This window comes from Anopheles gambiae, chromosome 3, assembly GCF_943734735.2.
Source record: "Anopheles gambiae chromosome 3, idAnoGambNW_F1_1, whole genome shotgun sequence".
Lineage (NCBI taxonomy): Eukaryota > Metazoa > Arthropoda > Insecta > Diptera > Culicidae > Anopheles > Anopheles gambiae.
The window spans coordinates 72,214,168-72,336,255 of record NC_064602.1 but is presented as its reverse complement, the minus strand read 5'-3'; the positions used below and the strand labels follow the sequence as shown (position 1 = coordinate 72,336,255).

The 122,088-nt window shown below is 42.7% G+C and overlaps 7 protein-coding genes across 15 annotated transcripts; 6 read left to right on the top strand and 1 right to left on the bottom strand.

Moving 5' to 3' along the window:
- Positions 1 to 779: 779 nt before the first annotated feature.
- Positions 780 to 16,093, top strand: LOC1270980 (sodium/potassium/calcium exchanger 4). Of its 6 annotated transcripts, none has more exons than XM_061659801.1 (8): positions 780 to 881; positions 10,044 to 10,217; positions 10,432 to 10,619; positions 10,698 to 10,884; positions 11,535 to 11,612; positions 11,823 to 12,575; positions 14,269 to 14,370; positions 14,450 to 16,093. In XM_061659801.1, exons 1-8 carry the CDS (start codon positions 863 to 865, stop codon positions 14,782 to 14,784), a joined length of 1,836 nt encoding a protein of 611 aa, XP_061515785.1. In that variant the 5' UTR covers positions 780 to 862; the 3' UTR covers positions 14,785 to 16,093. The 6 variants fall into 6 exon arrangements, with proteins under 6 accessions (XP_061515785.1, XP_563948.4, XP_061515790.1 ...); XM_563948.5 differs by lacking the exon at positions 780 to 881 and adding an exon at positions 988 to 1,096; XM_061659805.1 differs by lacking the exon at positions 780 to 881 and adding an exon at positions 1,671 to 2,053.
- A 944-nt stretch (positions 16,094 to 17,037) lies between these two features.
- Positions 17,038 to 20,736, top strand: LOC5667841 (sodium/potassium/calcium exchanger 3). Of its 4 annotated transcripts, none has more exons than XM_061659807.1 (6): positions 17,038 to 17,769; positions 17,838 to 18,025; positions 18,105 to 18,252; positions 19,399 to 19,608; positions 19,679 to 19,912; positions 19,976 to 20,736. In XM_061659807.1, exons 1-6 carry the CDS (start codon positions 17,259 to 17,261, stop codon positions 20,440 to 20,442), a joined length of 1,758 nt encoding a protein of 585 aa, XP_061515791.1. In that variant the 5' UTR covers positions 17,038 to 17,258; the 3' UTR covers positions 20,443 to 20,736. The 4 variants fall into 4 exon arrangements, with proteins under 4 accessions (XP_061515791.1, XP_061515793.1, XP_061515792.1 ...); XM_061659809.1 differs by having other exon boundaries at positions 17,039 to 17,769; positions 19,715 to 19,912; XM_061659808.1 differs by having other exon boundaries at positions 17,039 to 17,769; positions 20,006 to 20,736.
- Positions 20,737 to 31,440: 10,704 nt separating this feature from the next.
- On the top strand, positions 31,441 to 36,501 carry LOC1270982 (sodium/potassium/calcium exchanger 3). The gene is made up of 7 exons (XM_309720.5): positions 31,441 to 31,956; positions 32,045 to 32,183; positions 32,674 to 32,919; positions 33,015 to 33,151; positions 34,143 to 34,313; positions 34,386 to 34,788; positions 34,857 to 36,501. The coding sequence occupies exons 2-7, from the start codon at positions 32,075 to 32,077 to the stop codon at positions 35,525 to 35,527; spliced, it is 1,737 nt and encodes a 578-aa protein (XP_309720.4). The 5' UTR covers positions 31,441 to 31,956; positions 32,045 to 32,074; the 3' UTR covers positions 35,528 to 36,501.
- Positions 36,502 to 37,880: 1,379 nt separating this feature from the next.
- Positions 37,881 to 41,485, top strand: LOC1270983 (sodium/potassium/calcium exchanger 4). The gene is made up of 4 exons (XM_061657364.1): positions 37,881 to 38,596; positions 39,279 to 39,802; positions 39,872 to 40,622; positions 40,708 to 41,485. The coding sequence occupies exons 1-4, from the start codon at positions 38,500 to 38,502 to the stop codon at positions 41,031 to 41,033; spliced, it is 1,698 nt and encodes a 565-aa protein (XP_061513348.1). The 5' UTR covers positions 37,881 to 38,499; the 3' UTR covers positions 41,034 to 41,485.
- Positions 41,486 to 43,040: 1,555 nt separating this feature from the next.
- On the bottom strand, positions 43,041 to 44,176 carry LOC133393732 (uncharacterized). Its single transcript, XM_061659875.1, has 3 exons — positions 43,999 to 44,176; positions 43,779 to 43,940; positions 43,041 to 43,713 (listed from the first exon to the last, which is right to left on the bottom strand). The coding sequence occupies exons 1-3, from the start codon at positions 44,086 to 44,088 to the stop codon at positions 43,150 to 43,152; spliced, it is 816 nt and encodes a 271-aa protein (XP_061515859.1). The 5' UTR covers positions 44,089 to 44,176; the 3' UTR covers positions 43,041 to 43,149.
- A 4,742-nt stretch (positions 44,177 to 48,918) lies between these two features.
- Positions 48,919 to 80,145, top strand: LOC4577649 (uncharacterized). The gene is made up of 5 exons (XM_061656103.1): positions 48,919 to 49,793; positions 76,745 to 77,269; positions 78,239 to 78,474; positions 78,555 to 78,689; positions 78,777 to 80,145. The coding sequence occupies exons 1-5, from the start codon at positions 49,773 to 49,775 to the stop codon at positions 78,955 to 78,957; spliced, it is 1,098 nt and encodes a 365-aa protein (XP_061512087.1). The 5' UTR covers positions 48,919 to 49,772; the 3' UTR covers positions 78,958 to 80,145.
- A 3,023-nt stretch (positions 80,146 to 83,168) lies between these two features.
- On the top strand, positions 83,169 to 85,406 carry LOC1270985 (tubulin alpha-1 chain). Its single transcript, XM_309723.5, has 2 exons — positions 83,169 to 83,329; positions 83,854 to 85,406. The coding sequence occupies exons 1-2, from the start codon at positions 83,327 to 83,329 to the stop codon at positions 85,201 to 85,203; spliced, it is 1,353 nt and encodes a 450-aa protein (XP_309723.5). The 5' UTR covers positions 83,169 to 83,326; the 3' UTR covers positions 85,204 to 85,406.
- Positions 85,407 to 122,088: the final 36,682 nt, after the last annotated feature.

Sequence of the window (122,088 nt, the reverse complement as noted above, 5' to 3'; positions counted from 1 at the left end):
TATAATTGTCCAACACTGGCATTAGAACTATTGGGAAACAGAAATCTCGCTGAATGCAGTTTGCGCGCCTCGCGACATCGTGAAACATCATGCGTCTCCTTCGAACTGCTAAACGAATTCGTCAAACTTTATTTAACCCTTGAAAAATCACACAAACACACACACACACACACACACACACAAATCGACCACATATTTTGCAAGCACTGTGCGCGCGTCTTCAAGCGATCAACCGTGGCTTGATCGTGTACAACCTGGCTGGCGTTCTAGCCCACATTATTGATTGATTAAAAGAACGAGCGCACTAATGCGTAGAGGTTCGTTCCCGAACCAGATCGCGCTCTCAAGTGCTCTCGTACCGCTCGTACGCCCGATACGCGGTATCAGTACGCCGTCCGTCCGCTGCAGCAACAGCCGATCTATTCTCGTTCCAAACGTGCGCCCAACCGTCGCGCTCCGACCAGATACACAATAGGTAGGTGGAGGTGGCAGATGATGAATGCTGGGAGCACACAATACAATTGACAACAATCTCCAATATATATACATACGTGCTAGCCGATCGGTCTTCGCTGTGTGCGGGAGAGCGCACCGATGATCAACACGCTCGCAAATCGGACGCGCACAGTGGGACACAGCACAGCATGCGGTGCCGGAATTCGTCGGTGTGTTGTGCCCGCGCCCATGTGATGCTGTGCTGCGATGTGCGTGTTAAAGTTCACCGTATTCGACCCCCCCTCCCTCCTTTCGATCCCGTTGGTCGCTCCCGCGATGAAAGTTTAGCTGCGGCGGACGGTACCGTTGCGCCCGGCTGTCATTACGCCATTGACAGCGCTGTGTGTGTCACCGCAGCGCGACGCGAATGGACCGACCGACCGGTGGTATGTATACGGATATACATAGAGGTGTGGAGGGGGTGAGGGAGAGGATGGCGGGTCGGTTTCGTCGATTCGCCTGGCCTGGTCCCCGTTGGTCACACTTTTTGCAGCGCGAGCTATACATAAGCGCAAAACGGATTCGGTTGGTCAGTTGGAATTTGACTGTGATTTAATCAACATGGACGAATCGGACTACTGGGGGCTGGCGCGTAGCAATGGTTAGCGATACACGGATACACTTTGCCTTTTTAGCCGTTTAGGAGTAGGAGCAGAGTCGAGCTAATTTACACGATCGTTGCTGTTAAAGTGTTTTATGTTTTACGCGCTAGATTCGATCGTGCGATCGTTTTGTGTTGTCGTTATGTGTTGTGCCTCTCTATATGTGCTAACTATAAGAGTGATTATTAGTTTGGTGAAACAATAGCAAGTTTTGTTTTCTAGCTTCTTCAAAGCATTCCAACAATTCTAATCAATAGTTTAATAAGCAATCCTTTCGAATCTATCCTGCGTGTTCCGCTAACCGATGCCTTGCTTCCACTGACGGAGCAGCTCTCATTTGCGAAACGGAAAAGGGAATGACGGATGTTTCGAAATCCACTCCACTCCGCGGCTTGGGACGGCAAAGGCAAGGGGGGTGGCACACGAAATTCAAATCATGAACGCAAAGTGAAGCTCCCGGGCGGCTTCGGTGGCACACGAAATTGAGTGAGTGTGTGGGGTAGGGGAGGCGGGAGGCCAGCACCAAGTTTGCACCGGCGAGCACCAGCGTTCGCTGGTTGTTGCCGCAGCAGCAGCAGCAGCAGCAGCTTGACTTCGCCGGACGATCGTATCGGATAAAACCCTCCCGGTGGACGGATAAGGGGCATTATGGATAATCATAGAGAAGAATATGGCACTTAATTTAAGAAAATGGGAAGATTGAAGAATAAAGTGGTCACAAACCAACCCGTCCTAACCAAACCCGCCGTCGTCTTCGTCGTCGCGGTCGCCGTCGTTGCGGTCGGAATCGAAAACGCTCACGCACACAACGCTGCAGGACCACAATAAGAATTGAAGATTGGACCCACCTTTGCAAAGACCATGTGAAGACGCGTGTCTGTGTGTGTTTGTGAGAGAAAGTGTGTGTGTGTGTGGTTGTGGTGCCCTTTTGCACAATGCTGCATATCCGTTCGAAGGTAGTAGAATAGAATCGTACGGAAAATGAACAGAACAGATAATATTACATGAACTTTGGAGATGCTGTGTAGTTTAATAGAAGAACGCTTAATAAGATCTTTATTGCTTGCCAAAATAGTTTTAAAATATGCCTCCACTTGATTAGTTCCACAAATTGATCTATATTCGAGCGTCTTCAAGTGCCTTTGGAACGATCGCCATCGCTCGTGGATGTCTCCGGATGTTCCCATCCTGCGTGGATGTCCCATGGACTGTAACACCTGCCTTCCATAGTGTTCGTTCGTCCGCTCAGTTGTGCCTGAGTTGTGGCTGTGTGCGAGTGTGTGTCTGTGAGTGTCTTCATTTCTTCTCCGGTTCAATTTGCCCTGTCGTCCTGAATTGACGACCATTGTGTAACGCTTCTCGTTTGATGTGGTCGGCCGTCGGAAGATAGTTGCTAGATGCTTGGGTATGTTTGGTGACGAAGCGACAACCCACAAACGACTCCAGGTGAACCAAGCGCAAGCGTGTGTGTGTGTGTGTATGTTAAATTGGATTTGGAGTCGGTTGAGAGTTGACTATTACGAAAAGTTAAGTGAAGACAAATATAGGTGTTGAACAAGCTGTTGAAAGCACTCAAAAACTAGACACAAATGAGTTTGTGTCGATGTAACAATGTCAGTGAGTGATCAAGTGTTTGGTGAAAAAAAAAAAACAGAAAACAAATAATCTTTTTTTGGTAAAATTAGTATCAATTTAAATGTTGTACCTGTTTAAGGTATTGTTAAGTTGCAGACATTGTATGAAAAAGTGGATATTTAAAAGGAAACCCTCTCAGTACATCAGTTTATTATGCTGTTCCTAGAAAAGGTGTCTTTCGATATTCCGACGCAAGAAACGAACCCCACAAAGCAAAACCGAAGAATGTATGCAAATTTGCTACTCGTGCTGCCCCTGTCGTGATTCTCCCCGAATCAAAATACAAATGTACACCTCCCGCTCCCCATATTGCTATATTAAGCTCGGCCCAAGAAGCTTGACAAGCCGGAAAACGATCTGGCCTGGTCGCCGGTCGTACCATTTGCCGAACACCCTTCGGTGGCGGGCGTGAGCGGGTGACCTGAGCCCGAGCGGCAGTTTTATTTGATAAATAATGCTCCACAATTTCTTCACAATAAGATTCAATTAATTTCGTTAAACATCTATCCTCCGAGCGACCCCCGAGAGAGCGTGCTCGATTGGGTTGGCCGCTTACATACTTTACTTGCACCTTTCCCTCTTCTGCTGCGGCCTGCGATCGGGTGCGCCCAAGGGGTTTGGCTTTCCAGCTCCGTTTCGGGCACCGTATTGGACAATCTTAACGTGTATCAGTAGTTGAACCAACCATCAACACCCCTTCGAGCGGGTCGATGTTAATTTTACGATCTTACAAATGCTTTTGCCATTTGTACGGAGGGGGTGAATTCTCGGAAGCGTCATTGTGGCATATTTGGACCGTGGTGTTGGTGTTTGTGTGTGAGAGAGAGAAAGTGTAATAACTTGACCACTGTTTGTGATCGGCAAAGATTTTTGAAACGCTATCAAGTATCACGTACTTCAGGAAACAGGAATTGCATGGAGACGCCTGGTAGCTTATAAATTGCTCGAAACAACAAATAATATATATTCCAAATTACAAGCACAATGGTTTGACAGCTGGAATTTGGGTAAAGCTATTTTTGTTTCAAAAAGTAAAAATAATTGATTTTTTTAATTATTACTGTCATCACATTGAAAAGTATTACAAAATGAGGAAAATTTTCACACACTCTAATTGGAAAAGCAATTTTGCTCTATACTTTCGAATAAAAAATATACCATTTTAATTATCTCAACAATCTATACAACAACAAAAAAAACTAAGACAACAATATGCTCTACATTAATAAAAATTGATGCGTTGAAAAAAATCTGCATTGTTGCAATTTAAAAACTAAAAAATGACAAGAGCTTCTCATGAATTCAAATTGGATTTTTCTCAACCCTCAAAAATCATAAATCAGTTGATTGAGCAATTAACTTATGTTTACTTATGTAATACTACCTATTTTGTATTAGTAATATGCTTTTGAAACAAGAGTTTATAAATATTGCAATGTTTTTTAAACTGTTGTGTGGAATACTTATGAATTGATCACCTATTTAGGGTAAATTGCCAATTGTTGCATACCTAAGGGAACATCCAATGTATTTCATATGTTTTGGCATAGATAAAATCACAATATTGTTTATTTTATTTTAGGTAAAAAATATGAGTAATGTCAAATAATGCTGATTTTTAAACTAATTATTGCAAACTTAAGAAAAAAAACTTAAAATTCTATTATTGCTCACTTTAAACCCGATTATTGCACACTTTCCAGTACACTGAATCCTACGAAAAAGAGCCTAAAACTGGAAAACTAGGCAACACTGTCAAAATGATGTGACTTTCTTTGACTTTGGAAGCACAGCAAAGAAGACAGCAGCTTTCTTTGCTCGAATTTTTAAATAGTGAATTAAAATTAGTGTTTTTTTACAATTGTCAAAATGTTTGCTACCGAATCGTGAGAATAAACTATATTTGCTTGACCACAATCAAAATATTTAGTTTAAGTGTTTCACTGGGCAAAATAAACCTTTTTTTGTGAGGCACAATTCTAAACTGTTTAACTAAAAAAATCATTCGTTTCGATCCAAATCAGTCGAAATATGTTCATTAATGTTTAAAAAATAGAAAAAGAACTGTTAAAAATTGTGTATTTTGTGATAGAAATGCTTAATAGTTATGAAAAAATGCTAGCTTTCATATATGTTTTATAAATGTGTGGAAAACAACAATTTATATGAAGTGTGTAATATAGTTGGGTCGTGTGCAAAAATTATCCTATTTGGTTTGATTAGTTTATTGAAACTAACGATACGACGTGCGAAGATTTCAAAACATGTTGAAAAATAGTCAACCATACACGATATTTTTCAATTTATACAAAAAACTTAGGTTAAAAAAATAATAAAAAATAGAAAATAAAACGCAACGTAAAGTTCATTCCCTGCTTTATATGCAAAAACTGGCTTCCACGCGATTCTAACACAAAACCAACGGCTCCCGGCCTCCGCGAGCGACCATGGATGTACGACAAATTTGTTTGACCTTATCGTATCGCACCCTGCACGCCTGTCAGGCCGCGTGTGGAAGCTGTGTGACGATGGCTGTTAACAGTTTACCGTACCGACAAATAGACACATTTAGCAGGCCGGTTATCAATACACCGGTAGCATCCCACCCTCAAAAAGGGAAGTGTTCCGTACGTGTGTGTGTGTGTGTTTTTTTTTTACACATTTTGTTACTGTCAAACTTCCGATCAGATCGTTCGCTAGTCAACACAAACTCACGATCGGGTTGTGTTGACTCCCCCCTTAAAAGCAATAAAAAACAACTTCCCATCCCCTTCGCACCACACCCCACCCAGTACGGAAAGGTGGTCGCTTGCAACACTGACAATTAGCATTCAATAATCTGCTGATTGGCCCGCTCCGATTAGGGGAAGCTACCGCCCTGCGAACGCTGTCAGCTGTGTGAGGTAGGCAAACGGGCTAGAACGAGAGCGAGAGAGAGAGAGAGTCAGAATGAGATAACAAGAGAAGGACAGTGGTGTGTGCGGAACTTTACGCGGGTGCACACCGTATAATTAATGCCGTCCTGTAGTGCAATGCGCCGCCTCTTCCCTCTAACACTGCCCGTCAATTTCTGTTTGGGGCGTCGCCGTCCATTCCCAGGCGATCGTTTCGGATCGATAGCGCAACGATGGGGAGCCACTGGCGGGGGATGCTGTGACGTTGTTGTCGTCATCGTTGTTGTTGGTTGTCGGAGCGACCTTGCGCCGTAGTATGGGAAGATCCCACGATCAAAATCAATGAGTCCACCACCATGAAAACTGCACACTGCGTGGCGAGAGAAAAAGGTATTTTTTCTTCTCGTTTGGTTTAAATTGCCATTAGAGCGTATATTGATGACGTTTACTTCCTATCGACAAGTGTGTTTTTATTACTAATATTTGTAGGTCGATCTTATTTGCTCCTTCAATTTTCACCCTGAAACTCATTGGTTGAACATCTTTTTTTGTGGCGTTGAATCTCGTGCCATTTTTACATTCTTTGTATTTATAATATGCACTTCTTCTACTACAATTGCTACAACTACTTCTACTATTGCTTCTGCTGTACACGTGTGCTCTTGTTCCTGTTTTTCGTCACGTCACACACCCTCCATTGTATGCACGCTTGTATGCAGCAGTATGTGGCAGATCAATCATCTGATTAAACAGCAACACCGATCCGAACGGGGTGTGTGTACGATTGTTGTCGCATCGGTTCGTGTTTGACAATGACTCAAACTCCCCCTGTTTTGTTTTCCACCGGTGAAGCTTTTTGTAATTTATTTACTGGCGCTAGGTTTAGGGGTTTGCTCCCCCCACACCCCTCTCTCGTCGTTTCCTGTACGGCACTACAATGTTGCATGTGCGGGAAGATGGGCAACATTGTTGCACTTCATGTTTTTGCCCGGAAATGCTCGGGGAAGTGTGTGAAGGTTACGTTTTAATTGATTGATTTATTCACCAAATCTTACGAAATTGTTGTTTTTGTACAAAATGATTCATACGGTTGAGGAAAATTTCCCTTGCTGCTTTAGATTCTCACGCTAAATTATGCCCGGATTACACTTCCAATGAAATTGATCGTGATATTTTGTTTTTCTGCTGTATTTTATTCAATTTTAATTAGATTATGGCTCATCGTACACCAAAAGAAAGGATATTCAATTCCCCAATTATTTAGACCATAAAATATATTAAAATATTGAATAAAATGCATTGTAATTCCCCGCTGACTATTATTGTTTTACCATATTCTGATATAATATTTAATAAAATACAGCAGAAAAACAAAATTTTACGATCACTGTCACGTGAGGTCTAAAGCGACCTTTAGGAGGAAACAGTTAATTTTGCATCAACAAACTATTAGAAATTATGTTTAAAAAAAAGTGTTAAGGTTTACGTATTGTTATGATTAAAATATTTATTTCTAGAATGAACTTAATGTATTCTGTAGCCTTTACTTTTACTTACATATGGAAGATATTAAAAATAAGCATATCCAAAACGAGATCCCAAAGTGATCTACCTTAAAGGAACTCTAACTTGAAAACATATTATGCCCAAAATAACATCAGAAGCGACGCAAGTTAGCTAGATACAATCGTTTATTTGAAATGATCGTTTCTGGAAGGCCATGAAACTTGCTAATATAGTGTGATAAATGTGATCAGGCGTGATTTACACTGTTTTGGCTTAACATTTTCATTTGACAAAACGTTCACCAAATGAATATGATTGTTATTCGCACAGCTTTTAAGTTCGTGGGACATTATACAGATTGTAAGATCGAGAAGAATGCGATTCGGTAAGATTCGGCAAAAATCATAGTGCATTTAACACATATACTTCGCATATTGTCTCGGCAGGCTCATGTTTTTATTTTCGTAAAATGCCATCGTATACAACATTACGGCGTCATTGGCCTTTTGTCAACAAAACGCACCCCGTTTTCGAGGGTCGTAAACAAACCGGCTTTGCTGTTTTCGTTCGACACGAGATTGATTGAATTGGTGCAATATGAGCTACGGGTACGATACGATACATAAAAGTGAGGGTGAGGTTCAACAACAACAACACCACCAACCAACCAACCACCAACCAGAAATGATACACTAACAACAGAAAGGTCGTTGCGCTTCTCAATTACAGTGAATTGTTTGGTTCTGGTGGATAGTAAACAAACAGGTAGTTCCAGAAGAACGACAAAAATGATGACGATTCTCAAACGTGGTGAACAGTCTTAGAACTAATATTGCTTTGGTTTGTGATTATTTATAAGAAGACTGTGTAAATATTCAAATACAAATTTAGTAAACAACCTTTAGTGAACTTTTATGCATTAATGCTGTTAGCTGAAATGATATAATAATCTCAACAGCAGCAATGGAATCTAACATCTAGCAACTATAGTGACTGTACCCTTGGCAAATAGTACTTTGATTTATATGTTGCCTTTCGGAATGGTAGCAATCTTAAAGACAAATCTTGACAGGAAAATTTTCGAGCCAATGTACATTTACCAACGTACCAGATTTAATCGAAGGCGCAAGATGAGCGTAAAACAAACACAGCACAGGAAGCCACGTATCATGGTGTTGACAGTTCAGGGATAATTTTTGCGATGTAATGATGGCCTTTGTTTGATTTGTTACTAGTAGATGATTTACTACTGGTTGTTATCCGGTGTAAGTAGTGTTTTTGATTACATCTTAAGAAAATAATCACGCATGTCATAAATCATACACTTCAGGTGAAATAGAGATTAGTAAGAGAGATAAATATGTTTCTTATAGTCTGTAGTCACTATAATTATAAAAAGTCTAGTGAAATGAAAGATACAATAGCAGGAGAGCAATAACTTGCTTTTGAAAGACTCAGATGATACCAAACTATTTTGATTTACAAAGTAGCGAATTAACATGAGTGGAGGCGCTAAGCGGTGACACGAATGTAGACCTTTCTGAAGTGTTGAATGTCGGGGTGTCACAGGCCGCTTAGTTTGCGTACTGCTTAATCTGGCCCTGAATTTACGGTCATTACGATATGAATTATCATCAACAATGAAAATTAAATTAGGTAAATCTTGATGCTTGATGAGAACAACCGCTGTGCATATCGTGTTGTTGCCCTTCCTTCTTCGTCGGGGTCCATAATATATATGCAGTAACTAATGCCATCCGACGGGACTAGTCGCAATTCGCATTTGCATCTGCCACTGCAACAATCATAACAATTAAAGCATGATGGACATGTGTGACAACCCACCAGTGCATTGCAGATGAACCAATTAAATATGGTCACACGAATCACTTGGCAATTTTTCCTGTAGGTATAAAGCGTTTAAGAGAGTGATTGAATCATTGTAATGATGTAGTACTTGGAAATTCCAGGCTATTTGTGGGAAATCTTCTTGTATGATTAATTTCATTATCAACAAATGATCCTTTTTGGGGACATAAAAGCTCTTGTCATGTCTGCAAATGTTAGTTTCTTCGTTTTTGTCACCAATATTCATTATGGCAACATAGATTATAGAAAAAAACATATGCTTCTTCGTGTGAAATACGATCAATAGATAGATACTGATCTAGAAGCACACTAACAAGCGATGTGACGTCCAGCGGCTTATGCCACTAATATAAAGGTCATCAGCAAAACGCCCCGTACGTTCGCGAAGCAGTTAATTAACGGTGATGAAGAAGTCCCCTTTTCTTTAACTGCCTCGATCATATGACGTGTAGCTAAGAGATTTGCGTCAGCTGGCGCTACGCTGAGTGGAATGAAAATTAAAACGATCAAGGCTGACAATTCGACGGTGCAATGGAAGAAACATAGCTGAAAAGGGTTTAGGATGAGGCGAAGCTACCACCGTACGATTACTATTTGTTTCAATTAAATCTACGGACATTATGTTAGTGAAGACACTGATAGATATTGTTGGTATGTGTGGTTTAGTGGCATAGTGACGAGCACTACCATATGTTATGGTGTTGAGTTATGGAGTTGAAGAAGCTTGCCTTGGTACTGACTAATTAAATCACTTGCCCAATGCTCTAGAAAGTAGGAGCAGTACCTCTGCTCGTCTGTAATGATCATGAGAAGCCGCCCGGAACTATCACTGTCGTAAAGTGAACAAACGAACCGACTAGAGGTTAACGTGTGAAGATGTGTGGTCCTCAATTTGTTTGCTTGTAAAACACTTTGACAACGCGCAATGGCTTAATTATAGTACAGTTTAACAAGAGATGTTATCACCATTCACCAGAAACTCAGGCTCGTTTTGCTATTCACATTAAGTGTGTGTGTATGCCTTCTTGCATGCCTTCCACAGGGATGAACTGCACACAACCCGCCATCGATGACTTTCCCCGGGACCTGTTCACCGAGGAGCAGCGCCAGAATGGGGCAGTAGTGTTACATGCAATCGCTAGTTTATATTTATTTGTAGCTTTGGCCGTAGTTTGTGATAAGTATTTTGTACCTGCCGTCGAGAAGATTTGCCAAGGTAAGTGCGGTGAATGTTGCGCGAGGTGCGCTCAAACTTAAACGGCAAACAGCGTCCCTGCTGGGCTTGCTAGTTGACTATTTGCCTCGCTTAGCGGGATTCTGCATGAGTTTTAATTAAATCGAAACCAATATGGACACACAAGCACGCCCAACACACCACTAATCGACTGATTGTAACAGGACTCGCTTTTTCTTGTTTTACCTCCCAACAGCGTTAAACATGTCCAACGATGTAGCCGGTGCCACGTTTATGGCAGCGGCCACCTCCGCCCCAGAACTGTTCGTGAACGTGATTGGCACGTTCATCACCGAAGGTGACATCGGCGTCGGCACCATCGTGGGCTCTGCCGTCTTCAATATCCTGGCCGTGGCGGCCTGCTGTGGCATCGGTGCCGGCATGGTAACTCCTAACGCTAATTTCTTCACGCTTCTTTCACTTTAATTAATTTGCATGCTGCCTTCGATGTCTTGTTGACAGGTAGTGCCACTGGACTGGTGGCCGCTGACGAGGGACTGTTTGGCGTACGGCATTACGGTGGCCATCCTGATTTGCATCATCCATGACGAGCGGGTCGAGTGGTACGAGGCACTGATATTGGTGTTGCTGTATATTGTGTACATCGCTGTGATGTACTATGACAAGTCGTTTCAAAAGTGTGCCAGAGGTAATGCCATAATGTACTTTCGGTGTTGTACTGCACTACAGAGTTCTTAAAAAGACTACACATAAGTGTACATTTATTATACCGTAGTTTGTGCCGTTTGGAATTATTGAGTTTGAAATAGCTTTTCCAAAATATCCAATATCGAGATATTGGAATTCAAGAATTAGATATATCCAGTTTCAAGATCAGACATTTTTCTGTAACAATCATTCACACATCTTATTTTACTTGGAGACTGAATACCAATCAGATACTTGGTAGAATTGTGAGTAGTAGTAGTAGTAGTAGTAGTAGTAGTAGTTTATTTGAATTCGAAGCATTAAATGTAATTATGTTTTACAAGTTTTCCTTGCGATAATGGGTTCGACTCTTAAGCTTTCCTCATTAATGTTTTCTGTGTAGCAATTGCTGGATTTTTCGATTTCGTTCTGATGTTGAGTAGTAACGTGGGAAAAATTTACAAAAAAAAACCACAAATTTAAAGGTAGAATTGTGAAATGGTGATGGTTTGCATGATAGTTGATAGCTCAAGAGATTAGAGATCCTAAATCTCCAATAGTTACTAAAACCTGGTAATGGCCTATGGATTCATAATTGATGCACTTCACCCTGTCTTTCCTCGCTTATACACACCTCTACATGCAACACAGGTGGTTTGAAGCACGCCCGAAAGCGAAGATCCCACGATACCTCCAGTAGCCTCAAGTCGGATTCTAGCCGAACGCAAGGTAGTGTTACCAGTTATTTCGATTTGGGTTGTACATGCCAAAACAGCACCCAGATGACAACTATCTTTTTCTTTCCGGAGACCGTCAGTAATAAATCTTGTACATCTTTTCTTCCACTGATCTTCCTACTTGCTGTCCAACATGATCAACTCCGCATAACGTATAACGACGACGATGATGACGACGGCCACAACGAACCAATCAATTTAGAGGCAATTGAGGCGCGCACACCGCTGCGCATCGGACACTTCCAGCAGAACGGCAACTTGAAGAATGTGGCCCATATCGATGCACCCGCGGAATTGACGTCACCAGCTGGCGGGGTGGACGTAGAAATGCAAATTAAGCCATTTACATCGATCGACTTGCGTGCGCCGCCGGGCGGGACGGCAACCGCCACGACCGATCTCGAAACACACAAGCCAAGCGCCGGCCCATCGTCAGTCGACCCGGCCCCAGCCGAGGGTGAGGTGGGCGATGTGCCCGAGCGGCCACCGCCACCGCCAAGTCCAGCCACACCGCCGGTCCAGGAGCAGGACGCCGGCGTGAATGGTGTGAAGGAAACGGTGGCCGGTACGCTACCGCCGAAGGAGTGGAACGGTGAGAATGGGCACGGCACGACCGGTCCGGTGGCGGAGGCCGTTGTTAGAGCGCTGGAAAGTGGTAGCACTGGTGCGGAAGCCGATGGCAACGTTGAGGGCGGAGCTAACGGCAACGATGGGGAAAGTGCGCCAGAGAAGGATGATGAGGATGAGTTTAAGCTGCTAAAGTACCCGCTCGGCAAGAGTGCGTTCACGCAGTTCTCGTGGATCATTACCTGGCCGATCCATCTGCTGTTCATGTTCACCATACCGAACTGCGAGACGCCACGTTTCCGGAACTGGTTCCCGCTGACGTTCATCATGTGCATCGTGTGGATTGGCTCGCTGTCGTACGTCGTCGCGTGGATGATAACGATCATTGGTAGGTTTTTGATGTTTTTTTTACGAAGGTGGGGATGTTTTTGTGGAATATTCCAGGCAAAACTATTTGGTGTTATATATGCGCATAAGAGTGCACATAAAAGAAAAAGATTGTCGCATCGGAAAGCACGGTCAGGATAATTGAATAAGTTGCCAAATCAGTTTAAAAATACCTTCTAGGCGTTTTGGACAATGGCAATTTATAAATCAATTCTCAATTACAGGGTTCCTTGCCTCGCCTAATACAGTTGCCATAATCTCTGTGACATTATGGGATATGTTCATGGTTTCCTTTTGTTAGCTTACAGGGTTGCCTATAGTTTTTTGGTAGCATCCCGAAAATGTTTGGTTGCTTCCTTATATTTTTTTGTGTGCTGCCACAATTTTTGGGCATCCCCCAGAAACTTTTTGGTTTAATTGTATTGATGTCCAATGGGACGATATCAATAAATCGTGAGAACGAACCAAAATTCAATGGGAAACGATGAAAAAATCGTAGAAACCCTATATACTTTGACGTCAGCCCACTTTTTACCAGTGTCTCCTACAAATAGCTTATATCTGTAAAATCTTCTTGATTTTGATTACTTTTAATGGCAATAATAATGGTATAAATTATACAAGAAGTTTTTTTTCAATAATAATTGATATTATCAATTTAATTTTATGATGTTGTCAAAAAGTCACCCAAAATTAAAAACAAGTAGCCATACAAATTGAAAATTAACATAATTGACTGCATTATGATACGGAATGGATTCCGCAGATATCACTTCGAATATCTGTGCAAGTCGATATTTTTTCCATTTTAAGCCAAACAACAAATTCAATATGAGTGATTTGGTCTAAGCTTCTACATTACTGAAATTGAACGATTCATTCAAATTGCATTTGACACATGATATCATCAAAATACATGCAATCAGTACTGTTTGGTACAACTTGACGAAGTTGTTTTTTGTTGTTTTAATGTTTTTATAACCAAACTTACAATACTGTTCGTTATCATATGTAATTTTTCGGTTATTTGTGAGCTATTTATTGCTAGATTTAAGTTACAGGTTAATATAAAGCAATAAGGCCACTTCGCTCGGTCAATTACTTCCTCAAAAATCAATTCCATATAGTACAATACAATACAATACCAAGAAGAGACCGTCTACGCGTTTGATCGCAATAACGTAAAAACTTCAGATCCGTCTTGGAGCAACCTAGAGCAGCGCAAAACCCCTGTACGATAAAGTAAATGACAGCCAAAAATAACGACTTACCTTCGACTTTAGTATGAGTTAAGAAAATATGAAAATGCGCAACCAATAGATACATTGCAACATAAAACAATAATATTATCAACATATTGCGCATTAGCAGGTCTTAACCCCCCGCGAAATAGATAGTGTGCGGTAATAGTCCGTAGGGCGTAGTGAAACAAACATGTACAATCATTGCAGAAAAAGTTTAATTTAATCGTTTTGCCTATCATCTACACGTTCGAAAAACGTGGTCGATAACGCTGCTAGTATCGCTCAGTACCTACACCAACACACAGGTCAAACATCCTCATCAAAAAGAATATACTTATCAGATAATGATGGGCATGCGGGTCGCCCCCCTCCCGTGCCCAACCATCCCCAATTCCCACCTACATTCCGATAAACTAATCCTCCGGATCTACTTCTGCTTTCCACACACAGGCGATACGCTCAAGATACCGGACTCCGTAATGGGCATCACGTTTCTGGCTGCCGGTACGAGCGTGCCGGAGGCCGTTTCCAGTGTGATAGTAGCAAAGCAAGGTTAGTACCCCTGGGCTGAGCAGCACACGAACTGAAATGGTCCAACCTGTACGTACATAACCCTCCTTTTACCCTTCAGGTCACGGTTCGATGGGCATCAGCAACTCGATCGGTTCGAACACGTTCGACATACTGCTGTGCCTGGGGTTGCCCTGGTTCATCAAGGCGGCCTTCTCCCCGATCGAACCGGGCCACCACTGGGTCGGCATCAACTCGGCCGGGCTGGAGTATTCGGCCATCTCGCTCCTCTCCACGCTGCTGATGCTGTACATCGCCTTTTCGCTGAACAAGTTCAAGCTGGACCGACGGGTCGGCAACGCCTGCCTCATCATGTACGCGGTATTCCTCATTCTGGCCAGCCTGATCGAGCTGAATGTGTTCTTCCGCGTCAACCTGCCGACCTGTGGACGGTGAGCCAGCGTAGATGCTGGGATGTGTTAGTGGTGTGGCAGTTCTGCAAGAAGTTCTGCTGCCCAGGAGCGGGCAGTTGTGCGATTAGGGAATCGAATCGAGGGCGGTATTGGGCGTGCAAACCTTTGGTGGCATTCGGAACTAGCACCGGGTAGCGTAGCGAAGGTTTGCTAAGGTCTAAACATATTTTTTTGGATTCCACTCCTCTTGGAGTGGAAGAATACACATCTTGAGAGGTGAAAACCCTCTGACGGGTATGTAGATCAAGCTGTATGCATTGTTGTCCATGTATCTACCAACCCAGCCAGCGTATTATAAGCTCTCTAGTTTACCTATGACAACGGTAATCTCTGCAGTAAGCTGTCGAATGGTCAGTTAACAGGCTACACATTCCAGAGCTATCGGGTGCCTCAAACACATCTCAACACTGTGGATCACCCAGTAGCATTAAAGTTATCCACAGTATTTTCTTCACAACTCACAAAAAACACACATAGTTGGCGTAAGCATTCCCCTTTTCATACGACAAAACAACTTAACCATAAAGTCAAACCGTCGTTAGTTGTTTATTCGAGTTGGATGTTTGGATGTTGTTGTCAGGAAAGCAGGGATATGACTAACAGCGTCAAACAAGACAATAGAAGAAAAGGAATAACAACAAAAGAATATTTGTAAATTGTAAGCAATTGTAAGTAAAGCATCTATCAAAACAGGTAACACAGGATACCACAATCACTAAAATTTGAGGAGTAAATCATTTGATCTTCGAAAGTAACTACAAGAAAACAATTACAAACACATATAAATCAGTTTTGTGCATTAACACACCATAGTGTGGTTATGAGAGTAGATGCCAAGCATACCTTTTTCCAACACAAACTTCCTTTCTCCAAGCTGGACTTAGTTGGGCACGTGTACCGCGTCACGTACTGTTGGCGCACTTGAGCTTCTCGAAAATCCCTAACCTCGTTTGCCGCAAACGAGATGATGATGTCGATGATGTGTCTCGTGTGCTGGAGCGATAACCGTTGATCTGTTGTAAATATTTAACCTCCATCCCGCGAATGCGATTCCATGCGATCAAGTGTACCTTCTGTGGTAAGTTCTAACTCCAAAAAAACAGCGTTTCCGTTTTCCCCTTGTTAGTTGTGTACGATCTCTTAAGAAGAGAAAAAATAAACTGCATATTACAGACATCAACAGACAAAACAAGCAAACCAAGATGAAACTAACAAAGAGTGTTTGTGCGTGTTTCAAAACGTAGTAGTGAATTATGAATATACAGAAATACATGTTACGTTGCTAAGGTACAGATCATGCTGGTTTTACTTTTCTGTGGGTTTAATAATATCATTCAGTATCAACAGCAAATGTCTAAAATGAGTCCTACATACTCCCGAAATGAAATAGTTGAACGTGGTAGCTTACAACATTCCTCCTAAAGTCACTTAGTTGGTTTACACACGTGTGGATGACTGGCTAGAACAGCATCCATTTAGTAAGGAAGGTCCCAACTGTCTACCACGTTGCCGTACTTTAACTTTGGCTTGCTAAGGCGCTGCAGTTCCCATCACATTCTCTTTTCCATTCCACGCGAGCGTCCAAGCAACCTGCACGAACTGAAAAGCTCTATCACTGCCGAGCAAATATTGATCATGAAGGCACTGAGCGAAGCCGCACTCACATCACTCCAAGACATGCACATATGAGGAACCAAATGAGCGTTGGGGCCAAGTGCATCTAACTTCCTGGTGAAGCTTTGTCACTAATTCAAAAGTTATCCATAGGAGCTGAACAGATGTGAAATGATTGTGATTTTGCCAAAGATCCTTATCAACTGTCCAAATAAAAGAGTTCGGCACTGAATTGACCATACAGTAGCATCATCGCAACCAACGAAGACGCATTTGGTGTACAACCTGTCGCTTATCTCTGCCGCGCGCACAAACTGTGACGATCAGCTGAAATGGAAAAGGGACAACAACGCTGCAAGGCGGTGCAGTAACCGAGCTGCGACGGATGGTTGTTGATTTATGACGGTCACGACTTACACACACACACACACTTATACTCACCCACCCTGCAAACAATGCACAGAGGCGAGCGGGCTCTGCTTACCGATCTGACAACATCCGCATCTTGACCCACGGCGTCTGCTCCAAGCGCAGAATCCGATGACAAACGAGCAGGACGGATGCTGTCGCATCGGGCAGCCATGGTAGACAATGTATTGAGCGGTGGAACTATAAAAGCGCCCCTGAACGGGCAGGTTGACTTTCTTCATAGACTGGCAGTGGTTGTGTGTGGAAGAGCGGTGCGATCCCAAGGATACGGTGCACAGTGCAAACGTAGGAGTTGTGTAGGCACATACATAGTGATTCCAGCACGAACGACAAGTGAAGCGAAGTTATTGCGTATCCTTAGTTATTTGGGATATTTGTTAGAAGCAAACTCGAGTTCGAGTTTCGGCACGTGAGATGGTCAAAGCTGGGACTAAAACCTCAAGCGATAGTTCGTTCTGTGGCATCCGCAATCGACGCGTGCGCATAGCGTTTGTGCTGCGTGTGTTGTTTGTGCTGTGTCTAGGGTCGTTACATGTGCTCAATCTTGCTTTAGCGCCAACAGACAGCAAACGAACGAGCGATGGCTTGCGCTCGGTTGGCGCAGCCGGTGGTCGAAGGCTGCTAACCATACCTCAGAGCGAGGTGGAACTGTTGGATTTGCTTAACGGAACACTTCCATCCGAGCTTAGCTCCACCACGGAGGAGACGACCGTGGATGGAGTCGACAATGCGACCGAACCTGCAGCAACCGAGCGTAATTGTACTCCGGCCGCCATCTTTGAGTTTCCTTCGGATGGGTTTACGCGCGAGGATCGCCGACATGGTTGGATATTGGTGCACATAGTGATCGCCTGCTACTGCTTCTGGCTGCTTGCCATCGTGTGCGATGACTACTTTGTCCCGGCGATCGAGCTGATGTGCAAAAGTAATTCAAGCATCCGGCTGGTTGTTGGGGCGTAATGGAAGACGTAATAATTGACTTTCTCTACGTAGAACTGCAGGTAAAGGAAGATGTGGCAGGTGCTACGTTTATGGCGGCGGCCTCCTCCAGCCCGGAACTTTTCATCAACTGCGTGGGCACGTTCGTGACGAAGGGCGATCTGGGCGTGGGAGCTGTGGTAGGATCGGCCGTCTTTAACATTCTGGCCGTGCCAGCCGTTTGTGGACTGTTAGGTGGACAGGTGAGGTGTCTTGTTGTTGGCTTCCGTTAGAATGTAATAGATCTCTAGAATTAATCGTCCCCACTTGATACATTTGTAGGTCGTACAGCTAAGATGGTGGCCCGTAACGCGCGATTCCATGATGTACGGAATAGCGGTGATGGGTTTAATTGGAGTCCTGTATGATGGCAAAGTGATGTGGTACGAGGCCACTGTACTGGTGTCTGCTTACGTGTTTTACATTACCGGTGAGTGCTATTCCATCATTAAACGCTTAAACCTGATGTAGAATAGAATATCTAAGCTCCACGGGGAGTAGCTGATCCCTAATTTCCTCCCAGCTCCGTTCTCCTGAGATGAGATGAGTGCCAATGCAATGATATCAGCTCCCTTATCTTCCAAGCTTCCGAAACTTGCCATAAAGTTGCAATATCTTGCCAGATCTGTACGTTATCGCTCCAGGGGTTTTATGCACCGCCATTGTCAAGCTCAATGCCCCGCGAGCCGAAAAATGCTATCTAATGCTCGGTTGAAGCTGGGGATGTTGCCGAATTGGAACGCGAGGTGAGCGCCCAGTTGGTTCTTTAACATTGCTGTTTGCGCAACACTGCACCTGTCAACTGCGTAATGTAGGTTGCGGTAACCATCCACCATCCAACGGTGCACTTGATGTGGCCGATAAGGCGGACCGAACAATTTATTGTGCCCTCGAGCTGAACGCAACAATGTAAGCAAGCTGGCTCGGACATGTGGGGTTGGCTAGGATAAATATCTTAATCTTTCAGTTGCCACCGCGAAGCGCAGAGTTGAAATGGAGAGTAAGAGTTGAAATGGCACTGAACTTGATATAAGCCATATCTGTAAGCACCGTTCTTTTGAGCAATAATTCGGACACTGACCGACATGTTGGAATAAGAAGTCTATTTTTGTGAGGATGAACACGGAACACGGGAGATTAAATTATCTCTCGTACTTTTCCAAATACGGGAAGCATTTTCGTGATTGCTGGCGGTGAACTTTATCATCTGGAAGTGATGGAAGTAGCATTTGTGAATGGAATATTCCAGCCATAAGTTCAAAAGCCAACAATCGGACACGAAATAGAGCCGAGCTTTAACGATCTATATCTTATACAAATATTGGTACAACGCCAGTGACGTATGAACGGTCACAGAATTGACGTAGACAAATGGATGAGGAGACACAAAGGTCAATCTACTTTGACACAGCATCAAGTATTGCTTTACTTGGCCTATTGATGATCCATAACTTTGTTTTGATGATGTTCTAATGAACTTTAACTCTCAATCAACTAAAATGTATAATACTTTAGACATCAAATACTCCAAGTAGTATTTTATTATGCCCACTTCATCCTTCCTCTAATCCGATAGCGATGTACTGCAACGATACGATCAACCGCTTCATGTCGAAAACGTTCCGCCGGAAATCCTACATACGCCCGTACACGGAGGTGACGGAAATTTCGCCCCTACTTTCGAATGGAGCGGGCGCAAAGTCAGCTCCTGGAGCGGCCAAGAACGGCACGAACGGTCAGCATGCCTGCGACAGTGACGCTAGCGATGACAGCTTCGAGGAGTACGGTAAGTGGTGCCGTCACTCTGTGACCTCCGACCAACTCGACCAAGAGCGCTTTCTTTCGATTAAAAAAAGTTCGCCTGTTACTTTCGATGTTTACGCGACCCCCAGAACTGGCGACCTCACCGTGGAACCATCGGGACGACAGCTTGACGGCGTTCGTGTGCCGCTGGCCCATCACGCTGGTATTGTGGGCGACCATCCCCGACTGTCGGCGCTATCCCCGGCTGCGCCTGGTCACCTTCTTTGCCTGCATCTTCTGGATTGGCATTACGTCCTACTTTGTCGCGTTCCTCATCACCGTCGTCGGTAAGCTGGCAGGGTCACTACCGCCACGAGCTGGTCGGATGCAGGGTAACCACCTTTTCAAAGATAATCAACCGTTCTTTCGCTACTTTCAAGGTGACACGATCGACATACCGGACTCGGTAATGGGACTGACGTTCCTGGCGGCGGGCACCAGCGTACCGGAGGCGGTGTCCAGCATTATCGTCACGAACCAGGGCCACGGTGAGATGGGCATCAGCAACTCGATCGGCTCGAACACGTTCGACATACTGCTGTGCCTGGGGTTGCCCTGGTTGATCAAGTCACTTGCCTTCCCGGCCGTTCCAGGCGAACGGTGGGTTGCGCTTAACTCGTCCGGGCTCACCTACTCGGCCATTTCACTCCTGTCGACACTGTGCGGCCTGTACCTGGCGTTCTGGTGCAATCGCTTCAAGCTCGACTGGAAAGTGGGCCTCACCTGTCTGTCGATGTACATCGGCTTCCTGACCGTGTCGAGCCTGATAGAGCTGAACGTGTTTTTCCCAGTGAATCTTCCCACCTGTCCCCACTGATACGGCGTATGATCTCGGTGCTTCGGTGGGATGGTCGAATGAATGGCAGTAGGGATTTTTGTGTACGTGTATGGCTAGAGTAGATGCAATTACCAATCGTTGGGGTTGTTTGGTGCGTAGGGTTTCTGTTTTAAATGATATATTTAAAGCACGGCATTTGTTGTTAGTAAAGCTGTTCGCTACGGTTCGTTGTACATACGGGGCAAACAGGGACCAGCCGCACGACTGTTTTATTCGGGAGTATTTAAACGAGCTGTTTTGGTAGTTGAAAATAAAGCGAAAATATAAGAATGATATAGTAAACTGTTGCATAATACTTTTGAAAGAAATATCACATCACAAAATAACGTAAAGTTTAATGCGAAACTTGATACACATGTAAATACTAAACAAGACTATCCATGTGCAAAATACAAATGTGTTTCTAATGTATTTGATTGTTAAATGAAGTCAAAAAAAGCTCTCAACTACGATAATGATAAGAGCTGAATGTTGATTGTTGTGGACAGACCGCTGCCTCATCCTGAGGGCTCACTGTTGACAGCGAGGCTGTCATCCTGTGACGTCCTCAGTGAGGATCGCGGCGCGAGCAGGACCAGTCGCCCTCTCCCCGCATTGTGTGTGTGCGTTTCTATTTATTACGTGCGTCTGTTGATTGTATTACATATTACCAAAGATAGTGATAATATACATATTCTGTTTGTGCCGTACAACCCGTCTCATGTTTCATTTGTGCGGACACAACAGTGGCGACGAGGATGGGATCCTCCTCGCGTAGGGGGGGATCCTACAAAGGACCGACGCAGCACGGAGGTCACCATCGCGGTTCCACCATCGCGCAACCGCCATCGCGCAGGATGGGCACGCTCGGTCTTGCGCGAAGCCCCGAAGAGGATCCTCACTCCGCTGCAGCGTATTCCGGCCAAGGCGAGGGGATATTCCGCCTTGGAGCGACGACACACGGTGTAATATGTTTGATGACTGTCACGGTCGTCATGTGGTATGTTTTGAGATAGTCCCGGTATGTTCGATTTTTGGGACGGTTGCCATGTAGTAACTTTGAACTCGCGTTGGTCAGGGTGGCCTTCGTCATCGTTTGCCGAATTAAGTAGAACTGAGGTGGATACTGTTTCGAAGCGGACGTTCGACACTTGATCGTCCAGGCGATCATAGAAACCTTTAGGAGGTTTCCCTTACTGGAAACGTTGGAGTTTAGAGGCCTTACCTTGGGCAGGGGGACATATCTAAACTCTTTAAATGAGAACTCGATAGATGTAGGATGGGCATAGTCCTATCCTGACAGTCCGAACGAATCTGACCTGCCATGATCGGAGTTGGTTTTATTTATACTCAAATGAAGTTAAGGGTTTCTCACATTTGGTTCCGGGTTGTATGTTGGAAAGTTATTGTTTTCACTAAGCTAGTTACGTTTGTCTTTTGTTGACAAGAACGATGGTTCTTGTCACTAAGTTCCTGTTTTGGGTTTAATGCTTCTACTGTTCCTGCTTTGGGTTATAAAGCATAAACTGTTCCTGCTTATGTTGTACGTTTCGGTTGGTTCTGTTAAGTGTGTCACAATTGTTTTTATATGAACGGTGTGGCCTGAGCTCTTCCGGGTGTGTATGGTATGATCTGATTTACTGAATGTGTTATAATGAATGTGTTACAATGGTGTGACTTTCCAAAGTGTGTTACTATGTGTCTATGGCTGATAGTGTGTATTACAATATGTTCTGTATAGCAGATATGCTACACCTCCCCCCTTTAATAGAATAACGTAAATAATGAAATTGTTTGAAGTTATTCTTTTCATTTAATTAAACTGATTTTTTTTTGCTATGCTTTTTTTTTGGTTTAGTAATAAAATCATTTCTTATCTCTTAAGGTGGGTAATATTTTATGTAAATAGATCTATTGTTTAGAGATAAAGAATGGGGAATATTTAGTTTTCCTATAAAATATTTAGATTTTCCTATAATTTGTTTGTTAGGTTCACATCTAGAGTTTTCTGCTTTTGTAGATATTATGACTTTTAGCATGGAGATAACATTATGAAATTTTACTAGGAGCTCTTTTAGATACTTTTCGTAAGCAATAGATCTTCTTGGTTCTTTTACGTTTACATCACATAATGTGGAATAATTCATTTTTCTAGCCTTTTTATCCTGGCAATATAATTCATTGTTTGATTCATTTACATAATTCTTCTTTGATTTGATGCTACGTTTTCTTCTCTTTAGATGTTTTAGCTCGGTTGTATGATTTTTGTTGCAAGAAATCTCATCATTTATTTCCATTTTGTCTAGCAGTAATAAACTATCTGTCACTTGTTCTTCAACAATATTTTTCTCATTGTCATTACTTGTTGTAATCATTTGTATATGTTGTTTGTTTTCATGTTTATAATCATGTTTAGTATCATTTTCATATTCTTTTGTTAAGTTATTATTTTCTTTAATTATTCTTTCAGACAAACTATCAAAGAGGATTCCGAAACGGAAAATCAACCACTGATCAGATCTTCACCATGCGGCAGATCTTGGAGAAGATGGCTGAATACAGAAACGACACATACCATCTCTTCATAGATTTCAAAGCCGCATACGATAGCATAGCCAGGGTAAAACTGTACGACGCTATGAGCTCATTTGGAATCCCGGCCAAACTGATAAGGCTAGTTAGAATGACTATGACCAACGTCACATGCCAGGTGAGGGTGGATGGAAAACTCTCAGGACCTTTTGCTACCACCAAGGGTCTGCGCCAGGGGGACGGGCTTGCCTGTCTCCTATTCAACTTGGCGCTAGAGAGGGCCATCCGCGACTCGAGGGTGGAGACTACGGGAACCATCTTCTATAAGTCAACCCAGATCCTGGCATACGCTGATGATATAGACATCATTGGTCTGCGGCTCTCCTATGTAGCAGAAGCCTACCAAGGGATTGAGCAGGCGGCAGAGAACCTCGGATTGCAGATAAACGAGGCAAAGACCAAACTGATGGTGGCAACATCAGCGGACCTACCAATAAATAATCCAAATCTACGTAGGCGTGATGTACAGATAGGTGAACGCACTTTTGAAGTCGTCCCAGAATTCACCTATCTTGGGTCAAAGGTCAGCAACGACAACAGTATGGAAGTTGAGTTGCGCGCAAGGATGCTGGCTGCCAACCGGTCATTCTACAGCCTGAAAAAGCAGTTCACCTCAAAGAACCTGTCGCGACGGACGAAGCTGGGACTATATAGTACCTATATAGTACCAGTACTCACATACGCCTCTGAGACATGGACACTGTCCAAATCTGACGAAGCCCTCTTAGCCGCGTTCGAGAGGAAGATGCTCAGAAGGATACTTGGCCCCGTATGTGTGGAAGGACAATGGAGGAGCCGCTATAATGACGAGCTATACGAGATGTACGGCGACCTCACTGTCGTACAGCGTATTAAGCTCGCCAGGCTCCGGTGGGCTGGCCATGTTGTACGCATGGAAACGGACGACCCAGCCCGTAAAGTCTTTTTAGGCCGTCCACAAGGACAGAGGAGGCGTGGTAGGCCCAAATTGAGGTGGCAAGATGGCGTGGAGGCGTCCGCCATTAAGGCCGGGATAACGGACTGGCAGACGAAGGCGCGAGACCGTGAGCGGTTTCGGACACTCCTGAGGCAGGCCAAGACCGCAAAGCGGTTGTAGCGCCGGATAAGTAAGTAAGTAATTCTTTCAGAGTCGTCTCTTGACTTATTCATATCATTAATTGTTTCATCATTCAATGCATTTCTTCTTGTTGATCTATCTTCAAGTTTTCTGTTTAAATAGTTCGTTTTGCTTTTAATATTTTTATAATCTTTTTGAGTTCGATCGTTCATTTGAATAGTATCTGTATAGTCTTCGTAATTTAGATTATTGAATTGTGTATGATTGTTTTGTTCTGTTCTTACATAACAGCATTGGATTTTATTGGAATTGTTCTGACTACTGTTTTTATAGTTGTATTCGCGATTATTGTATCCTTGGTTAATTTGACTCATACTACTACAATCGCTTAACTGATGGTGGCGTTTATAGAAACTGAAATTGTTATTATTTCTATAACTGAATTTGTTGGATGGTGTTTTAGTTGTTATTGATTGATTAAAATTTGGGTAAATTTGATAATTAACTTGGGTATCTTTGTGTTGAAAATCCCTATTGTTGTTTCTGTTGTTGTTCTGTGCATATCTTACGGGTGGGAGCCTGGGTAGGTTTTGTGCCTGAAATCTATTATTATTTTGGAATTTGTTGAAATTATTCTTTCCTTGGTAGTTGTTTCCATACTCTCTATTGTTCCTGTTAGCGTTTGCATATAGGATCTTTATACGATCATTATTTCCCTTTTTCATTCTGTCTTCTAGCTCCAACTCTACTGCTCGCTCTATTGCTTCATGCAAGGTTTCGAATTTACTCGATCTCATTATAATTTTGGTCTCGAAATTTTTGAGTCCATAACTCAATGCACTGATTCCTAATTTAGTTGCCTTTTTTCTTGCTACTTCTGGCGCTATCTCTTCTGCAATGTATGCTTCTTCTAGTTGTTGCGTTAATTTTTCAATAACGCTTCCAAAATCTTCTATCCTTCCAATCTGTTTAGTATTGTCCATTTTCAATACTAAGATCTCTGGTGTTACCTTTATGCTGCACCTGTCTTGTAATTTGCTAATTATATCTTCGATTGAGGTTGGGTTTTCCCCTACGACAATTCGCGCTTTTCCTGTAAGACGTCCTAATACCAGTTCTATTATTGTTTCTTTATTTTCCGGATTTACTATTTTCTTTAGTACGTTTAAATTTGACACCATACTTTTCAAATCCTTCTCATTACCATCATACTTTGATATGAGAGAAGTGGTGATTTTAATTAATTCCATAATGTCAGCCATTTTGTCTGGTTTAGTTTCTATTGTTAGTCAAATTGCCTAAAGAGGCAGAGCCTACATTTGTTCAGCTGTTTCACCTGATCATAATTTATGTCTGATTCTTCTATTTTCTCTAACAATTTTTGCATCGTTCAATTTGTTATTGTTGGTATTGTCACAGTCTATAGACAATTTAAGTAAATTCCTAGCCTGTTTTTGCTACTTTATGCAGTCTGATCAGTAAAATTTCGTATTTACGGTACCTTTTTTTAAATACATAGCATGTATCTTTGTTGTTGCTGCTCATGATGATGCCTCGTTACCGGTGCCTGGTGTTTAATTGGTGCTTGGTGTTTACTCGATGTCTGATAAGAATTTCTACGATGTCATCAGTCGTCACTCGACGTCTTGTCGAGGTTGGGACCCTATGTCCATTCGCGCATGCCAATCCATATTGGGCAGTGAACTCGCCTTGTCTTTTCGTCTTCCACGTTGGGAACGGTTGTTCCATTCAATCACACTGGTTACATCTCGTATACCGTAGTCTCGCCATTCATTCTATCACCTTTCAGATGAACATCACTTCTGCTTCTGAAACCATCAGCGCTGGTGACATCGTTATTTCCGCTTACGTTGGTTTGGGTTCGTTGCGTTATTAATCACTTCAAGATTGTTCTAGTTTGCAAACTGATCACTTAAGGGTTTATTTATAATGTTGTTGCATTTTTGCACGTTGAGGAAGGTTGTCACAACACTTTATTTTTTTGTATTGCTGTACATCACTTTTTTTTTCGCCCTTCAAACAGTTCATCACTTATATTTTCGATGAGTTGTCATTTTGTACACCACACTGTATTTGCTTTTGGTCGCTCATTCATAGCGATTGTTTTTTTTTATATATGGGTCACTTGTGCCAGCTGCGTTGTTCAATACAAATTTGCACATTTGACACTTTTTTCCGCCGTATACCGGTTATGGTCAAAACGCACTTTTTTTTTACACTATTTGATGCGTTAGCACGACACTGCTGTACGTTACCGTTGTACGTATCACAAATAATTTGTTTATACTTCTGCCCGTCGATTGCAGATTAAGGTCACGGTCGCCATGTAATATGTTTGATGACTGTCACGGTCGTCATGTGGTATGTTTTGAGATAGTCCCGGTATGTTCGATTTTTGGGACGGTTGCCATGTAGTAACTTTGAACTCGCGTTGGTCAGGGTGGCCTTCGTCATCGTTTGCCGAATTAAGTAGAACTGAGGTGGATACTGTTTCGAAGCGGACGTTCGACACTTGATCGTCCAGGCGATCATAGAAACCTTTAGGAGGTTTCCCTTACTGGAAACGTTGGAGTTTAGAGGCCTTACCTTGGGCAGGGGGACATATCTAAACTCTTTAAATGAGAACTCGATAGATGTAGGATGGGCATAGTCCTATCCTGACAGTCCGAACGAATCTGACCTGCCATGATCGGAGTTGGTTTTATTTATACTCAAATGAAGTTAAGGGTTTCTCACATTTGGTTCCGGGTTGTATGTTGGAAAGTTATTGTTTTCACTAAGCTAGTTACGTTTGTCTTTTGTTGACAAGAACGATGGTTCTTGTCACTAAGTTCCTGTTTTGGGTTTAATGCTTCTACTGTTCCTGCTTTGGGTTATAAAGCATAAACTGTTCCTGCTTATGTTGTACGTTTCGGTTGGTTCTGTTAAGTGTGTCACAATTGTTTTTATATGAACGGTGTGGCCTGAGCTCTTCCGGGTGTGTATGGTATGATCTGATTTACTGAATGTGTTATAATGAATGTGTTACAATGGTGTGACTTTCCAAAGTGTGTTACTATGTGTCTATGGCTGATAGTGTGTATTACAATATGTTCTGTATAGCAGATATGCTACAACGGCATCACCGCCGCCCGCTGCAGCGTCATCGGACACACACTGGTGCAGTATTGTCGTGCGCGGCATTACGGCCGCCCTTGCTGCACCAGCATCATCGTCGAGCCCGGTGAGCAGGCTGAGGCATATCGGCTGCCCCCTGTCCATCTTCATCGCCGGCGCTCCAGCTGCACAGGTGCATCTCGACGGCGGCACCACTGTCGCCCCTGTGCAGCAACATCGTATGTGTCCCGGGTCACAGTCGTCGTGCGCGGCATCACGGCCGCCCCCTGTGTACCCTCATCATCATCGTCAACGTCATCATCATCCTGCGCGCCCTGCACAGCAGTTCACCGGCAGCGACATCACGGTCGCCCCTGTGCAGTGGTACCGGCTGAGCGGTCCAAGCGCGCGCGGCACCACGGCCGCCCCTTGCTCAGCCGCACATCGACGCCCCAACGGCAACAGCATCCGGAGAGCTGCCGCATCAGCATCATCGGTGTCCGGAGCAACAACAACAACACCAACAGCAACACCAACAACAACAACACCGACAACAACAACACCGCAGCGGCTGCAACGGAACGAGCGAGCGCAGCACATCGGCTGCCCCCTGTTGCAGCCCGCAACGCTCATCCAGTTTGAGCGTAAGGCATGGAGGCCGGTCTGCACTCTTCCCCGTTACATAGCGTCCCATGATCCGTACGCTTGCCACGCCGGTTTTATTCGTAATAAAACTGCTGCGTCGGCTTAAGCCGTACCGGCTTAATTAAAACGGGGAGATGTTGTGGACAGACCGCTGCCTCATCCTGAGGGCTCACTGTTGACAGCAAGGCTGTCATCCTGTGACGTCCTCAGTGAGGATCGCGGCGCGAGCAGGACCAGTCGTCCTCTCCCCGCATTGTGTGTGTGCGTTTCTATTTATTACGTGCGTCTGTTGATTGTATTACATATTACCAAAGATAGTGATAATATACATATTCTGTTTGTGCCGTACAACCCGTCTCATGTTTCATTTGTGCGGACACAACATTGATGAACTTCTGTTCCGTACAATACGCCTGAAGATATGCAATTTTGAAGAAAGCGTCTAATGCAGGAAATAGCAAATGCTACCTCGGAAAAAAGGCAATTTGGTACTGTTTTATTTCCTAGAAACAGTAACTAGAGTTATTAGAGTCCTGAATGCGCTCATACCTTGCCGGTCGTTCATACTGCGTGAAAATGGGACCCCATACATCGCACCGTATTGCTGCTTCTTCGGGGGTGTCGCAAGGGAGTAACCTCGGGCCGGTGCTGCACGGTGGTTGAACGATGTAACAGGGGCGGTCACGTTTGTCCCGTCGTCCCGTCAACTCGAACGACTCCATAACATTCCCGTCATGGGTTCAAGCCTAGAATGGACCGTCCCCCCCGTAGCAAGGATTGACTATCCGGCTGCGTGGTAATGAATAAAGTCTCGAAAGCCTGTATAGGCCGGCATATCCGCGTAGGACGTTACGCCAAATAGAAGAAGAACTCGGTTGATCCCTTCTGATAGTCACCTACGATACGCGGACAATGCGAAGCTGTTCTTGCAGATTCGCGACCGGTTAGACTAACTCCACCTTCAAGCCACTCTAAGTGCTTTCCAGTCCTAGTGCTCTTTGAATGGTCTTGAATTGTGCGTCGAGAAGTGTGTTGTCATTACATTTGTGAGAAAGCGGTTCCCTTTAGTCTACGACTACGGGTTAAATGGATCTACCATTGAGCGAAAAAGCTGTGTCAGCGATCTTGAAGTGCTCCTTGACGAAAAGTTGAGCTTCCACGACCAGCTAGAGCACGTTGTCGCTAAGGAAAACCGATTGATTGGCTTACTAAAACAAATTGCACGTGACATCACTGACCCGATCTTCATCAAAAAGGTTTGGAGCGGTCAGTGCTGGAATACGCTTCGGTAGTATGGTGGCCATCAGCTACACGCCCCCTGGCCCGTTTGGAGTCAAACCAGCGCAAGTTCACGCGGTTTGCCTTACGCTTCTGGAGAGTTCCGGTAGATTATGCTGGCCGCTGTGCGCTTTTAGGCCTCGAATTGCTGAACCAGCGACACTGCAACGGCCAGAGACTGTTTGTTGCGGGACTCCTAGACAATTGGATCGGCTCGCCGGCGCTTCATTTATATCCCGCCGAGATCGCTCTGATCTAGAACGCTACTTGACGTGGAGGAGCGTCGCACACGCTTCGGTTTCTCTAATCCGTTTCTTCGTATGTGCCGTGAGTTCAACGTTATCTGTGATCGTCATCAACCAGACATGTCGCGCGCCGGGCTACTAAATAATATCCGTGCCGTGCGTCCTTCTACGTCCTACTTTTATTGACAAATGACTTAACGTGAACGCATACATCTATTTTGTGAATATGTATAGTATTAAATGCTTCGAGAAGGCCAAGCGGTCCGTTGAATTATGAATAAACAAATAACAAATAACAAATTAAACTGTAAACTAGAGACCAAAGACTGCTGAAATCTTGGCAAACAGAATAGCAAAGACGAATACTAAAGAATAAATTACAAAATTAAGCATGAATAAGACAGCAATCAAGGGAACAGATAAAATGTAAATGATTTGCTCAATATCTCTTCAAACATTTATGTGAATGGCTTTATTCCTGGATAAGAATATTAAAATTACAGGTTTACAGGTATTAACAAACAAGATTCATTTATCACATCCGAAAGAGTTTAATCTTTTGCGTCATAGCTCGTGTCTAACGTCGTTCTACCCCGTATGACGCAGGATCTCAAATTGATGAGTGAATTGGATGATGCTTTGAAACCCTGGCAAGCACAGAATCGTGTTCAATCAGCCCGCCAGCTGGCCATGTACGATTCGTTGCTGCTACGTTTCCGCATAAGCGATAGATAAACCAATTATTTTCCAATCGGATATTGGTATTTTTAATCTTTTTTAACTTGTAGTCTTACTCGTGGCACCGACAGGGGACAGTTTAATTCAAACATAAGATAAGGATGCGAAACTCTTACTGCACAGGCACGAGGAACAGGCTTTGGGTGACTAAGGTAAGGTCCCCTCCCACAAGGTATCACACGGAGTTGGGGCGATAATGGTGAAAACAGGGAGGTAAGTATCCCTTAGTAGTAGGGAATAAAATAAAAACAAACAAACATTTAACAAGTGCGTCATAGAAACAAAAGCATGCCGCGCCGATTTGATGATGATGAGCACAGAAGCCTAAGTGTGCGATCGTAGCTCATTGCGAAACATGTTGTAAGATTTGTTGCAAATACGTTTTAAAATAGAAATACTTAACTAATACAGAGGGAAAAAGTTTCTTTTCATAGTTTTGAGATATGTCCCATCTATTTCTCCCTGTCATAATCAGCAGCACGAGAGGCAATATCATAACAAACAAGATATATCACATATCTTGTACGGTAGCCAAACCAAAATTTGACGGTACTATCAGCATTTTAAAGAAATGTGATTTTTATGGCCAGTGCTCAAGCAGGACCATAAATTTGTAAAATAAACCTGTCATCCGCTGGGAGTTTCAGCAGGGGTCGAAAATTGAACTGCATGAGTAACGAGCGGTGAGAACCGAATGGGTTTAATCGATTTATGGCCATGGGTGGTGATGGCCTGAAACTGAAAATTACCGGACACAACTTGATTCCTTCTCTTAGGATCTAGATGCAAGCCTTTGTACTTAAGGCAACTAAGAGCAACGTAGGATTACAGATAGAGGTTACTCTGCACTGTATTATGTATTTGGCGACCCGTGATATCTTTGCATGTGTTGCAATGTGCTCTGTACTGCATTGATTACTGCTGTAGCTCATCACACTCCTCATCATTGTCTATCGCTGTCGCATTTGACGTGCGTAGACTAGCAAGCAGAAGACCTCATGCAGTGACGATGAAATTCAAAATCAATTACAAACTCACAAGTCACTTGATAACACACACACAGTTCTAATCCATGAATGGATTAGTGGACATGCCAATCTCGATCGGTATCTGGTAGATGGACGAACCTTATCGTGAACTACCCTGCACGCGACCGTTGTAGTACAGCGTAACCGTGATGTGTTACGGGAGCTACGGGGACATTGGCTGCCTGAAATCAAAACCGGACTTCAGTGCGTTTGATAAAGATACACACGCACACTCATAAACACCTAAACATCATCAAATCTGATATGATGTATCCGTAGGTGTGCAGGACGGCAAAGCCAAAAATCTACCATCGCCTTTCGGGCACTGGTCAGAAACGCATTGGGCAGCGACCCAGGCGGACGAGTTGCTACAACCGGTCATTTAGGCAGCCGATACTCTGTCCGCTCAGCTGTGCTGCTGGAAACTTGCCATATGGTCGAAGAATCCTGCGTGTGAAGGTGAAGAAGTGAAAAAATCAATATTCTTGTGTTTGTTTGTTGTTTTATTTTTCATCGATAAAATTAGATACAAACGTATCTAGTTTGCGTGTCACTAAAGTTTAAGTGATAGTAAGGTGGTGTTTGGGAAACAGCAAGTTCAGTAACAGGTGCTTACAGAAAATTGAGTGCTTATTTACGGTCGTAAATGTTTGTGAGGTGGACGTGCGTGAATGTGTGCAACGGTACCAGCGGCTCGGTGTAAAGTGTTGTCGTGTGGCCCGGAGGCTGTTACGTGAGAGAGTTTGGATGTACAGGCGTTTACGCACAGATGTACCCATAGCTTCTCGACGCTGAAGTGCATGCAATTGTTTATGTGAGTGTGCTGGTGTATGTGACTATTACGATTGGTAGAGAGAAACAAAGTGTTTGCTGTAAAGATAGTTACTGATCGATTTGTTTAGTGTTGTGTCTTCTGATAGCATACCGTCAGAATGACACCAGCGCTAAGCCGTCTGCGGACGGTTAGCACGTTCGTGCTTTTAATCCCCGTCGCAATGTCCATGGTGGTGATCGATAGCAATCCTCATTCAGATCATTTAGGTAAGGCTACTACAGTATAACGATAAAATAAAGTTAAGAATTGACTTTGCAGGGTGTTTTTGTGCGTGAAGAGACATTCTTTTCATACTACGGTCTGAGATAAAGGAATAAAAAAATACTTCAAAGAATTTGTTTTCATATATTATGAGTTTTTACGAATTGAGTTAAACGTTGTTAAATGACTAATATTCCATCCTGAAGCTTGTGGCTTTATGTCGTAGGAAGAGCTGATTGCCGTTCTACTTTGTAAGGAAAATCTACGTATAGATTATATTTGTTTATCTTTGTTATTTAATTTGAGATTACGGCCCGACCGTAGGTTGAGTCGGAAAATAATACACCAAAACAGTTTGTTGCATATAAAAACACAGTTTTCGCATTTTTTAGTGGATTTTGCACAAACGGTCAAAATTTGAAGCTTGCTACATTATTTCCAACAGATTTTATCATAAAAGTATCATAGGCAGCTAATAAATCATCTTTCTTATAGATCTTTCAACGGATACTCTTGGGGACACAACGACGGAACTGAACTTGTACTCCCTCCCCGATAACAGCACCGTAGCCGTGCCGATACACTTAACGCTGGATGAAAGGATAGAGCTGGAGAAGCTCACCTGGCATTGGTACCCCTGGCGAAGAATCAGCTATGATGTGCAGCCCGACGGCAAGAAGGTTGAAATGTTTTGCTCGGGAGGCTCCTCGATGGACGATTTGCCCGATGACATCTTTACGCGTAAGTGCAAACGGTTCAGCACCCCTGCCGAGCGGTGTTTGGATAAAGTGCTTTAGAATGATTGATATGTAAATTGGAATCATTGCATACAACAGAGGAACAACGGTTGCAGGGCGCAATCGTGCTGCATTTCGTCGGTGCGATCTACTTCTTCACGATGGTGGCGTACATCTGCAGCGAATATTTCCTACCTTCGGTCGAGTGTATCTGTGAGGATCTTAATCTGACACAGGTAAATGTCGAAATCGGCTTAAGTAAATAAATACAAGCAAACGGATGCGCAATTTTGTCTGCATGCCTGTTCGCACAACAAAACAGAAGGTTCATCATAATGGGTTTAATATCTACGGGAGAGCTTAAGCGTCTAAGCACCGATAACTAATCCGGCCTGTGACGACGCTGTGCTGATAAATGTGACAGAGCAGTATGATAAAAAATTTAAAATTTCAAAATTTGTCTCGCCAGTTAGAATGACAGTAGAGGGAATGCAAGGTGGATGGAATAATGGAAGGCGTCAGAGAAACAGTGGAAATTAAATTAAAAAAGACTCTTTGCCTAATTACACACCCACACGCAAAGTGAAGCATTAACTATACTGATACATTCGGAATTGGGGCTACGCTACTGTAAGGACAGATAAGATAGATATAAAAATGATAAGATCTAGCGCGTTACGTTTGCGTCGTAGGGGAAGGTACTTTCACTTTAAAAAAATATTTAAATTCAGGCACGTTTGAGACGCACGTCTTTATGAATGATTTATTCCTACCCACGGCTGCATGGAGTATGGTCCTCTAAGAATTGATCTCAATATAAGCTCGATTGCTGCCGTAACAAAAGGCCACATAAATCTTACGGCTACACAAAACTTCAATTCACCTGCCACCGCTCGTAATCGGTATTGCTTTATCGCCGTTGAACCGTATGTATCGCGTTTATCGGTGGTGATTTACTGGACCCTAGGTTCCAGTTCATGCAAGCCTCGCTTGTGTGGGGTTCCACACCTGCTTGGTATACCCCGCTCGGGCATTGGGGACCACGTGCCCTATCAATCATTGCGTTAGTATCACACTGCGGTGTGCGAGCTTGATCCGGTACGATTACTGCAGTGAAGATCCGATCCGTGTACTGATATCGACACGCAGTGTAGCTGCTATTGCAGACGATTCTTTGTGGTTCGAACGCTTTGATGTACCTGATAATTACCTCGTGATCTTTGACAGGATGTAGCCGCCGCTACCTTCATGGCCGTCGCCTCCACGATGCCGGAGTTTTTCACCAACACGATCAGTACGTTCATTGCAGACTCCGACATGGGGCTCGGTACGGTGATGGGTTCGCTACTGTTCAACACACTCGGTGTGGCAGGATTAGCTGGCTTGGCGACGAAGGCGGTAAGTATTCTTGTCAAACAAATAATTGTTTACGAGTTATTAATTCTAGTTTTCCTGAATTTCCTTGAACAGCCCGTCCAGCTGGACTGGTGGCCACTAACACGCGACTCGATCGTGTTCTCCGCCCACGTCGCCCTGCTGATCGGGTTCGCGTGGGACGGTCGAATCTATTGGTACGAGGCGATGGTGTTCTTCATCCTGTTCTTCGTCTACTTTGTGCTGATGTTCCAGAACAAACGTCTCATGAAGATTGCCAAGAAGTACATTGAGGTGAAGTGGAATCTTTGCGCGCGAGTTATCCGCAACATCGAGGAGGACGAGCGGATTGCAGCCGAGGCTCAGGCACAGCAGGAAATTGCTACCATTCCCAATCTGGCGCGAAAAACGCTTGAAAAGCCCGCGTTCCGTGCATCGACAGCTTCCATTCTGTCGGAGCAGATGGCAGAAACGAAGATGAAGATGGGCGAACTGCAGAGTAAGTGATGCCCAAAATGAAACACTACCAAGGCCTGATATCTAACAGCTATTCCCATTGGTTTACAGTTCCCTCCCGGCACGTCGTGGATGACCCGGGCGAGTACGACGATATGACGCTGTGGAAGATCTCGTCCGAAACTTGGTATCGTGCGATCTGGTGGTGGTACAGCTGGCCACTCCGGTTCGTCACTAATTTCACCATCCCGCCGCTGCCGCGAATGCGCCGCTGGTACCCCCTTACCTTCATCATGTGCATCATCTATCTGGCCGGCTGCGCGTTCATGATCTTCTGGCTGCTCTCCATCATTGGCTACACGTTCGACATTCCGGAGTCGGTCATGGGGCTTACGTTCCTGGCGTTCGGTGGCTGCATGCCGGAAGCGGTCTCGGCCGTACTGGTCATTCGCTCCGGCAGTGGTGCGATGGGCGTTTCGAACGCGATGGGTGCGAACTCGCTCGCAATCCTGTTTTCGCTCGGGTTGCCCTGGTTCATCCGCACGCTGGCCGATGGTGGCAGCGGTACCAATGCGTACCTGGTGATTGCCTCGTACGGGCTGCAGTACTCAATCATTATGCTGCTCGGTGCGATTGCCTGGCTGTACGTGGTGATCTACGTCGCCGTGTACAAGCTGCGCAAGCGCGTCGGTATGGTGCTGTTCGTCGGGTACGGCATCATCGTTGCGTTCATGATATTAAACGAGCTCGATATCATCATTCCCTCCGGCGAGGAGTGTTAGCGGGAGCGAAGCTGCCAATCCCAGATATGTCGGTACCCTCAACTCCCCTCCAAAACCTCCCATCCCGTTTGCAGAGCTCGGCCACTTATACTCTCAATCAGGGTAACCATACCAGGTGGAATGCTCCCTCAGCAAAATGCTCAAAAACCTCCCCCAACAAGCGGAAGTATCCAGAAGCTCAAGAAAAATAGTATTTGGGTGACGACTAGTGGTTAAGATCGCCTGCTTAATACGAATTTATTAGGATTCCCGATCTACTTGCCTTGCCTACACGTTGAAGGTGTTTCCCGAGGCACAGTCCCTCCTCTCCGGCCCAACAGTAGCAGTGCTGCCTTACGGTACATCTAATGATTAGCTGAGTATTAGTTAAGTGTAGAACGCTTAAACCTTATACAGCACTATCTTGCTATCAAATCGCTCTCAATCCCCAACACAGCAGGATCTTCCTTTTCGTTGTCCAGGCCGTGATGCTGGTTTGTGTTTGCATGCGCATTTGTGTGATATTTACGTTTGACCCTTATGGATACGGCAGACCTGCCGATCGGATTTACATTATCTACTATTGTTGATGTCTATTTGTTGTGACTACAATTTCGATTTTCAGTGCATGTTTGAACTTTTCATTTGATTGTTTGCTTGATGATGATGGTGGTGGACGGCGGCATACTAGTGTGTCGTTTTTGGTTTCTAAAATTTTGATCTACAACTATCGTCTATTAACTTTACCGCAAAGGGATGTAGACGTGATAGAGGGCGACAAAAACAAACAGCGTTGCATGCGGACATTGAAAAGGAAGCCCCGGCTAGGTTTTTTTTGCATTTATTGCAAAGGAAGCGAACGTAAACTTTACCAGGGGTGCGTTGGAAACACTATTACGGTTTATATAACACGCCGTAGCGAATATTGAAAATATTTGGCACGGTTCGCAATCAAAATAAAATACTCTTTAGCGATTTAGAAACAGCGCCCAATACATGGTTAGCGTGAAATGGTTTGAGTGTACAATGCATCCGAACTCGTCTGGACGTCTTTTGTTTAACTTGCGCAATGCGATATTATTGGAGATAAGGTCTACTAGGAGACTGCAAGCAGGAACTGACTACCTAAGAAGGATGTATTAGACACTAACATTAAAAAGGATCAATTGATGAATTATTATAATTTAAGGAGACTCCGGGAGTCTCTATAATAAGCAAAAACTTCCGTAACCTTTATCTTTTCAATATGATCGTGTGTGATCACAGCCTTATATTTCAACATTGGAACACTTCTGATAGATAAGGTCACCATATTAGCACACACAATTCAGACATTGAAACAACAGACAACCCAACAGGATCCATTCTGGGAAAAAGGTGGTAAAAACAAACATGAATGCATGGGAGTTTCATAATCCAACTTTTTCTGTAATCTCAACCAACAATGGTTATCTTAATGATTTAATACATCAATACAGACTACATTCTGTGAAATGCGCCTCCCTTCATAAAGTGCACAGACTTAATTTGTTCTTATCTTGTGTTATCATTGACACTGTCGGCTTTACAGAGCCCTTCAATTAATCTCAACGCGTCCCAGATATTCCGCCGTATCTAATTTGGTTTCGCGTGATCGTGGCAGCCAGTCCTCCGCAGACAGATCTTGGATGCTCGGCCCGAATGAGTAATGTTTCTGCTCTTGCATCAAGATATCAAACGATTTTCAGTGCGTATCTCTCGTATCTCTTTAGCGAGTCCGGAATATCCGCCACTACAAACGAGCGGTAGAAAACAGTGACCATGACATCAACGCTTTGATTTTCTTATCAAACTGTAAGCGGTGCCCGATGTTTTCCTTCCTGCTCTGTGCGTACCGATGAGCACAGACAGCGTTTTGGGGTCCCGAGCGAACGGTTCTCCCATCAGCGGAGTAACGTCCACAAATGACTGATATCGAATGGCATTTAATGATGTTTCAAGTGTCATCGTTTGTGAGGGGATCAATAAAACAATCTCCTCAACACACACACTCGACCCTAGTTGGCTCTTTTCAGACGCTCTGTGGCTTGTGTGTGAAGTTGGTTCATTGGTTCAATGTTAAGGTTTTCTAACGGTTGGGCTAGCTCGCGTTAAGAGTGGTTCAAGAGATTAAGAGAAGGTGGCGCCCTACACGTTCTCACCATTAGGCAATATTTCCACGTGGTGTGTGTGTGTGTGGGTTTGGATCGATTACCTGCCAAACACTTTCTCCCGGCACAAAAGCGGACACAGTCCTAGAGTCGGAAGCAGTATTTGCCTGATGGTGGCCTCATTAAAGCTTCATGTCACAGCGAAGTCAGCGGCTATTGCATTCCGGATATTTGTCTGACGTCTTAGAGCACCCTTCGTAACCGGGCCTCTGTGTACCGTTGCCCGCACTTAAGCGTCGGGTTCCCACCACTTTAAACTGCCCCCTGATAAACCCCTGCATACAGCGGAGCAGCCAGTTGGAATGTGACTCGCACGGAGGCATCTTGCAGGAAAAGAGTGTTTTCATACGAAGCCGGAACGAAGACAGAACGATTCGTTTGGCACTGGGAGGGTTGGAAACAGCTGATGGGAAGCCGCTGACAGTGCGCCATTGACGGGGTTCCCTTGCGTTCCGGAGAATTTGCGGTCCCTGGTGGACCAATTACGTTTGCCGATAGCGCAGCGAAGACGAAAGGCTGGGGATCTGTGTGGGCGTCCCGCCGTCATATCAGGTGCAATATCTGGGAGTAAAAATAGGGATTCCCATTAGAACCACGCCAATCAGACGCAGTCAGTCGCACTTCAGACTCAATCGGAGTAACTCGGTACTCGGAGCGCGCTCTGCCAGACACATCGAAGGAGGCAGTGAAAGTGGTTTTCTTTGGGCAACGTAGCTACGGATAGTTCCAGAACGAAGGGAGCTAAATTGAAACAAGTGTTTTTTTTGAAGAAATATTCCTTGTGAATGCTAATGTAACAAAACGATGGTGCAGCTGTGGAATGGCAGTCGTAGGACTGCTGCTGGTGCAACGCTTCTGCTAGTGTTATTGCTCGGTGTGCCCAACGTTGCCGCCATATTCGGTAATAATAGGTTTAAGAAATGAGTTTAAGAAATGGCGAAGTGAGTGGAGAGGTGTCGTACGAAAATGTGTTTTCAATTATTCCAGTAAACTGTGTGCAAACATTACAACTAAACGAAATGGCTCATGTTATTCTACAAAAGCTCCGTCCTTGTACCAAATTCACAACACAAGTTTAAAATCACAAAGAAACCCTTACCTTTGCTGCTCGGTGTTTGATTAACAAGGTTCTGTTTAGAAAGTAGAAACAAGTTCACTTATTTACACACACACATACACATTCACAAACCTTCCTCTCGATCTGCTGCCGTCGAGTGTTTTGTGACAGAAGAAGGGCAGCCTTCTTAGATTGGTGGTGGAGGTTATAAAACTAAGAAGTCCTTGAGGAGAAGCGCGAAAAAAGCAAACAAAGTGGAACTCTCGTTGTGCTTGAAAAACGTGATCAATGGCGTCCACAAATACGAGAACATACAGTAAACACAGTGTAGCAAACCAAACAACGCCAAGTGCTGGCGGTAGTCCGCGAGACGACACCGTGTATCATGACCACAGTGGGAACTATAATCGATAACTAGTCGTTCCACTGGCTACTAGATCGATTTGTCTAGCGCCGTCAGTCGCCGCCTGCGATGATGTAAAGTTTTGGTGTGTTTAATTTAACTTTCCCTCCTTTCGTTTTGCAGTGCCCAGAATATACACCAGCGGAGGAGCTGTGGCCAATGTTACTATTGTACTGCTGGGTGGTGGTTCGTCTGTTGCCGCCAGGGCTACTATCGACTTTTACCCTCCGAACACATCCGACACAGCCACGGGGAATGAATCTCAGAACGCGTCCGGTTCTCCGTCGATATGCATCGTGACGAGCAGCCTGGACGACTTGCCGCCCGACCTGTTCACCGAGGAACAGCGACTGCAGGGCGCCATCGTGCTTCACTTTCTGGCCGCGATCTACTTCTTCATGCTGCTGGCGTACGTTTGCAGCGAGTACTTCCTACCGTCGGTCGAATGTTTATGCGAGGATCTAAAGCTGTCGCAGGACGTGGCGGCCGCCACCTTTATGGCTACCGCTACCTCAATGCCGGAGTTCTTTACCAACACGATCAGCACGCTGGCAGTAGACTCGGACATTGGTGTCGGCACGATCATGGGCTCCATGCTGTTTAATACCTTGGGCGTTGCCGCGCTCGTTGGTTTGCTGACAAAGATGGTAGGTTGGGCTCGCTAGTAATAGTAGTTCCCGCATGATTGTAATAAAATGTATCCTTCATGTTCTCAGCACGTGCAGCTGGATTGGTGGCCACTGACACGCGATTCCATTATCGTCACCATCTCCACCACGCTGTTGGTCGTGTGCGTGTGGGACGGTCGCATCGAGTGGTACGAAGCGATGCTCTTCAGCATCACTTACGTGCTGTACTTTGTGGTGATGTTTAAGAACGAGTCGTTAAAGAGGATTGCCATGCACTACATCCAGAACCGGTGGAATCTTTGCGGACGGTTGGAACCAGAGCCCGAAGACGGCACGATAGACGACAAGGTACCGAAAAAGTACAACATAGCCATCTTAGGGCACGCTATCAATGGAGTTCTCGTTGGGATGGATGAGGAATCGGCCAAGAAGCTTCCCCCGAGCAGTGAGTCTTCTACGAGTGCACCGATCGAACCGGTAGATCCATCTTGCTCCAACAGTTCAGTGGAGTCGGTGAAAAGTGTGAAGTGGAGCGAGTTGACCCAACTTCCAGAAGCGTCTTTTGCTGGCTGGCGAACGATTATGTGGATTTTTACCTGGCCGTACCGGTTTGTCGTGTTCCTGACCATACCGGATCCGCTTCGCTTCCGTAAGCTCTACCCACTGACGTTCGTGTGCTGTATTGGGTGGATCGGGGTGAGTGCCTACCTGGTGTTTTGGATGATCTCGGTCATTGGCAATACGTTTGGCATACCGGACACGGTGATGGGCATGACGTTCCTTGCGTTTGGCGGCTGTATGCCGGAAGCAGCATCTGCAATCACGCTTATTAGGCGAGGTAGGTCTTTGAGTCTTCCGACATGGTCACATCCATCATACTAATCGGTTTTGTTTGATTTCTCTCTCTCTCTCTTTCTCTCAAGGTAATGGCGCAATGGGTGTTTCCAACTCACTGGGAGCAAATACGCTCGCAATATTGTTCTCGCTCGGATTGCCCTGGTTTATCAGGACAATGATCGACGGCGGTCCGTCGACGGGAGCGTACATTGCGATTCAGTCGTACGGTATCCAGTATTCGGTGCTCGCCCTGTTTGGAGCTATCTTCACGCTCTACGCCGTACTGTACGTTGCCAAGTATACGCTGCGAAAGATGGTCGGACTGGCGCTGGCCGTTGGGTATCTCGTGATCGTAACGTTTATGATCCTAGTCGAGCTGGATGTATTTTTCCCCGCCGACAATCGATGCTAGGGTGTGGACATCTCGTCGTATAAATAGTTAAAACGGAAAAAAACTGTAATATAAATAAAGTACGAAGTAGAGTGTATGCGAGAATGTAACGGACACTGAAGCACGTGGATAGGGGTGCCGTTCGTAGTGAGAATGCAAAGAAAGTTTGTACATTGTTAGGACAATAGCTCAACTGAATGTTGAATTTAGCTGCTAGGAAACTTAAATTATTTTTCGACTCTTAGGGAAAAGAGACGAAGAGCATATTGAGCAAAATGAGCTGATTTGTAATAAAATAGATGTTAAAAAGTAAAAACAAACTCGTTTTAAAAATTTTTTGTAAACGTATGATAGCTGAAAGTCTGAAGGGTCAATTGCACTTAACAATGCTTACAAATTCACTCATTACATTGCATTTTGAGAACAATAAAACGACCAAACAACAAGTACAACAGGTACATTGTTTCACACGATAGATTTTGTTTGGTGACCGCTTTAAACCAGTTCCAAGCGATATGATCTTGTTTGCCGGCTTTATCTGCACACCCTCGTAGAGATATCAAAATTACTCACATACCCACAATTGGTGTAATAAACGTTTCTGCTGGTAATCAGATTTATTTTGGGGGAACAGAGACCGTTTGGCTTGACAGCAACGACATCTTGCATGTCAGATGGGCAGATATCAGGCCAGGTTCAAGAAACGATTATCGATAATTAGTATCATAACAGACACCTCACGATGGAATATTACTGACACAAATTGCACTGCCCTGCGGCTTAACCGGTCACCTAAGGTCATAAATGAAATAATACACTTTGTCCGCATTCGACCAGAGCGGTTGACCCATTTGCGATCGCACCGGGCGGATACAGCCAACCATCCGGTGCGGTGGTGTGTCATCCTGTTTGTTGCTGACAAGATCAAACAAAGCGGAAGGTTAAATTGAAGCGCTCGCAGGACCGTTTACTCATTCGGGCTGATAGTGATAAGACGGATCTCTAAGCACGCAGCACAGGTGAACAATGAGACTGTTTGTTTTGAAATGTTTGTTGTTGTTTATTTTTTAATGCGTGTGATATCTTGTAGTTTGATTTACCACGCGGATGTTGGACCAAACCGGGAGAAGAGAAATCAATATTTAAGACTATGAAACTACTTTTCTCTCGGAGAGCTTTAAGGAGGGAGGGAGTTTTTAGGGAATTTTGAAACGTGTTTTATTGATTGTTCTGTATTAGGTAAATGTATCATAATTTTTATTATTTTTATTATACATTTCGTTAATTTTGAATAATTTGATATGGCATATGCTTCTAATTTGCTTTACTTTCTAATCAGGCTTTTATTTAATAAGAGTATGTACATTTAAATAAACAAAAATGGAATACTTTATTTCAACACCTAATCCAAATCGAACCACACTCAGTACAACGGAATGTAAATTCAAACGCATTTCAACGACTTTCGATGTTTTCGATCCGTTTCGCCACAGTGGGACTGCGGCAGCGATATATGGTACGCGATGTTTTAATGCACAGTCGGCACAGTTGCATGGTTGAGCTGGACAAACAGAAAATACAAAAAAAATGCGTTTGAAAAGATATGAATGATCAAAGTTAGCTCACTGGATTGGTAGATTTACTAGATGTTATGCTATTTAGATTACATTTTCAGAATAATGGTTAACGGTCGAGTGAATATCATTTAACAGCGATAACCCAAGCGCCACAGATTAAGCTTAAACGACTGAAAAATCAAATATCCATAAAAAAAGAAAGCTCCTTAGCTTCACTAGTTTGCTCAATAGATGCCGCTTTAGAACGCAGCGTTACATATCATGAGTCGTTTGTCGTCTGCTAAACGAAGTCTTTTTATGTACCATTTAGGTTGAGAGCTTTAGCCGTTTAGAACCCGTTTAGTGGTCGTTTAGTGGAGTTGTGGGACTTGGGAACTCTCTGTATTGTTGCATACATAAAGGCTTGTGCTTATCTTTAAATTTAATAAAGAAAATGGAGACTATGATATCGTTTGAATCTTTCACTGAAATTGTTTGCCTCTTGTCTCTCACTGTGGCACAGTAATGTTTATTCTAGGGCTCTAAAATCAAACCCAATCCAACCGTCAGCTTCGAACCATTTAAAATTTCACATATTGTTGGTAGCCTACTATAATCGCTAGGCAGAAAGCAATTGCAATCAGTGCCCGTTTTCGATAGTTGTAGAATTCTTGAGTCAGTAATGCGCAACTGTCACATGCGGTAGATGGTTTCTTTTCCTCAATGTGTATACTTTGCGTCGATTTGGTGCAGAGCTGTATTTCCTCTGTCACCGTTGATCGTTCAGCCGTTTTGCAGGATACTGGTTTACCTTTTCCCTTGATTGCCTTGCTGATGGTTGAAGAAGGAGCAGAGCGTTTGCCGGAACGTTGTTCCACGGGTGCAGTTTGCTCAAGCTGCTGACCCTCGCAGGGGGTATAGTTTGCGGGAGGTTGCTTGCTGCCTTCAACCTGCACTGAGGGTGGATATTGTATCGTAAGCTTTGCCTCGATCGGTTTAATCAACTCGCCATCAATGGTGCGTAGTTTTCCAAAGCGCAAAACATCTCCCGTTTTCAGCTGTCGCGCTTGCGGTTCGCTCGCTTCCTCACTGGCCGGTCCAATGTATTCACCATTCAGGTACGTCCCATTTGAGCTGCAAAGATCCTTTTTAAGAAATATGTGATAAGTTATGAATAGTGTTTCAGAATACATTTTAACCGTTCAAGCACCTTAAGATACAGCTTTCCTTCTTGAAACAACAGTAAAGCATGAGTGTGGGACAGGATGCGATTTTCAAACAGTAAGTGGTCATCCAGTGTTGTGTTTAATTTCTTTTTACGATAGCGACCAATATGCTTTTCATTTCCTGGTGCGATCGTTAAGATGCGCGTCTGCAATACAACGATGGTGAATATAAGTTGCAGAATAATTTTCTGAGATAAAACTTACCTCGAAAGGATGAGAATTTTCTGTACATTCTAGCTTAATTTCACAGTTTTCTAGCGCGTCAGTGTTTTCAGTTTCAGCCATTTTGCACATTAAGACAGGGCGAATTTGCCTTCTACAGTTATTTTATACAGGTTGCTAGGATTGGAACAAAAAATCAATTTGAACACGTTAACTAGATCATGTTCAGCAATGGGTCCTAGAATGTGCCTACTTTTTAACCTAGAAGTTTGACGCTCAGCTAACATCAGTTTGAATTTATGTTGCTGCTTGCAAAAAAAAATCACTTAATTAATTATATCTAGTTCTAGGTTAATTATTCCGCAATGTTTCTTCATTAAAGGAACCGACTTTAAATGGCCAAAAAGTCCCCGCACTCATCCGGTAGCAACCATCATCATTACATTTACCGTTTGTGCTACATTTGCAATTTTATTACGCCAAACCAAGTTCAGCACTGTTACGTGTAATTTCGTTTTTGTTTTTCAACACATTTCCCCCCGCCCATTTTGAGCGCATAATGACTCACCCACATTTTATCCGCTTCAAAATGATATCTAAAACCTTACCCCGTCTCTCTCTCTCCCTCTTTTCCTTAAAAAACGATCAAATTTCTACGCTCTTCGTGAAAGATTCTTCATGATCTAGATCTCAATTATTCAGGCGTTTGCCGGAATTGGCACCCAGTACAGTCAGACACAGCACACACACACACACACACACACACACACACACACACACACACCATGTTTTCCTCCCTCATTATGCATGTACCGAGGTAATGATAAATTTCTAAAAAGAAACTTGGCTACATGTATGGTGTTTTGAGTGTGGCAGTCAAATTATGATAACTATGCGCTCGATTTGGTTTGCTTTGAACCGCGCGCATCAATTGATCGATCGCCACAACGTATTAGGTGTGATATGATCGCTTCATTGGAAAATGGGGAGGTTTATAAAAAAATAATAAAAAACAGGTAAAAAGGTCTACCTCCATTTCACTTCCTATTGGTGCAATCTATATCATTAGTTTATAGATAGTGCAGCAGGTGCAAAAAGTAGTGAAAGTTTTGATAGGAATGAAGCACCATCTTCCATATGTTGTTATATGTTTATGGTTTTGTTTGTTTTGGTTGTACGTTATGTGAGAATTTTATGTCTCGTTAAATAATTTATCGTTCGTAGTTTAGGGGCTGTTTTGTTTTGGTTTCTAGCACAGCTTATGGATGTATTTTTCTTTTAGTTAATTGTATTGTGACTTCAATATCAATAAATTAAATGCAGTAATTACTTTGCTCCAGGATTATCTAAATAAAAATTATTAATTAAAACTAACAAAATCCGCTTTTAAATAGTTTATAAACGTTATACTATAAAAGATAGAATGACATCACCATAGTAAAACATAACAAAATAAACGAGCAAGAAACAACACGATGAATAAATAATAGACTGTACTATAGACTATAAAAAAGAATAATAGACTATGAAAAATTAGTAAAAATAAGTAAATTAGTAAACATGTAACAAAACTGTTAACAGAAGAAATTTTCGGGATTAATTCGATTAATAAAAGCAAGTTCGATGTGTAATTCATCACGCAAAAAGAAAAAAATAAAATGAACAAGAAAAAATCCAACCAATAAATCATATCTCCCAATACTAAAAAACTGCGAAATGCACTATAGCGTTCATGCGATAATTGAAATTTTATTAATATTATCCAGCACCGCACCACGCGAACTGTAAAAGAAAATTCCCCCGCATGGAAGAAACCAAACAAAAAAAGTGTGCAGAGAAATCGACAGCCGTCAGTCACCGAGTGAGGAGTGCATTATGACGGATACCGGGTACCAACCGGCAGCAATGTTTAGATGGACGGCCTTCGCGGTCAACCTAAATCACCGCCCAGCACATACACACACACATACACTCTTGTCCGAAATTGCCTTCATTGAGGTCGACGGTTGGTTTGGGGTGGTGTTTTTCTTTGCCTCTGCCACGGGGCCGTACTGTCTAATTTTGGCCTAAGTGTGTGATTTATTTGGTCATCAATTAACCAAACCAAGCAAAAAAAGACGTAAACGGACCGAAAACTTTTCCTCCCCGGAGACAAAAAAAAACACAGCATTTCACCTGCTGTCGATTGTAAAAAAAACTGTCGTAGAGAGCGATCATATGGTTACACACGTTTGCGGATTTTGTCTAGCGAATTCACAAGCGAGAGAGATTTCGTGCCAAAGTTCAAAAAGCGTTGACGGTACAATGCACGCTGGCTGCGGGTGCTGCGTTGTGATTTGTATCGAGACAAGCGCGTCCCATTCGCGGTTAAACTTTCGAAGCGCGTGCGTCACGTTCGATTAAGCAAGTCGTTAGCAAAACTCCATTTCCAAAGCAGCAATGTCAATTCTTTACTTCCGGAACTCTTCCTCCTTTCTCTTTCAGGAAGGGGGACGGGGGGGGGGGGTGTTTCCGGTTGACAATGGCACAAAAAATAGGCACATTTACATTTTGCCAATATGTGCAATCAAAAAAGAAGAAATAAATAAATCATCAACCGTACACATCGTCAAAACCGAACTTTTGGGGCGTGAGTTTTGCGATCCTCGCAGTTGCAGAATTTTTAATTTTCATGTATAAATATACAAAAACGATTTTCCACTTAGCAAAAGAGGAGAGAAAGAGGTTGAAGACGTGAGGTATAGGAGGGGCAAATAAATTCGATGCGATTCACCGGCCAACAAGCGTATGCTTGACCACCAGTGCGGTTGATTGGAGCTGCGGCAAATCGGATCATTGGCTCGAGAAGCCCATTAGCATCAAAATGCGATCAATAATCATCCACACCCACCCGCACACGCACGGTTGCATTTGCACAATGGCAGTCCGATGAACGGTACATTAGAGCTACATTTGGGATTTAAATTGGGTGTAAATGCTCATAAAGATTAGATCAAAATGTATGATATTTGCAAAAAATATAAATATTCAAACATAAAATATACATGTCAATCATAGCAACGTTCCATGCGGTAAAACTCGTGTCACTCAACCCGTCAAAACGCATTTTTGCACACGTCGTTTATACCGTCTTCCTGGTTGGTGGTTGAAATTCAATCCAACCCAACAGTTCACGCCTGTCCGTGCCTGCCATCGGGCTTAAACGAACCGGTAGTAGCGCCAGCCTTCAACCGCTATCACAATTCCGCCAACTGCACTCAGTTATGCATAAAACTGTATCTTAATGCAAGGGGCCCATACATGCGGGAGCTACAAAAAACCGCAGCCACACGTAGGATCCGTTGTCCAGGCGGGAAGAAAAACAAATGACCGTTCTCATCGGCACACCCAATGAGTTGGTTGGTAAAGTTTGCACGCGCGCGTCTGTGGGTAAGAAGGTGCGAGCAGGGAGAGATGCGCTAATGAACTTCAGCAATTGATGCAAAAAATATGGGAAATATGGATGTGAATCTGGTGAATCGCCGTTAGTGGCAGTAGCGAAAATTATCGATCGTTAGATGGATTGATTGTTTTCCACCTGCTAATGATATTCGTTTTACTGTTGGACGGTTGGTTTGGGGGTTTTGATGAGCAAATTTTGTTCCCACATGCAGGAAAAGCTACTGATTACCACGTACAAATGTAGTGTATAAACAAGTAAAAATGAACATAACTTTTGCGTGATGTACCAATAATAAAAAATGCAGATAAAGTTGTTATTAAAGGAATAATAAATAAAAAGCTTAAGCGGCCAAAAAGCTCTCTCGCTTTCTCTCTGTGACTTAAAATTTACTCTCATCAAAGCTTGAGGCTTAAATATCTTGATTTTGCTCCCAAAGCTGCACATTGGGATGAAATGCGGTTAAAATGGATAAATTTAAGTTACTTTGGGGATAAAAAAATAAAAATCTTTAGCATACTGTGCGTTTTAAAACACCCTTTTTGTGGTAATTTTACCAGGTTCATGCTTAATGGGAAAATGTTTCATAACTAATAGAACTTAAAACTAATAAACACAAACGTAAAAAAAACAAACATTTAATAACAAGCAAATGATAATAATTATGTATTTATTGAACACTTGGATCAACCTACTTTTGTCGTAAATACTCAAACTCATCCTATTCAGTCCAGATATGTTGTGGCAATGTGTTGTTTGTAATGTGTTTTTTTTTTCAATGAAGATTGAAATATATTTTTAACGGTAATAGGCTGTTTGATAAGAAAACAAAAACTGCATATTTTGATTACTATAAGTTAAAAGTATATTAGGAATCTTCGATGATCGCAATGGCATTATGTTCTACTTTTTCCTATTTTAAATTTATAGTAAATTTATATTAAATTTATTACTTTTATTATGATAAAATAGATAGTATTTATAGATAGTATATCATTTATTTGATACGATTTGTACAAAAAATTCTTAAGTTTCTGGCTTTTAAACGCATCAAATGTTTTAGGAAAAATGCAATTTATGCTGCACAGTACAATTATTTAAACAAATTGTACTGATTTGATGTTTGCCATACACAGTTGCCATTTGTAATTTGTTTATTTCAAATTCAACGGGTCGCGTGGCCCTCTTGAAGCATTTAATAAAAATAACATTATAACATTTAAAACATAACATACAGATTTGAACAGACTGTATTTTAAGCTATTCAAGCGATGAGCTCTGTCCCAACAGGCTCCATAGTGTTCGTTATCTTTGCGAGCAAATGGACACCCTTTGCGCTCTTTTTTCCGCTTGCGCACTCTCTCGCGCTCTCTCACTTCCAAACAGTGTACCGGGAAACTATTTCCCTCACATTCCCTCACAAATGAACCGACTTGGGGTTATCTCACTCTAACTCAGCTGGAGCAAAGGCGAGCCTCACGTTCCCTGGGAGCAGAAGTCTGAGCACTGAATCGCGCCAAACGGTGGCTTTCGTGCTGACCCAGCACACGAGTTCCAATTGCATCGTCGACGAGTGCGCACAGGTGAAAACTCGCTGGTCGATCGCCCCTAGCACACAGACACACCTTCTATCCGGTTGCGATCGTACCTAACATTTTTTGGTAGGTTGGTTGTGCTGATGCGGGCAGTGGTGTAGTTTAAAAACGGAAAAACGGAGTTCATCTACCTTGCGAAAGAGAAGCTGAGGGTCACAAAAAAAACAACGAGTGACGATCACCTGTATTTGAAGTGAGCTCTCGATCAACGGAACATACGTTTGCACATAAACGCGATCGGCGTTGTGTGTGGTTCGGTCCGCCTGCGTGTTACAAGTGCTGCGTGTGTCAAAGTGTGTATCATTAGTCGGTTGTGTTTGGCCCCATCGGAAGGGAACGGTGCGTACCATTAGAGGTCAGGCTCCTCCTGTTCGACTTTTCGATCCGCTGGGATGAACAAGCTCGTCAAATTGACGTCACGCAGATAGGTAGCCAAAAAAAAGCGATTCATTGCCCTCAGAGCAAAAGGTTTTGTGCCCGGTTGGTGACAGTCGGTTTTGTTTTTAAAGTGTTTAGCAAAGAGAAGCATTTTGTACTAGTTGAATCATCCTAAAAAAAAGTTGTGTAGCCGAAACCAAGCTCCAATTAGGGGGAAACGTTTGCACAGGTGCAGTGTAGTCAGACCGAGCGAAAAGGTGGTTTGCCCGTGCGTCGAGATAGAGGCAGATTAAATCAATACCCTCTATCGCTATCTGCCGTTTCAAGTGGTCGTGGTGGTTCGGGGTGTATTATCGATTGATAACGCGTAAAGCCGAGACCCAACCTTAGCTCCAGCAATCATCATGAGACAGATCGGAATGGAGGTAAGCGTTTTTTTTCTCTCTTAACAGTAGTTGACTAGGAAGCGGCTTTTTAAGTACACCGATTGTTGGCAAACCTCAACCTTGCCCGCGATGTGTGGCTAATTGCCCTTACGATCGGATAGCATGTTCCTGGTCATCAATAAGCCGTCTTAGATTGGGGCCTAATCTTTGATGGGTCACCATCACCGACTCTATTTCCGGGGAGGTTTTAATTAAAGAGCAATCAGTAATGTTTGGCAGTACAATGATTAGAATGATTATTGAAGCAATATGACAGTGGCTCAATAAATTATGATAACGCTATTAAATTAGCTATCTTTTGCTTAAGCTTGTAAAACATGAGTTTAAGAAATGGAATCGAAAATGGTGCAGCCAGCACCAGGGAAGAGTTAGCATTAATTTCCTGCCCGATACAAAAAGGGTCTCCATCCGGCAACCGAACCGAAACGATCCGTTTCCTGCGGGAACCCTTCCACCAAAACAAAAAAAAAAGAACTGTAATTCGATGAACGTTAATTTTCAACTCCGCACCACAACGTCCCCATCGTTTCGGACAGCAGCAAAACCGACCCTTTTGCTACAGTGAGCCCTTTCTACTGCATTTTACGGTGTCTTCTTTTTACTGTCGGCGGTGTGACGGATCGCTGGCTGGCTGGGTTGGTTGGTGAAGTGGATCAAAATACCACACCACCATACGCACGGGACCATGTGGTGCGAGCGATCGAAGCGAATGCGTTGGTCACCCGGCGACACCTGAGCCGCCCGGTATAAAATTTGGTATCGAAGGAAGTACGGCTTCAGATGCTAACAGGCTTCTACCACCACCACCACCAATCGACCATATGGTCCAGCGGCCAACCCGTGACGGTGCGTGTCTGTCTCGACCGACACCGCCGGACAGCTGATTCTGTAACGTCAGTGGATTGAGCATTTTTTCTTCTTTATGTTAGCTCGTGTTTTTTTTTGTTCATTAGAGCGTGTTGTGTTTTATTCTTTCTAAAGCGAAACTCTTTTTTGTAGAGCACAATTTGTAAAGTGATCATTAAATTTTGGTTCTGGTTATAAGCCCAAGTGTACATGAAGATTTTATTCTTTTTTCCATGCTTTTCAAAAAAAAAAAAAAAACATTACCTTTAAGAGAGTATTAAATGAATGAATTTGCACTCTATGTTTAATATGAACGTATTAAAAAAAAGCAACATAGCAAACAAACAACAGCAGCGTGTGGCAAAAGGTGTTTATTTCTTTATAAGAAATTCACTTCCCATGCGCGCAGCAGAGCTTTGCTGTACGCTATAACGCACGATAGCACGAACGCGAAGAGGGCACGTAACTTTGGCCGCTTCCTGGAACTACGATCCTAAGCCCGTTTTTATCGGAGCGTTAGCCCTTTATCAATGTGAGAAAATAAGCTCCAAAATAATCCAAACTCATACTATTTCCACACGCTTGGTACGAAAAAAACAGAACTAAAGCTTTCTGTTTTTGCTGCAAAAGTGGTCCTTTTAAAACAATAAACTTTGCTTCTGTTCCGGCACAACCATTTGGTTTCCGCATCGCCACTTGCTAATGTGGACATTATGAAGGGCCAAGACGACGGTTGAAGTGTTCATCATTTAATTCACATTTTTTCACCTGCCTGTCTGGTTAATGAAACGAAAGCAAAACAACAGCATAGGGCTTGATGTATATTGTAATGACCTAAACCGTGGATGCCACTTCCTTCATTAGAAGTGTGAATCGTGTGTGTGTGTGTGAGTGTGGGGAGGGGAAAAAGTCCTACCTGTACCTCTTCTTCTGCTTCTTGTGCGAAGAGTGTGAGTTTTATTAATGCATCACTCTACTACATCCCCTGGTTTTTTCTCATATGTGTAGAAGCGTTCCTTTCGCTTTCCGAACTGGCCGGGGGAAAGTCAGTTCCATTCCATTACGTCTACGAAGCAGCGAAACAAATGCACACTTCCATTTGCTGTGGGGTGCAATAAACGAGTGCACTTCCTAATTCTTCTGCTTCCCGCCATTATGCTGATGGCGCTCATAATTTGTAAGCACCTTCCTACCAACTCTAACCAAGACAAAAAGACATACAGCGTGTCTTCTCCTTCAAGATGTAGTAATCATTTAACGGTAGTTTACTGGTGGGAGCCGTAGCCGGGCAATACTTCTATAAAATAATACCCCAAAAAGGGAGCCCCCTGTGTGTGTGAGTTGCGTTGTGTTATGCTCGCAAGCTTGCGGGAAAAGTGATTCGGAAAGTGAAACAAAAAAAAAGCCGGAGTGTAACGGACCGCACGCACGAAGGTGCATCCGATCAAGACAAAACAAACACACACACGCGTGCATTAGTACATCGTGAGAAATTTATGGAATCACCACCATACTCTTACCCTCTTCCTCCCTGTTTGAATGTTTGATTGAAGAGAAGTGAACATAGTACAAATACACGAACCGTGTTATGCCCAGGCGAGGTGCTGAAAGCGAGAGAACACAACAATTGGCAATAATTTATACACTGGTGGGTGGGCGGAAACGGGACCCCACGAGGGGGAAGTTTCCTAATCCCTCCCCATACAGCCCAGACTATAAGCAGGAAACTAATGTTATTATAAATACTCGCCAGGCACGCCAACGCCTTAGATAAACGATAAGCCGAACGTTACGCGCATGGGGCAATTATGCAAAAAAAAAATCCGCAACAACTGAAGTAGAATTTGTTGCTGAAGTGATTATTATAATCGGCACACATCGGTACACGGGTGTAATAGCACCCGAGCAAACACCGTACTAAAGAAACGTACCAATCAAAAAACAATAACCCAACAGACAGACAGATCAGCGCCGGGTTAAGCCGCTGAGAGTTAGCTCTATCCACCTAACGCCTAACGCCTCATTCTTTGTCGTTTCGCGTTACGCCGAAACACTTGTACAGCTTCTTTCGCCTGACTAGACGAGCGGTTGCATTGTTGCTTCAGTTCAAAACATTCGAAAGTGTGTCTTGCCAACGTGTGTTGCAAACGCAGCTGTTGGTGTGGTGCTGCTTTTGGTGCACAATTATGTTGCCACTTTGCCACTTAGTCGCGGTCGGAGGACTATAACTAGACACTTCGGGGTTGGGGTGGGAGTGAGAATTAGCTAGCATCAGCACTTAGTGTATGGATGGGAACTGTTGTTTTGTAATGCCTAGCAGCAGCAGGTGAAAAAAAAACAACAACCACAAAATGGGCAAAATGTCAAGTAAATCTGATCGTAGCCTTCGGAAGGAGAGTATTTTCTTTGGCAGGTTGGAGCGAAGTGAAATGTGCGTAATTTGGTGTGAAAGGTGATTCGGTTTTGAAGACGAGCTTTTTTCTGAGCCAATGTGGCACTTACTGTCACTTTTACAATGCCAACGAGACATTATTTGTTGGTTCGGGGAAAAGTGGCAAATCATTTTAAATATTTATGCGTAAAAACTGCCTTCGAAGACTTCCTTCGTTCCGTCATAAGTTTGGTGAAGCTTTAGAGGGTTACCAATTAACCATGTTACTACAAAGCCCTATACCGATTTGCATTGACGAGCAGGTGTAAAAATACGTCATTATGAGAGGAAATATGGCTATCTCCAGATAAAATAAAAGAAAATATGTATTTAATGTAACATATGTTTTTGAAATAAGTAAAATGAAATGAAATTGTAAAAAGAATCCTTTTGTGCATCTTCCTCTCGAACGCGGCTAAGAGGGTTTCGTCAGATTTGGACAGTGCCCATATCTCAGAGGCGTATGTGAGTACCGGCACTATATAGGTACTATATAGTCCCAGCTTCGTCCGTCGCAACAGGTTCTTTGAGGTTAACTTAACAGGATTTCTCAGGCTGTAGAATGACCGGTTGGCTGTCAGTATTCTTGCGAGCAACTCTATAATAGTCGTTGTTGATCTTTGACCCAAGAAAAGTGAATTCGGAAACGACTTCAAAAGTGCATTCACTTATCTGTACGTCACGCCTACGTAGGTTTGGATTGTTTAATGATTTGAAATCGTTTATCCGCAATCTGAGGATCTTTACCGACAGGTCATCCCTTGGTAGGCTTCTGCAACATAGGAGAGCCGCAAACCAATAATCTCTATATCATTGGCGTATGGCAGGATCTGGGTTGACTTACAGAAGATGGTTTCCGTGGTCTCCACCCTCGAGTTCCGAATGGCCCTCTCTAGCGTCAAGTTAAATAGGAGACAGGTAAGACCTTCCTCCTGGCGCAGACCTTTGGTGGTAGCAAAAGGCTCTGAGAGTTTTCCATCCACCTTCATCTGGCAAATGACGTTTGTCATAGTCATTCTAACTAGCCTTATCAGTTTCACCGGAATTCCAAATGAGCTCATAGCGTCGTACAGTTTTACCTTGGCTATGCTATTATATGCAGCTTTGAAGACAATGAAGAGATACGGAACGTGTTGTGTCTGTATTCTACCATCTTCGCCAAGATCTACAGCATGGTGAAGATCTGATCAGTGGTTGATTTTCCGTTTCGGAATTTTTTTTTATAGTTTCTATCTGATAGTCGGAACTATCTTTTCGACGTGAGGGACAAGTCAATCCTGAAGGATCAGGGAGAATATTGTATAGGCGGTATTCAACACCATAATACCCCTGTAGTTGTCCAACCTGTCTCCCTTCTTGTATATGGGGTAGATGATGCCAAAATTCCAATCACAAGGCATCGATTCGCTGTCCCACTCCTCAGTAACAATTTAATGAATCTCCATTTCTACTCGTGTACTTCTATTCTTGATCAGTTCAGCTGCGATTCCTTCAGTTCCGGTGCGTAATCCATCAAAAGTAATTCATCAAAGTACTGAGCCCACCGCGAGAGGACCTCTGGTTGGATACTAACCACATCTCCATCCTTGATGCAACAGTAGGTTACCTTAGGTGCAACGTTGCTTCGGTGACCTGCTATCGCTCGCTAAACTTTTGTGTTGGTCCGTACGCCTCTCTGGTTTGCTCGAGTTCCCGCATGTTTTACTTTTCCCAAAACAAAAACTGTCACACCCAAACATACATCTTCAAACGTTACTTATTTCCCCTTTCAAACTCATTCTAAGATCTAATTAATGCTAAAGAACCGATCGCGATCTCTGTCAAGTGTCAAAGTCTTCCGGATCCGAAGAAACTGCTACTTTGCCCATTCTCCAAAGCGATTGAAGAGTTCCTAACGGTTACGTTCCCTCCGTAAAACACGTCCGTTTTCTCCCACCCACAGGGAGGTGTGAAAAGCTACTCAGCCAAAACAATGACGCGCGCTCGTCGTCTCCATCGGGGAAGCAGATGTTTATCTGTTTCATTATGTACTATTAAAAAATTGTGACGAAAGATTGCTACCCCAAACCCACGGTATCATTTCACTCCGTATCTTGTGATCACTCGGAATGTTTGTCGCTTCAATCTGGCCACAGAGCGTGGTGGTGTGTTCTATTGGACCGCGCTCTTGGTTGACATGTCTATCAAGCTTTCTTTATAATACCATTAATTAAGTTGACACGCTGAGCTGGGGTGGGAAACAAAAGGCAGGAACAAGATCAGCACACTTTATGGAGTTCGGTTAGAGTGGGAAAAACCATCAACAAAGGGAAAGGGAAATATGCAACGTAAACCAAAAACGATAAAATAGCAAAGAGATAAATTGAGCCAAACACACAACAGATCTTAAAGCTCAAACCCTCGTCCATCTTACCATTTCGCTTTCTCTCGGCGCGAAAAGATCGAGAGTCCTCCCCGCTCAACATATGTTCTTTTGCCGTTCAACAACATTGTCGGGGGGCTGTTTATTGTGCATCTTACCTCACCGCGCAGCGTCGGTACGTTTTCACTGAACTGAAGGATGTTGATTTTGCTGCTGCTGCTGCTGGGGCCGTTTGCTTGTTGCGGATTTTATCGACCCACCAACAAACACTCTTCAGCGGGCTTCCCCGTGTTTACTGTCAGATTATAATTTCGCTTTTTTTTGTTTTCTTGCAATCTGCAATGCTTGTGCGAGTTTCATTGCTTTCTGCGTACATGTTGCCCCGTGCGAGGAATTGCTGTTTGGAAGGTAATGAAGGGGTAATAGGACCGATCCTACAAGCGCAGGTGTTGATGGGCAAGTCAGTAAAGCAAAAAAAATCAAACAAACGAGGAAGCCCACAAAAGATGCAATTGTTAATGGTGTTACTGTTGTTGGTTAACGCTGCTTATCTGGCCCTCGACTGATTTTTTTTTATTGCTTTTGCAACTCTTTACTGCTGAATCAGTTGGAAGCGCTTCACGGAATGCAAATGCGTGCCTGCAGTGGTCAGACAACAGTAACAGTAACAGAGCACAAAAAAAGGAAGATAAATTCAATCACAGTGGGAGCAAAAACCCAACCACAAGTGTGTGTGTGTGTGTATGTTTCAAACACATGTGAACCATGTTCTCTTGAGGCACTTTCTCCGGTGTACTTTGTGCAAAAAGCAAGAGGATACAGTACAACTTGAAGCTGCAGCAGCAAAATGATGATGGCTGTGATTTTGATTTCATCGGGCGAAGCCGGTTTGATGGGTTTAATCGTGCAAAGATCGGGCAGGCGATCGTAAAGAACGTGCTTGAGTGATTTGGACACAAGTGTAACTTTCAAGGTTTGTGCATCTTATTGTGCATTTCAAACGTGTCTTTGGAGTAAAAAATGCTTATCTTAAAATAGATTTAAAATCGCAGCTTTACTAAATTACATGCTACAAGCATAAACATAGCGATTAGCTTTTCTGCAATCATGAATATTTATTTCGAAACTCATATTACCTCACATAGTCAGCGCGCAACGCTCAACATGGTAGCACATTTGGTTGAAATGCAAAAAAAACCACCCTGTCTGATGCAACCGGTTCGTTCGAATGTTGATAAATGACTTACATTTAGCTGGACCATTTTGTTGCCAAATTGATCATGCCGCCAAACAGGGAGATGAGTTATCGTGCTGAAGGAACCGAACTGAGAGAAATATCGCCCAAAAGCCCTTGAGCGATCCATAGCACCCAAACCAAAAAACCGGTCCCCGTCACCTTCGCGCGAAAGGAAAGCGTTCGAAATACGATCACGAGCGGTAAACGACGACCGGAGGAAAGTAAAAGTCGCTTGTTCCGTCCCAACCGCCGATAATGGGTTCGTCGCTTGTTTATATCGATCGGGAATGCCATTCCAGGTACAACAGCATCAACAGCAACATATTGGGGCAGTGTCATTGCCTCTCCTCCGATATACCGCGAGGCGCGCCATATATGCGACGGACAACAACAAAAAGGGCAAAATTTCGGGAAATTGATCATTCAGCTCGTATTTCCCGTCCGTTTTTTTTATTATTTGAAACGGTGAACGATCATTTACAAGATGCTGCAATCGTGCCCGAACACTAGGGAAGCAACAGGGGCAAACCGGTGCGGGGTAGAAATTATTCAACAGCGACGAATTCCATTGCAAAAGCCAAATCGTTGGAAGGAGAAAACAACGTGACAGTGCGCGGCCCCCCATCGCACTTCGCACGGCCTCTGGGGGAAAGTGAGAAAGGTCACCTTCGTGCGTCCCATAAATCGAGCTGTTTTCGGTTCCGTTCTGCCGCAATCAATACACGGTATTGTGTGATTTGCGATGACTGGTGGTTTGGCAGCATTCGCGCAGCAAACCCCCTTCTCGGTGCAAACCACGCCAAAATGCTTTCCATTTTTGCTTTCATCGTCAGGGCGAAGCGTAATTTGCGCCAACCCTCAGAACCCTGGGGAAGCTAAACGAGAGGGGAGTTCGAAACGGGAAACTCGTGGAGTATGTAACGGATGGTATCTTGGGCCCATGGTACGACCGAATAGGGATGAGGTATTATAAATTTTGCAAGCTTGTTTGCTTCGTGTGCAATTACGTGTGGCGAAAAGTTCAAAGCGCTCGGGCAGGCAGCTTGATAAGCCGATAGTGTGGGTCTTTCACTTCTTTATCGGCGTTTTGTTCGTAAAGGTTATTTTGGTACTGGAATTTAGGCAAACGTTTGAGCGCGCTTGAGGTGGTCTGTATGACGAATTGGATTGTCTACTATGGGAAAGGTTATATAGTGAGTGAAATTCATATAGCAAGAATCTAGCAGCAAAATCTTGTTTGTTTGGTTTGCCAGAATAAAATAGAAAAGAAACCAGAGCAAAACTGTTATTGATCTCTTTTCGATTTTAAACTATAAAGCAAAATGTTCAGCCTGTCAGTGGAGCAATATTTATCTTGGGGGTTGTATTTTCCAACCCCATTTGATAGTTGCAGTCCGCCATATTGGATTTTTCCAAATTGAGTACTGGAGGTCCCCGAGATCACCATCAGCGGAGACCGAAAACGGCCGCAAAATACATACAATTAAAAATTTCTCAATTTACTGACAAAACATCACAAATTTGCGTGTAATTTTGGCTTGAAGTGTTAGGTGTAGGGTTAGGCTGACTACCAACTGGTCATTCTACAGCCTGAAAAGTTCCCTGCAAAGAACTATGTAGCACCTATATAGTATCGGTACTCATATGCGCCTCTGAGATATGGACACTGTCCAAATCTGACGAAATGCTAAGAAGGGTTCTTGGCGCCGTACGTGTGGAAGGACAATGGAGGAGCCGTTATAATGACGACCTATACGAAATGTACTACCTCATTGCCGTGCATCGTATCAAGCTCGCCAGGCTCCGGTGAGCTGGCCATGTTGTACGCATGGAAACGGACGACCCAGCCCGTAAAGTCTTTTTAGGCCGTCCGCAAGGACAAAGGGGTGGTAGGCCCAAATTGAGGTGGTAAGATGGCATGGAGGCGTCCGCCATAAAGCCCGGGATAACGGACTGGCACACGAAGGCGCAAGACCGTGAGTGGGTTCGTACACTCCTGAGGCAGGCCAAGACCGCAAAGCGGTTGTAGCGCCGGATAAGTAAGTAAGTAAGTAAGTGTTAGGTTTTAGACAAGAAATTAATTATCCGATAACAAATTAAGTAAAAAATAATTGTAGTTCAGACTGTATATTGCAATTTAAAACCTTAATGAAATAACTATAAAATCGGACCAGAAGGGAATAAAGGAATAATTGGTATTTCAAATCACTACAATTTGCTTAAAGAACTTATGAAAGTAAAATATAACGCATTTGGATAATTGTTGTATTGTTGTAAGCACTACACACTCACCACTTGGGACATTCTCGTGGTACAGTCGTCAACTCGTACAATTTATCAACATGCTCGTCATGGGTTCAAGCCCCGAATGGACTGTACCCCAATACGTAGAATTGACTATCCAACTATGGTGGTAATCAATAAGTCACTGAAAGCCAAGCCCATTAGTAGTGAGTATTGGCAGGCATTGGCCAACGACGCCTTGTTGTGCCAAAGAAGTAAGCTCATACTCTTATTTTCAATTTAAAATAGCAAGCATGAAACTTCACAGTAAAAAAGTGCAAAACAATTATTAAATATAAAACTCACTGAAAAGAAACAAATATGCAGCAAACAGAGTTTTTCTCTTTTCCTACTAACGCTTATGACAACACTGTACCATATCGAGTGAACAAGCACTGGTGATTGGTTATCAATTATCGTACATGACAAGACGAACTGGAGACAACGTTTTTGATAACAGCTCACAACAAAAACCCCTGTAGCGCATACCTTTATCGGACCACCAGTTGCTGGACCGGTCGAGTTGAAACGTCCCAAAGATTGATGAACTTGAAAGGCGTCTTGAAAGTGCTTGTAGAAAATACATTAGAAAACGCAGCTACAGTCGTTTTTGGTTGACACCAACAACGTATTCGCTATCTTCATTTGAGTAATCGATCAGTGGGTGCAAATTCCGTAAAAAAACACAGTAGTAGATCAATAAAATCATGCTGGTCAATTCACTATGAGAAATGGCAATAAAGACAGAGGAACAACTTCTCCTACGTACATATATTCCAAATTGAGCAAAATGTATTTTTCATTACGAAAAAACGCTTTACTTTTTGCAATGTTTTCTTCTGCAATGCCCTCTCGCAGTGCGGTTTAGAAAAACGGTCCATTTTACCGTACCGACTGCCGCTTGACCGGTATTTCTCCAACGCTAGCTTTATCTTATCAGCCCTGCACGCTCGTTGTTGGGCTCGAGGGAGCTCGACTGAATCAAGTGTCTCTCGCTGCTGCCCATATCGCGGCGCAAACAGCATTTTTGTTTCATTAACACCGGGCCGGAGGTACGTTTAGGTGCGTCCGGAGGAGAAATTGTTGCTGCCACTGATGTCATCTACCGTCCGCAGGTTGTTGTTGTGCACCAAGTAGGACCGGAGGAGCTCGAGTGTCTCCATCGAGGGGAACTCTTTGGGGCGATAAGGGTTGGTGCCAAAATTGGAAAGGCAATTTAGTTGGAACATAAAACATGTTTGCCATAAAAAAGAGGTGTACCGCGGCGGCAGGTATATGAAACTCGTTCAACTCGATAATGAATTTTGGCATCATTTATTAGTGGTCTTTTATGTTCAACCAAATTTGGAATTTAAAGTGCGTGAATCACTGGGCGTCTAGTGACTCAGCTTCCCGTAGAAGGAGAGGGAGAGGTATCGATTGTCAACGAAAGGGGTCCAGCCGCATTGCAACCCACTGCGTGATAAGATAATGTGCGTCTCTGCATCATGATATCATATTTACTTATTACAAAAACACTATTGTCTTTAAAATTGATGATATATTGAAATTGTTATGTATTTTGTAAAAATAATATTAATTTTTTTCTTAATAAAGAGCTAAAACTGTTTTCGACGTTTTTTATGGCATCAAAAATGATTTTTATAGCATTTCACTTAGTATCTTAGTACTGTTTATTGAGTTTCAGTGCCATAGATTAGAACTTTCAAGCCTTTTCATGCCATATCTAGAGGGTGTGTCCATCAGAGATTCGAGAAAATCTGCTAACTGTTTCAGCAAGCATGACAAGAAGCTTTATACGTTTAAACTGACATTATCAAAATTATTTAACGACAATGTGCTCAAAGCTTGTTTATTATATTCATTTTATGGCTTCTCAAAGCTTAAATAATTTCATGAATATATAACTCTTCTGTGCTATGACATCTAACCATCCTTTGAGTGTCGAGAAAGTCTGTTAAAAGTTCCAGATAGTATGAAAAATTCCGAAATGCTTAAAAATGATTTAATTTACAGTTATTTCGATAGAATAAATCAAATCTACACCATAAACGATCGAAACAATTAAACAAACACAGTTAAACCATGCCTATTGCTGTTTTGAAATTTCCGTTCTATTTCCACCAAAGCTTTAAGCTTAAAAAAAAAAAAAACACACAATCATACCTACCTTCCATCGTTTGAAGTGGTCAACTATGGAGGGACCTGTGGATTGTATTTACCTTCCGATAGCAGATAACAACACATAAAAAAACGTGCGATTTGGAATGGAATAGCCATGTTCCGCTTTTTGTGGAGTGTGTGCCCTCGTTTTATTTACGTGACTCTTGAGTGATCACAAACCATGCCGAGGGGGTTGCAAAAGTGCATTCCTCCGGTCGCTAATACCTTCCCGATATGGCACTGTTTGTCCAACCCGGTCAACGGGGGATGTGAGTTTAGGTATGGAGCAGGTTAAAGTTGTTTTGAAAATGAGATAACATTGCCAGGTGAATTTGTTCTTGCTTTTTATACAATTTTTCCTTCTCTCTTTACCCTCGATGCAGCTAATCATCTTTCCCGTTGGTGCCCACTTTTGCATTGATAGTGCATTAGAATGAGGCAGCTTTTCTCGCAACCTACAAGTTAGTTAGCTGTACAAAACGTAAATTGCGTAACGGATTTTCCGGATCTAGCAACGAATGCTAAACGGTCTCGAACAGCTTTCATGCAGCTTCGAAACATTGTTGGCCACGTTATCGTTCATTAATTCGCTTTTGTTCACCGATAAGTATGGGGTAACAAGCCACGATTTCCACCAACCGAGTAATAGGAACTTGTTCTGAGCTGGAAGCTACCGAAAAATCCCAACTCCATGCCCTGTGTAAGCTGTAGCTCAATTATTCTCTCTCTCCCTCTCATGGGAGCTGTGACTACCGCATGGGAATGAGATAAAGTGGAGCTTATCGTTAAATATTTAACACACCGGTCTCGTCCGGAGCCCAATTGTTTAACCAGCTTGATGGTTCTCACGCTTTTTGGGAATGGGAATTAATCGTCACAAGCATTTTTTTAAATCCGTATAAGCCATCATTGCTGCACATCACGAATCACGGTTACGAAGTAGAACTTTTACAGCGTCACGACCCACTCATTAACCTGCAAGGGGGGAAGCCATTGGGAGCCAAATTTAAGACCCTCACGAAAATCGAATCAATTAGGCTCTCTCTCTCGGTTTGATTGACACACGATCAGGATGTCAGGAAATTCACGGAATAGTTTCTCTTACATTTTCCTGAGCATATCTTGCAGTGGGTAGCTTCGATGCAGCAATTTCATGTCACTTTCAACACACCGGTAATTGTTTTATTGCTGCTTCTGCGCGGTTCACACTGGACGCTAGGCGGAACCGACACACCGAACGTGTTGCCACGTGTTGGCGATCTAAATGTGTGAGACAAATCGGTCCTAAAACCCGTACGTGTGTGTCATCGACCTGCCGCCGGAGCTGTGTGTTGCTCGGGTGACGTCTTAAGTGTCCCGAATCGGCGGCAGCGGCAGCGCATCAACGTCTTCGCTACGCCCGTCTCGTTATCCAGCAGCACCCGTGCATGAACCGTGGACATTAGCGCTGCACTGCAGCACCAAGATGCCCACCACGATTGGAATAGGTCATGCTGCCGGGAAAGGGAAAGTGACAATCGCATCCAATCTAATCAGCGTGCCGTCAGCCGCATGGCATGTGAGGTGATTGAAGCAGCAGCAAAACAAGGGAGAAGAGCGCACCCTACTAATGCATTGCAGGGTATGGGTTTGATTTCAATTCCGATTGTTGTTGAGCAGGCATTGAGGAAAGAGATAGAGAAAAAAGCCCATGCCATAATCGGTTATCGTAAAGCACCGGGTGGAGACAATGTGCGCGTGTGTGGCAGATAACGAACGAAATGGATGTGGAGAGAATGGAGAAAACAGCAAAAGCTGGTGGAATTTATATCACCCAAAAGCAATAGAAAACTCATCTTTAGCGTTTCCTCTGTTTCCACTGCCTATCGCTGGTTTCTCACCTGCATACTGTTGCGCGTTCCTTCCAGCGCGTATTGCGCAACGAACGAATTTGGATGAAATTTATTATAGCGCGGCGCTGCTGCTTCGGTTGGAACGCGGGCTGCGATGCGATGGAATTCTATTAATTGCACCCACCCAAAACCAGGCGGGCTTTCGGGTTACGTCGCTAGCAAAGCCCCCGTCCAAAGTTCCGATCCGTCACGTAACGAATCGGCGGTGGATAATCGGATGAAAAGTGAAGCGCTTTATCATCCGCTTTGGAGGATGCTTTAGCTTTACCATAGCCTCATCTAATGTGCTTTGCGTGCTCCGTCCGAATTGTAGACTGTGTTAAACGCGATTAAAGGTTTCATGGTGTTATTAACATGTCATCTTCGGGGTGGTTATTATGTTTTAGCCACCAGACGTCCACCAAATGCATAATGGCGAATGAAAGGGAAAATTATAGTATGAATGCAACGTTAAGATGTGTTATCTAATGTCTATTTAACATGATATTAGTTGTTTCATTATTTTTGTAATTGATTTAGCTAACATTTTGACAGGATTATGTACTATTCAAGCCTTTACTATTTCCAGCCAATTTTCAATAAATAAAATCAATTCAATTGAGTACAAACAAAGATGCATTTTTAAATAGTTTTGTTTTCTATTTACTGTTTGAAACGAGTTCTTCTTTGGCACAACAACCGCTGCCGGTCAAGGCCTGTCAGTACCCACTAGTGGAGCGAGCTTGGCTTTCAGTGACTTATTGTTACCATAGCAGGATAGTCAGTCCTACGTATGGGGGCACGGTCTATTCGGGGCTTGAACCCATGACGGGCATGTTGTTACGTCGTACGAGTTGACGACTGTACCACCAGACTGGCCAAATTTTCAACCTTTCTTGGAAAAATAATTATCCTCAGCAAAAAAACTCAATCCTTTCTTGAGCTAACCTGATTGCGCCTTGTTTACACGAATCGGCGTTTGTTTATATATTATTCAGGATGAAATAATCTAGGCTGAGGCTAATTTTGTTTGTAGTTTTGTATGGAATGTATGATTTTAACCGCCAATTGTCAAACTCCATATAAAAAAGCTGTCTGATATCGTTAAAGTCCCCATTGTTGGAAATAAGTTTAACAAAAATCGCAAAACTAATTCAATTCTATGAAACGTTGCTATCTTTCGCATAAATTCTTAATGTGCATACTTGATGACCATTTTATTTTATAGAAATTGCATTGACGTGCTATTAATAGTGCAATAAGTTAGTACGATCATCCGTGATCATCGATCTTACAAGCGCATAGCATACATCAAATAGTTCAATAATTCATAAAATTCCATTCCATTTAAACTATTCAACTATCTCACGACCTCGACCATGAATTGTAATGCAATGTGCACTTTTACCCCCCCCCCCCCCCCGTTGCTTACCATTATGCAATGGACGCCGCCATCATCCTTGTGACATCTTGTGCACGCTCTTAATCTTTCTGGTCGAGCTTTGTTTGCCGCTAAATCACATTGCAGTGTGAAGGTGCGGAAAAACAACAAAAAAGCCACCACCGGTTGCACTTTTGTTGGTCGTCGCCGAACCCACTGGAAACAGTTTCAGTGGGTTAGTAAGGTCCGATGTGGTGAGGTAAGCGCTATGCAAGCAGGCAGGCACGAAACTGAAGCAACGAAAACGAGAAAGCCAATGCGACAAACTATAGAGAAAAAAAACGCTGACCGGGCGTAAACGTGCCTATCGTCAGCCGAGGTCAGCCTTGAACGATGGTAAAATATTAGACGAACGTCGTTGAAGATTTGCTTTGAATGATTGGAAAATAAGAAGGGAAAAATTATGATTTTTTTGGGTTTCTTCATCAACAACAAACCCGTTTGTTTTTGTGTAGTGTTGCTTAATCCGTTTTTAAGAGCAAAGAGATTTTGCTTTTTTAACTATTGGCTTCTTTGAATATCTTCAATATCTTCTTGTGGTTTTCCCACTTACTAATAAAACAACGCTAATATAAATGTTTAAGCTTCTCCAGTGTTTTGCACAAGCTTCGACAGCTTGCAGAGCATTATGTAAAAAATTAAAGCTACAAAATACACGGCCCAATGTTCAACCCTAACTAACCATGGGACGAAATGGGAAGGTGTTGAAATGAAAAAAAAAAATGCTTTAATTTCATCCCCACTTTTATATTCACACACTCACCCACCCGAGAGAACAAACAAAAACACACACACACACACACACCAGAGGGAGCTGGCGCAAAAGTACAGCCACAAAGATTAAAAAGCAGCTGTTCTCGCACAAACAATAGAGTCGTTTAATTGCTTCAAGTGTTTAAGGGGGAAACAGTCGGGTGTACCGCTTTTTTAGCTGGTGGACGGTGGCGAGTAAGTAAATAAATAAACATAGCCACATACACCCAGATACACAGGCTAGGGCGCAATTGTGGCTTTGCTCGCGCAATCTTGTCCCGTGTGCAAACCGCGCCAAATCTCCCAGGAATAGAAGAACAAACAAAGATTTGGTCACATTTGCGTCATAATTGCTGGCAGTGGTGCAGTGCAAACGAGGGAGTGTTAAAATGAAGTAATAAGGTGTTTGAAGTAGTGGAATGGGATTTGAACGAGTCATGTTTGCATTTTAAAGACATTTTAGGTTTAATAAATGCGTTGTGGAAAGATCTCAAAAGTGAGAAAAACTCTTTTGACACATCGTCTCATTGAGAGTTTTGTCAGTATTTTACGTGTTCAAATGAGCTCTAAAGATCAATTAGATTGCTTTAATACAATCTCCAAATGATATGAAGTACAAGGGAACTAATACGAGATCAAAACGAGAACGTTGTCAAAGTAATACACCAGTTTATATTTGAAATGTAGTACACAAATTTTCTAGGTGAAGAAGAAAATATAGACAAGGAAATGTGTTTGAAATGCTTCAATATTTTGTTAAATTTTGACATAAGTAACATTGAACAAAAATCTGGAATACTGATTTGACCTCTTCAATCACAATTCTTCACACTAAGATGCATCTTTGGTGATCCCTTGATTAGGTGTGACTTTAATTGCAACACCTGCAATCACCTTCAATCAATGTTCAATCGAACCTAATTTGAAACAACATGTTTAATTTTCATCCTTGAATTAACGCGACACGACGGGACGAGATGGTGTAACGATGAAAGCTCCTAATGAATGATCGTACACATTTCTCCCCCCGAAACCGACAGAACACGTACCGGCGCGTGCCCAATTGGCCATCTCGTATACGGCGGCATCGTAAAGCATCCACGTGTCGAATCATTTTGGCATAGACGCAATACGCGCATAAAACTCCACGCTGGGCGCTATACGTGGCTGGAGCCAAAAAAATGAATGATCGTTTGGCGATATACCGGTACCGTGTGAATGGGACGGGGAGCGAGGCAAGTAATAGACACATTCCAACGACCATTCACTTCCGCGGGTAACTTCGAACATCCCCCTAAAAAAAGAAAAGAAAAAAAACATTCGAACTAAGCGCATACGCACACACACACTCTCGCGGCAAAAGTTCATTGGGCTCTATTCCCACGATTGAAAACGCACGCACGAAAAAAGGGGGCCACAAAACCCGCGCAGTAGCCTTCCGAGCCCTCACACACTGTAGTACGTGTGTGAGTGTGTGTGTCAGTGCGCAAGGGTTGGTGCGCGACTCACATGCGCTTTTAGGGAGGTTTGCGCCACAGCTTCAATTAACCTCAATATACACGCCCGTACCGACCGAACGACCCCAAAAAAGTTCTCCAAAAATCTCTATGTGCACGTGTGTGTGTGTTCGCTACCGAATTTTCCTACTGGGGGGAGTGGAAAGATTGTTTTCAATTTTTGTTTCTATTTTTGTGCATACCGCGGCACACGCCGCTTCCTACCTTCGCTGCGTATGCTTGCGCATTCCATCCAAACGCATCACAGCGTGCCATGAAAAAAACACATAATGCTCACCATCACCCCTGTTGGGTGGTATGTTGACGATCGTCAGCAAAAGCGCTTCCTCGTGCGGCGTAAAGAAGAGATGCGAGTTTGCAAAGTTTGGCACCGGGCCACCTTTTTGTTCCTATATTTTCATTTGTTTTGTTTTTTCTCAACTACCATCCCCTCTTTATGTAGTGCCTTTTAATGGTCTCAGTTTATGGGCAGTTAAGCAGCAAGTATGATTGTGTGGTTTCTTCTTCGATTTTTTTTGGGTACAATTAATTGATTTTATCACTTATTGTAGGGGCAAATGCGTTTTTTATTTTGCTTTTGCATTTTCTCTTTAATGATCCATACTTCAGCTTAATTAACACTTTTCGTGGGTGGTTAATGATTAAATTAACGTGCCACAGCTCATATATTACACCGATATAAGCTTTTATTTTAATAGGCAAAAGAATTCGTAGGTCCATTTATTAAGCAAACTGTACTAAACAAAATTGCACCATTGCGTGTCTCTTCTGTTGTGGAATTTCAAATCGTTCTGTCAAAACCACCAAACTGCCAAAAAAAGTACCGTTCCGTTGGGGCTCAAAGTTAACGACCGGTAGAAGAAAAATGATCCCCCTAGCAAGCGTTCCAAGCGTCGGAATCGCGCAAGCTCCCTCGCCACCGATAGATTTTGACTACTTTCTCGGCTTCTAAGCTTCGGGCTAATGCTTGGAGCTTTTCCCCGTTGTTACACCGGCCATTGAACGCCGCTGTCCCGCGGGAACAGGAAAACGAACATTAAAATCAATCAAAAGCAATGCGACTTTAGGGGGGCTAGAGGAAGCAAACGATCAACACGAAATGAAAAAAAAAACGCTAACACTTTAAGAAAAGCACCAACAATGTGTTTCCTTTCAGCGCGCGAGGTGTGAGGCGTAAGAAAGTTTTTCTTCTAGCTTACGTGTGCCCACCCCATTTAGTGTTCAATAAAAGGGTGTCTCCGTGTTGGCGCCGACTTTTTCTTTTCGCCCTTGGCATTTATTTTCATTCCAAACAAAAAAAAATTTAAGCCGTTTTCCCAAAGCCACAGGCGACAGCTCAAACGAAAGCCTTATTTATAGGACGAATCTATTCGAAGCGATCAAAAATGCAGATCAAGCCCGCCCCGAGCAGATTGTGTGCTGTCTGTGTGTCTTAATCGTGCTTGAGATGATTTATATCTTGTCCCGTAGCTGCGCAATATCAACTGGTGGAGAAAAACGATAGCTAATTAATAACTTATTTACAACACTCGAAACGTCCAAACGATCGATGTTGTTTTTTTATCGTTATTGCATTGATCATGGTAGAAAGTTGTGTAATCAGAGTTGGGACAAAACGGAAAGGGGAAAACAACCCGCCAGAAGCAAAAATACTATCAGACAATGTCCGATCGGGTGATTTAAATGCAATTAAAGCGCTTCAGCAGAAGCATTCAAACAAAGTGAGCCATTAGAGGTGCGAGCTTTCGTCTTGCGAGATCTTGCTAATGATGGGAAGGAAAACTCTCACCCCACAGCTCTCGACTCACCGTTTTACTATGATTGTATTCTTCTCTCTTAAAAACAAATTGTACCAAGTCAACAAGCGCACGCTGTCACTGTATAAACGCGCTAATTGAATTGTCAATTAAACTACCTTTAAAACTGTCCAATTAACTGATCACAGCTCGATTAGAGGGAGTAAAAGTAACTACATGATTTTCCGGAATTTTCCTCCACCACCAACAGCAACGGCCAGGTGGTAAGAGAAAACCGAAATCATATCTGCCAGTGCCGCGTTGTCAGCTGCGATCTAGTGTTGTCTTTCGCGGGCGACAATCTTGCCCGGGTTATCGTGCCCGGGTGAAACTGTCGAGGGGCCCTGTCCTGTTCCTGTCCTGTTGTGAAAGAAAAAGTGTATGTTACAATTCCGATGAGCGAGGATAACGCGCCGGTTGTCGGCCGGTTGCATTTCACTTTCAAATTGAAAACTGTCCCTTTCACAGTACGCCAACGTGCTGTTGCTTCAGCTGCTGCTCGCTTCGATCGATAATGAGCGCAAACGCAAATAAACGGTCCACCGACGCCGTGGACCTTTGTCACCGAGCCAAACGATCCTGTTTTTCCCAGGTGGTCATAGACCGAACCAAGCGGGAGGAAAAAGAGAAGGCCCTCTCCAGGCCTTAAGAGGGGCAATTAACGTTGCTGCAAAGATGGGGCGCATCTAGAGAGCACTTGCTCTAAATCTTCATGTCCCTCCCCGTCGGAAGAAAGAAGAAACCCGCTCAATGGCAAAACGTAAAGACGATTAGACACTGTTTTCTCGTTCAGCGTGTATGGGCTACAAATGGAGTGGGCCCCGTGCCAAGGCCGAAGGCCAACGCCGGTGTGTGTTTGTATCCGCTGGCGTGCACGTTTAGCGAACTTGAAAGTGAAAAGTTTCCGGTTTGACTGGCTTTGACCGTCTGTAACAGTGCGGGAGGTTAGGTGGAGAGTGTGCCGCTGTGTAGCAGCGAGTCTCGGGCAAGTACCTTTTTGCTGGATGCGTGCTACAAGACCGATGATGGCCTAGTTTCGGCTGAAAGTGTCTGCCCGTTGGCAGGTTGAGCTGGCAGGATAGGCAGGGTATCTTGGGGTCCGGTAGATGTCTGGTAGCTATTTTGATCCGATCGTCAATAATCTTGCAGTCATCAATCTTGAGTAATCCATCCACTACCAGTCGCAGTGGAAGCTCCATTGCCGCCAGGTAAACATCGGGGCTATCGGCACACATCGCATCGCATCTACCGGCCGATGCGAGACTGGAAGTGAATAATTTCGCAGCGGAATTTCAACGACAATGACCATTTTTGATCGGATCGTTTGGCTAAATTGCTGACAAATCATCGACCGCCGATGGGGAGAATTTACAAAGTAAGGTTTAGTGTAAAATGTAGGTAAAGAACTGAAGGGGAGCAGTAGAGAAAGTAACACGCAGATGAAATAGTTGTATTATTGGAAGAGAAAATAGAACGCATTGGGATGTTTCATCATTTCTAACCGGTTTGTTTTTTACTTGTAGTTTGACACATGAAACAATGTTAATACTTTTTATTGACCCTGAGGCGTTGGTTCATTAGCTGTAGCGAGAAAGAGAAAATCAAAAATTGATTTATCCTTTGTTTTGTAGGTCTTTATACATATTTGATCAAATACACTTAAAAGCTGTTCAAAAATGAATAACTTAAAGTAAAATCAAATATTTATTTCACTTCTGTCATTTGATCGTTGTAGTAACTCGTTTCTAGTGATTTTGAGAATAGGATCCTGGTCATGGCACCAACCATTTCAAAATATTTTATTTTAATAATTTATTTGCTCAAATTTGACACATTTAAATCAATTCAAATGTCCACTTATCATGCACGAGCAATGCCCGGCCTGTAGCAAAGACCTTCAAATCTGCAATAATAAATGCTCTTTAAACAGGCAAAATCACCCCTAATAAAGAGCGATCGGGCGGCCGAGCGGCGGCTACACATGGATGAAACCGGAAGGTATGATTGTACACACCGGACAGTACAGACATGACTGCCATGGCATGTTTTAGCCAGAGCAGCAGAGCAACGATGTGTGTTTTGTTCGTGTGGTGGGTTATTGTTGGATTGTTTCTGTGCCCGCGTGTTCATTTTTGTTTCATTTTATGCGTCACAGTTTGATAGCAACCCTCACCATTTTTCCTGAGCGGTTGTACTTTTAGTCTGTGTTTGTTGCGTTCTGCTGGTGGTGTTCATGGATGCGGAACCGATGCAGAACAGAATGGATCCGTTCGGGACAGTTGAAATTATCTCTTTTTTATTTTTAATGCACTGCACTTCGTTTCGCTCTGTTCTTTACATCGGGGCACGCAGCTGATGTTTGTTGAAATACTTACAATACTTGATTTGAAAGATAGCCCAAAATGTAGCAACACGTTTTATAATTAAGAGGGGGAAAAGACATGGTCGAGAATTTACCCATTTTAATGACACTAGCAGCCACGCTTGAATTCAATGGAGCAAAACATTAAACAAAAATAGCCATAAATCCACTCCAAAAGTTAAGCGTAATGCCTTTGAGTGCCCGAAGCACTTGTTTCGCTGCCACAAATCCAGCGGCCGCCAATTAGCTGCGATAGATTGGGAATAGATTAGGTGGCAATAAATAACAACTCCAGGGGAATGAGTCTTTCAACAGTGCTCGTTATGCTGTTGAAGCTTGGTTACTTTTAACCAAAGCTCAATGATTTTGAGAGCTGCCCCAAGAGCTGTCCCGCAACGATACAGATCGTTTGCTACTGCAGTGCCTCTAACGAACAGCAGCCGGTCCGTTTTTCATGGCCACACCAAGTGGAAGCGAACCTGACGGTGGTGTTCCCGTTTGTTGGAGCATTCTTATCACACAGCAATTCAATTTATTGTGCACTTCTAGCATTCGACAATAAACAAAACCCGCCTGATAAGATAAACATCGCGGACCCCATCGGTCCGAATCGGTCCCATCGATTGCAGTTTGGTGTTTGGTGGTTCTTATTCCCTTTTTCTTACATTTGATCAACCAGCGATGTCGCGAACGACCCGATAGCGATGGGTGAAGGGCTAGACGGTATCTGCTGCCACCGTGTGGTGCGGTGGTACACGTCGTCGACCCTCACCTGTCGCACACTTCCGGCCGGAAAAGATCTTTCCTGTGCGATAATCATCCGTTCGCCTTACCGCAAGCGCTCGTGCGCCTCTGGTCGATGGGAGAAATTTTAGTAGCCCCAATTACCGCCAAGGTCCGTCTGACCCCGTGCAATGGAAAGCAGGAGGAAAACACTGTGTTGCTGCTGTGCAGAGCGGGCGAATGAAGCAAAATTCGAGTCCAAAAATGTAATAATAATGAGGTTCGTCGCTTCGTCTAGCGCACGCGGTCGTTGAAGTCTTTTGTTTCGCATCTCCCGCTGATGTGCGGTTTTTTAGCTGCGCCACCGGTCAAAGATGAGGGGACGAATTACTGTTGCCCATCTTTCTCATTTCCGTTTCCGTGGCCGATCATAAATCAGAGATCAGAGATGAAGTTTTGGACATTTTGTGGTTTCCCAGCGTGGTAATTAAATTTTGCGAAAACTTGGCTCAAATGCACGAGAGCTTCTGGATAGGGGGTCTTTTTTATTACAGTGCTAGAGAGTTGTGATTGACGTTTAATGCAGTTCATTTTGGAAAGTTGAAGAAAAATGCTTCTTTTAAAGCATCCTTTAATGAGACCTTCGTTTGTGGGTCTGAACTAATTTTTAATTGGTTTCTTAGAAGTTTTACACAATTCTACCGCTTTACGCAAGCAACCAGCATCTTGTTCTTCGCTCTAACGGCACATTTAGGTTCTGAAGCGATCCGTACGTCGAACTGCACCTACATTAACCAGGGTGCATGGGGCCCGATATTTACACGATCTATTTACACACACGCCTCACTGTTGCTCAAGTTCCGGTATTTTCCACCTTGTTACCGATGGATAGAAAATACATAAAAACAAACACACACAAACACACACAGAGGCGCAGAGACACGAAAAAGACCTACATTCCGTGTACATCTCGCTGACACCATCGTCATGCTTCGGGAGGCAGAACTAACCTCTCACCCGGGTACTGCTCCGGAACCCTTTCCTTCGCCCGGTCGCCCGGTGCCAACTTTCCTTCCGTTCCTTCCGTTAGCTCCGGTCGGTACCGATCGCATCGCAGCGCAGTGCACCCATCCATGATGATGGTGATCATGCTGGTGTGCTGACATAAATGCATCTTCTTTGCCATCAATTTTCGGAATTGGGCTAGCGAAATGCGAGCAAGCATCGTCTTCGCGACGTGCCGGGCGTTGCTCACGTTTGTTTCCTCCGCCATGGTTCCAAGCTCAAGGCTTTTTCCCCCGTGCGCGTCGGCTGTTACCCTGGCTCATGCGATCTTTGCCGGTGATCATTATCCGCCCTACGACCCCTGTCGCTCAATCAACTCAGCCTGTGGGGCTGGAGAGGTGTCTGTGGCAGGGAGATAATAAATTATTTACGCCGGTACGGATCGCCTCAGAATTAAGTGGGTCATGCTACCCGACAGGAGGGGGTCGATATCCCCCGCCGGCCGTGTGGGTATGTGAGGAGAAATTTTAACACGTGCCACGTCTCGTCCCGCCTGCTCGCCCAACAATATTACCTATCGTCCCGCCGATAGTGGTACACCATCTTGCTTCTCGCTTTTCTATTAACGCATACCGCCAGCCGCCCGTGCGCTAGCCTGTGCTTTGGATTAAATTGCAAATTGCACCACCATTGCGCTAAATCGCTCACGTTTTGTTCATTGGAAAATGGACGGGGTAGCGGTGCAAAAGGGGAGCGAGTGGGAGCCGGTGATCCCATAGCCATTAACCGTGACCCCATGAGCACGACCGCGCGCGCGCCGGACTCCTTCGGTGTGTATGTAGCTCCAACAACATCAGCAAATAAAAAAGAAAACACCTCCTCTCCGGTGAACGAAAAAGGTTGGTCAGTTTTCTATTTTCCTTGCCGTGCCCCATAGACGCTTTGATCGAGTTAAGTTGTGTTTTCCTTTCCTTTCTTTTTTTGATTTGTTTTGTTTTGTTTTAGTGTGTGTGTGTGCCGACGGTCACCGAAAAGCGTACCCACATTAATCGTGACGCCCATACGTGGGCGTTGATCGGGGCTGCGTTGATCGGACACAAAAGGGAAGAAACCTCACTACCAGCCAGAATGGCGAAAGAAAGGTTCAACGTGCTCGAGTGGCACTAAAAAACTATGTTTTGCAGGGCGTTTCTTGCTAGGATCGGGCCTAGAGTGTTAACACGATTCCTCGGTAGGCTAGTTAATTGAAATCCTAAATCAAATTCGTACGTAATCTGATCGGAAGGAAATAATTGAAATTAAAGGGTAATTGATTTTTCTGTTTGCATTTTCTTGCCGTTGGGAATTCAATAAGGAAATGCGTTTACTGCATTGCTTGTCAATTATTTGCTATCTAATGACAGCGCTAGAAAGGGATTGTTATAATGAGTAAGCAAGCAAACGATTAATTTAAATGATAATAAAGCGTCAGATTGAGTGTTTTGCAAGTATTTCTCTATTAGAGAACAGAGTTTTTTTTATTAAATGTTCAAAATTGATAGCAAAATCTGTAAAAAAAATCTCTTAAAAAAAGCTTGTGAAAAAAGCGATGAAAATTAGAAATATAATCTCTTTCATCCTGGTCATGGCACCAGCAATAATACTTTTTTTAATAATATCGATCATATTTCATATTCATTTTTAAAAAACATTCAGGTCCATTCTATTGTCAAAAAATGTCCACCAGTCTTGTGAATAAGATACAATATTTCACAAAATTATTCAACTGGAAAGCCCTGCCTAATCCTGGCATGAGACCGGGCGAGCTCTCAGACGGGAACACCAGTTTTGCTGCAAACAATTTCCGCCCGTGCTTTCTATTGAAAATAGAGCCATTAAACGGGTTGAACCCGCTACAACCCGATGGGATTGGCCGACAATCACAATAAAACGCTGTGCAAAAAAAAAAACCCCAGACTCGCATGTTCAAATAAATCCGATTTAGATTTGTTAGCTTCCTGTCACCGTCGTCTCGTTGTTAGCACGCGTTCGGTGGCCGAACGCTTGGGGTCCGATCTTATTATCTAAAGCCTCACCATTTACCGATGGCAGTGCAGTCATGCGTAGGATCGTTGCCGTTTGATCATTGCTCTTTGTTTTGCACATTCCCCAGGGGGGGTAGGGAAATAGTTTCCATTTCCGGGATTGGGTTGAAGAGGCCGATGTATCTTAATTTCTCGAACACTCTCATTCATACGCAAACGGTGAATTGGAAGCGAACGGATGCGAATTTGTGTTTGCAAATTTGCGCGCGAAATTCGATGTACAGTGTACCGTTAAGTGCGATGCTCGGTAGCGCAGTTGAGCTAGTAATTTTGTGTGGCGGAAACAAACGTAAACAAGAAGCAACGCTAAGAACACGTGTTGGCATTAGAAATATTGTATTTTTTCCTTTCTTTTGCCATTTTACCGCAATATGTTTCCCAATTTTGTAGTTAATTCACACTGAGCATTCTGCCGGTATTGTAACAGAAAGCTTCTCGAGCGTAAGAATGACAGCTAAAGCAGGAAGAGAAGCAGCCAATATATACACTGCTAAACGTGTTCTACGGCGGGGGCTGCATGAATTATAACACATTCTGTAGTTAAAAAAATCGCTTTTGCAACTTGTATGAAATTGATGAGATGGATATTCATTTGGTTTGTTAACTTCAAGTGATGCTTGTTAACGCCAGCGGCATAAAATTACAATTAAAAATAACGAAGCAGAACATTACGGTTGAGCATTCTGTCAGCTTGAGTTAAGCCTTGTTATTACTTGATAATATTACTTGATATTTTATTGTTATTACATGCTTTTTTAAATTTGCATTTTTGTGTTTTGTGTTTTGTGAAAAAACAGTTGCAAGTTGTGTTTTCTGCGGGAGGCTTGTCTGTAAAATTATTCTTATCAAATTGTACAGGAAATCATTCGAAAAACATTAAATATTCCTATGATTTAAACAAAAACATTTAACTCCTTGACTGCAAAAACTTAAAAATAAAAAAAATATAAAGAGTCAGAAAGAGAGAAAAAGAGAAGTATAAAGAGGGACAGAAAAAGCGAGCGAGAAAATTAAAAGAAATAAAAGAGAACAAAAAATAAATAAAAATTAAAAAATATGAGAAAGAATAAATAAAAATCAATATTATCCATGACGCACAAGTATTTTTTATAAAAATGACTAAAATGCAATATTGAATGTATTATAATACTCTCATTAAAAAAATATAACAAAATTGAATAAAATTATATTGTTGAAGTAAAAAATTTAGTTCTGGGCCTTTATATTTAAAGGAAATGCGAATTTTCCCCTGAAATAGAACAGATTCTCCTTATTGCCGTTCAATCTAATTTCAAGAAAAATAACATTAACACTTCAATTCTTGGCACCGTAAGCAATCGAAACCGTAGACCTAATTTTCGCTCGCATTGCAGTCTAGTGCCGGCGCCGTAACCTAATTTCCACCTTTCCATTTATGACAGCTTCTCCCGCGTACTCCCACTGCACTCCTACCCTAATTGAAGTTTCGACCAGATCGTATCAAATTATCGAGTGGTATGGCGGGGTGAAAAGTAAAGCGCAGCTACAGCAATTCCTGCACGTGATTTCCTAACCTCGCACAAACATGCACACCCGTATGCAGATGATGTATGGAGAAACCGCCCGGCTCAATAATGGGCTCTAATTTGCACCGAATAATTTCCTATTACTTGCCCGCAGCTTCGGACGGCTCCCGGTTCGTGCGTGGAAAGTGCTTAACACTGCTCGGGCCAGCGGGATTGAAATGTGGGTTAGTGGGTGCGTAAATGAGGAGATCCATTGCTAGACGCGAGGAACGCACGCCGGCTAATTGACGCCGATAAATCAGTATCAGATTCGTTCTTAGTGGCCGTGCGCTAGATCGGGGAGCCGCAATTGTGACCTAACAATAACTTTATCCGATGCCCGGTAACGAGTTGGAAGTTCCGTTGTTGGAAAGTAGTTTGGAAGCTTTCAGATCGTGGCTCAATTTTTCATGATTTTCTTCAGTTTTTTTGGCATTAATAAACTTTGTTTTTTAATAAATGATCGTCACTAACAGAACCATTTCTTCCGTTGTTTGCCCCACTCATTCCAGATCGAAGACCCGCTTAAGCGGATACAGGAGGAAATCAACGAGGTGACGCGCCGGGAGCAGGAGCTGCGCGAAGGTCACCGAACCGGCACCGAGGAGCGGAACGGGCTGGACCTGAACGATGACAACCTGTCGTCGGGCAACTCGGACGATTCGGGCCTATCGCTGTCGCCAACGCCGGTCCACTCGCCGTCCGTGTCCAACCTGAAGGACAAGCTGGAGCAGAACGGGAAGGAGATGGCGCACCAGCGCCGGGCGGAAGAGCAGCAGCGCCGCGCGTTCATCTTGCCGAGCCCGAAAACACTCACACGGGCCCGCTCGACGCCACAGCTGTTCCACACTTCGACGCCCCCGAGACGCTTCAACCCGAACCCGAACCATCGCGGCATCATGCAGAAGTTTATCGCTTCCCGGGGCCGGCTGAGCAAGCTGGCGGCGAACGGTGGCGCCGGGGGCCACAACGGGCCGGCTTCAGCCGTGCCGCAAATGATGACAAGCATGGTCAGCACGAAAGCAGATCCGATCGTGGTAGGTTTTGTTTCATTTTATTTTGTTTTATTTGTTTCGCAGGAGGTTTTCTAGGAGGGCTGGGAGAAGATGAAAGTATTCAAGAGGTTATTTAGGTTCATTTCTTTCTTTGTGCGGATTAGTTTTGCCTCTTTTATGTTCTGAGTCCAATGTTCGCATCAGAGGCGATCGTATCATTTTGCTCTGCATTGGGTGGTCTGGTGTTTTGGTAATAAATAGGATTTGGCAAACTGGTGATGTAATCAGAAGGGACATTAATCTTTTTTTCTGGACTGACGTCGCTGTATCTTTTCAAACGTCATATTATAATTTAGTCGTACGAAGATCACGATCTTCCGAGGTCTTAAAATGTTTCGTGAGCGTGTTTGCTATTTTTAAATAACTGTAAAAGTATTAAAAAATAAGATGAAGAAGAAGAAGAAGAAGAACAAGAATAATTAGAACAGGAATAAGAAAAAAAAGAAGAAAAAGAAAACGAAGAAGAAGATAAAAAAGAAGAAGCAGAAGAAGAAGAAAAAGAAGAAAAAGAAGAAAAAGAATAAGAATAAGAAAAGGAAAAGGAAGAAGAAAAAGAAGATGATGATGAAGAAGAGAAGAAGAAGAAGAAGAAGAAGAAGAAGAAGAAGAAGAAGAAGAAGAAGAAGAAGAAGAAGAATAAGAAGAATAATTAATAGAACTTGAGAGATTTTAGAGTTTTGTACATCGTTTCATACAGGCTTTGAAAATGAGTTATAAGAGTGAATTCTTCCAGTGTTTAGATACAAAAATCGTGAAAATACTAGGTAGAGTGAGGTCGTGCTTAAACTTTGTGTTATTTGCAGATCAAATTCCAGCTTATTCAGACTCTTATGGACATCCAAATTATTTTTGATAATTTAAACATCATCAGTAAATACCCGATAGCATCAGAAACGAAACGAGACGCCAAACAGTAAATTAATAACTTCTTTCCTCTCTCTCCTTTCCCAGCCTTCGGTCGATCTGAGCCGCTCACATCTGATGATCCTGCCGACGGCCATCTCCACACCGCCCACCATCGAGCGGGACTCGAACGGCAAACCGATCCGGCGTGGCTACGTCCCGGTGGAGGAAAAGATCCAGCGCGAGCTGCGCGATCTGAAGACGCGCGAATGCGAACTGAAGCGAATCCGCAAGCTCAACCGCAACGCTTCCCAGTCGGACCTGTTGGACATGAACTATGATGCGTAAGTTGGACCAAGAGGGGCAAGTTGCAATGTGGCAGCACTGGAAAGCTCATCACACGAAACCACGCTTCCCATTGCAGGTTCGAATCGAGCGAGGAACTCTCGGACGAAGACAACACGGACGAACCGATCTATCCGCTGGCGAGAAAGCTACGGTCGACCAAATCGATCAGCGAACTGTGCGACGCCCTGACCAACTCTAGTCTTTCGCCAAGGTACGATAGGCAGCGATTAAGTGGGACTAAGCAAAGCAAAGATGTCAAAACCGTAAACTGATTCCCCTTTTTTCCAACCGTTTGCAGGGAAACTCCTTCGCCACTGTTTGAAAACCGCTCGACGCGTATGGGCACCGGATGCGGTGGAGGCATGCGACCGGCAATGTCGCTGGCCCAGCTGTGCGATCTCGACCCACAGGAGGCACCTTCGTCGCACAAACTGATCGCCCAATGGGAAAGTCTCATCCAGCAGAAGCAGCAGCGATAGATTGACGGGGCGAGAGGGAAGAATCATCCCGAATCCCGCGCCGTAATATTGTGCGTTAAATAGTATCAGCAAAGTGAGCAGGGTTGCAGGAGGGAACGAGTCCCGAGTCCGGTCGACCCGAAATGAAAAGTTAACTAATTTAATGTGATGTGTTTTGTTTTGGTTGCGTTCAGTTCTACATTCCGTGTGCAAACGTAAACAATCGTAATAGTTTAGTGAGGGTTTCGGTTCCACTTTCCATCAGCTGCTCTTGCCTTTTAATATGTTTTTCTTTTTTCCGTACTAAGCCACGATTTGTTAATTTTTCCCATCAATTATAAACGGCTGTTTTGCTTTTTATTTGTCACTTTAAAGAGCTTCAGTTTCATTTGCTAAATTTTTACGCTTACTAACCTGGCCGTTTTGTTTGAAATAATTTATTTGCTACTTATCAGAAATTGCATTATCAGCGTTGCATGCGAGTGAGTGAAACAGTTAAAAAGTGGTCACTTGCAGAAGCAAATATTACAGAGTTGTTTTATAAATTATTTAAACAGGAATAAGCAAAAACTCAATCTAAAATTCTTCAATAAAACTGCTTGAGATTAAGTTTCCTACTATCAAAAAGCAAAGTAGATAATTTTGCTTTTGTCATGAAGATGTCACTTCCTTACATAATCCTACGTTAAAGCGTGTTGGTCGAGACGCTTACACGAACCTACCTAAAGCTGAACTCATGCAACAAGAAAATAGGCTCAATCTTATCGTAAGACGGTAGTCGCTAGGAGCTTGTGTATTATATACTTATCGTGAATGTTTAGCATTATGCACAAAACATATAGTTGTATTAAGGAGCGTTAAAAAAAAACATTATATCGTTTATACTTCCATCGGTTTGCAAAGATATAAGGAATGTTGGTCGGTACTGTTTTGCTAGTATGTAATAGTGACAGAATAGCTGACAGCTGGAGAGGCAAATTGGAGACATTTTTTTTTTTTTATTTTTGTCAGCGAGATTAAAAGAGTGTCCGTATCGAGCGTTTTCGTACGTTTATATGCTTAATGTGTTTATATTTATGCGTTTTTCTTTTGTTTTTTCTTCTTTACCATTACCGAGCTAACTGTGCGTTAGTAATGGACACACTTAAGCAAGGATAATAAAATGAAATAATTTGAAAATAAAGTGCTTCTGCGATGTGCTATATCTAAGAGTGTTTGTCATTGTGTTTGAGTTCCGGTAGGTATTGCGTATAGCTATCAACATGAATCTAAATTTCTTTTGTCATTTTCATTAACAGCTGAGAGATCCTTTATTTATTGAGAAAATTAAAAAAAGACAATGCAGTTTGAATTGTTTTACAGTATTTTTAGATCATATATCATATCTGTGTACCTCTGTATGAAGCTTTATGACCTCTGTATGAAGCATAGTTTTTAATGAAAATATGAAAAATACATTTCTAGTACCTAAAATCTCCTTCAATCATTGAACATTCTCAACTAAGATTGTTTAATATCATGCCTTCGTAAAGCATTTCAATTTTTTTGCAAAAATAATGTATATCAGATATTGAATGTTACAGACAAACACAATCTTCACTATGATGACACAACATCATTGTTACAGAGTAAAGCAGTTCACTCTCATACATAAAGATATATTATACTTACAGATAAAGATATACTTAATATTTATATTAACTAAAATTGGGAAATATTTTAATTTTCTTTTTTCGCATATTTCGTATCACACAATATTCTGTGAAACAAGTATACTTTTAGAAAAACTTGTGCAGTTTCGTAAACAATTAAAACTGAATAGTAGAGATTTGTGATGATACTTTATTTATTTTATTAGTGTTTTACATAACCAATAAATTAATTTATTTATTGAATCATATCAAGGCAAAAAAAATCTTTCTATTTTAAAAAAGCGTTATACTGACGAAATAAGACAATAAAAATCAAACAGAAAAAAGAAGTTGATTAAAGGTACTGATAATAATCCGGCTTATCAGTCGAGATGTAGAGTTGAATATTGCGAGAATTTGACAGTTTTGAAGAAAAGTATTATTAAAACAGTTTTGCAGTTTTCTGCTCTGAAAAGATAAGTACTCAAATAAGTTTAAATTATTTAGAATATCATTCAATCACCATTAAAACCAAATTCGATGGACCAACATAAAAACAAACTATAATTCAATCAAATTGGATTATAAAATATAATTTTCTTGATCATTAGGATCATTAGGAATTTTTTGCTAACGTTTATATTTTATACGCATATTTTCAAGTCTTCTCCGAAAGTTGATCTGGCGATTTTCTCATCTGGAATTCTAAAGAAACTGATATATTTCAAATAACAACCAAATTTCTTGACTCGAATCGAGTAAATTAATAGAATTAGTATTAAATCGAATCAACGCACTAGACTCCAGATTTTTATCTAATCTTTAATACTGGACTATTCATATCATAACAGTAGCAATATGATGATCCTAATGCAAAAGCATGAATACATATTTAAAAAAGGACATGAATCAAAAGGACTTAAATCATATTTACAAAAGTGGCCAAATTTTATATGTTATTGAGTAATGACGTAATAAAAACTTAATGGAATTAAAAATAAAGCTCGAAGAACTATGACAAAAGATCGTTTAAATATCGACCACAGTCCAGTTGATCATCCGGTGGCATAGACCACTGTTCGACTGATCGTGCAAAAGGCGTTACGCTGTGTAACAGCTGTTATTTTATATCTCTCCATCATTACCATCATCACGAAATGAAAACTCTTAGGAGTCATCCAATAATTGCGTAACGCTAAAACTGAAAATTTCCCCCATAAAAACATAAAAATTGCGTAACGGATTGTAACCTCACCCCTCAATATTTTGCAATTGTTGCAAAAATAATTTGCGATTGTCCCCAAAATCTGAGATTGTCCTTTTGCTACTGGATGTTTTTTTGTGAATTATTTTATGTTTTACTTTATTGTGGTACATTCACATGTTGGAATTGAAACAAGATAGATCGTATGATCCGTCCTCCTAGCAATGAAGAATATTCAAAGAATATTTACGAAAGTCATCAAAGTCACGAAAACCTGTTTAAGCCAGCATAATTGCATTGGTTGTTAATTCAAGAAGAATAAGCACTGTGTAGTACCCATTTTCTTATTCGAAAAATCGTTTACAAACATTTTGGGTTACGTAACAATAGATTAACTCCCTCCTGCATGTTACAAATCGTATCGTTTGAGCACCCCCCCCCCCCCCTCTCCCTTCTCCCTATCCGCGTTCCATTATTGACGCCTTACTCATCTCATAAGGGACTTCCTGTTTCAGAAATATGTCTTAATTTTATCTTAAAAATTTAAATAAAAATAAATAAGACCGTACAGCCTTCTTGGAAGATAATGTTTTCATTAAGTGTTTTGTGTCCTTTAAGGGCGCATAACATATACATTGTTAGCATGTGTGACAAAAAGTGCAATCTTGAAATTTATTCCGGAAAAAATGGATGAACAGGAGTGTCAAACCAAACAGAACGTAAAACTCATTTATATTTTTATATCTAGACTCAAAGACAATACACAAAATATCATTGTCAAATATAGATATCAAATGCAAATCTTTGTAGAAATATTGTTCAAATTAAATTGTACTTTAGTGAAACTTCAGTTAAAATAACCTCCCATAACATTACAACAAACCAAAAATGCCATAGACACCCTGTGCCATCGCTGCAGCATAATCTCACGCGAGAGAAAACGCATATGCGTTGTAAAGAGAAATGATCGGCTCTCTCCTTTTCCGGGGTACGTTTGAAATTCCAATCTCTTTTTTAAAAGAAAGAAACAGTTCAAAAACTAAGAAAATCAAAATTTTAACATGTGATAGAAATAAAACGATTCATTGGAGGTAACCATATTAACCTCCCAAAACCATCAGCATGCCGCAAACGGGCACGCATCATTGAGCAAAGACTCAGCAGCATCATCATCGGAGCGAAGCGGAACTGAACCTCTCCCTTAACGTAATTGCCTACTGCTGCTGCTGCACAACGCAAAAACGCAATCCAAGTTGCCTGGAGCAAGAGCGAGAAGCACCGGTCGCCGAAGCACTGCGTCTCCATGGATGGGTGCGGCGACTGCGTGTAGGTAACTGTTGATTTTCTTCTCACCTCAGCAACCCGCGCGCGGTCCGCGGGGGGAGTTTATAAAAGCAGCCGCCCGTGCCAGCGGACGACCATTCTCTCATCGGTTTGGAAAGCATCCTGAACAGCTATTCCCAAGCGCGAGGAAGTCATCGTCGGTAGCTGCACACCAACTCTTCATACAGTTTTGTGAATTTGTGCTCTTCAAGAATCAAAAACTCGCTTCATCATGGTAAGTCTAGTGGAGCAAAAGGGTAGAAAGACGGGATAAGTGTAAAAAAAACGGTGCCAGTGACTCATCGGAAAATTACGTGTGACAGCTTGTGCAATCAAATTTTCCATTTTATGTGCATCTCCAGAAGTTAGTTTATTTTAAAGCACCAATTCTTAGTTAGAAATGTTCGTCACCCAACGGTAAAAAGTGGCCACGTTCTTAATTCATCCTCTATTTTAGGCAAAAGTGCCTCGCTTTGCTCCACCAAACTGTGTACAAAGAGAAACGAAATCCACTTCCGATGAGAAAGTACCGTTTTCTTTTCGTCAAGCCTCCCCCCCACGAAAAAAACAGTCCAATCGGCCGTTTTCGATGCCAACCCTTGCGCTTTCGTGGCAGTTTTCCGTTCCATCAAAGTTTCTCCTTTCACCTGGCGCGCCGCATTTTCATCGCCGCCGCGTTCCGCACCAATGACTACTTGATCGAACCATTTCTCTCTAACTCTTTTCTCCCTTGTACCTTTCCCTGGTTTCTTCCATCAGCGTGAGTGCATTTCCGTACACGTCGGACAGGCCGGTGTCCAGATCGGTAACGCCTGCTGGGAGCTGTACTGTCTCGAGCATGGCATCCAACCGGACGGCCAGATGCCGTCGGACAAGACGATCGGCGGTGGTGACGATTCGTTCAACACCTTCTTCTCGGAGACCGGAGCCGGCAAGCATGTGCCACGTGCCGTGTTCGTCGATCTGGAGCCGACGGTCGTGGATGAGGTACGCACCGGCACGTACCGCCAGCTGTTCCACCCGGAGCAGCTGATCACCGGCAAGGAGGATGCGGCGAACAACTACGCCCGTGGCCATTACACCATCGGCAAGGAGATCGTCGATCTGGTGCTGGACCGCATCCGCAAGCTGGCGGACCAGTGCACCGGGCTGCAGGGTTTCCTGATCTTCCACTCGTTCGGTGGCGGTACCGGTTCCGGCTTCACCTCGCTGCTGATGGAGCGTCTGTCGGTGGATTATGGCAAGAAGTCGAAGCTCGAGTTTGCCATCTACCCAGCGCCGCAGGTATCGACCGCCGTGGTCGAGCCGTACAACTCCATCCTGACGACGCACACCACGCTCGAGCACTCGGACTGTGCGTTCATGGTGGACAATGAGGCGATCTACGACATCTGCCGCCGCAACCTGGACATCGAGCGTCCGACCTACACCAACCTGAACCGGCTGATCGGTCAGATTGTGTCGTCGATTACGGCGTCGCTCCGCTTCGACGGTGCCCTCAACGTCGATCTGACCGAGTTCCAGACCAATCTGGTGCCGTACCCGCGCATCCACTTCCCGCTGGTGACGTACGCGCCCGTCATCTCGGCCGAGAAGGCGTACCACGAGCAGCTGTCCGTGTCGGAGATCACGAACGCCTGCTTCGAGCCGGCCAACCAGATGGTGAAGTGCGACCCTCGCCACGGCAAGTACATGGCGTGCTGCATGCTGTACCGCGGCGATGTGGTGCCGAAGGACGTGAATGCGGCCATCGCCACGATCAAGACGAAGCGCACGATCCAGTTCGTGGACTGGTGCCCGACCGGGTTCAAGGTGGGCATCAACTACCAGCCGCCGACCGTGGTGCCGGGCGGCGATCTGGCCAAGGTGCAGCGTGCCGTGTGCATGCTGTCCAACACGACGGCCATTGCGGAGGCCTGGGCCCGGCTGGACCATAAGTTCGATCTGATGTACGCGAAGCGCGCGTTCGTGCACTGGTACGTCGGCGAGGGTATGGAGGAGGGCGAGTTCTCCGAGGCGCGTGAAGATTTGGCCGCGCTGGAGAAGGATTACGAGGAGGTCGGCATGGATTCGGGCGATGGCGAGGGTGAGGGTGCTGAAGAGTACTAAAATCCCTTCCCCCCAAGGAAAAAGGGCAGCTTTGCTCTGTGAAATGGAAAACATTTCCCACCCCGCACTCGATCGCGAAGACAAAAATGCCGGTTTTCTCCATTTTGAAGCACAAATTCAAAATTCCCAGAAGAGGTTGGTGTGCATTTTAACTTAATTTATTCTCTGTTGATGAAATAAAACAATTCCAACAAACAACATAATGCAAATTGTGTTTATTTTACTAAAATTCCTTATATGGAATTATAGTCGAATTTCGTTAAATGAAAACCGAAAAAGTCCCTCTGAATTCCAAATGTTGGTTCAAACTAAGACATGAAGTCATTGGGTGTAGAATATTTTATATCGCTCCATGGTCGAAGCGCACAAAGAAAAGCAACACACACACAAAAAAGCAGACTGACGTAATTGTCAATACCGTTGTCATGCTGGTTGCCATCTAAAATCCCACCCCAAATCCACTCCCCCATCTCTCTGCCCAAATTGGGCCCATCGATCCACATGTTTTTGCAACTTCTATCACGTTTCGGGCTTCAACGTTGGAGTAAAAACTATCGATCGCCGCGATGACATCAGGTGAGCAGGTAAGTGCGGCGGCCAGTTTCGGTGTCATTCGCCCATCGCGTGCAGCAATATTCAACGGTTTCACACGCATATGGCGCCCCATTTCTTCGTACCATGCGACTGTGCGGACGGGGGTAAAAAATATGGGACTTTTCCTTCCGGTCCGGGGTTTTTTCTTGCTTTGCTTTTGAGCCTCCTTTATGTACATTAAGGACACGATGACATAATGTTAGGTATATCCTGTATCCTTTTGTGTGGAAGGCAAGATTGTTGTTGTTGTTGGATCAATTATCAGGGAGCAATGCACTCTAACGTTTGAAGACAAGTTGGTATGCAAGGCAACCGAGTCCAAAGTGGCAAACAGATGGTCTGCAGGGGCATTCTATGTTGCTGTGGTGAGGTTTTCAATACGCGTTGATCGGCGTATTTCCAAAAACGATTCCAATTTGTGTCGGGTAAGACGGATGGCGCGAGAGAGCGCGTGATTAAATATGCAAGAAAGTCATTCATGGTTAGATCACATCCGCTGTTTGCCTCAAAACAAATCCACTAACATGCGGCAGGTTAATGGAGAGCGTGGGATGCTTTACCCATTCACTTGGCTTAAGTAGGTAAGCCTCTCGGGCGGTCTTTAGCTATTACGGAAGAAGTTTGATTCCAAACGGCTCTTCCCACAATTTCTGGGAGATTTTCATGGCGTTATTTTTAGCTTTAGATTCACGTCACTTTTGGAAGCCATGGGGTGGGAACAGCACCATTGAAGGCTCAGTTGTGCATGTGCAGCATAAAACGAAATCTTCGCGACACGCCGCCTGTGGTGGGCTATAATTAGAGCAGCTCTGTTTCCTAAATAGGGAAGAAAGGCAGTCCAGAGATAGATTTGTTCGTTGCGCTGAACGAACCGCACAAGCATTCAATTCAACAGCACCGCGCGTTTGAGAAAACATGACCGTGTGTACTAACGAACAACGACGGAGACATGTGCATCGTTTTTGGAGAATATGTTTTATTGCTCAAAATTAATATTATAAACAATTTGTTAATAAATCTGCAAACAAAACAAACCCATCATGGTTTCGAATTTTGGGTGGATTGGGACTAGTCGACAATGTAGGAGTGGCTGAAATAAGACTTATTCCAGAGTGACTAAAGTGTGGATTCTGGCGACTAATGCGAAGTTGGCCTTTCTGGCATCAAAAAAATCATTTAATTAAAGATTAAGATACTTATTTTACCTTTCATGTTTAGGTGGCTTCTTAAATTAAATATAATATATTGCTTGAACTGGTTGACCTTCGATTCTCTACCTACTATTGAACGTTTTTATATGAAATTGAAAAAAAATCTCAACTGGCTATCAGACTTTTGTGAAACTTTCAGAAATTAGCTTTTACACAAACATGCATGCTTTTTGATTAAACTGTCAATCAACTATCAAGCGTTCAACTAAAAATCAGGCCAACTAAAAACTATTGAATCCTGATTTTAGTGAATAAATGAAAAAGTATCATAATTGAATAATTTAAATTAATAATAATTTCTTGAATATTGTGAAAAATACTCACCTTCCTAGAATTTTGTTAAAGGTAATATAGTTTTTTTTATTTAAAGTTAAACTGATGGGCACTTCAGTCCAACTAGTGTTGGGGTAGCACAGTGGTCGTTACTTGATTTAGAGCTTTCGTCGCTGAACAACAGATGGCGCTAGTGTCGCAACTGGGTATTAAATTTCGTTAAATAAAATTTTGAAGCACGAAAAGAACAATCAGTATTTCTCCCAATTTTGTGTATTTACTGAATGCATCATAGATGTAAAATATTAATTACATCATTAATAACACACATTGTGTCGTTTTCTTCAATCTACCTTCACTAAATTGAAAAAAAAACTGAGGGGAACGGAACTTACAGAATGAAACATTTTTCATGATAATTTTGATGAAATAGCTCATGCTTCCTGATAAAAGGTTGTCGCTTCGATTATCCACCAAATGTGTCCAACCTGTGTAATGTTACTGCACGATCACGAACTACTTATGCATAGAAAATCTATCCCTTAGTTAAATTTTTCACAAAAACTTCCCTGCGCTTGGTCGCATTTGTATTGTATTGCATACATTGCCTTGCACACGTGTGCAAGCGGTCTTCTTACGCAAACGCGCGCGCGGAATCTTTTCTGTCATTCTTTTTTGTTGATTTTTCTTGACTGTCATCGCAGAATTCCCAAGCAGCAAAACTTAAACCGTGGCTATACGGTAATATTAAGGTAATTTTGAGATACACTTGTACAGCGGTGCTCTTGTACAGCGGTGCTCTTGTACAGCGGTACGATGCATCTCATTGTATTGCATTGGTTTTCCGTGATTTTTTTTGCAGAAAAAATGAAATATTATGGACAATTTAAAATTATTTTGTGTTTTAAAAAATATTACTCTGTAATTTACCGTGGTGTTTTAGGTACTTTCTATGTTAAATACGAATAAAAAGAAATAAAATAATGTCACGAAGTTATGAAATAAAAACATTTTTTTTACAAATTTTTCCACACTTTATACATGGTAAATATTTTAGTCAAAAATATTAAATAGCTATGTTAGGCTTTCTGTTTTTTCTCATTTTGACTCATCGAAAACACGTGATGTTCACCTTTAAAAAATGTTTTATACTTCAGTATAATATTATTGCAATTCAATATAGCCGGAAAGTAGGATTTTTCCCAATTTTGTTAGTTTTCTTTTTTTGAGTTAACATATTGATTTTTGGCGGAAGATGGATTGATATGCATCGGCCAAAAAATACATGGTTACGCTTAAAATATTGCACTGTGAATAATAAAATTTGCATTTTAAACTGTCAACAATAATGTGCTTACAAGTAAAAATGAAACCAGTTAGATTCAAGAACCTGCAAGAATAGTGAATTCCCTGGAATCTACTTGACTGATGCCTTCAACATCCTTTCTGATGCCCTTTCTATAGAAAAAAGGCGTAATGCCATTACTAGTAAAAGAAGATAAAGAAAACGCCTAGTAGATGGTATTACTCAATTGCAAACGAACTTCAAGTAACGGGTGGTAGGACTACACCGAGGCGGACCGCATTCTGAAAGCGTGTACCATAAATGTAGGAAATGAAAAGCCACCCTCGACTGGCGTACACTCCGAGCAAGGATCCACGCGCCGGCGAAAAGCTTTGCGTGTTTTATTGGCCCACCAATAGATGGTAGTGGATGGTGCAGCCCAGAAAGTCCTCCCATTTTTCCAGGGCTAACTTTTCTCATTTGCAATAAATCATCTCGCACTTGTCGGTTTCGTTGGGGGCGTTTTGCGCGCGAAACCCGGGAGTGCTCCCAAAAATCACTGTGTGCACGCATAGCCATGTTTTTTTGTTGCGTTTGCTTTATTGTGAAAGCTCTCCAGGATAACCCCAAGCCACGGCTTGCAGGATATTCGAATGCACCACATCATAGTACCGGGGTTTTGTTCGGGTTGCCGTCGATGGTTTCAGCTGATTTTTTTGTGCGTTAGTTTGTGTAATTTTTGTGACTATTAGTGAACGTATACAGGGTGAGCATTTCATTCAACCATTTGGCCAGCGGCTTCGCTTCCCCCGCTCTATATGGTCTGAGTAAGATGAATTGCATGGAAGCGACAGAGCTAACTAGCAGGACCGGGCGGAACCGTTAAAGTCTGTCGGGTCAAAGTTTTTCGCCTGCCAGCTATCGTTCGTTCGAAGTGTCCCGCCACCGTACCAGTGGGTCCATGATTTATGACTCGAACAACGAACCGAAGAAGGGGAAGAGGAAAAACTTTTGCGCGGGAACACTGCTCCACGCACGCACATCAGCTGGAAAAGCGCAAGCGAGCCGTAGTAAAACCGAACGGAAAGATTTTGGAAGAAAATCGATACAACCAGCGTGCACGCTTTACCGTTGCGGCGTTACGATGCGTTACGGGAGAGTGAAATGCAGTGGGTTACTATGATGGTGTGTTAGCTTTCCTCGCAACACTAGTAACGATTGCAATGCAACAAAACTCCCCATCTTTCAGTGCGAAAAACGAAGAGAATGAGAGGAAGTTTTTTCTCTCTTCGTGGAGAGATGAAATTTGTGAGTGCTCCAACTTCTCCAACTTCTTTTTATGCTCTCGGGAGCGAGCATAACTGAACGAAGGTTGGAGTTAGTCAAATCGAGCCCTTGTTTTCGGGGGACTGAATGATCTGCTCCCAAAATGTAACATGTGGTGGAAGAACAGTCTTCTCAACCACCGGAAAAGAGCGATTGAAAGTTTTGGTCAGTTTCAAATGCCTTAGAGGATGAACATGTGCAATCAGGTGCTGAGAGTTTAGTGCATTTTAACAACATGAAAAATAATAAACATTGTTTCAAGCACAGAATATATTTTTTTACAATTTTAGCAGAAAATAAAAGCAAAACTTCAAGAAAAATGTACTTTACTGTAAAAATGTACTTGAAGTAAACTTAAATGCTTTATTATGAAACAGAAGTGTTGGTAAGGTAAGGGAGACGAACCATTAGTCCATATTTTCACACTAAGCGGCTACTTCCTGCTCGGTAAGATATTAATAGACGCAGCAGTAATGCACCGTTAATCATATGCATACGGCGTAGGGTTGTGTGTCCACGATCGACGGGATCGAGGAGGTTGGAGACCTGCTGTTTTTGCATCTACAGACGACCCCAATCGATCACTTCCCGATGGGTGGTGCCGTGTACCCCTTGTCCCTCAAAGCATCCAATGTAAGACTTTTTTAATCGGTAACACGAGAGTAAAGGGAAGTTTTGTGCTACATCCTAAAACTTGGCGAAGTGTGTTTTTGTCCAAGAAAAGTTAGCTTTTTTCCAAATTTGAACTCAGACCGTGTAGAGTATAATGCCACGGACTTGGCCACAATACTGTACGCTCCGTGTCAAGAGATGACGTTTGATCGCCTACGTATTGCTCACATTCAAAGTGCGTTAGTTCAATTTAACTCAAAACTGATGGAATTGTAAAAACGCAGTGAAAACAGTTGGACAACAGTGAAAATAGTAAAAAAAATGACGCCTATACGTCAATAAGCCTTAAATTTTGACAATTTTTTTCTCCTATTTTTCATCTTAAACAACCTTTCCCGCATTGCAACACATCAAACGCCCGGATTGATCCAACATCATCCCATCCAGCCCTAATGGCCTAAAGGCGTACGGTCGGTCATAGTTGGGTCCACAAGGTTTTTTTGTTTTGCCACCGCGCTACCGGCTACCCAATGACAATGTCAATTTAACACGGCTGTCCCGGGAAACCGGGAAACTGACGAAGGGGGGAACACTATTCCATTCCAGCACCTTCCATCCGTTGGAAGGCGATCACTATCGCGGGTGAAAACTCAATTAATTCCACACCGTGTGTCTCGCGGTTCTCACACACGTGCGCGCGCGAGGGTCTGTCTGTGCTTGGGCTGTTGCTGCTTGAAGCTGGCTGGACCTCGCTGGACGGACGGGGCCGCTTTAGGGACGGAATTTTCACGGTCACTCTCATCTCTCCATGAATGACCAATGGTACGGCAAGGGTCGCTGGAATGGCATAGGATACATGACCGAAAGGTTGGATGGCTCGTGTGGGCTGTTGTTTTTGTCTCCCGAACGGACAAATGTTTTCGTTCTTGCGCGTTGTTCTGTGTTGCAGAAGCGGTAGAAGCTGCTGGTTGACGCGAGTGATTTGCAGCATGCAATTTGTGTGCATTTATGCGGGCTTTTCCATTGTGTTGTGGGTTTTGATGTACACTTTATCTTTTTATTTATGGGTTTTTCCATATTGGTTTAGTTTTTACATCATATTGTTTTTTTTTTTTTAGTTTTAGTGAAATGAACTACTTGAAATGATATCAATTAGTGCAGTGTGTCTTTAAGGTTTAATTAACAATCCGGCTCAAATATCTGCACGCTTTACCATCCTTTCTCAATCCATCACCCGTAGCAAAAAAAAAGACACAACGAACCAACTTGACCCAATATTTACTAAACTGTACAGAAAAAGTGTCCTTTCCCGTCCGGGCATCTCGTGCAAAACCGATCGATCTGTTTAAATCATTTTATCTGTTGGTTCGCATCTTTCTCGCCCTTGGCAGTCGTGCAGCAATCCGGAACGGCATGTTCCAGCCAGTTCACAGTTACCCCCGGACATACAATCTGCACGTGGCATCAACGTTTTCGTGTGTGAGTGTGTAGAGCATCGATTAACTATCACTATCAGGTCTTGGACCTCTCGCCCCGAACCTTTTTTTCCAGATCGGTATCGCTAACCTTTGCGCCTCTTCGTACCCGATCCCGTCGAATCTCTCGGCCGACACGAAAGTCGGGCTCAACGGGCATCGCTGACACAGTGCGTTCCAGGCACGCTACGAGGTGTCGACGGGAACCGGTTGATGGCACACGATGTGTAACGTCTTGTGCGCAAATGGGAAGTGTGTGTGTGTGTGGGGAGACCCTTGAGAAAATCAAACAAGCGCCACGCACTGGGTACACGCAGCACGCAGTCGGAAGAGGGATGGCGTCAGCTGTTTTTCAGCCACCTCCGAGCCACGATTTAATCCATCCAGCCCTGTTTCTTTACCGCTGGATGCTGTTGCACGGTGTAGATCGATATTTTATTGCTCGCTTTCGTCTTTATTCTCTAATCACCACCAGGCGAAACGCTTTGCCAGATTTTAATCCGTAAACTAAACAAAACACACACGTGCGCACATGCGGTCCAAAGAGTGTTTTGCTGATAGTGTACGTTGGAGAGGAGCAAACAAAAAAAGTGGTAAAAAATCGATTTGCTCTTTACATCGTGACATAGTGGGGGCATGTTTTGGGACTGTTTTTGTTGCTCCTTCTTTTAATTTGCTTTCCTTTTATTTTATTGTTTGCCAACGTGCTAACACTCCGCTACCGTTCGCGTTTCGTGCAATCGTTGTCTGATTTTTTGTCGTTTTTTCTTCTTTTTCTGTTTTTCTAGTTTAAATGTGCGTGAAATTGATTTTTTTTCTTCATGTTGTTCATTGCATCCCACTTTCTTTCTCGATGTTTTAGTTTGTTGTGTTACTTTTGTCCTTTGGTTCTATGTTTTGATTTGTTTTGCGTTTTTATGTGTTAATTTTAACCTTCGCAATTTAGTTTATGTATATTTTAACAATTATTTCTCATTGCTCATATTGTTATATTTTTTTCTATATTCCATTGATCATTACATACTATCTGATTCTGTGATTTGTTTGTATTATTGTTATTTTTTTACAAATTATTTACTTGATATGTTACAATTGTTAAATTCATAAGTATTTTCAAAAATCAGTTTTAGACATTCAGTGAGAGATTTATAACACCTTTTGCTTCAATATGACCGTGTTTTCCTTTTACTTTTGCCCACTAAACAATTTGCTGTGGTCATTTTTTCCCACCTACCTTTTTTGCACAGCTCCATTACTCCTAGTGTGACATTATTGAAGTGTTTATTTGCCCATTCCTCGAACAAATCTGTCCAAGTTTGGCGACCAGTTTATAGGCGATCGTTTTATGTTTATTTATCAATCGTCACCGGCTGGCGGTGTTATTTGATGGACTTTCAAACACAACCGTCCGTGTGCGTAGAGCTGTGGAAGGCTGTTGAAATGTGTGACAGAATCGGGGCACTCGGCGGAGGCCCATCCCAAAACTGCGCGTGTTTATGGTCGCATCCCCATCATGTAGGGATGATGAAATCGTGGGAACTTTGATACAACGCTATACCGCTTTGGCTTTCCATGTTCCGTAGCATTGCCCCATCATCAAATCCCGTTCCCGCTGCCCACCGATTTGTTTGCTGAGTGATCTTAACCCATCACATCAAACAGCAAACCATCACATCTTGAAGGCCAAAGTCATCCCAAACCACGCTGAAAACGCTGGCCAAATTCGACAGGAAGGCGTGCTTTGCGGTTAGAGAGCCTGTGTTGCCTGTTTGACCTGGATATCGGTTCTGGAGCGTTTTGCACACGCGTACCGGGGCCCCCACGTCCCATGTTTTGACATGGCTCATTGAACGTCCGGTCCTTAGCCGAGATGGTTAGTGCAGATAAATGAAATATTTTAGCCATCTTCTCCGTCAATGGCAAGCGGGTAAGCAAAACTGATTTGCATGCCGTGATTGATGGGCTCATTTGTAAAGTCCAGCAAATGGAGGCGCACCGGCACCACCACCAACAGCGCTGCGGCTGACCCTTTCCGATTCGCTCTGGGGGACCGTGTGGGATATGTTTACAGTTTTGCTTGAATGTTTCAATGTGAATGTTGTGTTTGGGATTGGTTTTCTTGTTGAAACAAAGACTCTTGTTCTAAATAGAAACTATTTATTACTCAACAGACTAGACTAAATAATTTATTTAGTTTTATATCCTCCCTAAACTAAACTTAAGTTGCAATTTGTATTCTTAATTAAACAAATAAAACTTAATCCATTGATTTAAATACGGTATAAACCTAAGACAGATTCAGAAAAACGTGCAAGCTAATTGCAACTCCAAATTAGAACAAATTGGAATAGTTTGAACCCGATTGTAATCGGAACCAATCACATGCCCGTAAATTCTTATCAAGCGTGATAGAACTGGCTAATTGCATCCCATTTACAATAAAACACCATCAAATTTGATGGCCAGTACTGGAAAGAGCGAATCTGCTCAATGTCACTGCGGGTGAGGTTCGATTCGTAATCCACTTGATTCCCTCCTGTTAACACTCGTGCCGATCCGGGACAGTAAACTGACCTGTATCACCACCTGGTCTGCCCTACAGTGAAAGCAAAAATGAGAACAAAAAATAGTAACAGATAAAATAAAATCCAAAAACGGTCTCAAAATGGTTCTGGAAAATAAATCGCTGAAATCGAAACCCATTGAATAGATAGCGATCGCGAGTGGTGTCACCCGATGCTCGATGACCTCTCATGTACAACGATGGGGGAGGAATAAAATGTCCATAGACGTGGTAGGGATTAATGTCCGTTCAGCAGGAAACAGAAGCCAGCGGTGTGTTGCAGGCGCTTACACTATCAATTATCAAACGAGGGCTTCACTTTCGGTAGAAAACGTGTGTACGATGTTTTACAAAAATGGACCGCTGCCGATGTCAACACTGAGCGGAAATCCTGTGCCATGCTCCTGAGACTATTGCACATGTTGTCATAATTTGATAACAATGTAATTGTTGGTGGTCAAACCGGGTTTTGAAATTGATTAGCTTAATTGGAACATATACTGGTTGTTTGTTACCACTGTCAAAAAAGTGAGCAAAAAGGCGTTCGTTTTAATGTTTTTGACAAGAAGTAACGAGTGTTTTAAAAAGGGACATGGTCATGTAAGTGTGATAATGAGGGTATTGTATTTAATTTCGCTCCATGGCCGTTATCAAAATAACCGAAATTGAATTGAAGGACAGCAAGCAAAAGATTACAACTCTGAAGGACAAAAAGGAAAAGTGATTAATTATTGCTTAATTAAACTGTTGCGTGGCGATGGTGTGTTTGAGTGGCGTGCATCTTTTTTCGGATGATGATTAGACCATCTTTGTTACAAAACCGGCAACAATGAGGTTGAGGGCGAGCAACAATGTACTCATTCGAGATAATCTCGTTGTTGTAGGGAGTGAAATAAAGTACATTCGATATGTTTGCAATATAATACGCATAATCAATGCAAGAATCAGTTCTGTAGGTTTTAGATCGTTTTCCAATCAATCTTTGCGGAAATCGCTTGATATTCTTATATTTTTTTAATACATTTTAATAGAATTGCAATCGAATGGATTTCGTTGGTTGTTAGTATTTTGGCTAGTATTTTAGTAACTCGGCAAGGAGAATTCCACCGACAAAGTGTAAAACTGTGGTTTTAAGTATGAAACACATAAACCAGACATGGGAGTGTTGTTGCAAAACAAACTCTTCTACACAAAATAACAAATATTTGAAACAGAAATATATGTTTCACGTACAATTCATAAAATACGTGGTAGACTTAGTAGACTGCCAAAATTAGGTAGCGATTTTGTCCACCTCAATTCAGTGATCATTTTCTTTTTCTTCGACAATCGCTGTCGGTTGAATACCGCCCTGAATCAATAGAGTTATTGGCTTTCAGTAATTTATTTAATATCCATAGCAGGATAGTCAGTCCTACACATGGGAACACGGTCCATTCAGAGCTTGGACACATGACGGGCATGCTGTTAAGTCGTTCAAGTTGACGACTGTACCAAGGGACTGGCCATCCAGTAAACATGTAGCTAAAATATATTTTGCATGTCTCATAAACTTCCCATATGTAGATTAAAACAGGTCTTTACTTCTTAGATTAGTAGTTACAATTTATCTATAATGGCTTACATTTTAAGGAAGAAAGCTCCTATTACACCGTAAAGAGCTAATTTTTAGACCGTTGCACACATATTACACCCAACCATGGTTTAAAGCTCATATTACTAGAAGTTTGATTTATCTAGTTTGACTACTCGTTCAGTATCCAGACCATTTAGAGGTCTCGTTCGATTTTAGTCGTGCCCCGTGCTGTTAAATTTCACTGTCCAAATAGGTGTCCGCCTAGGCAGACTCACTAAAATGTTAAAAAATGGGAACTAAAATATTGTTTACGGCTTTTATTGTACAATAAGCTCTACTCAATAATTTGGTTCATCTGATTGCTCAGTTTTGAATCTGTAGATGAAGAATCAAATGGCTTGAGTGTTATTGACAAAAAGGTTTAAAAAATTAATAAAATGCTATTTTTGTAAATGTGAGTCTGCTTAAAATACTTAGCTACTGGTTACGCCACCTGCTGTGAAATTATGCAACCAAGCCATAGCTATTCGTTACAACTCCAATCCAGTCAAACAGAACTCACTGCCGAGCGGATGTTTTCCTTGATATTTCTCTCCCGCAAGGCCATAACTTAATCACACAAACTACATGAGCGGGTCTAGCCATGCTTTTCCTTAGACGACTCAGTAACACCTCGCGGCAGAATGGTTAGCAGCGAGTGACTCAGCAGCACACGTCAGTGCTCCAGGGTTGTCGCCCACCCCGCAGCTAGTGCTTAAAACAAAGCAAGGAGTGTCCGGTTTCGCTTACCTCTCCGGTCGGTCGTTCGGGAAGGATGACAGGTTGGTTAAATTCGGTGGCGAACAAATCGACCCGCAGCGATAAGATCACAATGTCTTGCCCCGTTTTCTTCTTCTTTTACTTCCTTGCCTTGTAATGGGGCGGTGTGAAAGTTGAAAGTTTAACTCAGCGGTGTGGCTGCGGCGGCGGCGGTGGCGGCGTATCCTTAGGAGGTCGTATTGCGGGCGAGCGAAACTGATTGACAAGCTCCACCGCCACGTTAGGCCCTGGAAGTGGGCAGTTAAAAGCACACTAATGGGTTACCACCCTCGATTTGCATCTATTAATTGGATAATATCCAATGATTGCGATCATTATCGATAGAGAGGGGCGTGAGTTTTGAAGGCTCCCCATGTAGCAAACCATTAATGGTGTATCTCGCTCACGCCTTTCCACCGACACGCTTGTTTGCTCTGGCGGAGTGTTTTTTTGTTGTCGTTGTTTGCCCTGATTCCCCTGCAGGATCCAATTGCCATGACCCGAGCGGAAAGTTTTGGAGGAGGTTAATTTTACCGTGGCAACGAAATTGGTCTCGTTTCTGCCGGAGACATACCCCGAGGACATGAGTGGAAATCAATCGATTAATCGAGTAATCCTTTGCCTGCAGTACAAGCTAGGACCAGCAAGGCAAACGGGATATCTCACTGATCTCACTGAGTAATGGCCAAAGGAAATGGATGGCAAGAGAAAGAATGAAAGAATAGGAGCAAAACAATGGCCATAATCGAACGTTCGGCATCGAAACCGTCCTACGCACAGATGCGACTGTCGGAGTTCCTAGCCGGGGAGAAGTCTATTCCAAGCCACTTCGTCCGTTTGCTAGCCTTTTCCCGTGGATGGTTCCCGGCAAACGTCATTCAACGAACCATAACTAACACAAAATGGACCCGGTTCCTGGAACATTGCTACTGCTGCTGCTGCTTTTGTCATTCGAAGGAATGTCTTCGATGCGAACTCGCTCACCAGAGGACAATGAGCTAACGTAGCGAAATCAATGGTTAGTCTAGCGTGAATCGCTGTCGCTGTTCGGGAGCTCTGTAAGAATAACCCGGGCGAGAAGTCCCCGCTGGGACGTCGTTGTCGTTGTTAGGTACGTGTTCGGTGTTTGTTTGAGGGGCTGGGGGGACGATGCGGAAAGCAAAACCCAGTTCTAGTCTGCAGTGCTACAACTTCATGCTTCAAATCATCCACTGTCCATGGCCACCGGCAGGCGGCAGCTTATTCCTGCTTAATCCTGCTTTCCCAACAACCCCTCAACGAAGAACGTTCCGGTGCCCCATTCTGTAACCTGACGGGATGCTCCATTCCTTCTGATACGGGCGGTGAAGTGGCCGTGCGAAATCGAACGACAAGAAGCGAGTCAAAATTCCGGCAGATAAAATCGAAATGTCAAATACAATCAGTGAAATTGAGAGGAAACCCCATAAAAGCCATCTCCTGTAACAGGAAGCAAGGTCTGAAAACCCTGCAGCATGCCGCTGATAAGAGCGTTGTGTGTGAATGGAAAATTTTCGGGCGCACAAGCCCAAATGGATTGGATTGGAGCGATGGAGAGATGGTTAAAATGGTTATTATGAGGTGGCGGTCCTTGGTGGATGGTGCGGCGAAATATTACAATCCGAGACAGGGAGCAAGTGTGTCCTGCTTACTGTAAGGTCATCCGTCCCGCTGACAGACAGGGCACAACGCTCCGTTGATGTGCTGTTCATAATTTTCCGTGGTGGGTTTCTTATTGGTTGATGCTCGAAGAAGACCTAATTTTCTGCAAGAGATTGATCTTCGAGTCAGCCGGACTGTTTGGTAGTGAACCGTAGTGGGCCATCCGGAATAAATCGGTTGTTAGAAATGGGTATTGTTAAAGGCAAGCACTTTATTATTGAAAACGACGACGAAACACTGATTAGAAAGGCATGCCTACGGGTTTGTTTTGGCCTTTGAGAAAGGACTATTGATTAATTGGTTATTCGAAATATCTTGGGCTATTTGTTGTGGAGTTCTTGCAGTCTCTCACTCAAGCAAACATCAACCGAAACCCGAAGCAGCTTAAGGATTTTTGGGCATAATGGAACGGTTTCTTTGATCGTGGCAGGATTTTTCGATTACGAAAATTACTAAATAACCCTTTTTCCACATCAAATCCTTTTTTGCTGGTAGCTTTTGATGAATGATGAAAGACTTCAAAGATGTTGCGCAGAAAAGCCTGCTGCTGCTACTTCTTTATTATCACCAAATGAAGCAGTGCTCAGTGGCAGCTTCGGTTTTTGGAGGGGGATGAAATAACCCCCTTTCTTGTCATCGATCTTCTTCTTTGTGGCATCAGGTATTTCCTGGAAGCTAGTTGCTCCATCGGACTGTTAAATTAATTGGTTTTGAAGGCTTTGAGAGGTCGTTCAGCAAAAATCACAATAGAATCGATAGCAATTATTCAAACAATCGTAGGACATCTGAGATTAAATACTGTAATGAATTTAGGATAGGGTAATGTTGTTGTTGATATACTTTTATCGTTGAAAACAACAGTTTTCACGCTTCTTGTTAGTTGAAATACTTTAAAGCTTTTATTTAGCGGATAAAATTAAGATATGAACCTGAAATTCCTTGATTCCAACTATGATACTGTGAAATTTGTTTCAGCTATCAAAGATTGTTAGGCATGAAGCCTTTTATGTCTAACTAAGTACACAAACAAGCAAACCAGAACAAAGGGAACACACAAAACTTGTCATCTGCATGACAAAAAATCTTTATTACTTCGTTTTACTTTCTAGTGCACGTCTAGTCCACAAAGCATTGACTAAATTTAACCAAATAACCATTATTCCATTTTCATGCACTGGCGTAGCATTTTCGCCTCCATCTAAGCGCTTCGGCAAGATTAAGTGTAGAAATGGTTCGCGCTGGCAGGATGAAATTACTTTTCCGGTACCGAGAAAATCCTACCGTTTTGCTATCGATCGAATTTCGTGGCGGGATTACCACTGCACAGATAGGGAAGCGTAGATAATGGCAGCTAGATTTTTGAATCTTTCAAATGTACTTTTTTGGGTGCGCCTCATTGAGCTTAGTTTCTTTTTATAAAATTTTTTTTCTTCTTCAGCTTGAACGAAGGATCCAAATTGCTGGCAATAAAACTCAACTTCCGTCTTATAGCGCACGATGAAGCTATTTTAAAACCTTTATCCGGCTGGCGAAGGGAGCAACACCAAAAAAACTTAAAGAAAGAAAGAAAAGTGGAGCAAAAAGCACTTTTTCTCCATCAACGAAAATTGAGCAAAAAAAAACGTGTGACGGTGCCACAGTAGCGGCACGAACCTATTTAGCTTTTCACCTTCTCGCGTTCGTTTTCGAGGTATTTGGGTTCCATCAGGAAAATGAGCTGAACTTCCGACAAGCACGTCCCTTTTCGAGGTGGGGGTATATGTATAAGTGAGCCTAAGCATTGGCAGGGTGGCGGAAGAAGGAGGAAGCGCGTATATTAGGAGCGTGTGGAATGTAAGGCTGAAAGGGAAAACAGTTTGAAGAAAGGAAGCAAACAGGTGAGCATAATGTTGTTTAAGCATGGTTAGTGTAGAAGTTGTGGAATTTTGCAGCTCTTTTGAATTTAGATTGATTTAACTTACTGAAATTCATTTTATGAAATTCAAAGTCCAATGAAGTGTGGTCCTTCGAACCGGATTTTTTGGAGGTATTGAACCACGGCTTATAAACTGAACATGACTATAACAGAAACTCTTCTCAAAATCCAAATATTGAAGCTGTTTTGAGGTTATCAACATGGAAGCCGTAGACTTATAAGTCAACCTGAGTATGTGAAACGTGCATCATTCGCATGTTTTTCACATCCTTCTGACAGATGTCTTCCAACATATTCGATTCTACAATATTGAAAATCAATCAAAGGCGTGGGATTTTTTTTGGTGTATAAATTGGTAACACAATTTCAGTTTACAAACGTCAAATTCAACATTAAAAATAGTTGAGAAGTGAGATGCTGTTGCAATATTATGACAAAATTTAAAGCTACACAGTCCTTGAGCATCTCCATCAACGTATAAATTGGGTCAATATTTTGAGCCGCATCCAATCATCAAAGATCAAATACCTATCTTAGCGGCAATCTACCAGTCAATCGTCGACCGATTTCAGGGTTGAGGATTTTTTTATCCAATTCGTATCAAAACTACAACACAGGTGCCAGGTTGATTTAGCTAGATGTACTTTGCTCAACTGCCTATCAACTGCAACTCTCAACTGTGCTGCAATCTTTCATCGTGCGTCGACTGATGCGATCCCCCTTCCATCTTTCCTGTGGTTCAGATTTTCTTCTGCTGCAATGTGCTGCTCATCCGGTGCTGAAAAGATTTCGAATCACCGAGGTTTCTTTTTTCCCCAATTTCCCCAACATCTCATGCAGCACAACCACAGGTTCGAACAGGTCCCAGCGTGCTACCTGACGCACATCAGGAACACCCAGCAAGACACACTCACACTCGAATGGAAAGGTTCATCATTTGCCGTACAATCGGTAGCATAGAAAAGAAGGCAACTGCACCACTTGACACGTTTTCTAGCGCCGGCAAACGATGCATGCATGGGGAGTGCATTTCGAAATTTGAAGTTCCCGCGAATGAAAGTCGAAGCCGGGAGTGTACATTCGAAGCGGAAATTCAAACCGAAAATCGTGCACCACCCCGGATCGGACGTGGATCCTCCTCAGGTTTCGTTCGCTTCAGTTGTTGTTTACAATCGACTGCATTCTGGTGGTGCCATTGCGGCACTGTCAGCAATGGCGTTGTGTGTTTCCTTTGCCAAAGCCGGGTAAATACGGTCAAGGCAGATCTGGCAGAGACCGCCTGCTAGTTGCTGGTACCCCGTCCCATTTTCGGTTAGTACCTTCTACTGGATGGCTTAACACTCAACAGTACCATTTTGCTGAAATGTCCGAATTTTGCCGGTCCACCGGACTGATGCTGGCGGTGCAATAAACATCCGTCGATCTGCATACGGCGGCAGGCCGGCATAATTCACGCCCTCCTCGCGGTCACCGTTGTGGTCGTCGAACCTTTTGAAATTCTGATCTTTGCTCTTCCGTTCGAGTGACGCCCGGAACGTAAAGTGAAATCATAAACAACGTACCGAGGGCCAGAGAAATTATGATCCACTAAAGGGGACTGCAGCAGCAGCAGCATAACTTTATCACTTGGACGATGGTGTCCAATGCAACTTCAAAGGCTCCCACCCGAAAACCCGAATGCAGCGGTTTCGGTGATTGTTCTTGACTGTTTCGTTAATCTCTCTCTCTGTCGTTATCTCGGTCGGTAGGTTCTTAGCTGATGCGCGTTTGCGAGTCTATGTGGTATTGTCGTCCGTGATGCTCTTTCGATAGCAGTAGCTTGGGGTGATAAAAAATTAAAAATTTTAATCAGCTTCTTAGCGGAAAACCCTTTCATAGCAGGGCTCAACGTGAATGACCATCACATGGGTTGCTGTGTGTGTGTGTTTGTGTCTTACTTGATGCACCTGTTTGGATGGCAACGCATGGTTAGATGGAATTTGTTCTAGAGAGCAGGGTTGAGCAACTTGTTTGAAATACAGTAGAACGTTGTTAGCAGTAGTCGTCCAAATCCTCAACTAAGTCAAAAATGTTAAAACAATTAAAACAATTTTAGAGTTAGAGTTTAGAGTTAGTATCTAAGCATTTATTTATCAATAAATTGTAAATGAAAATTGAGGCAAACAATTTTCATTTACAATTTATTGATAAATAATAAAATAAATAAATAAATTACTATATATTTGGTTCTTTCGCTTGATAAGAGTAAATTTTAAAAATATTGTTTGTTTTGTTATTCAAAGATTTTTGTAGCTACATCTTAAGTAGCTATTAATTATTGATATATTAACTATTAATAATTACTGTAATTAGTACAAAAATACTATGTAAGCGCTACTAGCTTACAACATACTCAATCATCATGAATTAGAACATCATGAACTTCCTATACTATAATGAACACGTAGGTTAGTATTAGTGTAGGGTAAGATCTGTAAGAATCTGTAGTGCGGGATGATTAATTGTATAAATAAATTAAATCTTAGCTTAATACACGTGTGTTGCACAAAATTTTGGCGCATTATCTAATCAATAAACCGAGTAGATCAAGGTGTATGTATTTGGTCAAGGGTAACTGCAAGCCACAAATGGCTTGCAAAGAAGAATGTTAGATTTTAAGCTTAGAAATAATCAACCGATTGAAGGAGACAATTGATGCCTTGGCTCAAAGTCTCTATAAAAATAAAAAAACAAAAAAAAAGTTCTGTCATGTCGAGAAATGTCAACTTCACTCTGAAACTCTGAACAATTTCTCCTTGTCATATTCACCTTGGAGTAGATGAAAAGAGTAGATGTGTCATTTTATTTAATTCTTACCTTCAGACGCTATGGAACTAGATTTAACATTTCTATACAAATAGAGAAATCAAGATTTTTAAATCTTGTTTATGCTGCTGCGTTTATATGTTATAGAAAAAAAAGGTTGACCATCCCTGCGGCTAAGAGAATCGACGGTGTTAGTTAAAACGGTGGCGTCCAAACTTAAAGGGCTAAATAAATTTTCACCCACTTCCACAAGGTGTGCCCGGGAACGAGGGTTGAAAATTGAAATGAAAATAAAATTTCATGCCCACTGAGTCTTTCCCATCTTTTCCCACCTTTTCACCCATTCTTTCAGTGTCATGCGTGTCTTTCACCATTCGAGCCCACCGGAATCAAGAACAGTTGGTGAAGCTGGCCGTCGAGCTTTATTTTTAATGTTTTTGTTTGTAGCATTCTTTTAAGCTTATTATGTTTTACTTACTTATGGAGCGTATATTTGGCTTATAGGCGACGTTGTTGTGGTTTCAGAGATTTTTGGTGTTTGCTGTTTTTGCTGCCTGGCACCCGAAATTGGACTTAATTTATCATAAATTTAATTGCTCTATTTCAGTACCGTGGGAAGGCAACAGAATAGGTGAGTTTTCGGACACAGATAACGTGCTTCTAGCGTGAAACCACTGGTTGTCAATTACTGGACGCTAGAAAGGTAACACTAAGGGTTAGTGCCACACACACCTGTGTTGTGTACATCATTGGCATGATAATTGGAGCGCACTTTCTGCGCGGGGTTAATCAGCGGAAGTGTGATTGGGTTTAATTGATGCTGAGAATGATATTTATATTATTTATTTTTTAAAGAAAGAATTGGGTGCCTTGAGTTCAAAAGAAAACAACTAGATTTATTGATTGTCTTCATTAAAACTAATCTCTTTCCCTTCATTTGATTCATGTTTTAATCAATATTTTATACAATATGTAATCACAAGCATGTTTGTGTGTTTGGTATTAACTAATCTCTCGCTTAAACTTACACTTAATCTCCTGCGATAGCGCAAACTCTTGCTTGATCGATGGCTTGACCGATGCCGCGCCAGGAGCAACACAAACCCCTTGAACAATAGAAACCAATTTAGCGGGAAGGGTCCAAAAAGCTGCTACGCGACGCAAACATGGGTACTTTTTTCCTCCCCATTTGCTGACCTTTGTGTTTGACCAGAGATCCGTAACCGACTTGCATAACAGCTTTTGGGGGGAGCTTAACTGTTTTCGCTTCCACTCAGCATACACAGACATACAGCTAATCTTCGCAACTGTAAACGTGTCATGTTTCCAAGCGTCACAATAGAGCAGCATTGAGTATCAACTGCAAACAAAAAAGTGTGTGTGTGTGTGTGTGTGTGTGTGTGTGTGTGTGTGTGTGTGTGTGTGTGTGTGTGTGTGTGTGTGTGCATGTAAAATGTATGTGGCTATGGTGAATTTTTGGGAGCCAGGGCCGGGAGACACCAAACCCGGTGGAGCCTGTGGGCAAGTTAATGATGGACGGTTTGATCTCAAGACCAAATTTAGTGTGCTCTCTCTCTCTTCCTCTCCCTCTGTAGGGCCCCCGAAACGAACCAGTCGGGGCCGTGTAGGTTAATCACCATTATGGGCGACGAAAGCATAATTAGAATATGAATAATGAACACGTTAATTTGAAATTTATTCAAACTAACACCGTGTTCGCGGTGTGCACCAGCTAATGGGTAAATCGGCTCTTCTTTTTTATTGTTTCGGGGACGTTTGCCGGCAGCATCACTCATTTCGTCATATTGAGGACTTTAGTCAGCACCTGTTTACGAGAAGGTGAATGTTTTGTTGATGGTTTGGCGAAATGGTTTTTGGTCCACGAAAAAAATAAGCTTTTGCAGTGCGACTGACCGGTACTTTGCATCGGAGACCGCTTCTGTAAAGCTTGGTAGGTCATTGCCGTGGAGAGTGGATAGCACAATTTGAAGATTAAACGATTAACCTATAAACTGATGGACTAGATTGAGAGTTCAAATGGGGCTTTTTTAAATCGTTGTAATATCAAGAAAAGTTATTTTTGAAAAAGAGGCAAATGTACTACGAACGTTTGAGGTCCGAATGTAACAAATAAATATCTTCAGACATCGCACAACTTTGCGTTGAAAGGCAGAATCTATCCTTCAATGTTATAGATTACAGTCATATGCTTTTGTTTAGTACAGTTTGTATGCATGTCATCCATCCATGAGTCATCCGGAGTCGTTCGGAGTCGTCTGGAATCGTCCGGAGCAGTGGCGGATTTAGGGTGTTGGGGGCCCTAAGCGTTAAAAGGAGTGGAGGGCCCCCGGTTGTAGTCGAGCGGGGGGGGGGGGGGTGCATATTGTTGCATTAGGGTTTGAATCAAACACACTTCAATGGTTTGCTGGTGGGGGGGGGGGTGTGCTCAGCATCCCTGTACTTGGCCCCTTTTGTTTATGAGTCCCTTCATCCATGGGGCCCCTAACTAGCACAGAAGCTGAGACTTGCTGAGACTACTGTACACATTGTTCTACATGCTGGACTTCCTTACACGGGGCCCCTACATTGACGGGGCCCCTACATTGACGGGGCCCCCCGCGGCCGCTCAGTCCGCGCACCGTTAAATCCGCCACTGGTCCGGAGTCGTCCGGAGTCGTTTGGAGTCGTCCGAAGTCGTTCCGAGTCGTTCGGAGTCGTTAGGAGTCGTTAGTAGTCGGAGTCGTCCGGAGTCGTTCGGAGTCGTCTGGAGTCGTCCGGAGTCGTCAGAGTCGTCCGGAGTCGTTCGGAGTCGTCGGAGTCGTTTGGAGTCGGAGTCGTCCGGAGTCGTTGGAGTCGTTCCGAGTCGTTCGGAGTCGTTTGAAGTCGGAGTCGTCCGGAGTCGTTCGGAGTTGTCCGGAGTCGTCTGGAGTCGTCTGGAGTCGTCCGGAGTCGTACGGAGTCGTTAGAAAGTCGTCCGGAGTCGTTGGAGTCGTTCCGAGTCGTTCGGAGTCGTTTGAAGTCGGAGTCGTCCGGAGTCGTTCGGAGTTGTCCGGAGTCGTTCGGAGTCGTTCGGAATTGTCCGGAGTCATTAGGAGTCGACCGGCATCTTACCTTCTTGCCTTAATTTCGAAGGCCGACCTCGGCCGACTCCAGACGACTCCGGATGACTTCGAACGACTCCGAACGACTCCGAACGATTCCGGACGACTCCCAGTCCGAACGACTCCGAACGACTTCGAACGACTCCAAACGACTCCCAACAACTCCGGACGGCCCCGGACGACTCCGGGCGACTCCGGGCGATTCCAAACGACTCCGGATGATGCAGGGCGAACCTACCTTCCGGAATCGATTCCGAATAAATCGGAGTCGGATCGGAGTCGACTCCGGATTTTTGCCAACTTTACCCATCACTAATCTACTTCCTATCTACGCGTATGTTACAACCATAACCATCCTCAAGTATTCTGCCCGAAATTAATTAACCACCTTGTTTTGATTTCTTCTGAATACTCTTTTCGTTCTCGGTTACGTTTGTTCCTCTTCTGATGTGTTCAAATCTTGTGCTACTTTTCTTTTCAAATTAAGATTAGTTTTTCTATATTTAGTTTTAGTAGTTAGTAGTTGCACTTAGAAGGCACATATATGAATTTTAATAAATGTAAATGTAAAAGTCGCATGTAACGATTTTAAGCCCAAACCCCTGAAAGAAACTATAACTCAAGTTAATGGTTTCAGCTCATAATGTACCTTGCATGTTTAAGACTACGTGTAATACAATTTTTTGGGATTGTTTTAGTTCGCCACAATCAAATTTTTACACTTTTCATTAAAGATTCACTGACATTTTTCCGATTAGGAAATGGTACTACTATTCCGGCATGTTAAATCAATCTGCCAATACATATCGTGTTATCATCATGGAATACTTTATGATATTATAGCCCAATCATCCAATCTTTTTGCCATACTGACTTCCCAAAGAGTCAGAGGCCACTCCATGACGAGGAAACAATTATCAAATGACTCGGTTAGCTTTTGGTTTTACAACCAATTCCTTTCGAACCCTTTTACTCCAAATGCAAACTGCATCACGATGTCGCTCTAACGATTGAATTGCACCGAACGACCGTGACCATGAGCTAGCGGATTTTTCTAACGTCAGACACTGAACTCAATATTCCACCATCATCCTCCGAACCGGTCAGAGAGCCCCAAAACAGGCGAAAGAAAAAAAAAAAGACGAAACCAAACCGAGAGCACTAATCTAGATTACATGATTTTATTTGTGTTGGCAGCAATGAGTTTGCTGAATTCTCGCTGGACACCGAGCATACAGCAATTTAGCTGGTTGGGTATGTGTTTCGAAAAACCACTGCACCATCGATGTTTCCGTCTGTCTGGGCTCACCCATCGCTGCCCATTCGGATCATGTTGTAGTGATAAAAATCTACAACTCTTCTGTCAGTGCAAACCCGGAGCTGGATGTATCCTGAACTGCAAACTGCATCCCATAGATGACGGTGGGAAGTCTGTAAGTCTGTATCTGTCAATGTTAGGTACGATTGCATTGCAAGTTTGTTTGCTGTTTCACTAGCGATGCTGCACCTTAAGATTGTAGGTGTTTCGTACGTACGGAATCTGGATGGTAGACAACCAAGCTTAACAACAATCGAACATAATTGTCAATTAGTGCGCACGTCAGCAGATGGCATTACGACGCTGAGCCGGAAGAGCGTGTATGTGTTTCTTAATAATAATGAGCCATCATTCCACCCCCTCCCGTTTGACAGCCTGTTGGGGCGAAATTTCTTCATTAATTTTATCGTTTTCATTTCACCCACCCGACCAAGGGCGGACGGCCGGTGACTATCAAAACTGACAGCCCCGCTACGCAACGAGACGAGTATTGATCGTGGCTCATCATTTGTATAGCAACAAATGGTTCTCTTTTCCCCGTCGCCTCCACCAACCTAGAGGGAAAAAATACTCGATTACTTGCGCGAGCTCCAATTACACGGCAACGGAACGCGATCGAGCCCGCCGATAATGTCAACCGTAGGAACATGCAGCCGTGCTAGTAAAACCCGTGTTCGTTAGCCGTCGAGCTGAAGGGATATCTATGACCCGGTGTGCCAAGCGAGAAGATGAAGCATCGGAGATTAATTCCGTACCGCAGCGATACCGAAGCGGCACCAGCGGCCCCGGTAACGAACACCACTACGAGCGGTGCCTCAAGCATCAATCTGCTACCACCGGCACCGGTGAGATTATCGACAAATGATGAACCCGGTGAGCTTGTGAGCTATTGCACTTGGAAGTATGTAATAGATGACGTTGGAGTTGTTTGGTTTGGTGAGTGCCTATTTACTGTAGCTTTTCCCAAGGGCCAAATGTTGCAATGGGGAATGCTTGTTCATCGTTCCGTGGATTAATTTCGGTCTCGTCACACGGGCAAATAATTTAGCAGGATATTCTTGTGCTAGAGGAGGTTTTTGAAAGGTTGTGCACTGATAGCGTGATAAAGTATGCTAAAAATTGAAACAGATACCCTAAAGGGATAATTTTCCTGGTGTCCGTAGTGCAGATTACTTCCATTACTTTCCTGTTGAACTTCTAGGTTACTGGTACTGTTACTGGGTGCCACACCAGAGTAGTTTTCCAGTAACTTTGACATGACGTGAACGTGACTTATATTTTGAGGTTGAATTATTTGAGGTACTAGGAGACTTCTAAAAGCATATTAATGCACTTTTATATGATAATTTTTACAAACAGTTTAGTTTTGCCCATCACATCTTGACAGGTTTTTTTTTAAATCTGTAATCCACGTATCGTGTTTTCAAGGTGTTTTGACTCTAAACTGCTCCAAATATTTGATGTTACGTCTTTGAATACTTTATTTGCTCCTTCAAGCTCGTAGCATCTATTCAACTTCCTCCAAGTGAAACCTAGAGCTAGTAGAGCTAAATGGCTGTATTGATTTTATTGATCTTGGCAAATTGATGTGAAATAAATCACGACTCATGAAACGTCTATTTTACCAGCAAGTATTTTTTAGACATTGATTCTGTGTCAAAAGTATTGTCCTTCAAGTTGGCGTTTTAGATGACTAAGAGTTGCCTAAACGTGGTTGCGAAAATTCACTCAATCGTGTTTGGGATATTACAAGTGTGATTGAAAAGAAGTGCCAAAGAATGTTCAAAATCCCTAGAACCCGACATCAATTCTGAAAAATTGCAGTTCTTTAAACGTTAATGTTCATTACGTCCGTAGTTTTATTGTTTTATGATCCGAAATTGAAGTACTCCATCTTTCAAAATTCCTAGAATATACTGACACGACCACCACGTTATGCACTTGGATCCTAAACCAATTCTCGGAGCCGGTAGTATTCCTCTTACGGTAAACGGCCTTAAATTTTCCACTGGAAAACAACTTTCCCACACCTTTGGGCCAACTCCATATCCTTGTTCCAAGCAGCCGAGATTGTTCCCTGTTCGACACCGATCCACCAGCTACTGCAGGATGCCCTGATTGACAGTGGACAGTAATTTATGCGCATGAATCTCGGCCCAGTCCCATCACGTACGAAAATGCTCCTTTCCTTCTAGCGCCCGTTCAACACGGCCGCCCGATAATGCTTCCCCAAAAACCCAGACAAAGTTCGGTGATTGTGCACTCAGTGCACGAACGAACGATGCTTCTTCCTGCAGTGAGACCACCAGACCACCGGGGGGCCAGTTTTAATACGCTACCGACCCAGAGAAGCACTTGAACTATTTAACAGTTTTCTGAAATTAATTTCTGACCCATCCGTGCGCGGTGTGGCTGCGGGACCGGCCCCGGTCAGACACTGGCAGTGTATGTGGTTGTGTGTGCTGAAGAGATTTTGAATTTCAAATTCATCACCGTTAGCCCAATGTACCGGGAGACCATTAGAGGGACAGAGAGAGAGAGAGAAAGCGCGTATCCCGGGGGTAAGTGTGTTTGTTTTGTGCACATTGCACGCGAGCACCGGCCAGACCATTAGGTCATTATCATCGAAATGTGTATTTTGAGCTGTGTTTGACTTTTTTCTTTCATTCTTCCTGCTCCATCATATAAAGGGAGAGAGAGCGGTACAGAGGAGGGGGATACGGGATTTTACGCACATCTTCGCCCGCCCGGTGGGAGATAATCCGCCATGTGAAGCTGACACTTGGCGTTTACGGTGTTACAAGTGCGAGGCGCCCCGAGACCCTTCCAATCGACACTTTACAGTTGCATAGTGGTAAAAATGTGATGTCTGGTTAAATTTAGTTTATAGTTTCGTTATAAATGTTTTAAAATTAATATCACAAAATGGAAGAACTAATATTTTCATGTTTATTTTTATTCCTTCATATTTGAATATCAAGCTATGTTATAATCAGCAATCTACATAAAATGTGATTTTCAATTGCCATGTCTGACTTTTTTTAAGTTCGTTCTCATATTATTGTTCAACCACATACAATTCATTATTGCTTTCATCTCAAATTCGGTATTTGTATTTATTTATAAAATTATATATTCTTGAAAATGATATTAATTAGATGTTGTGTACTTTCTATTTCATTGTTTTTGAAAACGTATCTAGTTTTTGAGAGCTATTTATGTTCTGTTTTCGTTTCAGTTAAATCTTTGTGTATTTATTACTATAATTAATATCTATTACGATACTAGCAAGCTGTTTTCTATGTCTAATATTTAAAATTTAAAATTAAGCTTAAGCTTTAAATTTTCTATATATATATATATATATATATATATATATATATGTATATATATATATATATATATATATATATATATATATATATATATATATATATATATATATATATATATATATATATATATATATATATATATATATATATATATATATATATATATATATATCAAAACTTAAGATAAGCTATTCTTCTAGTTTGCCATTTTTAAGAGCTATTCGTTGCTTGTTGCCATTATGTTGAGTTGTGGGTTATTTAGGTTTTATTTTAATATATTTTCTGTTTATTTTAATATTAAGACCGGGGTACATCGTCCGTACTCGCTAGTGTATATTAGATTTTCACTAGCACATCTGACGGCGGCTGACCGAAGCATTTAGCCAAACAATTTAAAGCTGCTTCAGAAAATATGTTATTTTTTCATGGGTTTTACTTAAACTCGACTGTAAAAGCTGTGTATATGATAGATAAATATGTTATGCAAGTATTTCAGCCATTTTCGAAAAAAACGGGGAAAAAAACTACTTAAATTTGAGATCCGGCATGACCTCGATGACCAAAAAATTCTTGCACCATCCGCCAGCAGATGCGCTAGTGAAAATTGAAATTACACTAGCGAGTACGATCAATGTAGCCCGGCCTTTGTATTTGATTCTATTTTTGTATATTCTGTAATTTCTCGGTTATAGTTTATGTATTAATTCTGAATATCGAATGCTTCACATATTTCACCTTTTCTTAATGTTCATCATCTTTACCACCTTTACTTTCCCACTGTTCTCCACATCTACCCATCCACGTAGCACCAGTGAGAAAAGTAAACTAAAACGATCACACCCTAATCCGTTCAGTGGGAAACTGGGATGGAATGGTTTCGTCTTTCCCTAAAAAAAGGGCAAAAATCACAGCTAACAGCATAAAAAAAATTATTTGTTATGCCATTGCTCATTTCGTTTATTTGCCAACAGCAGAAAAAAACCCGCTCTATTGTTTCCTACTACGGTTGGTCGGATTGGACCATCAGAATGTTCAGAATGTTGTTTCGCCATGCTGGAACGCCATGTTTACGCTCGCCGTAATCGCCCATTGAGCATCATACGCACCGTGCTTCGCCTTTTTTCCGTGTTTTTCGGTCCATTTGCCACTGGGTGGCTGCACTTAGCGAGGCACTGAAATAAATAACACCATTAATGACACCACCTGCTCTGCTCACGTTTGTTTTTTGTTTTTTTTTTTTTTAAGTGGACGAAAATCTTGCTTAACCCTTAACACACTGTAATCAGTCGCTTGGATGAAATGGTTTCTGCCTTTCCCATTGGGAATTGGAAAACGCGTATCGACTCTGGACCAAATGATGCAAACAGTGCCGGTGCATCATCATTTCCGGTTTCACTGGAACGCATCTATCTGCTGCTGCTGCTAGTGCTGCTGCTCCCCTTTCTGGAAGAGATGGTCCACCGTTTCTAATCCCTAATTTATGGCCCCGGCAGAGGCAAACACGCGATCGCTCTAAATGCAGTGGATGAATTTAAAAGGTTGACAGTTTATTTTTTCCTACTCGTTATCGTTACTGCTGTTGGTGTTGTTGTTTGTGCACCAAGACGCACATCTTTGCCAATCTCCAGACCATCTTGCGGTCCAGTCGTGTGTCCACACCCACACGCACACGAATAAAGGAACGGAAGGAAACCGAAGCGAGCGAGAAGAGAAAGACACATTTGTAAAACGGATTGTTTATTGGCCTTTATTGGTGATGATGTTGACGCTCCCACCGCGCAAACGGGAAAGAACTGTATCGCGCGATGTTCGACATGCTATCGGGCGTGTTTTGGAATAAATTTCCAAACTTTAGTAGTGCATGCCCCTTGTGCAGTGTGTGTGTGTGGACGATAAACGCATGAGTTATGGAATGCAAGAGTCTTGCAGTCTCTCGGAGTGGATGTTTGGGTTTTGTTGTGCTCTGCCTAATGAGCAGAAAAGGGAAGGCTGCAGGTGGGAAAGGCAGCTGTAAATTAATGTATTCAAGCACGGTTGGGGGTGTTCGAAAGGAGTGTGTGTGAGAGAGAGTTTACAAGTTAATAATACAATCATGACCTTGTAAACGGTAGCGGCGGCTAACTGGGCCTCGGCATTTGGCTCGGTGATTTATATCCTGCTGGGGTGTTGGGGGATTTTAAAAGGGAATACTAATGTCAAACAGTTTTGTTAAATATTTGCTTCACTTGTCTCCCTTTAAATTTAACCAGCTCTATCGAACGGGCTTTCAAAATAAAAAGGGATGGAACGTTTCTTAAGGCCGCGGTAACAACAACACGAAGAAAAGTAATCAATCCCTCTTCTCTGCAACCGATCTACATTTAACAAACGGACTCATCACGTCACACGTCACTCTCGTTCTTTTTTTTCGTTCTTTACCTTTTTTCCCCCAGGAGGAGATTTGCCCTTTCTTGCTTCTACAGCACACAGGCACGGGTTTTGAAATATTAAAAAATTGCAAACAAACCGTTCGGGCATGTAGCTGGAATATTAAAAACGCAACCAAACCGAAACCTCCTCACAAACACACCTTCCCACAGCCATCCAGTCCCAACTGGGTGGAGGAAAATGGCAAAAAATGTGTCACTCTCTTCCGTCACCTTTAAGTGACATTCGACAAGGAAAAAGGAAGACTGTTGGGGTTTTTTTTCCCGCAATTCTTTTCCCTATCTTTATCCTGTGCAGCAGTGGCAAGTGACAATGTACCACTTGCAAGGGAAGAAAACTCTGTCCCAGACAAAGCAACAACAACAACAACGAAAATGTAAAACTCCCCAAAGGCAGAATACAGTGCGGAAGCACTCCTACTACCACCACTACCACCTGGCGGGATGAAAATTCTACTGACATCAGGAAAATTAAAATTGCACCCAATTTCGCCCGACTGGATCGCGCGCTGCTTTTGGTGTTATTATTTTGTCATGATGCATTTTTTTTTGGGTGCAACCCCGCACCCTTTCTTGCTGCGGGTCGACCCGTCCCTTCCGGTTTGGTATTAATGCTCTAGATAAAGTCGGGCCCCGGTTGGTTAATTGGGTACCGGCGTGTGTTAGTTTGCATTAATACAACAATGCGGTATTCGTTGTCATGGTAGAACCTTGTTTTTCACGTCGGTTGTTTGGGTGCTGGGGAGCATAGAAAATATTAACAAAACATAACGCCATCTGGTACGAGTGGTGCATTTTTCCCTATCGAAGCAAAGAGTATAGAAACCCATTTGGAGTGTAGCCATATGTTACTTTAATGTTTGTTATTCGCTAAGAGATGAAGGAACGGCAGGGACATTGTCGATTGTTTGCGAAATTGACACATTATTAATTGCAAGCTTGGTAATTAGAAAATTGTCTCTAAAATTAACTGTAAGGTACCATAATTGCTTTTGTTTAGCACTGTTTGGTTTAAAGTCAAACACTTAAATTGCATAATAATTGCGTTTTCTAATTACTTTTGGGGGCGGGCTAGCATTTTTTTTTGTGTTTACTGCTGTGCTGTGACTTCTTGAAACCGAAACGTATTTTGTTTCTTGGAAGTGGTTTGTTTGTCTTTTATGAGCATTTTATCAATACCTTTCTGCCCCATTTATATATCATTCATCAGGTTGTTTTGTGAAACGTTTATGGACAGGTCTGTCCAAAGTTCGATTTTAAAATAAATTAAATACATTTAGGATGAAATTTATGGTAGAAGCAAGGGTTTTAACGTATACTCTACCTACCTATACAGGCTTTCGGGACTTGTAAGTACTGACCAATAGCCTTTCTAGTCGAGTACTTTGCAGTACGTAGTAGTGTTTTTTTAAGTTTCTTAAGAACAGTATATTATAACAACTATTGAAGATTTTGAAATATGCAAATTTTTATATATTTTTTTATATTCTTTTCTTTTTAATCTTCTTCTTAATTTTATTCTTCTTCTTTTCTTCTTCTTTATCTTCTTTTTCTTCATCTTCTTTTTCGTCTTATTGTTGTTGCTGTTGTTGCTTTTTTCTTCTTAGTTTTCTTTTCATCTTTTTCGTCATTTTCTTTCTTTTTTTCTTATGATTATTTTTCTTATTGTTATTCGTCTAATTTCGGATAACAACCTTAGCCTGTGTAAGACATTCTAAGCCACTAATAAACTTGGCTATCTATGATTTGTCTGTGTACTCTTACAGTCGTTGCCGCCATAGAGGCAAACATTGATGCGCTCCGTCACAAATTGATGCCCTAGAGAAGCGATTTTCAAACCGGTGGGGAATACCCACCCAGGGGGGAAAATTTTTATCCAAATTTTGCTAAATATCAGTTGCATGCTATCCCCCCACTCATGAACTTGTGATGGGGAAGAAGTCCTACATGCACTCTACACGGGAGGAAAAGCTTCAAAATGGTTGAAAACCACTGCCTAAGAGGCAAATATTATGAAAAGCCTGTCAAAAATTAGTTCCTTAGCGACCAAAATAGGGGAGTTAGTGAGTCAAAATTAAGCAGTAATGACTGTATCAAGATTGCTAGTCCAGCGTACAGATGACTTTAACCACATCAATGTTGTGCCAAAAACATACCTAAACCTTGTCCAACACGCTTTTTTACTAGATTATATGTACATATTTCGAAATCTTCATTCATCACGATTAAACTAAGTGTTAAATTTAAGGGAAAAATACGATATGACTTGAAATCTGATCGAGGTTTACCAATCGCTAGGAAAAAATATCTCTATTCGTTTAGTGTTATCAGACTATTGCGCTAAAAAATGCGCTTAAAACTTTCTAACAAAGGCCGCTACCTTTCACCACTTGAAATTACGGTAAAGCTATCCAAAAAATAAAATAATGATACACATACATTTGCATATCAAAACTTACAAACATTCTCCAAAAATGGACATGGGCATTGTTGTTCGAACCTCACCGGACCCATCATTCCTTCAACCCATTTTAACACACGCTTGCTAGCCAGCTATCAAAAAAACATTGAAAACATGGCCCCGTGCAATTTATTTGCATATGATTAACGGGACGCAGTTCCCGCAGAAACGACCCCGGGCCACCTCTTTTATCAATTTGTTATTTCATAACCCGCACTGTGCGAATTTAAATGTTTAAATTAAATGTCCCCTCACCTCATCGCGCCGTGAAACAAAGGCCGGGCAGGAAGATCGATGTAGGGCGGAACGGCAGCATCGATCTACCGGCGCACCTCTCGCGTGAGAATATCCTTTGGTACCGAAATACAAAAAAATATAACAACATGCTCCACCGAAGCATAAGACTATGTGTTTAACGCGCTTCGAGGGCAGAAAGATACGGAGCAGAAGGTTAAAGAGGGGTGATGGGAGTGGACGACGAAACACCGAAGGAACATTGGGTGCATAATTGACGAGCCGGAAGTTGGTTGGAATAAAATGTGAATTTCGTGTCGCACCAGCATCATGAAATGGCCCTGCTCAACGAGCCGTACGATTGCCAATTTACGCGAGTGTGTGTGTGTAAGGGTTGCAATAATTTTTGCATAAAATCCTTCCCCCACTCGTCCCCACGATTTCTCCCAGGTTTAATAGGAATATATCACCATCAGGCGCCGACTGCTACCGTTTTCGGGTCAATTTTTCGCATAATGCGTCCCCGTGTGCACGCAAAAAAAGGTCAGATGTGACCACCCCGCTACCTGCTGGCTGTTACAGCGTCGAAAAAAGGGCCCCAGGTGAGCGCAGGTAACGTCATGGCAGGGAAGAAGGGCAGTGCGGGGAAGAGTTATGCCACCGCCCTCGACCTCGAACATGATACGATGTTGGTGCGTTGTGCTGCGTTTATGTTTGCGTTTTGGGCGACACAGCCCGGCTCTTGGATCACCAATGGCGGAAGTAACCCCGCCGTGCTTGCTTGTCCTCCACCCCCCCCCCTCCCCTTCACCTCTCCCGGTGCGTGTTTTGTGGTACTTGTGGCTTACCGCGGTCGACTTTTCGTGCAGCCCGTTAAACGGAGCTGTCAATTATGAAATCATTTTGTGCGAAACCCTCTCACCTTCCAAGACCCGGCGGCTTGGCGGAAACGTGCATCCGGGGGCACCGCGGGCTTTCCGTGTGCGGATGAGGCAAGGATGGACGGTTATGAAAATGACACACTGCCGGTTAGGTTAGCTCGGATAGGAGCGTGCGCGCTCGCGTTAAAGAGTTATGTTTCGTTTACACCTTTTTTGTGCCTCGGGTGCCTTGTTCCGGGCGTGACCCTGCGGGCGTTGCGGGGTTGCTGAAACAGTTACCTTTTTGTTGCTGGTTGTTTGTTGCGTTTTGCGACTCAACGAGTGTCGTAAACGTACGAGATTAGAGTGTTAAAGTTGTTATCAAATGTATGTGCGTTGTGGTTGCTAAAATTAAAACGTTATTTAGCATTTTAATAACGCAATATAAACGGTGATTTGTTCTTAAATTAGTTTTATAAACGTGATCAATTTTAATTGCTGAGTTTGGTTGCTCAATTGATTGGTACAACTGACTTGTTTAATTATGATACAATATCATCTTAATGACATAATATATTTTACATCAGGGATCTCCATACTACGGCCAGTGGGCCACATGCAGCTCTTGAGAGCTTATTATGATCATTCCTTTCCAGAGCAATAGGCTAAAATTTACAAAAAAAGTTTAATATAACTGAAGCTATGTTTACTTACTTGTGGAAATACTATTCTCAGAGGGTTTGGTGCAAAAAATCTCGTTTTTACGCTTGCTTACTCAAAAACTATCTTTTTTCCCAAATTTCCAAAAGTTGTATGATTGTGCTACCTCTAAGCATCTCGTTATATGTGAGTATAAGCGTTCGTCACAGTATCTAAATAGTTGTTTGTTTTACAAAGTATCCTTTTCCTATATATGGTCGTTTAAATCGTGAATCATAAACATGATGTACCAAACTCCATATAATAGAAAGTGGATCTGCTATATGGACAATAAGGTGTAAAACAAAATCCCCAAACGACTCTGGGACGATTAATGTATATTTATGGCACTTACTGTGGTAACAAATCAAACGCTTCATGCTAGGCACTTAAGGCGTTCCTGAATTGGAGACAATTGCTTGATAGCATTGACAATTGCTCAAGGTGAATGGCCCAATCATCCATCTGAGGATTTGGTAGATGCTTCATAGATGTAAGCTTTGTTGATAACGAAGGAAGCATTTGCTGGAGGTAGATTTTTGGGGGAATAAACTGGTTCATGACTTTGCAAAAAAAAAAAAAAACAGCAGAAACTCGCAACATCCAAACGAAAGTAATTTGATTTCATTGATGACTCCTCAAGAAACAAATACATAATTGAATAATCAAAGCATATTAATAGTGTTTTCTAGCATCTTTGCATGCTAAAACCGTGTATCAAATTATTCAAATCAATCTATAAACGCTCATAAATAAAATGGGCTGCCTGCTGAATAGTCTGTGATGACTTGTGATCGATCGTAAAACTAAAGCGTCGTGAAAGTTGCTCGAACCCGGGACAGTTTAGTTTTCTGTCGGCGAGCAGTGTAGCTAACCAGAAGAAAACAAAACTCCCTGCCTGGTAGGCCATTATAGTGCGGAATTGGTTGCATGGAATGTTTTACGAGCCTTTTATTTTTTGCCTGCCTTAACGGGGCTGAATTCATAAATAATAGATTGATCCTTTATTCGAACCGCAACATTGAGGCTTTTATCTGGAAAACGGGCCGAATAACACAAAAAAAGAGCGACACACAAACAGCACCAAAGGTGAAGTGTTCAAAAAGGGTCATCTGGCCCGCGCGGAAGGTGCGAAGCGGAACCAATTTTTTGCGGCCCGTCCCAAACGGCTACCACTGCTGTGTCGATCGAAATTCCATTTGCAACCTTTTACCCGGCGTCTCTCATGCCGGTGGCTCATTTGGGAGAGAAATTAAGCACCTCCCGTAGCATGATGGAGTGGTGGCCGTTGTTGGCTGGTATAATAAAGGAATGAGACGCAAAACACCGTGGGGAAAAAAGGCAAACAAACAGTCTCCTCCAGCCTGAATAAAGCAACCTAATCAGATGGTAAAGAGGGGCGGCAGTTCCTTGGGCTGCTCGGGCTCGGGCGCTTTGAATCGCCAGCGTCCCTTCCACCCAATCAATAACCTCAACCGAATCCAGCGTGTGCGAGCATTATTGTTTCACCCATGGCTCTAATTAATTAGATCTTTCTCCCCGGTACCGGGATCGTGTGATTTGTGTAAAACTTTTCCTACGCCTCGAATGGAATAATTTCCGTCCAATGAATTCGCTACCAAGGAGAGGCGAACGATGCCGATCAACGGCAGCTGATTCCGTTGATGAGGTCGTTATTATTCATTTTGGAATAAATCTATGAGTCGCGTTTTGTGGCATACGGGGTGAATTGTTTTATTTTCATCCCGAAGTTTTGTATGGCCCAGAGACTGGTGAATTGATTTCTCCCATGAATTTATGTTTCCGAACTGAGCGAGCATAGATTTGGGGAGTTCGATATTCAAATCACGTTCGCTTTTCATTTGCAACCTGTCTGATGGGTTGGAGGCGCACAGGTGGATTGTGAGCACAATGACCAAGCTGATGGTTTGGGGGTAGCTAAAATCCTGTCTGAGCTTCAAATTGATTTGCTTTATACTGATGAAAGCATGAGGATGTCTTAGATTTTGGTCTAGGGATATTACTCTGTTTAAAAAGCTACGTGATAAGATTTTGATAATAATTACTAGTTTACTAAATAGATTACTACGCTAGATCTTTATGTGATATTAAAGGATACTTGCCATTTTATAAAAAAAAACAAAGATAATTGATTATTAATGATTTTGACAATAATTACTAGTTTACTAAATAGATTACTAAGCTAGATATCTATGTGGTATTGAAAGATACTTACCATTTTATTTTAAAAACAATGATAATTCTTCATCACATTTTATAAAATAACATTGATATTCACATTTTCGAACTCGCAATTTTGTAGATATCCCTTCAACTCTCTCACTCAATCTCAAAGTGATGCCACTGTGGAGAGAAGATGTCAGAAAATGTCAAAAATAACCAATGGTTATAACATGAATAGCTCTATCTTGAAATAAAGTAACAAACAAATCTATAGTGAAATGATGGCATGCTGGTCCACCTAACAACATTGTTTTCATCGTCTTTTTTAGGCGATTAATAAGTATAATGGTAATGAGCATTGATTTGTCTTCGTTTTTGCTTCAAAATTTGGCAAGTGCTAACGCTTCAATCCTTTGAATTATGGTATGGCTTGCCTTTTATACGCTTTCTTGACATCAGATATCCGAGTACACCAGGTAGTGCAATGAATCGAAGCACATGCCTGTGCAAAGATGGAATGGTATCGAGTCCTTTCCAGATTGTCATTCCGTGCGTAGGGTTCTAGGAATCGTGAAGTTGCATCAATAATAATAGCTAGCTATAAATGACGGGGGTATTTCTTCTTCTTCTTCTTTATTTTGGCGAGTGGGTTACAATCTTCTATGGTTGAGGCCAACGCATATTCAAAGATATACCACTCTATGAGGGTTTTCGACTCCTAGAGTCATATACCCGTTTTCTTACTTAATTCTTATAATTTTTACAATGCCTACGTTTTTTGGTATCACAGCTACAAAATTTAAAATTAAAGGGTATTTAAAGGGTATTTAAATGCAAGAACAATATTGCTAGTGTAATATTTTGGATTAATAATAATTATGATAAATAATTATGATTGAAAATGCTTCTTAAAAGTTTTTTTAAGGCACAATAAGTATTAAATATAATTGCGCAAAAGGTTTATATAAAGATATGTACATATTAACTAATAAATGTTAATTGGAGAACCTTCTTACAATCTGTCACATCAATCTTAAATAAAGCAAACAAACAGCTAAATGCAAATGCGAAACCGATATCAAAGACTTCGTAATCAACTCTCGCCCTATGCATCATCAAATTGAAACATCATCCAAGGACTTCTTCAAATAAACACTAACGTCGCCTATTCCTTCCCCACGCCCTGTCACCTTTTATATGACTTCCGCCTTTTTGGTGGATTACTGTTCACGCAGAACCACCTCCATGTGCTCCATCAAACCCCACAGTTGCACAGTTGTTGTGTTGGACATGAATAAATTAATCGGTTTTATCTGGGCTGTGTAAGTGTAACCGGCAGACCGATCCGTAGCCCCAACCGTAACCACCAGTAAGTGTTATGTTATTCCAGGTTGAAATAATGTTTAGCATTCGGGGGTAGATTTTCTGTGATTTCACCATCGAAAGGGGTTTGTGAAGTGGAGCAAGGGGTCAGAAAGCGCTTCGTACAAATTCGCAATTTGTCCACCCCGTCACTATACTCGATGTGGACGAGCTGGTAGAGTTGTGGAACTCGTGTACATAGTGCTTCCTGCAAAACCTATTTCATTCGCAGGGATTATTACTTCCAGCGAACCACCGATATTGCAGTAAAGGCGGCAGCAGCAGCAGCATGATGATGCGATGGTTTATACGGAGGGGAATATCGGTGTACTTGTACTTGGAGTGGTCGTATGCGTTATTGGAGCGCGTCTTTCCGGTTTGCGCTTGAGTGTGTATTATTGAATTACTGGTCGGTAAATCATGAATTTTCGATGAAACCAAAACCCCTTTTTTGATGCTGTGGAGTGCTGTGTGTTTCGACGTTTGGAACCCTTTTGGCAGTGGTGGTAATGTTTGAAGTCGTACGTGATTGGTCATATTCTATTAGAACTGGTTCGGGTGGAGGGCTTGCTGGAATGTTAAAGCTGAAGATGTGGCTGAAGATAGTGTAACAAGCAAGTTGATATGAGTTAGAGCGCGAAGCGAATTACACCACCAACAGTCCAACATCTCATTTAAATCGCATAAATTCAGCTTAAACTTGAGTGCAAATATGAAAAGCATATTTACACTGGACTTCTCTGCTCATGTCTGCATACGGAACATTCTAATGTACATTTCCACACTTAGATA

What these genes read in the sequence shown, in the direction of transcription:
- LOC1270980 (XM_563948.5), top strand. Translation starts at nt 1,057, where the DNA reads ATGGACGAATCGGACTACTGGGGGCTGGCGCGTAGCAATG. An exon ending in GGGGCTGGCGCGTAGCAATG is followed by an intron (nt 1,097 to 10,043) that starts GTTAGCGATACA and finishes TGCCTTCCACAG; the next exon opens with GGATGAACTGCACACAACCC. An exon ending in TGTGATAGTAGCAAAGCAAG is followed by an intron (nt 14,371 to 14,449) that starts GTTAGTACCCCT and finishes TTTACCCTTCAG; the next exon opens with GTCACGGTTCGATGGGCATC.
- LOC5667841 (XM_061659807.1), top strand. Translation starts at nt 17,259, where the DNA reads ATGGTCAAAGCTGGGACTAAAACCTCAAGCGATAGTTCGTTCTGTGGC. An exon ending in GATCGAGCTGATGTGCAAAA is followed by an intron (nt 17,770 to 17,837) that starts GTAATTCAAGCA and finishes TTCTCTACGTAG; the next exon opens with AACTGCAGGTAAAGGAAGAT. An exon ending in GTTCCTCATCACCGTCGTCG is followed by an intron (nt 19,913 to 19,975) that starts GTAAGCTGGCAG and finishes ACCTTTTCAAAG; the next exon opens with ATAATCAACCGTTCTTTCGC.
- LOC1270982 (XM_309720.5), top strand. Translation starts at nt 32,075, where the DNA reads ATGACACCAGCGCTAAGCCGTCTGCGGACGGTTAGCACGTTCGTGCTT. An exon ending in AGGATCTTAATCTGACACAG is followed by an intron (nt 33,152 to 34,142) that starts GTAAATGTCGAA and finishes GATCTTTGACAG; the next exon opens with GATGTAGCCGCCGCTACCTT. An exon ending in GAAGATGGGCGAACTGCAGA is followed by an intron (nt 34,789 to 34,856) that starts GTAAGTGATGCC and finishes ATTGGTTTACAG; the next exon opens with TTCCCTCCCGGCACGTCGTG.
- LOC1270983 (XM_061657364.1), top strand. Translation starts at nt 38,500, where the DNA reads ATGGTGCAGCTGTGGAATGGCAGTCGTAGGACTGCTGCTGGTGCAACG. An exon ending in CAACGTTGCCGCCATATTCG is followed by an intron (nt 38,597 to 39,278) that starts GTAATAATAGGT and finishes TTCGTTTTGCAG; the next exon opens with TGCCCAGAATATACACCAGC. An exon ending in AATCACGCTTATTAGGCGAG is followed by an intron (nt 40,623 to 40,707) that starts GTAGGTCTTTGA and finishes CTTTCTCTCAAG; the next exon opens with GTAATGGCGCAATGGGTGTT.
- LOC133393732 (XM_061659875.1), bottom strand. Translation starts at nt 44,088, where the DNA reads ATGTGCAAAATGGCTGAAACTGAAAACACTGACGCGCTAGAAAACTGT. An exon ending in AAAATTCTCATCCTTTCGAG is followed by an intron (nt 43,941 to 43,998) that starts GTAAGTTTTATC and finishes GTTGTATTGCAG; the next exon opens with ACGCGCATCTTAACGATCGC. An exon ending in AAGGAAAGCTGTATCTTAAG is followed by an intron (nt 43,714 to 43,778) that starts GTGCTTGAACGG and finishes TTTCTTAAAAAG; the next exon opens with GATCTTTGCAGCTCAAATGG.
- LOC4577649 (XM_061656103.1), top strand. Translation starts at nt 49,773, where the DNA reads ATGAGACAGATCGGAATGGAG. An exon ending in TGAGACAGATCGGAATGGAG is followed by an intron (nt 49,794 to 76,744) that starts GTAAGCGTTTTT and finishes CACTCATTCCAG; the next exon opens with ATCGAAGACCCGCTTAAGCG. An exon ending in CGAAAGCAGATCCGATCGTG is followed by an intron (nt 77,270 to 78,238) that starts GTAGGTTTTGTT and finishes CTCCTTTCCCAG; the next exon opens with CCTTCGGTCGATCTGAGCCG.